We start from the raw sequence: 144,179 nt of genomic DNA on the forward strand, positions 1-144,179 counted from the left end.
TATATCAATCCCCAAATGCGCTTATATCGATTCCGGAACTCCACCAACCCGTACGGAGTTGCGGAATCGACAGGGGGAGCCACGGACATCGATCCCGCGCCGTGAGGACGGTGAGTAATTCGTTCTTAGATACTTCGACTTCAGCTACGTTATTCACGTAGCTGAAGTTGCGTATCTAAGATCGATTTTCCCCCATAGTGTAGAGCAATCCTTAATATCTCAGGACAGCTCCTTCCTGCCTAGATAGAAAAGCTTCCTTTGCTTGCTTTTTTTTTCTGAATGCTGCCCCAGAGGGGTGTTTTCTTCTTTCACTCATGACTGCTGTTCTGTGCTGGCTATAGTGGCTCTCAACACACAATTGAAGGGGACAAATAAGCAGGCTGGTAACAGGACCTGAGTAAGGGAAGATATCAGCAACTTAAGGGCCTAACTGGCTCCCACTACTTCAGTTGACTGCCTGTTCTCCTCAAGTGGGTTCAGGGAAGCAGCAGGAAACAGGAAGCTCCCTGAGAAGCTGGTGTTAATCAGTCCAGGCTCCTGGGGCTGTTAGAGTGGTACATAAGAGGTTCCTCCTCCTTTCTCTCCCTGCAGCTCCTGCTGCTTTCTGTTATTCCCTCTCACCTTTTCTCCTGCCTCCCTGTTATGTCTCTTGTACCTTCCTTTCTCCAGCACAGCACCCCACCATCTCTGTGCACCTAGAGCAGAGAGAATACATATGCACCAGCAGCAGACATACTTTTCTACACTTTGGGTCCTAGTGGCACCCCCCCACAGTCTGGCACCTGAGGTGGCCTCCTCATTTCTCCTCATGGCAAGGCCAGCCCTGCGAACAGACCCATGACAACGAGCAGGTGCAATCAAATAACGAACAATGAGAGCACAGTGCAGCCTACAGGAAAATGTGACTTCATAGTAATTAACCTTGAAAACAATAGATGGCACCAACCGTAGTGGTGGATTCTTAGGACTACAACCGTGCAAGGGGACTACAACCATGGTGAATTCAGCTACGCAAGCCATGGTACTGATCAGGGCAGAGTAGCAGAATTTTATAACTGCAATGCAAGCAACCAAAGGGGGGACTCCAGAGGACAGTGGAGACAATTCTACAAGCACATTGGGATGTTTTCAAAGGGACAGGGACCTTGAAGGAGAAAGCTGCAGCTGGAAGTAGACCTCATAGTAAAACCTGTGTACTTACCAGAAAGGAAAACTCCAGTGGTACAACATGACCTTGTATGCAAGGAGCTCAAAAGTCTGCAGAACCAGGGTATTATGCACCTATAGAGGCAGGTATAGCCTGTGTAGGGAGCATGGTGGTGGCAAAAATACCATCAGGGAAATTATGCGTAGACACAGACCTAAAGCCACTGACTCAGGCATTTAAAATATGCCACTATTTGCTGCCCACAACTGATGACATCTTGCCAAAACTTTCCCAAACCAGAATCTCTATAGTTTGATGAAAGAAACAGGTTTGAGCAGATAAAGCTGGATAAAGAGTTCAGCATGTTGACAACCTCTGAAACACCATTTGGTCCCTGCAGATGGCTGTGCGTGCCAATGGGCATAAGCCCAGCACTGGAGGTGTTCCAGAGAAAACTCACCCAAGCACTGGAAGGACTGCTTGGAGATTAAAAAAATGCAGATGATATCCTCATTGTAAGTCAAGGGGAAATGATACAGACATGGAATGAGACCATGACAGAGAATTTCAAGCTTTTCTACAGCAATGCAGGTGCAAGAACATAACACTTAACCCAGAAAAAATGCAACTCAAACAGCACGAGGTGACATGCATTGGACTTCTGTTCACAGCAGAGGGACTGAAAGCAGTTCCCAACAAGATCAGGGGAATCAGATACATGCCAGCTGCAATGGGTGTGAAAGAAGTACAGAGCTTCATGGGAATGGATACATTTTCTGTTAAAGTTCTCTCCACACTTGACTGCAATAGCAGAACCTATAAGTCAGCTCACAATGCAGGATGTTGAGGGGGACTGAGGATGTTCCCAAAACTAAGCATTTGAAATTCTGAAACAAGTGATAACAGATGCTCCTGTCCTGAAGTACTGCAAGTTAGGGTAGCCACAGACACTCCAGTGTGATGCATCAGAGAAAGGATTGGCTGTAACTCTTTGGCAGGAGCAGGTGGTCACTTCTGCCAGCAAAGCCCTGTCAGAGATCTGACTGGGGTATGCCCAAATAGACAGAGCTTCTGGCTGTGGTATCTGGAGTGGAGTGATTCTACAAGTGCACCTATGGTCACCCAGTGATAGCACGATCAGACCACAGCCCCTTCTTAGTGATCCAAAGAGATTGCAGCACTTAGATTAGATTAGATCTTGTCTGGGATGATTCCTGGTGTTAGCTGACACCCTGAACACAGCATATATACCCTGCATCAGCAAGCTGGGGTGGGGGATCAAGACACTGAATGCAGCAGGTTATCGCCCCGTTTCAACAGTGACGCTGATGGAAATCAAAGAGGCTACCGAAAAGGTCATCCAACTACAGTCAGTCCATACAGCAATATAACAGGGTTGCCAGAAGACAAAAGCCACGTACCAGTAGCAGAACCACTATATTTTCAAATTAAAGATGAGCTGAGTGTGCAGGATGCAATCATATTTCAGGAATCGAGCTGTTACGCCTGCCTCATTTTATAAAGATGTCATGCTAGCAATCCAGGTGTAACATGTGGGCACTGGCATTCCACTGAGACAAAGCTGAAAGCATGTTTCCCTGCTGAGAATGAATACACAATTCTGCTCCTTGATAGAAGGGTTTGACACTTGCCTTTCATGTGATAACGGCCAAGAGAAAAAGCCTTACCGCATGGTCTGCACAACTGACCATGGGAAACATTGGATGTATTTGATTCCAGTGGATTCCTATTCAAAATGTTGTGTGGGTGATTTCCTGCCTAATACAAGAAGCAAGTCAGTGTTTGGCAAACAGAAGGCCAACCTTGTGATGTGTGGCATTCTGGACACTGTTCCCTGACAACAGATCCCAATTTGCCTCAGAAGAATTCAAGGAATTTGCATGCTCCTGGGACTTTGATCACTCCTCCTCCTCCTCCCCAGGATACCCACAGAGTAATGGTAAGATGGAATCAGCTGTGAAAACAGCTAAGTGACTGTTACATAAGGCTGTTTCTTCTGGTTCAGATGCCTTGCTAGCATTTTTGGCCAAGAGGACTATCCCATCACAGGGACACCAAACAGTCCAGAACAGACACTGATGGGGCAAAGAACCAAAACCCTAGTGCCAGTGAAGCAAGATTTGTTGCAGCCAGAAGGGCGGAGACGCTACCAAGAAGAGATGTAACTTACCAACAATCAGGGCACTAGAGTACAATGGGTAAGCAAAGGATCTACCAGCACTGGAGACCGACATTTCTCTGAGGATCCAACCATTGGAGAGACATCAAAAGGAGTGGACTGATGGAATCACAAGTGGCATAGTGGCACCCAGGTCCTACGAGGTGACTACACAAGAAGACCAAGCAATCCAAAGGAACAGCAAGCACATATGAGCCAGCAAACACAACAACATCCAGAGATAGCCTATGGAGATCCTCACAGAACAGAAACCTAGAGCAGTGTGGAGACTGACTCCACAAGGAAGGAGGGAAGGAAACTACAAAGAGAGAGAGAGTTTGTACTCCTTAACAGGTGAACACACTGGGAGTAACCTATCTCTGTCTCCCTAATATCTATCTTCAAGTCTAACACGCTGACTATCTCAAAGATTATATAGCTGAGTCTGTGTTAAAGACAAGACTCCAGCTAGCATCACTGGCTAAAATGACATGAAGTGGGGATCTGAGCATCAATTTGTTTTTACTTTTAACATTAAAATGTTTGTAAAATACAGATGTATCATGAGCCATGGAACTGAAGTCAGAGATCTATGTCTCCTGGAGGGACTGTCTTTGATAGGACACCAGGAAAACAGGGAATGTGGGGAGTTTTGCAGGAAGAAACTCAGCCACATTGACAGAGCAGCACAAAGGGGTTAATAAAGTCCCACTTGTTCAACTCAACCTGCATTCAGCTTCACTCTTCAGAGCTGCCCAGAGGATTCAGGGGGCCTGGGGCAAAGCAATTTTGGGGGCCCTTCCATAAAAAAAAGTTGCAATATTATAGAATACTATATTCTCGTGGAGGCCCTTGTGGGGCCTGGGGCAAATTGCCCCACTTGCCCCCCCCCCGCCGGACCTGTCACTCTTTGTGAATGAAACACCTGGAGCAGGCAGATGGGGGCAAGGGCAGACCCCTTTTATTGCCCCACCTCTCCTCAACTGAGTAGCACAGCTGAGATGCCATGGAGATGGCATAATTTGCTATGGTTACAGGCCAGTAGCAAGTTACTCTCCCACTGGAGCGAAGTGGGAGCAGGGAAGGAATTATGCCCCATAAGGGTCTTTCCCAGGCATTGAACTTTCTAGGGTTACTCATAGGATGGTGCAGAAGCTCAGGACTGAGCCTAATGTCAGTTTCGCCTGTAGGCAATATATGCTAAGGGCCATTAGGCACCTGATGGGATTCTGAAAGAAACCTCAGGGCTTACTACAGCATGGTTGGGATTTTCAAAAGGAATCTAAGGAACTGGGTGCCAAAATCCCATTGAAATTGGATAGGATCAGGACACTAAACTCTCCTGCGCGTCTTTGAAAATTCCAGCAGGGGTGTGCTTAGATTGTCTCCTCAGTTTTCTTCTATCAAAAATATTACAATTAATTTTTAAAATAAGATATTCACAGAAGGAGAAAGATAAAGGAACACTCATATCTTAATTCAAGTTGGGTTTTTTTTTAAATCAAATATTCCATGCAGAGATCAAAGCTCGTGCAAGTTTCTGATCTCTCCTCATTTTTACTCAACATCTGAATGGCATTGGGGCAATTTGTGTGTTATGAAGGTCAGTAAATGCTACCTCAGTGATACATAACATTGGAGTGGTCTGTGTATCCACTTGAGCAACATTTGTGTATTTTGCTAGGCTTCATTTAGGATCCATAAATCAGATGATTTTTGCAATACTCCTGTGGACAGGTAAAGATACTTTTGCATGAATGGTACACCTAAGCCCCAGTTTAAGGAGTCTGCTCAGTTCCCACTCTTATTGTTACCTGTGTATACTATGTAGATTTTTCTAAAACTATAGAGCTCAATGATGAGCCCAGCTGTGCTACTATGCAAAGAGACTAAAGGTATGTCTACACTGTCACTAAGCCCAGGCTCTGACTCAGGTTTGAGCCACACAAAAATCAGTCTGACTTGGGTCAGGGAGCGCTAAGGGTCCAGGTCCTAGAATCTTGGTAAGGAGTGGGTCAGAGCTCAAGTTCTGCTGGGACTCAGGTCCAAGCCCTGTCCTTTTTCAGTACGGACACAGTTCAAGCTGTGCACACAAGTTGGAAGGTCTCTGTGTACTGCAGTATGGATGTGTTAGCGCAGCTGTGAGACCTGGGTCCAGTGACTGTAAACCCACCTTCACAGTGCTGTGTGGATGCTTAAGTGTGGACTTGGAAACACCAGTTCCACAAGCCAGCATCCCACAAATCCTGGTTTACCATACAGTGTAGACATGTGTTAAGAAGTCTCCTATATGGGCTACTTATATCATCAGATCCTATGCAGGGGAAGAGAAGCTGATGCCATTCAGCTATTCCCCTTCCCATGAAGGTGGATGGGGTGCGGACAGGCATAGGTGACGAATGTGGAATCCTGGCTCCATCTCTGCAAGGCACTGGTCAGCACAGCAGAGGGGAAAACTACTCCACATCTGGTATAGGGCTGACGCAGCTTATTTTCCCATGGAGCAATGTGGAAAATAGTGCATCTCGGAATCATTATTTTGTCCCTATCTGATTCCTGTAGCTGCCTGTTACTCTGAACAGTTTGTTATCTAGCCCAGACCTAGCACTGAGAAACTGTGTGCCTCTTTCAGCTAGTTACTTGCAAAGTCCCACCCCTTGCCTTTGGATGGAGACCTGAACTACTGCTGTTGAGGAGGCAGGACTTCACCCAGAAATCACTCCAGCGCTACGATCAGTAACAATCAGTAAGCAGCCAACATTAGCCCTGCTCAGAATCAGCCCCTGAATCACCAGCCAGAGGCTTCCTTCCCTCTTTGGGCTCTGGATGTTTCTTACCTGCAGTGCAAGCTCACAGTGGCCATAGCCAGGCTCTTCCATGAGCCTGTCCCCTATCCCAGAGCTTGGGCTCACAGCCTGCTGTGTTCCAGCCACAGCGAGTGCCCTCTTCGGCAGTCCATACCAGCCCTCCTCCAATGGCAATCCCATCCTCCAGCTAGAGGGGAGCTGGAAGCAGGGGGTAGGTTTAGGAACTCCTACCCACTGTCTAGCCAGCCAGGAGTCTTACGGGGTGGACAGACCAGGTTCTCTCCTCTGCTCACTCCCCTGCTGACCAGGGATCTGAGGGCAGCACCAGAGTTTGATGAAGAATTGGGGTGTGGGGGCTCCAGATTTTAAGTCCTCTGGGGACAAAAACAATTTTTTGGTTCTGCATTTGTACAGCTCCTAGAAAAATGAGGTCCTGGTCCATATTTGGGCACTAGGCTAATACCAGTAAAGAGCAACAAGAAGGTGAAACTATGGTTCTAGTTTTGAAATGTAGAAATGTAGAGCTTGGTCATAAAGCCCATGGAAGCCATTAGCTTGAAATGAACTTTGGATCAAGCCCTTAAATAGGTTGCCTGTAGTCTGCATTTGCCACACAAGTAAGTCCTTGTTCTGATGAGAAGATTCTGCGCTATTCCCTGTCCTTCCTGCCCAGGTGCTGATAATTGTCTGTTGCATCAGATATGAACAAATTTTGTATCTGCATCTTGGGCTTTCTTTGCAAGGCCTCACATAGACCAGTATGCATTTCTTACTACGCTAGAGTGCACCTATCCCTAAATCCAGTCATTGGCTTGTGGAAAGCAATAATTATATTGCAAAGGTGAGTGTGAGCAAAACTTGCCAAGGGAAATTACTGACTGTTGCAGACATCTTCAACAGTGCCCATTCTGACAGAATGCTTGTCAGCTTCCAAACTGGCAGCAAAAGTTTGGTGGATGTGTATAGTCTATGGAACACATGGAGGGAAGTTATTTCCATTGTACATTGTGTGTTGGAAAGAATGGCACCTGTAGCAATGTTTTTATCTCTCTCACTCCCTAGTCAGAGAGGGAAAGAGAATCTCAGATACCACTCCTTGGAGTAATGCTGTTCGGTTTGAGCTTCTTTGCATTGCTCAGTCTATCTTAAGGCGTCCATGCTGAAAAAACAAAATAAAGAACCATGTTTCCCATCTTTGCTACTGCCATAGCAGAATACAATGGTGAACAAGATAAATATGTCAGGATATAACAACTCATTCTACTGTGCAGGAAGAAATGAAGATATGATTTGAAATGTCAAGCCTGGTGTGTATCAGTCATCCACAAAAATTTATACTGGGTGTTAATAGAGTCTTATGCATTAGCTCTTTCTTTAAGAAGACAAGGTGGGTGAGGTAATGTCTTTTCTTGGACCAAGAGAAACAAGCTCTTGAGCTACACAGAACTCTTCTCCACTTTTACCCAACCAGGGAACCTTTTTTATATATTGTTCTGACCACACCTACCACCTTATGCATATACATGAAGGTTTCAACTTTCCCCCCCTTATTTGTACTTCTATACCCCGTGAATACTGAGATGACCTGTTTTTCATAGGCTGTTTCTTAGCTCCCCTTATTTTCATTAACACCTATGCATAACATGTGTCCATGGTAACCAGCAGTCAGGACAGAGCATTCATGATGTTATAATCAGGTGTCTTGGACAATACATTGCAGTCTATTGAAATCTATTTTTTCCGTAATATCACCTTTTACAGTAATCTTGTGACCTCACTGGCCTAGGGTTATTCCTACATCACCTACTCATGTCAAGTGTTCTTAAGCCTATGACCTAGTCTGGCTAAGCTAAAATCTTACAGACCTCAGCCTATCGGCCCTGAATTCCAGTCATACTTTACATATGCCTAATACACACTTATCATTCCTAAATACTTATCAATTTTATACCTCTCTAATCCTACACTTTAAATCTATTTAGCATACATTAATTATATGTGAAATAGCACATGAATTGACCATAACACTAAATAACACAATGATAAATGGATGATAAAATGAACTCATTGGTTGCACTGCTAATCCCCTCCTCCCCCAGCCCTGGATGGATCATACTTAAGTTATTCCGTGGGGATGATGTGTAGGAGAAGTGAGGGAATGGAGCTTGCTCAGTACAGATTATCTTCTGAGAATTTAGTTGACAAACTCTAAAAAAAAAAATCTCTGAGTATATTCAAATTGAGATTTGTCAGAAGTTTATAACTTGGTCATATTTGGGCAGATTCTCATGGTGATGGCAAAAAGCACTTTGTTGTCTCAAGGACAACCTGCTTGCCAAATTTCAAGTCCCTGCTCCAAAACATGAAGGTGCCAGAACATCTAAATAAACTGTTGTAAGAAGTTTTGAACGTGAGTAGAAGAATGTATTTTCCCTTGATCTCATTCTCAGCAATCACAAAAGACTCCAAACTGAGACTGATCAGGAAAAGAGGCATATCACTTGAGATGGATGCACTCACGGAGAGCAGAAGGGAGACAGAAGTGCAGATATCCCCACAGCTGTAAGAAATAAGAACATGCACTGAAGCATGGCATGTGTAAGAAAGAGAGAATTTAATCACTGTCCCATTGAAGTCATTTGTCATCAGTTTCATCAGAAGCAAAAGTGGAAGTGGAGACGCAACAAATGAGTTGAACAAATAAAACTTTTGTCAGTCTTGAAATAAAAATACTGGCTTCACATTAAAAAAAATACTCTGACAAGAGTGCCATAGCTAAAATCTATTTATTTTCCCCTGTATTTAGTACTTTTTCTTTATTCTTTGCGGGTTCCTCTAAAACATGTGCCCAAGTCTTACACTTCATGGAAGAGATATCTTTTCAAATTCAACCTAGGAGAAATCAGAGGTCTCTTCAAATTTGTACTTGCAGAAATCTTTTCCAAAAGCAGCAATTGAACACGGCTATGTCTACGCTTACAGTGATGTGTAGGGTTCAGGCACTGCACATGACTACATGCCACAGTGAAAGGCAGGACACAGCCACACTTGTCACTGAGGTATGGGGCTGCACACAACAATGAAAGGCTCTGGCTGCAGGGACACAACAGGACAAGGCTCTGGCAGGGGGACATTATGCTGCAAAAAATACCAATGTAGATTTGGGCATGTACAGAGCCCATGTAGAGTATGTACCCTGGTGGTCCAGGCATGCCTCATCATCAGTATTGCTATGTACACCCATGCTGGCAGGTTGTGCACTGACTGTTCTCCACAAGCTGCTAGTATAGACATACTGTTTGAGTCAGTCTACCTGTGACTAGCACTGAAATCAGTAAGGGACAATCCATCTCCCTTGTAGCAAGGGGGAGGTTTTCCTGTTGCCTTCAAGGGGGTTTTAGATTGGGGTCTGTGCTAGGACACATAACAGGTATAGACCATGGATGTCACAGCAGTGCTAAGGCTTGTGGACAGAACCATAGTCCTGGCCAAGAATTTCAGAAACCGGAGCCATATTTGGGCACCTATATGAGAAAACTAATTTTCAAGCATGACAACCACCCAAGAGGATCCCACTGAAGTCAATTCAAAGTACCAAAGTATAGATCTCTGCAACTTGAGCTAGAAGAGCAACACCATTGCTCTTGCACCAGTAGTATGCAGTTGTCCACTAATTGACCTAATTGACCAGCTAGTGTGTTGCACCACACACTTGCCAATGTGTTACACAATGTAAATGTTTGTGAGTTAGGAGCATACAAATAAGGAGGGTGAAAGGAGTGGATTGATCTTGCAGAACTGGTGACCTACACAACCAGAGAAGGTGCTGGAATGACAGATAGTATTCTAGGAAAATGACCGCTTCTGAATTAGAAAGCAGCTCTTCCTTCTGTCCTCCTGTGCTTAAGAATATACATGCCATTTGCTGGAAAGGTGTTTACATTTACAACAAACAAGAATAATCTGAAGCATGTGGGTATAACAGAGAACCAAAGTGGGAATACTACACTAACATTGAAACATCAGGATTTTACTTCTAGAGACCATCCCTAAATACAAAAGATGAAGGAGAGTTCTTCCTGCCAGGAAATAAAGGAAATTGGACATTAGCAATAGCAATATATCTTCCAGTAATATCATTCCTTTCAGCAAGAGAGATGCAACACAGATTCAGAAGTAGATTTGAAAACATTTGTTATTAGATAAACCATAGCATCTGGAGGATGGACAACACCTCTAGCTATACCCTGAGGTTGCTGCATTCCATGACAAGAGACAGATATGAAGAAACTATTTAAGCTAGATCAAGTTTTTTTTTATATTCAGATTGATGCAAACAGCAACAAGAAAGCACATTCTTCTGACATCATTGCCTAGAGACAATGTAGTGTATTAACTATGAGACAGCATCTAGTCTAGATGAACTGGAGCAGGCGTGACATGTTAATGAAATTTGTGAGGGAAGTGCTCCTACAACAGCTATATCAGGACACAGCAGGGAGAACACTGCTCAAAAGTATTTATTAATAATCAACAAGTGTGGTGCAGGATAATTAGGAAGGGCTTGAAAATGATACCCAAAGAGTTGTTGAACAGGATCATTTCTCAGCTCTCATCCAAGGGAGAGGAATGTAACGGTTCATAATCTTTTTGCCTCTATATTGATGATGGCTTCAAATCCATTGATGAAGCTCAGAGAGCAAGCCTCTGAGAGAGTTTTAAACCTTATTTCAAAAGTTCTAATCAGCGGCTGTGAACCAGTGCTCAAGGGTTAATGGTTCAGTTCAGCATGGTGGCAGACCCCAGAGCTCCCTGAATTTGCATTTGAAGCTGCTGTGTTCCTAGGACAGTACGAGATGGAAACAATTTGGGTGGCATTTTCGGTAATGCTCAAAAAAGGCCTGCTCCTGCACATATCTAAAAATAAAGGCAAGACGCCCACTTCCAGAAATTAAGCCCTGATCCTACAATGAGCTGTGTGAGGACAAGCCCTCTACCGGTGAGGAGTTCATTGCAGGAATGAAGACTACTGACTCTACGAGGTGAAATCCTAGCTTCAGTGCCATCCTCCTCATTGGGGCCAGCCTTTCACCCATAATCTCTGCACAAAAATGAAATTTTCATCCATTTCTTGAGTGCACATGGCTAAAAATAATCTTTAATTCACAAGTGATTTGTCTGGGTATCAGGTTAATTATTGAGCACTTGGAATTAATTTTTCAAATATAATGTTTTACCTTGGGTTTGAAATGTGCCTTCCTTCAGCTCTTTGTTTAAATCATAGTAACAATAGCTACAATCAATTTTAATTATTTCATTAAACTGAATTAGTTTTATTAATTTTCTATAAGGCTTATACCTTCTAGCAACATAGGAACTGCCATACTGAATCAAACCAGTTACGCATTTCAGCCACTATCCTGTCTTTAACCATGGCCTCGAACATATGCATCATAGGTAGGTACAAAAAACCCAGTGGTGGACAACTATAGAATAACCTGCCCAAAGGGGGAAGTGTCTTCATAGCCCTATCAGTTAGTGGTTGGCTTATGCCCTAAAGCATTTCTATCTAATTTTATATACCATCTAATGTAAATGGGGTTATTCTCATTAACCACATAATCTTTGTAAAATCTTGACTTTTGTTCCTAAACTTTTCTAAGCGTTCCCCCAAAGCCTGTCCACTGTCCCTATCATACATTCTAAGTCATACATGGTGGATTCTTCATCATTTGATGTGTTTCTAAAATGTGTGCTATAGCAGAAAGAGAAGTTTGGGGCCGGATGCAGGAATTGTTGGGTGAAGTTCTATGTAGAGTTGGCTGGAAACTGGAATTCCTGTTCTGTGGAAAATTCCAAAAAAATTTTTTTAAATAAGTTCCAAAATGAAACAAAATATTGACATGTTGAATTTCTACATGAAATGCAAAATTCAAAAGTACAATTAGAAAAAGATAAAATGTTTTGTTTTAACTTTTTTGAAACATTTCTAAGGCTACCCAAACTACCTGAAACCATGGCAACTGGCCAGGCTAGGACCTGGACAGCTGGGGGAACAGAGAGCTTATGAGCTGGGGTTCCCAGGGCTCCCAAGGTTGCCCCAGAGCTGGAAGTCTGGAATCCCTTGCTCTGGAGCAGTTCTCCTTCTAGTAGGCTGTCCTGGAACCAGGAAGCCTGGAAGCCCAGGTTGCTCCCCACCAGGCGGTTGGTCAAAAAGCAGGAGAACTATGAAGTTGGGAATGATTTTCCTATGGAAAAAAATGAAATTTTCCAGCAGGAAAGTTTGGTTGTTCAGAAAGCGAGTGATGGTCAGAATGATTTTCTGACCATTCCCAACCATCTCTAGTTCTGTATTATTCAGGAGATGAGACTAGATGATTATAGAAGTTCCTTCTGCCCTTAAAATCCCTCTGCCTTGTAAAATACTGTTTGTCACATGGCCAACACACTCAAATTTCACCTTGACCCATGTGGCAGTCAAATATTATATTACAGTTCTGTTTAAAAGACTTTATGAAGGATTAATAAATGACCGATAGCGGTTGTAAGCATATTACAGACATGAATAGCTTGTGCTACAGATGATTAGACTCACATCTACAGAAAGTTTTACAGATCCCTATGAGCCATGGTTATAAGTAACCCATTCAGATGGTGGACCTCTAGAACAAACTATTAACCAACAACTAAAATGCTATTTATTAACCCTTTATAAATGAAACCTTAATATAAAGTCTGATCTCTACTTACAGAGTAAGGTGCTGTTAAATGTAAGTGAAACAGGATCTGGCCCCATTAGATTAACAAGCACAGTGTTCCACACAAAAGTACTGCTGTAAGTGGGATGCTGATGTGAAATATTTCAAAATAAGTCATAATTAGCCTGGATGGTACCAAATATGATATTTTTTTTGGTGGGTATCGAAAACTTTGTTACATCTAAAGGCTCTAATTAGACAATGTTCTGATTTTTGTACTAACTACTAGATGAAATCAGCAACAAATAACATATGCTTAGACTGCAATGCAAAAGGGCAATTTGATTATACAGAGAAGAGTCAGCACCAGCTATTACCAACCAGCAAGCAAGACTAATTTTGTGACAACTGCCAAACTGCACATTGTTGCAGAAACGTTTGCCCCCTCTGTCGGGAGCTGTTTGGCTGCAATTAATTTCTCTACCCCAGCTGAATGTGAAGTGAAAAGTCCCTGATTCTAGCCCATTGCATCCCCTATGCAGAGTATCTGGCTGATGGAAACTGCATAATCACACCCCACTATGGTACAACCAGTAAGTTACCTCCCCGCACAGGTCTTCCTTAAACGCTGTGGGATTTATTGTTCGTGGAAATAGCATGGAAACTCCCTTTGCTGCATGCTCAGGGGACAGATAACCCTTTCACTACCTCTCTGTCTAGTGCTGCTTTGCTATAGGCTTAAATAGTAAAGAGTCCATTTCACCCAGGATTTAGAGAAATGGAGGACTTGTGTGGCTGTCATATGAAAATCAAGGAATCATTTTATAAAGTGGATTAAACAGAATTAGCCATAAAAATCCAGCCAGCACACTGGACAACCTGATATTGGGAAGGACCCTGCACCCATGTATGCAGATCAAGTACGTTTGCTCCCATAAGCAGCTGCATTGACTTGGATGACTTTTAAAATTCCCTAGGAACGAGTGTCCTTAATCCCTCCTCCCATAGTTCTTCTGCCAGAATGAGGGATTAAATTTTCATTCAACATCAGGTGATACGGGTTTGAGACCCAGGAGGGCTTGTAAAAAACTGGGCCTTATCTCTTGGCTCCTGTCACATGGTCTGGGCCAGGTTACGAAACATTAGTACCCTTTTGACATGGCAGGGGTCAGCATCTACTGACTCAGCTGGGTGGTGTTGCATTGTCCTCCCACCTCCTATACAGTCCCTCACTCTTCTAACAACTGGCTGCAGAGCAGGGCTGCCCAGAGAGAGGGGCAAATGGGGCAATTTTCCCTAGGCCCCGCAGGGGCCCCGCAAGCCCTGGCCCAGCGACGGTCTGGGTCTTCAGCGGCATTTCAGCTATGGGGGGTCCTTCGGTGCTGCTGAAGACGTGGAGCGACTGAGGGGCCCCCCGCCACTGAAATGGTGCCGAAGACCTGGACCACCGCCAGATGAGTACAAGCGCTGGAGCTCCCCCGTTTTGCCCCAAGCCCCCTGAATCCTATGGGCGGCCCTGCTGTGGAGAGGTGAGCGGGTTTGCGATAAGCAATGGAAGAGACGTTTCTACATAATGCCCTTTTCATTGGAGAAACTGTACAACTCATGACAGTTCAGATGGGCTCTGACTCAGCAAAGAACTTAACAAGGTGCCTTACTTTAAACATACACATAGTCCCCTGGCTACAAGTTGGATACATGGTTAAATACTTTCCTAAATTAGGGCCTGTGATTTGTGAATCTTCTGCCTTCACATACACAAAAATTGCTTCTGTATTCTAACATTTTGTTTTTATGTCCCACATTCACTGTAAAGAGGGTTATGCTGGGGCAGTCCAAAATGCATGACTTGTATGTCCTACTTTAAAGGCTTCTCTATTCTACCAAAGCTTTGCATATATAGCTCTGCTGGCAAACCTCCAGTGGAAGTACAGCGCAAGCCAACAAAAGGAGCTTTTCTGCCATCATAGTTATACTGTGAACAACATTAGCAATGTCAATATAGCTCTTGTTGGCACAGATGACCAGGGCCGGCTCCAGGCACCAGTGCGCCAAGCGCGTGCTTGGGGCGGCATGCCGCGAGGGGCGCTCTGCCGGTTGCCAGGAGGTCCACTGGAGCCGTGGGACCACCGGACCCCCCGCAAGGAAGCCGGCGGGAGGTCCATCAGAGCCGTGGGACCAGCGAGCGGCAGAGCGCCCCCTGCAGCGTGCTGCTGTGCTTGGGGCAGTGAAATTGCTAGAGCCGGCCCTGCAGATGACATAAGCAGAGTAGGGGGGAAGAGATGTTCGTGGCATAGCTATGTCACCTAGGGGATGTGACTTTTTCACAAGCCTAATCAACATCACCATCCCAGCAAAACTTTTTCGTGAATGCAAAGCCCAAGTATCTGAATTTAAGAACTATTTGGAAAAAGATTTTCTGGCTACATGGTCCATTTTGTTCCCAAGGTTTGTCTAATTCCCACATCTCTCTGGCCTTGATATTTCTATTTCCCTGAAGCCCTTGCACAATGTTTTGTACAATTAAATTAAGGGGGAAACACTGCAAAATGTATCATCCAAGTGATAGTAATGATCATTATTTTATCTCAGTCCTGTTTCAGTTGCTCATCCATTCTCCATTAAAGTTTACAGAAACTTATTTTAGCTCCATAGTTGTTTTTCTACTGAGACAAGCCAACCCAGTGAATGTTTGGAACAATAAACCACCTTCAATGAAGAAACTTATTTGCTATTTTGAAATTGTTCAAATGGCTGCAGTGGCATTGTAGTCTTCTTCAAATGTCATACGATCTATTCATACTTCACAATGATTTCACACTTTCTGTTTCAATACAGGATTTCTATACTGACAACCAAAGCGGAGATGGGCAATCAGTTGTAGTTAAAGGAACCTAATCTAAATGAGATTTTTTTTTTATGTCTGCTTGACTCCTCCCCACCAACACACACGTTTACATGTGGCTGCACTTCAGATTTAAGTCTAAGGTACGTCCAGACTACCCGCCCTGTCGGCGGGTAGCGATCGATTTATCGGGGATCGATATATCATGTCTCATCTAGACACGATATATCGATCCCTGAACGCGCTCCCCATCCACTCCAGAACTCCACCGGAGCGAGCAGCGGTAGCGGAGTCGACGGGGGAGCCGCGGACATTGATCCTGTGGCATGAGGACCCAAGGTAAATCAATCTAAGATACTTTGACTTCATCTATGCTATTCATGTAACTGAAGTTGCGTATCTTAGATCGACACCCCCCCCTAGTGTAGACCAGACCATGAAGTCTCTACGTCTGCTGAAGATGTCTGATAGAAGAGGGATCTCAGATCTAGATGAAGGCATAAAAAAATCCAACATCTAGAAGCTGAAACCAGAATAAATTACAGTGGAAATAAGGCATATTTTTTTAACAGTGTGGGGAATTAACTATTGGAACAACTTAAGGATGTGGTGAATTCTCCATCACTTGAAATCTTTAAATCAAGACAGGATGTTTTCGCACCAGATATACTCTAAAGTCAGAAGTCATGGGCTTGAAGTGGGAACACTAAATAAGGTTTTCTGGACTGTCTTATACAGGAGATCAGACTAGATGATCATAATGGTTCCTTCTGGCCTCCAAATCTGTGAATCTGTAAAACCAGGATGCATCACAATTGAAAAAGAAAGCCAATGGTTGTGGTATTCTAGACTTGGATTTGCTGACCCACTAGCCAACCCCCATTCCTAACCCGATTTTCTGTCCATCTGCACTGCCAACAAGGAATGGTCGACAGAGTTTGAAATCTTTGCACAGCTGATTCATGGTCTATGCTTGTCAGGCCTTATGTGGTCATGTAAGAGAGTATATCTGTGCACATTTCATCCAGGAGGGATCCAGAAGGATGGGGACACATACCTTGAAAAAGCTGAAGCCACAGTCCTGGCTTGTCTACATGTTGGAGTAATGCGCGTTAAGGAGATGTGATTTCTAAAGTACAGTAATGTATTGTTCATTAAGTGGTCCATACTGAGCCTTCTGTAGACAGCACGATGTTAAAGCGCAGTAGAGAAACCTGTAGTGTACATCAGCAGGATCTACACAGACCAATTAATGGCAACATATGAGTGCATTTTTGAAATCATAACCCCATAGCATGCATTACCCCAACATGTAGACAAGTCCACAGATATCAACTAAGTGATTCTCTCAGGTTTGAGTGTTTTAAAACTGTAGCTCATTGGTTCAAAACTGACGTACCCACATGACTAAATAAAATGCATCACTGAATGTATGACCTTTTTGGTTATTGCTGGATTTGCAGCACATAAGTTAAAAGGGGGGACTCGTGTTTTGAGAATACAAGTATCAGAAATAATAATTTTATAAGCTAGAGTCATGCTAGCCACACTAAGCTGCTAGATGCAGCAGCTGTCCAAACCAGCACGTTTCGGTACCAGTGTTTTGTGTGTGTGCGTGTGCGTGTGTGTTTTCAGATAAACTTAAGCTGAGTAAAGAGTATATGAAAACAGCATGATGAAATTTAAACTCCTGTAAATAATGTTTTTGCTCAACAGGAGTTTAATTTAAGAGATACCATTTTAAATTACAAACTACTGTTTTGCATTCGCAGTCAGGCAAACACTATAATTCACATAGGCTTTATGCACATGATACAGTAGAATTCCAAATATACATACAGGAGAACTGAAATTCTGGTGTTATATGGAACCTGTTAACAAGTAATCATCCACGTAAGAGTCAAAGCAGCATATATTGAACACATGTGGTGTCTATCTTTGTTGAATGGAGGGTGAACAGCAAAACCAGAGGTGAGTTTTGCAGGTTAACGCACAGGCATGTTAATAATGCCTTTGTAGCACATTGCACCATCGTATGGACTGAAGACCAGTGAATTACAAAGCTTGTTTACCAAGGAATACTGCTACATGGCTGATGATCACACAAACACAGAAAACTTTTAGTGGCACAATAAGATCACCAGCAATGGACATGAACTGAATATTCAGCCAAACCACCTTAAGTACCTAGCTAGAAATCAATGCAAGGAGGCTGCCTCCCTTTGGGATTTGATCTGCAAGGAGGCTGCCTCCCTTTGGGATTTGCCTTTGTGTTGCTACCATTATGTATTACACATCAAAGATTTTTTTTTGTTAAGTTGGGACTAGTTTTGTATCCTTCCACCTTTAAATCAGTCTGGTTTTAGCACCATGAAACCAGCTTAGAAGGCAAGGAACATTTGCATCTAACTTCTGAACATCTCCTGAAATAGCACTTCTAAGTAGAAAAATGTCTTGGTTTTAAGATCTTATGCCTGGAAACTTCCCATGGCTTGCAGCAAGAGCTGGGTGACAGAATGGGAAGTTCAGGATAATATAAAACTCCTCTGCAGAGTTTCAACACAGCTATTCTGTCAGGACAGTAGGTCCTGGTCCCCACAGAATTCTGAAGAGTGGGGCCTGCTTCCAAACCCCATTTTGGCTCTGTCCCTTCACACTGGCTGTGTATCTTTGGTGGGTCCCACATGCTACCTAACAACGTGACTACAGTTGACTTAATCCAGTAGAATCTACTGCTAACCACCACTGCTGCCAGACCCCTGCTCCTTTAAAGGGGGCTTACCATTGTGGAGGGAGCTTCTTGGGAAGGCAAGGCAGCCTCAGGCTTTCCTTTCCTCTCCTCCCTACATGGACAAGTCTGGGTCATTTGATGCCCAGCAGAAGGAGGTATACTCCTGTGGAAGTAGATGACCCTCCTTTCCCTGAAGGGGAGGGTGATGCAGTGTGACCCATCATAATTATATTTATAAAGGCCTGACCCCTTCATTGGGTAGTGGGCTGAACCACCAAAGGGTATCTCTCTAGACACCAAAGAGCCATCAAAGGACTGTGTTTCCAATGGGAACTGCTGGGGCTGCACCCTCTGGAAAAATGTAGCCACACCAATTGTGGGTGCTGAGCATTTTTGAAATCCTGATGGAGGTTCAGGAAGCAGGAATGGGTCCATATAACACTTTCTATCTTTTCAGAAGAAAGTGCTTTATTTGAAAATTTCAGCTAGATCCCTGAAGGTAAAGGACCGCTCTGTCGCTAAAATAAATCACTGCTCCCTATTTCATACCTAGAAGAGCCTCCGCACTTGATTGCTCAATACTGGCCATGCATTCCCACCCTCCTTAAACTTAACGCTAGGCAATGCTGCTTGGAATACAGATGATAGCTTTTGGTTTGGCTATGACATTCATGGGAGCTTTGCAGCTCTTTAGAGTTTGAATGCAACCCACGGCTTCCCTTTCCCCATCACATTAATAATGTGCTCATTGCTTCTTCTTTCCCCATTTTATTTGCATATGATAACTTCTTCCAGCTGAAAGCTACTCCTGTAATCACAATATTTCATCCACTCTCATCCTGTAATGTCTCATTTGCACTAAAGTAGAAATGTGAGAATGAGTTGCTAAGCAATCAAAGGACTTTTCCTCCCCCACACCCTCTCCCCTGGTAGTGAGGTTTTTCCCACAGCAAATAAGAGAATATTTTAATGTTATAGAATTAAGTTTTATTAGATGTCAGTTTTCTAATACCGTTCTAATAGAACTCCACACATCTGCTTTCCAAATGGCTTTCTAAGCCTTCAAATGTTTGTATTTATGCAATACAATCTTATTTTATATGGCATTTTATAGCACTCTGAAATACTTTCCAATAAAAACAAATTCTAAATGCTTATAATGGCCTACCATGGCTACATACAAGGATTCTCAGTATGTATATCCTAAGGAATTTTTTTCCTTTTCTTCCTTTAAGTCCCATAATTTGCAGTCCATATTGGTAGCATATTTTTATTGACCTTGCAATAAGCACTTTAAAGAAAATATACTTAGAAGTTACTGGGCTTGACGCAAGAATGACTGGGTGAAGTTCTCGGATCTGTGTTCAGTGGAGGTCAGACTAGGTGATGACAACGGTCCCTTCTGGCTTTAAAATCTACAAAATGAAAAAAGTGTTCTAGGGAAGTAGCCCTAATAAATAAGATGATGGTAACCAGACTGCCCACCTCGAAAGGTTCAAAAACCATTAGTCATGATTCAAAAACCGTGCAACTGGCTCTAAAATATTAAGATTTTATAAAATGGAACAACAACAGGTACTTTTTATTTGCCTGCTGGTTCTTCAGTTTTTAGTAGTCACATTTTCAATCTCTATTCTACAACCACAAGGGATAGAAACTTGTTATCCCATTCCAGAGAACTAGATTTGGTTCAAGGTAAAATCCTTACCATATTTTCCCAGAGATATGGCTGACCAAATTCTCAGGTCAGTGTCTCCCCCAAAGTCAAAGAGCTGGTTCCTTCGTGCGCGCGCGCGCATGTGTGTGTAAAAGAGAGATGCCTTGGGATGTTATTTCCCTTCCATTTCATAGTTCAGTCATGCTTTGGATTCTTCTGAGGATGACCCATCAAAGTAAAAGTTTATTTAATAGTTAAAAAGGCAATGTGGAGTCTGGTGAGGAAGGTGGCTCCATGCTCTTTCTTCTCCCCGTCTGTGCTGAGATGTGGGTTTTCTTTGTCTAGTGGCTTTTCCCCCCTCTTGCTGTCTTAGGGACCCTGTTTACACCTTACATTTAAATTGAGGTAAACACATGTCATTTTGTTTAGGACAGACCTGTTTAACAACTTTTGCGTAGTCAGGACTGTGTGGGTTTGAAAGTGTATTAACATTCTCATTCAGGGGGAATTCATAACCTTACATATAATGTTGTTACGTACATTTCACCATGATATTATTGACCGGCTACTGATTACTTTTTAAATGATACCTCACAATGCATATTTTGTACAAAGATTATTATAATGGTCTGTAAGGTGTGACAACAAGGGTGCTTTCGGTCACATCTACCTTTTCTTTTAAAATAGAAGTTGTGATTCTCATGTAATCACATGACTCCAGTAGCTGGGGCCTGTCAAATATTATGAGACTCACAATGAAATTGCCAGAGCTGGCAAAACTCTGGTAACTGACTTGTGCAGTAGAATTAGCTGATTGTGCTGGCCACCACGGAGTATAACGCGCACAAACCAAAGTCCTAGGGCCTCTCTAGAAGTTACCGTTGGCTCACTCAGCCCATCGGGGAGAGACAATGGCTCTTCTGCCCACCATTCACTCCAGATTGGAAATTCAAGTAGTGCATTTCTGGGGGAGGGAGGGCACTACCTACCAGTCAGCCCTCAGTAGCATTGGCCTTCCCCAGGGGTCTCATTGCCTCCCTCTCTCTGGGTTTCTCTCCCTCTTTCCCTTAGCCTGTATCTCTTATTGCCTAGTGCAGTGGTTCTTTAGAGTGCTGGTGCCTGGGAACACTCTTGACCTTTGCTGTAGTACGCCTCCAATATTCACACTGGGGCAGGTCGAAACATTCTAAGCAAGATATTTGATCGTCAGAAAATGGGGTTGTCATTGAATTTTTGTAATCATTACTCATGTGGCATTTTCAGTCAGGAAACTAAGCAAATGTTTTGTTTTAGGTCAAGTCCCAGTATCCAGAGCTTCCACAGTGCCCCCTGGGGACTGTAGCTCCTGGTTGCTCATACTCCCATTTTCCCCTGTAGGCTATTCTTCCCAGCTAGACTACCTGTCCCATAATGCATCATTTCAACATTTCTAGATCAACATTTTTCTGAACTTTTCGTTTGAGAAAAAAAATCAATATTTTGACTTTTTGTCTTGATTCAGAACCAAGACAAATGTTGATGTATTGGAATTTCCCTAGGGGAGGGAGATTGCATTTTACACTTTTCCCTTTGGGAGATCAGTACCACAAAACAATGCAGCAACCATAGCAGCCTTAAGGATTCCTAGCCCAAACCGAAAGGAGATTAAACATACAAATAATGAGCCAATCACAGTCTGAGAGCCCCCAGGAAAAACAACAGACTCTTTCACATTTCACGATGCTTGATGTTAAGGTCATAAAAATCCATGAGTATTGAAATACACAAACATACTCTGTTCTGGAAGTGAAATTGCACTAGACATGTTTCAAGGATGCAATGGAAAACAAAAACTAGCCAAAAACAAAAGAGATATAACATTTGAAGTTCAACTGTTAAATTATATCTGTCACAAGCACATTTTAAAGAGACTCTTTAGGTAATATGATCCAAAAATACCTAAGTGACTTGAGAACCTATGTCCCATTTTCAAAAGTGACTCAGGCATTTTTGAAAATGGGACTTAGTTGCTTTTGAAAAATATTTCCCCTAGTGTATACAGACAATTAAAATAAAAAATATTAATTTGCAAACACTAACAATTATAACAGGAAATGGCCCGTTCTTCTTCGTGAATATTCAGTCTAATATAATACTGACAGCTGTCATGGGGTAACCTACTGGTGGAGCACATTTTTCTGTTTCTATTCAGCTAGAATCTTGAAATCTTTCATTATGAATTATGGGTTGTCCTAAGATTAATGTCCCTAATTTAGAACCTGGAGCTGCATGCCCAGTGCAGATCTTGCTCTGAGAATCCAAGTGCTGGAACCATCTATGCCAAGTGAGAGACTCTAGCTTCAATTACAGTAACTCCTCGCTTAATGCTGTAGTTATGTTCCTGAAAATGCCTTGCTGCTAAATGATGAACTAGCATTCAGCTGAGCCCTCAAGGGTTAACATATTGTTGTTAATGTAGCCTCTCACACAAGGCAGCATGAATATGAGGGAGGGGAGACAGCATAGCAGACAGAGGCAGACACACACCTTGTGTGTGGAGAGAGAGAGAGATGCACACTGCCCCTTTAAGGAAGCTGACCCACTCTTAAGTGCATTGTCTTTTAAAGTGGATCAGGAAGTTGAGACAGCAGCTGATGTCCCAAGCACTCTCTGTCTCTCTCCATCCGTGTCCCCTCCCTGCTCTATATGGAGAAGAAGGGGTAAGCAGGGTGCAGGAGAAGGGGGGAAGGGGACACCCCGACACTAGCCTCCCACTTCCTCCCGTGCACAGCGACCAGGAGTCTCTGGGAGCAGCTCCAAGGCAGAGAGCAGGAGCAGCACGTGGCAGTGGGGGGAGGGATAACTGCAATTGCTAGCCTGCTGGGCAGCTGCAGCACAGGGAACTTAGGGGAGCTGGGAGCTGATAGGGGGGCTGCTGGTCCACTCTGGTTACAAGCCCACAGAAGTTCACCACAACGGGCTGCTCTTCCTGCAAGCTGTGGACAAAGCAGGTGGCTGCCAAACAACGTTGGAAGGGAGCTTTGCACAACTTTAAATGAACACGTTGCCTAATTGATCAGCAACGTAACAACAAAACAACATGAACCAGGACGACTTTAAGTGAGGAGTTACTGGACTGTGTCTGCTCTGTACAGGGCGAATGTACGGTATCCTGAAATTGGCTGAGTCACTGACCACAATCTAATCATGAGCATGTGTGTTCAGTAAACATGTAAAACCCAAAGGAATTATTCATCCCAGCAACCGGTCTATGAAATTCAGAAATCATGCCATTCAAACATGAAGCCTTAAGACCACAGCCTCTGAGGCTTATTCACTAAGCATTGAATTGTTCAGTGATTATGCAAGCTGGGTCATCATTAATGGGTAATATCCACAAGCTTTCCACAGCTTGATCCTACCTGGACCTTCATCCCAACATTAAATACACCAGCTTGCAGGGGATATAAGGTCCTGTGTAATTAGCAGTTTGCTAGCACTGCTGTTTCATGACAGTGGAGCTGAAAGAGTATTTATCTGCAGCGTGCTTTGCACAGAGAGATACCAGTATCCCTCCAAAGTGCCTGTATGCAAGTGGGTGGTCTTTCCAGCAAAGACATGGAAATAAAACTCCAAGCTTCAGTCCTTTAAGGTCCATTCCTCAGGTCTTGTTTATTATCTATTAACGATCACAGAAACAAACAGCAAATCAGCTGAGAACACTGAGCAATAATTCCAAGGAGGCTTGACCCAATTCAGCCAGCCAGGAAGGAAGAGGGCACATGCTTCCCCTTTCACCCAGCTTCCCTTTCTTTTATACTCCACCTTGAGCAGCCATATGACTAGCTGGGAACTTTTAACCTTTTACAGAAACTGCAGCACCTTTCTCTTGTCACATTGGGTATGTTTACACTATCCGGCGGGTAGCGAGCGATCTACCAGGGATCGATGCATCACGTCTCATCTAGACTTGATAAATTGATCCCCAAATGTGCTCCCCATCGACTCCGGAACTCCACCAGGGCGAGAGGCGGAAACGGAGTCGACGGGGGAGCCATGGCTGTCGATCCCATGCTGCTAGGAAGTAAAGTAAGTCAATCTAAGTCGATCTAAGATACGTCGACTTCAGCTACTCTATTCTCATAGCTGAAGTTGCGTATCTTAGATCAATCCCCCCGCCTAATGTAGACTGGGCCACTGTCTTAGTTAACCTTCACAGTCAGAGGCATTCCTCTGGCTTTTTGAACTGTGCAGTTGCCCCCGGCACCTATTGCTGATGGTGTTTTTCCCTTCCAGGGTACAGTACCAAGGCCAGCAACACTGAAAAATATAGTGAGGGAAATAACATATGATCATGTGGTTAAAGGCTGCACCATAATGCGTATGTATGAGATGATACAGTTCATGTTGCACTTAAAAACTGGCATTTCCTAACTTTTGAGTGCTGGGATTTGCAATCTTAATGTTGGTGTGTGCATGTGCAAGTGTATATATATGTAAGGAGGCAACATGCTCTCTAAATGCTAGATTGTAATTCCCTTACAGTGAGTAACTCTTTACTCCACAGTAATTTAGTTGACTTCCGTGGGTCTGGAGCAAAGTGCTATGCAGCATGAATAAAAGGATTACAAGCTAGTCAGAAACATGGGCTAGAGGACATTACTATGAAGTGAGTCACCAGCTGGTTGAAAGACCATACTCAAAGAGTAGTTATCAATGGTTCACTGTCAAATTGAGACGGCATATCTAGTGGGGTCAGCCCTGGGTCTGGTACTATTCAACATTTTCATTAATGACTTGGATAATGGAGTGGAGAGTATACTTACAGATTTTGCAGATGACACCAAGCGGGGGGTGGGTGGGTTACAAGCACTTTGGAGGACAGGATTAGAATTCAAAATGGCTTTGACAAATTGGAGGATTGGTCTGAAATCAACGAGCTGAAATTCAATAAGGACATGTCCAAAGTACCACACTTAGAAAGGAAAAGTCAAATGCACAACTATGAAATGGGGAATAACTGGCTAGGTGGTTGCACTTCTGGAAAGGACCTGGGGGTTATAGTGTATCACAAGCTGAATATGAGCCAACAATATGATGCAGTTGCAAAAAAGGCTAATTTTTTGTGGTTTATTAATAGGAACATTATATGTAAAACATAGGAGATAATTGTCATAATCTACTTGGCACTAGTGAGGCCTCAGCTGGAATGGTGTGTCCAATTCTGGGAGCTGCATTTTAGGAAAGGATTAATTGGAAAGAGTCCAGAAAAAAACCAATTAAAATGCTAAGTGGTTTAGGAAACCAGACCTATGAAGAACGATTGAGAGAGCTGAGTATGTTCGGTTCTGAGAAAGAAGACTGAGTGGAGACATATGGTAAGAGGTGATATAAAGAAGACAGTGATCAGTTATTCTCCATGTCAGCTGAAGGTAGGACAAGAAGTAATGCTTCCATCTGCAGCTAAGGAGATTTAGGTTACAGGTATTAGGAAAAACTTTCTGACGATCAGAGTAGTTAAGTTCTGGAACAGGCTTCCAAGGGAGGTTGTGCCATCCGCATTGCTGGAAGTTTTTAAGATCAGGTTGGACAAAATACATGCTAGGAGCCATCTAGGTTTACTTGATCCTGCCTCAGCTCAGGGGACTAGACTTGATGACCTCTTGAGATCCCTTCCAACCCTACATTTCTATGGCCTTGTCTATGTTGGCAGTAACATATAAGGTAGGTGTAGCTACATGAGGCAGTGGAAAGCAGGCAGCATCCACACTGGAGCACATAGCTACATGTGGCAGTGAAAGGCTCAGACAGGGGGATGTCTCCGGCAGTAGGGAGCTGCCAGAGCCTATCTCCGCTGCCTATCCTCTGCCAGAGTCTTTTCCTGTTCCCGGAGCCTTTCCTCATATCAGGAAAAAACTCTAGTAATGGGACACGACTCTGCCAAAGCCAGCAGTGTAGTTGTGGCAGGTACTGCTTGGGCATGTAGAAAGCTGTGAAGGGTATTTTATATCCTAATAGGCAGGTGTCAGTTCTCAAAAAGGGCCGTATGTCTGGAGTTTAGCGTACCCACTTACACATCAAATATCATTTGAAAGCTTATTTATCTTTATTTAGATGAGGTTTGATGTGGAGCTGTCAAGTGGAGTCATAAGCCTATAGCCGAGGGGAAACAATGGCACACCAAATGAGATACTGTCATATTTCGCAGAGTTCCAGAAACGCTGAAACATGACTAGGACTCTAGTTTACCAACTTAATATGGTGTTCATTGCTCAAAGCTACCAAACAAGCGGGTATTAAGATTTGGATTGGTTTTGCATGGGCAAGTATATATTTTTAGGAATGATAAAGCTGTTTAGCATGTGGGGAAAATGGCAAATAACATTTTGCAGTATATTGACATTAAATGTTTTCATGTTGCATATTTTCACCGGTCAAAGTATCTCACAAGTGGTAATAGCTTTCTCTAATTTTCAGTTGAAATGTGCTGACTGGATCAGTCTCACACTGAAGGTACTGCATAGTGGGTAGATATAAATATTTGGGAATTCCTAATGTAATGCTTCTCCACTTGTAAGCTTTTGTACATGCAATGTAGCATCTAGTCTGCCTGGTAGAAGATTTTAATTTGTAGTTGCCTGTGCATGCAGTACTAGCCTTTGAAATATTCTAGAAACTAGCTTTTTAAGTCAGTGACACTTATGCACAGATCAGTATTACTGTGAGAGATGATAACACGCAGCTTCATATTGGGCTTCAGTGAAAGTGCTCACTGAACAAATCTAGCAATTCTGATAGTAACATAGATCTAATTTCTGTCTAATTTAGCACAAATCTGTATACTTGTCCAAAATGAAAAAATAGTGGAAATGGCAGTGGTAATGCTAACTGTGTACTGTGGGAAGCTTACCTCTACAGGGAAGTTACAGTATATGAAGACATGGAAGACACAAGCCCCTTAAAGCTTACACCAAAGAGAAAAAGACTTCACAAACTCTGAAGTGTGTGTTCTTTGTCAGGAAAGCAAACTGCAAAAAACTCTCAAAAACCACCCGTGTTGGATAGAATTAAGTGATGCCAGCTGCAGAAGCCAGGAGGGATGAATTGTATTGACGGGTAGTGGATGAGTTTTCTACTTTTGATGATGTGCCACCAATACTCTGTCACAGGGGTTGCTTTCAGAAATACATAAGCAAGTTGAATTTGGCACATGTCAGAGTTATATTGTACCCAGAAAAGCAAACAGACAGACAATCTGATCAGAGAGCATCATGTTCACCTACTTCTATAGCCACCAGAGCAAGTATGTCTTCCAGAGATTGGTCCAGTTGCAGTGTTTGCTTAAGAAAAACACACTGGAAAGACAAGAAACTGCATAAAATAGAAGGTTTGAGAAAGTAACCAATTTAAGGGAGGCAGCACTTCAGAGGGGAGGTGACATGCTTCACAGACTATCTGGGGAAGACTTGGTTGCTAAGGTTGGCATTTATCACTCAACATGCCGTTCCCCCGCAACCTGAATAAAACAAATATTAAATCAAAAGCATCTAGTTCCACTGCAACAACCCAGTCACTTTAGGACATTGTATTTTATCAGCTGATTGAAGAGACAGACAATGGTCTTATGTACAAGAAGGAGGCTTTTCTCCTGTCCAAGCTGCTACAAAGATATAAAGCCCCATTTCCCCTCAGATGAAGTAACTGCAAGCTATTTCAGTAACACATTACCGGCAAGATTAGAAAGACATTGTGGTTCTGAAATTTCATTCCGTGCCCAGCATGGACAAAGCAAGTTGTGTAGTGCAACATTAGCTCATGCTATCCAAGTTGCAAGTAATCTAAAGCAGGAACTTAAGTCATCCATACATTTTCTGGACATTCTTCTGGTGTGTGACCCTGACGAACAGTTTTCAAATTAACAAGCAGTTTTGTATAATTCTGCTCCAAATGTTTGGTCTGAAATAGACAAAATAAAAGCCTCAGAGTATGAGTCAAAGCCAGGGGATTGTAGTATACAGAGTTCAGCTACTTTTGTGCTTGCCCCAGCTGGGGCAGGAGTTTTTCCTTTGGTTGATAAAGAGTTGTATAATTCAGAGAGCAATAAGCATCATCCTCCAGCAGACATTCAGAGAAGGTGCCTCTCAGTTGCAGAGTGCATAATATTTAACAGTACCTAAACTAGCACCCCACTGCACAGAAGCCTTGCCGCACAGCTACACCATGAGTTTGTGTCTTGAAGTTTAATTGACATGCTGCACCATCCTGGATTCAGCATCTGTTCTACTGAGCTGAGGCAGTACTGAGCTTTTGCACTAATGCTGCAAAAACTGAAGTAGAAAGGCTACAGGGAGGTGTGTTCATTCCAAAGAGAATTGTACCATTTCATGCTGGTGGAAATCTCATCCATAAAGGGGATGATAATATAGACATCAATGTAGAGTCTGTGTATGGAAAGAATACCTTTCATTCAAGGGCTAGAGTGGTATTTCAAGAACAATCTGCCTAAGAACAATCTGCCTATAGTCCAGCATCACAAAAAAATAGCACTGAAGTGTGGAAGAGATGAGTCAGTCACTTACTCTGCCTGGGCAGAGTCTCTTAGAAGTGTGCAATATTTGAAAAACCTAGAATCCTAATGACACCTATACAAATGCGGTCACAAAGAAATCCCATGTAATGTCTCAGAATAATACACAGAGTCATTACACTGACCAAAATGAATGCAAATACTTCAAAGTGGCCATTTTAATGTGTTGATGATATAACTGTTTATCCCCATATATGTTATAACGGCACCACTTGACAAATTCTTATCATACCTTATCTTAAAGTAGACATAACAAGCTTTCCAATGACCTATGATGTGTTAGAATGTGTAGAAAGGATATATAAAGTCAACTAAATCAGTAGTGTCCACTGCTCACCTAGAAAGTTCTAGCATGTCTTTACTAGAATCATAGACTATTAAGGTTGGAAGAGACCTCAGGAGGTCATTTAGTCCAATCTCCTGCTCAAAGCAGGACCAACACCAACTAAATCATCCCAGCCAGGGCTTTGACAAGCCTGACCTTAAAAACCTCTAAGGAAGGAGATTCCACCACCTCCCTAGGTAACCCATTACAGTGCTTCACCACTTTCCTAGTGAAATAGTATTTCATAAAATCCAACCTAGACGTTCCCCACTGCAACTTGAGACCATTGCTCTCTGTTCTGTCATCTGCCACCACTGAGAACAGCCGAGTTCCATCCTCTTTGGAACCCCCTTCAGGTAGTTGAAGGCTGCTATCAAATCCCCCCTCATACTTCTCTTCTGCAGACTAAGCAAGCCCAGTTCCCTCAGTCTCTCCTCATAAGTCACATGCCTCAGCCCCCTAATAATTTTAGTTGCCCTCTGCTGGACTCTCTCCAATCTGTCCACATCCCTTCTGTAGTGGGGGAACAAAAACTGGACGCAATACTCCAGATGTGGCCTCACCAGTGCCGAATAGAGGGGAATAATCACTTCCCCTTGATAGAGGGGAATAATCTACTCCCGTAAGCAGATGCTCACTGTCTACATTTCTATTTATACAAGTGCTAGGAGGGCATGAAGTGCATGGACTCTGCACTCTTATGACACCGCCAGCAAAGACATAGCCTATGATTCCATGGGATTGGTGAAATATTATCATCTCCTACTCTTTGAGGCCCCGGTTGTGCGATTTTAGAGTGAATAGTTATTTAGGGAAATCCTTCATCTCTGGACTGTTTGGACTAGATGCAAAGCAGAGATCCCCAGAGACAACCTGAGTACCCTGAAAAGACTTTTGGGAAACTGGCTGCTTGTTACATCACCGTCATCATGCGGAATTACAAACTGTGACTCGTCTGTTAAAATATTTTACCTGCTTTAAACTCTCAATAACTCCCCTTTCCTTTTCTTAGCTAATAAACCCTTAGGTAGTTTACTATAGAATTGGCTACCAGCATTGTCTTTGGTGTAAGATCTGGAGTACTGATTGATCTGGGGTAAATGAGTGGTCTCTTGAGACTGGGAACAACCTGATGTGGTGTGATTTTTGGTTTATGTGACCATTTATCACGAAGTCCAGTTTATCTGGGTGGCAAGATAGGCTGGAGAGTCTGTGACTCTGTTGTGAGACTGTTACAGTGATGCAAGGATCCACATTTGTTCCTGGCTTGATAAAATCTAATAATAGCACGAACAATCAGCATGGGCTATAGCACTGCGCTGCGATAGGCACTCACAGCTGTGAGTCACTACAGACAGCATGACACCCCCTAGCCAGCAATGACACTTCTCAGGAAGCAGGACAGCCTGGAAAATTTTTCCTGTCAATTGGTTTACTGTAAGTATTTGAAGTCTAGGACTATAATGCCAGATAAATGGACAAGAACTATCCCCAGCTCTGCATTACAATCTCCTGGGATTAGGGATTTATAGTGGCAAAGCTGAGAGTTCACACTGACAGATGTGAGACCTTGAATGTGTAGAAAATGATAAATATGATATTGGGATGTGCCAGGCATGATGGGCACCTGGGACATTCAAAGACTATTGTATTAATAATTGATATGTACCTATGTTCCTAGCTCTCTGTGCTTGTTCTCTGTGGAATCACTAGGGGATGATTAATGCAAATTCCTAATACTGGTTATGCAGATTCCCAGTCCCTTGAGGTTTTGCCACGTGTGGGAAGAAGTATTGACTAGTTCTACCTGGCTCAGGAGGCCTGGGAGACAAAGGTCCGAAAATTGTATTAAGAGTCAGCGTGACTCAATAGCAGACAAACAAAGAGCTACCAAATTTGTGTAAATAATGGTGCCATGATGACTGAAGTAGAGGAGTAACTTACAAACAACTCCATATTCCCCAAATAAGAGTGAGTAAACTCAGTTTACTCTCACATACAGTACTGTGTGTAAGGACTTCCAAGGATCCTCTGAGGGTGAAGAGTGACAGCTGGTAAGCTTAGTGTGTGTGATCTGTTTATTATTTTATGTTTTTTCCATAATGGTTTTGTCCTATAAAGGTACTATGCTTTGTGAAAGCTGACTGGTCACTGGTAAACCCAATAATCACCCTGAAGAGATAACAGGACAGAAAGTGCTGAACTAAACTCCAACTTGCTAATGCGATCACAGTGAAAATTTTGAAAATTTTCATTGCCTGTCCCACCCAAACCAAAATTATGTTTTCATTGTTTCTTAAAAAATTGACAATGAACCAAAAATAAACCATTATTACCCCAGCTGTAGCCAAAGTGTAGACTCACAGGGCTTGTCTACACTACCACTTGGGGTCGATCTAAGATAAACAACTTCAGCTATGTGAATAGGGTAGCTGAAGTGATTAGATCTTGAGTACTTAAATCTACTTACCGTGGTGTCTTCACTACAGTACGTCAACAGCTGACGCTCTACAGTCAATTCCACTTGCGCTCCTCGTTCTGGAGTCAACGGGACAGCACTCAGTGATTGATTTATCGCATCTATGCTGATGCGATAAATCAATCCCTGCTGGATTGATCGCTGCCCACCAATCTGGCGGGTAGAGTAGAGAAACCCAAAGTTACAGCTTAGTTGAAATTCACAATTTCCATTCTGCAGGAAATTCCAACATTTCAAAAACCATTTTCACTGTGAATCAGAACACAACCAAAAAAGGTCAACATATCCCACTAAATGAAATTCATTTGGGGTCAATCAAAGCATTCTGTTTCAACAAAATCAAGACGTTTTGTTCTGTTTTTCACTTTTGTATATTATCAGCATATAATTCCTGGACTGTCATACTGTATGTTGCTGCGAAGCCTAGACTGTTTGTACAGACAGCCTGAAGTGATGGAAACAGACACGAGTATGGTTCAGAGATCTTTTTGTTTAGGGTATCTCCAGGGTGAATCAACACTGGGATATATGATGTGTTACCAGCCAATTGTTAAGGTCTCAGCCATTTTGACTTTACAAATTACACCTGTGCAACAGCAAGACGTGTATCTATGCCATTCCAACAGTTCTAAACTATTATGATAGCAGAGGTAACTTAACCAATCACCACCCTTATGTTACTGCTAATTTTGATGCAACAATTTCATTGGTTATATGAGGAGGTCTGCACAGATGGTGGATTCCTTGGCCCAACTACTAGGGCTCTTCAAAAGCAAACACAGGAACACAACCAGAAAACACAGTAACCACAAACATAGATAGCTCCTCACGACAGTACACATCTTGTTTGCCACCTGCACAAATCCACAGAACTCTCACAACACAACACAACAACTAGCACACACAATAATCCCAAACATCGCTGAAGCCTAAAACATCTGAGTAAGTGTGAAGCAATAGAAACAGCTACAAGAAGGGCTAAGAGCTCTTTTTCTTTTGAATATCACCTGAGTTAAACTTCAGAAGGATCTTGATAAATTGGAGACCTGGACTATAGACAACAAAATGAAATTCAACAGAAAACAAATGTAAGGTGCTGTATTTAGGGAAGAAAAGCCACACGCACAAATATAGATTGGGGGATAACTGGCTTGGCAGCAGCTCTGCTGAGAAGGATCATCGAGTCAACGATGTGATGCTATTGCAAAAAAAAAAAGCAAATGCAGTTTTAAGTTGCATTAACAGAGGCAGCACATGCAAGTCACGGGAGGTGACAGTACTGCTCAGTGCTAGTTAGGCCTCAGTAGGAGTTGTGTGTCCAATTTTGGTCACCAATGTACAGAAAGGATGTAGCGAAACTGGATAGGATCCAGAGGCAAGCGACAAAGGTGATCAAAGAGATGAGAATATGAGCAAAGGCTGAAGGAACTGGGTATGTTTAGTTTGGAAAAGGGGTGATTAAGGAGGGGGACATTACAGTGGTCTTTAATGAAAGGCTGCAATAAAATAGATGGAGAAAAGTTGTTCCATCTTGCTGCAGAAGGCAGGACAAGAAGCAATGTAGCAGCATAGCAGAGTTAGATTAAATCTCAGGGAAAAAGAAACTTCCAAACTGTAAGAATAGTAGGACAATGGAAAAAGCCCCTAGGGAAGTTGTAGACGCTCCTTCACTGGAGGTTTTCAAGAAGAGGCGGGATAGCCATCTGTCTTGGGTGGTTTAGACACAAGTGCTGCATCTTCGCATGGGGTGAGATTAGATGACCCTTGCGGTTCCTTCTAACCCTATGGTTCTATGATTCTAGATTCAATCACTGCAATTTGTGCTGTTTCCATCAAATTTCTACGTTCATTTTTGGCCCTTTATTTAGTTATTTACAAACATGACTTTATACATTCTACTCGTGAGACAACACAAGCTTTCAGCTATTAGAATAATTTAATTTTAAAAGGGAACAAAGTCACTTCAAAACAGAGAGCTGGAATGTTTTGTTCAAAAAAAAAAAAGAGGATCAAAATGACATGTTTGAACCTTAACTGAATCTCCATTCATGCTTTTTTCTAAATTTTCTAAAATTCTGTCCAAATGGACACGCTCCTGCAAAATGTTTTGATTGTGACAAAACTGCATTTTCTGACAGAAAAAAACATTTCATCAGAAAAAATTTAACCAGCTCTATGCACGGCACCAATGTCAAACTAGGCTTACACTGAATTTACACTAAAATTAATGAAGTTTCACTATCGACTTTGATGGGAGTACAATCACAGCCGTAATCTGGTAAATTACAGGTTTGTAATTTAAATGCAATGGGATTGATTTGCCTGCCTGCTTCCTCAGGATCTGTTAAAACCCCACCCATGATACACAGGAAAAAAAGAGTGAGAGTGGACAACGCACTTATTTATTTTATCAGCTGGGAATAGTTAAACTAATAAATCATGGAGCCTGCTAAAAAATCACACTATATCTTTAGGGTTATCTATAGAGCAAAGCTAATGATACCAATATTTTGGTTACTCTAGTTATTCATGTTATTAATATACGTGCAGACAGAATATAATTGGTGGGTTTTTTCCCAGTGGTAAGGTATAAATTATGCTTAGAGAATGACTTGGATGAAAGCTGCCATCTGAAGAGAGGTTTAACCCCCCACAATTAACTCCCACTGAACAAACCTGCTAGGAGTTCTTCACCTACCACATCACACTAGGATATCCCAATTTTAAAATGTCATTTTGTAAGATAGCATTAATACCGAACATCTAATTATAAAGCTTTGGATGGTGATACTTCTCTGTATTAGCAACAATGAAAAACAACATCAATATCCAAATGTACAGATAAATACTTCTTGCACATCCTTTTTCCTGGTACTAATTTTTATCATGGACCAGATTGCAATTCTGTTGACTCACTTTCTCTAATTTGCAAACCTGGTTCTGCCATTTCTAGTACTAGGGCTTGGCCCAAATCCCATCACTATGACCTAGTGGATAGATCTAGCAGTCAAGAGACCTCATTTCTATTCATGGCTTTGCTACTGGCCTGCTGCATGACCCTGGGCAAGTCATTTTACATGTCTGGATCCTCTCCCACCCATAGTCTATCTCTGTTTGATCCTCAGTTCTTCAGGGCAGTGATTCTCTCTATATATATGCGCGTACTAGTGCCTAGCACAGTGGGGCTCCAGGCTCAGCTGGGGTCTACTCTAGTACAAATACTAATGAGTTGATGGAAAGGTTCTCACTGACTTCAGTGCCATCTGAGCAAACCCTTCATGAATAGGTTTGTGATATGGAAATGAGCACTGTAAAACAATTGACTGCTGCTGTTTAGAAAGGCTGCGTTTAAAATAAACTAATGGCAAAAGAAAGTGACACATTTTGATGTCTTTATAGAGATTTGACACATTTCCCCTAGGAATCATTTCCAGATTAACACGGCTACCTCTCTGATATTCAATGAAACAGAAAATCTTAGTATATTTCCCAAAGACATGCAGTTTATGGCTAAATGAAGGGAATCACATTGTGAGGGTATATCGGGGTATCTAAGCTTGGAGACAAAAAGTTGTCCAGAAACAAAATATTATTTAAAAAATAATATACAATAAAGGTTCTTGGTCAGATTCTCTCTTCTGCCAAGGAGGAAAGGCTCCCTGATTCTTAGGGGTGGTATGCACTAGCCCCAACCCCAATGATACTTAGAGTAACCGCTATGCGACTGACAAGAATTCTTTAATGGACGCTACATCAGTGGTAACAAGTGTACTAAAAGTTCTACTCCACCGCACTTTCTTCCCACCCCAGACATGCCCATTCTGTCCCCCCAACATTACCCTTACACCTTGAGAGGTGAGGCCAATGGGGAAGGACCTATAAATGGTACTCTTTTGCCAGCAGGGAGCTGCCCTCCAACAGGGAAGTTCCCTTCTGGCCATTATGAACTTGGGCAGCACAAAATGTCCTTAATTCAGGTGTTTCATGGTGCACACCCTGGATGGGGCAGCTTCCTGATTACATGTATCGCTTTAAACTCTGTTATTCCTCATGTTTAGCCACGCAACTTTACCATTTTCTTGTGCCATTTTTGTATGGAATTACCTAGGTGTTTTTCAAACAAAAAAGGGAAATGAAATGTTAGTGGAAGAAGCTTCAATCTCCATGATATAAAAGTTTTCCTCACTTCCACGAAAAGGCAAATCATGCCTGTACATTCAGTAGTCCACCATCCCGACTCCATCCTCCATGCAGTTTATCGAGCCCATGGCATCTCTCGATTCAACTGTGCACCTCTTACAAACTACAGCTTTGCCTCTAGTTCAACACAAGGAATTGAGTGCACATGAGAACTATCTGAATATGATTCCCCAGCCCAGCCTTCCTGGGTAGGATTATGGTAGTTCTGCTGAAGGCGCAGGGGTGAAGCATCTTCCTCTGCACACCTCACAAAGGGTCTGATCCAAAGGTTATTGAAGTCAACTGAAATACTCGAATGTCTATGCCCAGAATAGACACGAACTCTTATTACAGCCCTTGTGAGTCTTACAACTCTCACCACTACCCTTGTACCATACCAGCCCATGGTCCTGGGGTGTATATTTAAGTCTGCAGATATAGCATGGTAACAGAGAGCTACAGGAGAGATACAGGGGCTCCATGCAGAAGGCTCTGCCCACTAGCCCATCACATGAAATCAGAAGCTATGCAAAACCCGGGATCTGAATCCCCATCTTATATCAGGTTGAGAGAGAACAGCCAGCAAGTTCCCTAAAAGAGGGAATTTTCCTCCCCCTCAACCAGATCCAAGTTGGGATCTGACCCTTACAAAGCAGTGGGCAGTTGGAGTTACTCCCCGTTATTTGGTAACAGGAGCATAATGGTTCAGAGGCTCATACAGCAGCAGATCTTAATATTGAACTGAGATTTGCTACTCTGCAAATGGGTCTAATAAATCATCGTTAAGGCAAAAAACATGCATTAAGAAACGATCCGGTGACTCACAAGTCGGAAGCTCATCAGGATAGTCTCACACACAGTTGCATCCATCACTGCACAATACACAGCTTCAATTTCCTTTGCACAGGCTGACTATGTGTAATGTATCTTTTCTTAGGCATATGGGTTAGTTTCTTATTTCTCAGAGAATTCTCCACCCCATCAGTACAAGTTTTGTGCCAACTCAGACTGGTCTTTTCTAGCTTTATGGTTACTGTACCTTTTGTTTTGCCCACAAAAATGATTACTCTGCACTTGCTTACACATCCATAATTCTACATCTGCTTAAACTGTTAAATGTTATCAGAACAGACTCAAAAAAGAAAAATCACAGCAGGCTTATATCAAGCCTAAATATGCCTTGCCGCCCCCTGCCCCAACCTTGTCTTTTGATTTATATATTTTCGCTGTCTATGTATGATAAAATTTCCTATGATATTTACAGGTATGTGACTTCCTAGAAGAAAGGCTTAGCAAACAAAAGATCTCTTCCTATAAAGGCATTGTACCTTAAGACTGTAGTTCCTTGGTTTGCAATAATTTGTCGTATTCCCCCAGTGCAAGAAGGGTTGGAAGTTTGGGGAACAGGAGAGAGATACAAAGTTACTAGAGAAGGTGTATTCAAGCTGTTCACTAACAATAAAAGCTCTCTAAATCACACATTAATTTTTTCAATTACAGTGGAAATGGATTCTGAGATTTCATATCTCTCTGCATATTTATTCCTTCAAAGATTAATCTGACAGCTTCTGATGCTCAGCATAGCTAAAATGAAAGGATCGGAATAGGAAGCTTGAAATGGCTCCCATTCAATATTGGAGGATTTTCAGATGCAATCATTTTGCCTGCAGGTTATAAGAATAGATTTCTTCAATGTTTAGAAGTTCATATTGATTTAATCTCTTAATTATACTCTTAAAGGAAGGACTGTCTTGTGGCTAAGACATTGTACTCACGAGAGCCGGGTTCCATTCCTGGCTCTGCCATAAACATCCTAAATGAATCTGATCAAGTCACATAGGATCGTAGGACTGGAAGGGACCTTGAGAGGTCACCTAGTCCAGTCCCCTGCACTCAAAGCAGGACTAAATATTATCTAGATCATCCCTGACAAGTGTTTGTCCAACCTGCTCTTAAAAATCCTCAGTGATGGAGATTCCACAACCACCCTAGGCAATTTATTCCAGTGCTTAACCACCCTGACAGTTATGAAGTTTTTCCTAATGTCCAACCTAAACTGCCCTTGCTGCAATTTAAGCCCATTGTTTTTAGTCCTCTCCTCAGAGGTAAAGAAGAACAATTTCTCTCCCTCCTCCTTGAAACAACTTTTTATGTACTTGAAAACTGTTATGTGCCCTCTCAGTCTTCACTTCTCCAGACTAAACCAACCCAATTTTTTCAATCTGCCATCATACGCCATGTTTTCTAGACCTTTAATCATTTTTGTTGCTCTTCTCTGAACTTTCTCCAATTCATCCACATCTTCCCTGAAATGTGGCACCCAGAACTGGACACGAAACTCCAGCTGAGGCCTAATCAGCACAGAAAAGAGCGGAAGAATTACTTCTCGTGTCTTGCTCACAATACTCCTGCTAATACATCTGTCACAGGGTCCACACAGGTTTCCCCTCTCTCGTGCCTGTGTCCTGTGTTGGCTGGTTAAAATAAAGAGTCCCCACGCCTCCTTCAGTGCCTTACCGTTGTGTCTTTATTTACAGTGCAATCGTGTTGTCCCCCTGTCACGGAGTCTGGGGGCGTCCGGCCCTGCACCCCTCTTCCTGGACCCCACAGTGACTTTTATCCAGCCAGTAAAACAGAAGGTTTATTGGACAACAGGAACACAGGTTACAGCAGAGCTTGCAGGCACAGTCAGGACCTCTCCACTGAGTCCTTCTGGGGGTTCAGGGTACTTGGATCCCAGCTAGGATACCCTGAATTCTGCCCCACAGCCCCAAACCCAAACTGTCCTGCCTTTTCTCCCGACGGCCGAATCCTTTGTTTCCTTCTCCTCCGCCCAGGAGCTCCCCCTCCCCCCTGCCGGCTCGGATTACAACCTGACTACCTGTCCCTCACCTACAGACATCCCCTGCTTTCCCGTTCCCCACACAGACAGTCCCTACTCCATCACACCGCTCCACCCTTCGACTGAACTCGCCCAGTGAACCTGGAAAGTTCAGGCCTCCAGACAGACCGCGTCCGCGTATTCAGGTGGGCACTGTCCCTTCACAAGGACCGACGGCCCCATGTATAGCCGGCAGGAGGCAGCTCCACCTTCATGAGCTTTGTGGCCTCCTTGTCATCGGGTGCAGTTGCCAGGTCAGGGAGATGTGGTTGGTGGAGCATGCACGGGGGAGAGTGTCGCCCAAAGAGTATATGCTCTAGCTCTAGGCCCGACAACCATGGCAGCGCAGCCTTTCTCGATGGCCGTCTAATATAGTTGTGCGTCCCGGGAGTATGCACAGCATTCGATGCGTCAGGTCTAACAATGGGTGGCTCTCGTCCGCTGTTCATCCTCCTGATATTAACACCGCCCCTAGCACCGATGTCTGGAGCGTCGTGAACACGCGATAAAGGGTGTCAAGTAATCTCTGGGTTGCGCCAGAACGGGCCACTGGAGCCATGAGCCGCCGCTTCAGCGCCCAGAAAGCTCCTGGCACTTGGGCTCCGGGTGTGTATCCATTAATGGCATGCAGTGATGGGGCTGGCTTGGCCTAAAAGTGGGGCACGACCTTCGATAGTACCCGCCACCATACAAGGCCTGGACCTGCTGTCTTGGTTGCGGAGCAGGCCAGTCTCTGATCACCTCCACCTGGTCTGTCCGGCTTCAGCAGACGGCACTCCCACACGCCGATGGCTCCGCTACGGATTAATTCTCCGCCATCCCGAACCTTCACTTCTTAGCCTTTACGGTTAACGCCACCTCCCAGATTCGGTCCAGGACTTGTGTAACCTGGGACAGCATGGTCCTCCAGGCTGGCGGAACGACGCAGATGTCGTCAATATAGGCCACGGCAAAAACTCTCCATCCCTCCTCAAGATAGCTGATTCCCTAGGCGCGGAGGTGCCGGCAACTCCTTGAGCCAAAGCAGGGTCAGACTCGTAAGCGCCCAGAGGGGGCCATAAACCGATTTCAACCTGGCCAGCTTGCGTCCCAGCGTACGATGCCATTAAGCCCTTGGTAAGTGCCATGGTGTGAGGGTACCGACAATCCTCCCAGCTTGTCGTAGAAGCTCGTCAGGCCTCGCATTGGGAGGCGATCAGATCGGTGATGGCATTGAAGCTTTCGATAGTCACAACAGAACCCGGATTGACCATCCTTCTTGGGACCAGCCACCACTGGCGAGCCAAAGGCCCTGAAGACGCTGGATTCACACCCAAACCAGCAAGTCCCTGAAACCTCTCTTTCCAGATCCTGGGCAGTTTTACCAGTGACCGCAAAAAGGGGAGCACTAGTAAGGGGGAATTGACCACCGGTCTCCCACCCTGGTGGACAGTTAAGATTAGTGTATCAGGCCAGCTGTTGAAAACAAGCGTCGCGGTACCGCGAGCAGCACCTCTGATCTCAGCGGCTGCCATGGTCAGCTTGATCAGAGAGGGGAATCACTCCAGGTGGGGAACCAGCTATTTGTCCCAGGGATATAGATCCACTAAAGGTGATCTCCCTGCCCTCCCGTGTCCAGCAAATGGTCGGGCAGTTGGGCCGCGTGCTGAGCAGGTTCCCGCTGCGGTCCCCTCAACCACAGCCTCAGGTCAGACTGGCAACTGCTCATTACAGGTGTTCCAGTATAATAGGTCCACAAGTCTCTTAGTTGGCCCCAGCTGTCCACTTGCGGGCCATAACCCCTATGCCACGGTTTGATCCAGTTGTAAGTATGGTGATCTCAACAGGTTTACGTGACTCCGGAACCTTTCCGGGTACATCTCAGGAGTCACCAATACTCACGAGCAGGGCCTGTTTGAAACAGCGTCATATCCACCGCCTCCGCGCGCGCGAGTCGCTGTACACCCACGGCCGTGAGTCCCAGTAAGGGCGGCGAGAGCTTGTCTTCTGCAGGCCAACAGTGCAGCTCGCAGGCAAGCTCAAAGGCCGTCAGGAGTGGTAATCTATTCCTCCCCTTCCTAGCCGGGCAGCAAGCGGCTGTATCAAGTTCGTTTGTAGGCTGGTCCCCCCTCACTCACCGACCGGGGCCCTCAAGGCTCTCCTGCAGCCTGGGCCAGCCCAGCTAGTGTTACGCTGGTCTCGCCCCGCACTTATGTGTACCGCTGGGATCTCCTCATGGTTACCCTTGGTTCTCCTACTCCGCTTGCCGCGTGTAACTCGAGCTCCCTCCCAATTCAAAACCCGTTCCTCTCCAGCCACGGCTGCTCCAAGATGTCGAGCTCAACCGGAAGGATCCCTGCTGGGGGTGAGCCTCGCTGCCAGGAAATGCCCTGCTGGCCAGGCGCGAGCAGTGCCCTCGGCTTGCGCGGGCCCCCCCACCCTTAACCCCTGAGGCCGAGGAAGGGGGGGGCGCCTCGGGAAGCCCTTATCCGCCGCTGACCACTATCCTGGGGGACAAGACACTGGTGACTGCGCAGATATGCAGGCTGCGTCCCAAGACAGGGCTGCACGGTCTCCTCCTCCATCTGGGCAATCAGCGGTCCTTGTCAAGCTCAATCTGTGCACAGCCCCCCTCGCTGTCACAGCTCCAGCAGGCCACACTGGCCGCTGCGGTACAGTCTCCGCTGGCCACTTCCAGGTCGGGGGCTCGCTGCTTCCCCATCGGTTTCTGGGGACCACCTAGTGCAACCAGCCTTCTTGAGGTCACCACCTCTCACCTAGGGTGCGAGCTTGCAAGACTCCTCCGCCCCTGGAACCGCTTATCGCGCACCCCCGGGGGACCCTGTTACTTGCAAAGTCCATCTCAACTGGGCACACACTCCCGAGGGGGCTAATCACCCTCTCGTTTTACTTGCTCCCCATCACTACTGCAGGAAGCAGCCCCCACGGAGTTTGCCAGTGCTCTCCCGCCACTGCCATCAAGTTGTCATGGAAGTCTGGGAATCCGCCCCTCCACCCCTCTCCGGACCCCACAGTGATTGTATCCAGCCAGTAAAACAGAAGGTTTATTGGACAACAGGAAACACAGGTTACAGCAGAGTGCAGGCACAGTCAGGACCCCTACCACTGAGTTCCTCGCGGGTTCAGGGGCTTGGATCCCAGCTACGGATACCCTTGAATCCGCCCCACAGCCCCAAACCCAAAACTGTCCTGCCTTTTCTCCCGCCCGGCCGAACCTTTGTTTCTTCTCCTCCGCCCAGGAGGCTCCCCTCGCCCCCTGCTCCGGCTCGGATTACAACCTGACTACCTTGTCCCTCACCTACAGAAACATCCCTGCTTCCCGCTTCCCCACACAGACAGTCCCTCTCCAATCACACCCCTTTAGACCACCCCCAAGATCAATTCCCGTCAGCCCTCCAGGTGTCCCTGGCCTGTGAGGATCTTTCCCCTGGAAGTGGGAAGAGAGCAACCCTCCTCACCCCCTACTAGCTAGCCTCCTCCTGCGCTTTCCCCTCTAGGCTTTTTATAGCCCACTGTCTCCTGCCCAGCCTGGTCGCTCTTAAACTTCAACTCATAGCAGTGAGCCACCCTTGTGTAGAGCCGGCAGCTGGGCCTCTGCTGACTGCTGGGCCACCGCCCCCGCGCATCCGTACCAAGAGCAGGGCTTTAGCCAGCATTTAGCAGGGCATTCCAGAGTTTAACCCCAGCCCTGACCACAACATCTCAGAATGATGTTCGGCTTTTTTTCAACAGGTGTACAGTTGTTGACCCATATTGAGCTTTGATCCACATAGACCCCCGTTCCCTTCCGCGCAGTACTCCTTCCTAGGCAGTCATTTCCCATTGTATGTGCCACTGAATTGTTCCTTCTAAGTGGAGGACTTTGCATTTTGTTCCTCGTTGAATTCATCCATTATTCAGACCATTTCTCTCCAGCTGTCCAGATCATTTGATTTTAGTCCGATCCTCCTAAAGCACCTACAACCCCTCCCAGCTTCGGTATCATCCAAAACCTTATATAAAATACTCTATCCAATTGTCGTTAATCATTGATGAAAATATGAACAGAACGGCGACACAGAACCTGATCCTCCGGGACTCCACTTCATTAGCCTTCCACAGCATGACTGTTGAACCACTGATAACGACTCTATGGGAATGAATTGCCAACCAGTTATGCACCCACCTTATAGCAGCTCCATGTAAGTTGTATTTCCTAGTTTTTATTGAAGTCATGTGTAAGCAGTATTCAACAAGACTTACTAAAGTCAAGATTACCCACACGTACCACACTCTGCCATCCACAAGGCTTTGTACGCTGTCAAAGAAGCCTATCAGTTGGCTGACAGGTTTGTTTTGGACAAAGTCCATGATGACTGTAGCTTATCATCTCATTATAACTTCTTGGGTGTTTTGCAAACTGATTTCTATATTAGTGCTCTACATTATTTTCCAGTACAAAGTTAAGATGCGGTCTGGTAATTCCGTGGGTCTGTCTATTCCCTTGTTTATGATGGGCCACTTCTGGAATGTCCCCCATGTTCCCATGACTTTCAAATATAATCGAAAGCTCAGATATCTTCCAACAGTCAGCTCCTTGAAGTACTCTATGGAGCATTTCATCAGCCCGGTGTTTGAAACATCTAACTTGTTAAGTAATTGTTAACTCATTCATTCCTATTTCGACCTCTGATCCTACCTTTTCATTTCCACTTGACTTCACTATGTTAGATTTGTCAATTTGCCGCAAACATTCTGGTGAAAAAACGAAACAAAGAAGTCATAAGCATCTCGCATTTCAACATTTCTGTTTTCTTCTCCCCTGTTGAGGCAACAGGCTACTCTGTCCTTGTTCTGTACCTGCTTGTGTCTAATGTATTGTAAAATGTTTCTTGTTCCTTTATGCCCCCAAGCTAGTTTGATGCTCGTTTGGTCGCCTTGCCTTTCAACTTTGTCTCTACTTACTTGGTGTTATTTATTTATATTCATGGTTTGTCATTTGACATGAGTTCCAACTCTTTGAGGACCTTTTTGAGTTGTACGAGATTATGAAGATCGCCTGGTAAGCCAGGGGTGGTCTCTTACCATACTTCCTACCTTTTCCACACATGCGTAACTGGCTCTGTGCCTTTAAAAAGTCTCTCTGAAAACTGGCCAACTGTCTTCAAATTGTTCTTTCCCCTTAGGACTTGCTTCCCCATGGCGATCTTACCTACCAACTCCCTGAGTTTTGCTAAGTCAGTCTTCTGAATCCATTGTCTTCTTTATTATGCTGTTCTTCTCTCCTACCATTCTTGTAGAAACATGAACTCTACCATTTCATGATCAGTATTCACCCAAGCTGCCTTACCACTTCAAATCTCACCAGTTCCGTATTTGGTCAAAAATAATCTATGAACAGCCTCCCACCTACGTAAGTTTTCTCCACCTTCTGAAAAAAACTATCATCCAATATTTCCAGAGACTGTTGGATAACTGTTCCCGTGCATGGTTCCTTTCCAACAGATGTCTGGGATTGAAGCCCCGCCATCACCAAGTCCTGTGCTTTGGAGATTTTGTTAGTTGTTTAATAAAAAGCCTCATGACAACTCTCTTGTCCTACTTTTTGGTGCTGACATCACCTGTTATTTTTAACACCCGTTTCATCCTTACCTCAGAGACTTTCAACAAGTGTTGTCTCTTTATTTCTATCTCAACTCAGTCTAAGGTGTGACACTTTTAATATGTAAAGGCAAACCCTCACCTCCTTCCCGTTTTCACTGCTGTCCTTCCTGAGTAAGCTGTATTCCCTTCTATAACCAATATTCCCTCATGCGTATATCCAAGACTCAGTGATATGTAATAGTGTGTTATTTAACTACATTTCAGTCTTCTGCTTATCCCCATGCTTCTCGCATTAGTATACAGACATCTAAGATACTATTGATTCCCCCAGTGTCGTCTTGTCTCTCCTTTATTTCTTTTAACAGCTCATGCTCCACCCAGATCTGACTTTCTTCCAGGTTTCCAGTTGTTGACTTAACCTGGGCTTTGGTCACCTGCTCCCCCTTCAAAACTTTAGTTGTTAACAATTCCTCTCACTAGGTTATCCAGGTCTGATAGCCAGATATGCTTTCTTCTGTCCTCGATTAGGTGGACCCCATTTCTTCTGCCGTGTGCATGTCCTCCGTCCTGGAACAGCAATCCCACAATCTGAGAAGAGCCAAGCCAGCCTGGGTGACACCATCTCGCAGCCACGGCATTCAGGCTTCAGGAATGCATCTGCCGCGAGGCCCTACCCTTGACTGGAAGGCTTGAAGAGAACACCACACACTCTGCCCAGATCCCTCACCTTATCAAGCCCTGTAGTCCACTTGCTGAATCTCTGAGAGATAAGCAACCTTGCAGTATCATTAGTGTCCACAGTGGATGCAACTATGGACGGGTAAGAATCAGAGGACCAGAGATCCTTGACAAATCCCGTAAAGTCTCAGATATGGCCCCGTGGTAAGCAGTTACTTCCCGGGAATGCCATGTCAGGTGCAAGAGGGTCCATCCTCCCCCAGAAGAGAGCTCCAACACGAATACCCACATTTCCTCCTGGGAGTTATAGGCTGTGACTCCAGCCTTGGGGGTACATGGCTTCTCACTCCACCACCTTGGGGGGTGAATTCCTCATCCCTCATTGCCAAGGTCCAGCATAACGCTTCCCCATCACCATGGTGGGTGGGTTGATAGAGGGTGGAGCACGCTGAGCCAGAAGTAACCAACAGCCAGTATCCTCCCTGACCGACCCTTATCCCCTCCCCAGTGGCATGACACAGCCTGTTCACCTGGATAGCATCCTCAGCCTTGGACGTCTCCATATGAGATACTGCAAGGATATTCCTCGTGCGCACAGATGCTCTTCATCTGGCCACCTCCCCCTGTAGCTCCCCACCTGCTTCCTGAGAGATTCCACCAGCCCAGCACCTTCACACTTATAGTCCCCCAGCCTGGCTCCTGTGGTGGGAAATGCAGCCACGAGTCTGCAAACCACACCAGGATCTGAGTAGAGGGCATACAACGGTCAGCTATCATCTCTTTGATACAGGCACAGGTGGAGGAGACAGAAGCAGTCCATTGGCGACTGGGCGATGGGCCGCTTCCTACAATAGCGATTTATACATCTCCCTCCCACACGCCCCCCTCAAAACTCCCTGTTTGTGGTCCCTGTTCGCTAGTTCCCCTTGCGTCACTTAACCTCGAGCTTTAAGGACTTCCCTCCCCTATTCGGCCGAATCCTTTGTTTCCTTCTCCTCCGCCCAGGAGCTCCCCCTCCCCCCTGCCGGCTCGGATTACAACCTGACTACCTGTCCCTCACCTACAGACATCCCCTGCTTTCCCGTTCCCCACACAGACAGTCCCTACTCCATCACACCCCCTTTGACCACCCCCCCAAGAGTCATTCCCAGTCAGCCCCTTCCCAGGGTCTCCTGGCCTGTGAGGATCTTTTCCCCTGGTAAGGGGAGAGAGATGTAACCCTCCTACCCCCTACCTAGCTAGCCTCCTCCTGAGCTTTCCTCTAGGCTTTTATAGCCCACCTCCTCCTCTGCCCAGCTGTCGCTACTTAACTCAACTCATAGCAGTGAGCCAGCCCTTGTTAGAGCCGGCAGCTGGGCTCTCTGCTGACTGCTGGGCCACCGCCCCCGGCATCCCTACCAGAAAGCAGGGCTTAGCCAGCATTTTAGCAGGGCATTCCAGGAGTTTACCCCAGCCCTGCCACAACATCTCAGAATGATGTTCGCTTTTTTTTGCAACAGTGTTACATTGTTGACTCATATTTAGCTTGTGATCCACTATGACCCCCGGTTCCCTTTCCGCAGTACTCCTTCCTAGGCAGTCATTTCCCATTTTGTATGTGGGCCACTGATTGTTCCTTCCTAAGTGGAGGACTTTGCATTTGTCCTCGTTGAATTTCATCCTATTTACTTCAGACCATTTCTCCAGCTTGTCCAGATCATTTTGAATTTTAGTCCTATCCTCCAAAGCACCTACAACCCCTCCCAGCTTGGTATCATCCATAAACTTTATAAGTATACTCTCTATGCAATTGTCTTAAATCATTGATGAAAATATTGAACAGAACGGGACACAGAACCGATCCCTGCGGGACTCCACTCATTATGCCCTTCCAGCATGACTGTGAACCACTTATAACTACTCTCTGGGAATGAATTCCAACCAGTTATGCACCCACCTTATAGCAGCTCCATCTAAGTTGTATTTCCCTAGTTTGTTTATGAGAAGGTCATGTGAGACAGTATCAAAAGACTTACTAAAGTCAAGATATACCACACGTACCACCTCTCGCCATCCACAAGGCTTGTTACCCTGTCAAAGAAAGCTATCAGGTTGGCTTGACAGGATTTGTTTTTGACAAATCCATGCTGACTGTTACTTATCACTTCATTATCTTCTTGGTGTTTGCAAACTGATTTCTTAATTATTTGCTACATTATCTTTCCAGGTACAGAAGTTAAGATGACTGGTCTGTAATTCCCTGGGCTGTTCTTATTTCCCTTTTTATATGTGGGCACTTCTGGAATGTCTCCCATGTTCCATGACTTTTCAAATATAATCTAAAGGCTCAGATATCTCCAAAGTCAGCTCCTTGAGTACTCTAGGATGCATTTCATCAGGCCCGGGTGGTTTGAAAACATCTAACTTGTTTAAGTAATTTTTAACTCATTCATTCCCTATTTTAGACTCTGATCCTACCTCATTTTCACTGACATTCACTATGTTAGATGTCCAATTGCCGCAAACATTCTTGGTGAAAAACGAAACAAAGAAGTCATTAAGCATCTCTGCCATTTCCACATTTTCTGTTATTGTCTTTCCTCCCTCGTTGAGCAACAGGCCTACTCTGTCCTTGTTCTTCCTCTTGTTTCTAATGTATTTGTAAAATGTTTTCTTGTTTCCTTTTATGCCCCAAGCTAGTTTGATCTCGTTTTGTGCCTTGGCCTTTCTAACTTTGTCTCTACTTACTTGTGTTATTTATTTATATTCATGGTTTGTCATTTGACTGAGTTTCCACTCTTTGTAGGACTCTTTTTTGAGTTGTAGATGATTGAAGATCTCCTGGTTAAGCCAGGGTGGTCTCTTGCCATACTTCCTACCTTTCCTACACAGTTGGATACTTTGCTCTTGTGCCTTTAAAAATGTCTCTCTGAAAAACTGCCAACTGTCTTCAATTGTTTTTCCCCTTAGACTTGCTTCCCATGGGATCTTACCTACCAACTCCCTGAGTTTGCTAATGTCTGTCTTCCTGAAATCCATTGTCTTTATTATGCTGTTCTCAGTCCTACCATTCTTTAGAAACATGAACTCTACCATTTCATGATCAGTTTCACCCAAGCTGCCTTCCACTTCAAATTCTCCACCAGTTCCTCCCTATTTGTCAAAATCAAATCTAGAACAGCCTCCCCCTACTAGTTTTCTCCACCTTCTGAAATAAAAAACTATCTCCAATACATTCCAAGAACTTGTTGGATAATCTGTTCCCTGCTATGTTCTTTTCCCAACAGATGTCTGGGTAGTTGAAGCCCCCCATCACCAAGTCCTGTGCTTTGGATGATTTTGTTAGTTGTTTAAAAAAAGCCTCATACACCTCTTCTTCCTGGTTTGGTGGTCTGACATCACCTTATTTTTTACCCCTTTTATCCTTACCCAGAGACTTTCAACAAGTGTGTCTCTTATTTCTATCTCAACCTCAGTCTAAGTGTGTACATTTTTAATATGTAAGGCAACCCCTCCTCCCTTTTTTCCCTGCCTGTCCTTCCTGAGTAAGCTGTACCCTTCTATACCAATATTCCCATCATGCGTATTATCCCAAGACTCAGTGATATGTAATAGTTGTGTTTATTTACTAGCATTTTCAGTTCTTCTTGCTTATTCCCCATGCTTCTCGCATTAGTATACAGACATCTAAGATACTGATTTGATTCCCCCAGTTCTGTCTTGTCTCTCCTTTATTTCTTTTATAACAGCTCATGCTCCCCCCAGATTCTGACCATTCTTCCAGGTTTCCAGGTTTTTGACTTACCTGTGGCCTTTGGTCACCTGCCCCCCTTCAAACTTAGTTTAAAATCCTCTTCACTAGGTTATCCAGTCTATAGCCAGATATGCTTTTCCCCTTCCTCGATAGGTGGACCCCATCTCTGCTTGGCAGTCCTTCCTCCTGGAACAGCATCCCACAATCAAGGAAGCCAAAGCCATCCTGGTGACACCATCTTCGCAGCCAGGCATTCAGCTTCAGGATGCATCTGTCTCTGCTGAGGCCCCTACCCTTGACTGGAAGGGCTGAAGAGAACACCACACACTCTCCCAACTCCCTCATCCTTATTCCCAGAGCCCTGTAGTCACTTCTGATCTGCTGAGAGTAAGACCTTGCAGTATCATTAGTGTCCACATGGATGAATATCATGGGGTAGTAATCAGAGGACCAGATGATCCTTGACAATTCCTCCGTAAAGTCTCAGATATGGGCCCCTGGTAGGCAGTGTACTTCCCGGGATGCCATGTCAGGGTGACAGACGGGTGCCTCCATCCCGCTCAGAAGAGAGTCTCCAACCACGAATACCCTACATTTCCTCCTGGGAGTGATGGCTGTGATCCTCCCAGCCTTGGGGGTACATGGCTTCTCCTCCACCACCTTTGGGGGTGATTCCTCATCCCTCATTGCCAAGGCAGCATAACGGTTCCCCATCACCATGGTGGGTGGGTTGATAGTAGGGGTGGAGCACTGCTGATGCCAGAAGTAACCAACAGCCAGTATCCTCCCTGTACCAGACCCTTATCCTCCTCCCCAGTGGCATGACAGCAGCCTGTTCTACCTGGATAGCATCCTCAGCCTTGGACGTCTCCATATGAATACTGTCAAGGAATTCCTCGTGCGCACAGATGCTCTTCAGTCTGGCCACCTCCTCCTGTAGCTCCCCCACCTGCTTCCTGAGAGATTCCACCAGCAGGCACCTTTCACACTGGATAGTCCCCCCAGCCTGGCTTCCTGTGAGTGGGAAATGCAGGCCACAGTCTGCAAATCCACACCAGGATCTGAGTAGAGGCATCCACGGTCAGGCTCTCTCTTTGGATACAGGCACAGGTGGAGGAGACAGAAGCATCATTGGCACTGGCGATGTGGCCCTTCCTAACCATAGCGATTATTACATCTCCCTCCCACAAACTCCCTCCCTCAAACTCCCCTGTTTGTGGTCCCCTGTTCGCTAGTTCCCCTTGGTCACTTAACCTCTAGCTTTTAAGGACTTCCCTCCTAGGTCAGTCCTATCCCGGTGTTAATCACACAGGGGGAGGGTGATCATAATGTTGATTGAGGCTGATCAAGGATGACAAAAGGAACAAAGGCTCAAACAGTCCCCAAACACACAATCCTAATTGACCCAACTGACCCTGTAACTTAAATAACCTGAAAGAAAAAACACAAACAGCCAAACTCACTAACCCCAAGGTTTGTACTCACACCTTGTTCGTTCAACAGTGGGACCTCTTTCGCTCTCTCTCAAACTCCCCTGTTTGAGGCCCCCTGTTTGCTAGCTGTGCCTCAGTTCCCACCTACAAGATCTCTTGAAGTCTTTTGCAGGATACAGTAGTACAAGTGTTCACTTTAATTAATAAGACAAAGTGGGTGAGGCAATATTGGACCAACTTCTGTCAGTGTGAGAGACACAAGCTTTCTAGTTTACCCAAAGATCTTTTTTCGGGTCTGGGAAATGTACTCAGAGTGTCAGAACTCAATACAAGATGCAACAGATGAATAGACAACACGTAGTTCAAGGGACTGTTCAAGGTGAAGTGACCCATTAATGTCTTTCCAGTCATGGAAGGGGGAAGTTAGTGGGTTACAGATTGTTGTAATAAGCCATAGATCCAGTGTCTCTGTTCAATCCATGATTTTTAGTGTCTAGCAAAGTTATGAATCTAAGTTCCCAGGCTGGTCTTTTGAAGGCATTGGGCAGATTTCCTTTGAGGACAAGGACTGAGAAGTCAGATGTAGAGTGATTGGTTTGTAAAAAGTGTTCACCCATGGGTGATAGGGTGTGTTTGTCTTGTTTTTATGGGTGAGTTCATTTGAGAGCATAGTGATTGTCTAGTTTCACCCAAATAGAAGTTATTGGGACATTTTGTGCACTGGATGACATATATCATGTGTTGTGATAGGTATGTGCAGGACCTATGGATCTTGAAAAGTGTGTCATTGGGGGTATTGATCATTATAGCAGTGAAGAAACGTCTAAGGTTATGGCAGTGTCTGGTGTCATTTTGAGTTGGTGTGTCCTGGTCTGCGGGGAGTTTTCTTCTGATGATGAGCTTGGAGAGGTTGGGGGTCCTTTACAGGCCAGAAGAGGGGGGTTCAGGAAAGATTTATTTCTGGATGTGGTCCCCACAGGTCTGGGTTGTATTTGTTTAAGGATACCCTATATTGGCTTCAATGTGGGGTAGTAGGTGCCAGATTGGGGTGTGCAGTTGGAGGGAATTTTGTTTTTGTATTGAAGCAGGTTCTCCCTGGGTATTTAGGTGGCCCATTCCATAATGCAATCTATTTCTCTGGTGGAGTGTCCTTGTTTGGTGAAGGCAGCTTTAAGTGTGTTAAGTTACACATCCCAGACTTCCTCTTTGGAGCATATTCTATGGTATCTGAGTGCCTGGCTGTAGATAACATATTTCCTGCTGTCTTTGGGGGTGGTTAGTGAAGCTATAAAGGGATGTGTGGTGATCCATGGGTTTCCTGTACATAGTTTTCCATAGGATTCCATTGTTGAAGCTAATTGTGATGTCAATGAAGTTGATGCTGGTGTAGGAGTGTTCTAGAGAGAGTTTAATAGATGGGTGGTGGAGGAGGAGGTGGTTTAGGTAGTCTTTCCAGCAGATGAAATATCAATCTATCTGAAGTAAACCATTGGTTTTGTAGTGCATTTGTGCAGAAATTCTTCCTCACGGTGGCCCATGAAGATCATAGAATATCAGGGTTGGAAGGGACCTCAGGAAATATCTAGTCCAATCCCCTGCACAAGGCAGGACCAATCCCCAAGTAAGTCATCCCAGCCAGGGCTTTGTCAAGCCTGACCTTTAAAACCTCCAAGGATGGAGATTCCACCACCTCCCTCGGTAACCCATTCCAGTGCTTCACCACCCTCCCAGTGAAATAGTTTTTCCTAATAAAATGTTGGCATATTAGGGATCCATCCTAGTACCCATGGCTATTCCCATGGTTTGGCAAAGGGTTTGCTGTTAAATGTAAAATTGCCAGAGGTGAGGATGAAATAGAAGAGTTTGGTGATGTGTTTGGGATGGATATCTGAGGGTTGCCCATTGTCTCGTAGATATTTGAGGCAGGCAGAGATGCCATCATTGTGAGGGATGTTGGTGTACAGGGAGGTGATATCCATGGTGACAAGGATGCTGCTCTCAAAGAGCTTTTTAATGTTGCAGAGTTTCTGGAGAAAGTTGGTTGTGTCCTGGATATTTTAGAGTCCATATACTGCATTCTGAGAAGATGAGTTAACCATTCTCCTCCTATTCCAGGCTTCTTCATGTGAATGTCATCACATAATTAGACTTGGGAGAAATTAATTCTTATTTTATTTTATTATAAATTTCAATGGATAATATTGATGTTTAAGCATTTGCATTTTTTCAATTTTAATGTTCAGAGTTGTGGGAAATTATGAATAAGAGACAATGCGAGATCAGATAATGACAATAAATGCTGAGATACAAAATGTTAAAACACAAATTCTCAACATCACGTGTCAACATACACAAAGTAAATGTCCTCAAATCCAACTCTTGTAAGTTCTCAATCAGGCAAAGTAAGAAAAATGCCATCTGTAACTTTAGACGATCTATGGAACTATTTTGTCGGTTTGTGTGTGTATGGTGAAATCGATATTTATCAGCATTGACTGATAAAAATTTAATCCTTCCACAACTACATATAATTCTGAGCCAAGACAACACCTGCCTGCTGGTGGGTCGGGCAGAACCCCAGAGCAGCTTGAGTCAGGCCCTTCTAACTTCCAGAAAGCAGTCCCCCAACTCTGGGAAAGCAACGTCACCTCCAAGCAGCTCCCAGCTGTTCCTCTGCTCCTACCTTTGCCTGTCCTTGCTTGGTGCAGCTCGCTGGCTCAGCTGTTCTTCAGGGAGGGGGTCTGGCAGCATCATGTGACTGAGCAATCTGGGGGTTGCTTATGACCCCGCATCCCACCCATGTGTCACCTCTGATTCTGAGTGAGAGACTGAGGCTTTAGGTACAGGAAGAATGATGGATTGGTTTCTGTCTCCTATTACTACTAACTTTCTACTCGCACCTGAAGACTTCAATCCGAGATCACGGCCCTATTGTGCTAGGCCAGAGATTCCCACCCTTTCCCGTCCTGTGACCCAGTGTTACAATAGAATCAAGTTTCAGAAGTCCCCTGGAATCAAGTGATAAGCAAGGAGAGAATGCTGGCAAGCTTCTGAAACTTGTTTACTACAACCTCCCAGTGGATCGTGATCTCCCCCACCCAGATTCAGAGCCTGGGTGTTTGGGACTATATATACATATTGGCACAAAGAGGTGAAACCTTGCTATGGGTTGAGATAAAACCTTGTTCACAGTGACGTGTGAAAGCACTCTTCATTTAAGATAGTTGTAAGAAACATGTAATGACCATAACTAAAACAAACCATATAGGAACAGTCATACTGGGTCAGACCAAAGGTCTATCTAGCCCAGTAGCCAGTGGCCAATGCCAGATACCCCAGAGGGAATGAACAGAACAGGGAATCATCAAGTGATCCATCCCCTGTCACTCATTCCGAGCTTCTGGCAAACAGAGGCTAGGGACACCAACCCTGCCCATCCTGGCTAATAGCGATTGATAGGCCTAATCTCCATGAATTTATCTAGTTCTTTTTATAACCCTTTTATAGTCTTGGTCTTCACAACATCCTCTGGTAAGGAGTTCCACCGGTTGACTGTGCATTGGGTGAAAAAAATGCTTCATTTTGTTTGTTTTAAACCTGATACCTATTAATTTCATTTGGTGACACCTAGTTCCTGTGTTCTGAGAAGGAGTAAATAACACTTCCTTATTTACTTTCTCTACACCAGTCATGATTTTATAGACCTCAATCATATCTCCCCTTAGCCGTCTCTTTTCAAAGCTGAAAAATCCCAGTCATATTAATCTCTCCTCATATGGAAGCAGTTCCATACCCCTAATCATTTTTGTTGCTTTTTTCTGAACTTTTTCCAATTGCAATGTATCTTTTTTAAGATAGGGCGACCACACCTGGATGCAGTATTCAGGGTGTGGGCATACCATAGATTCATGTAGAGGCGATATGATATTTTCTGTCTTATTAGCTATCCCTTTCTTAATGATTCCCAACATTCTGTTTGCTTTTTTGACTGCTGCTGCACAGAGTGGATGTTTTCAGAGAACTATCCACAATTACTCCAAGATGTCTTTCTTGAGTGGTAATAGCTAATTTAGACTCCATCATTTTATATGTATAGCTGGGATTGTTTTCTCCAATGTGCTTTACTTTGCGTTTATTAACATTGAATTTCATCTGCTATTTTGTTGTCCAGTCACCCAGTTTTGAGAGATCCTTTCGTAGCTCTTCACAGTCTGCCAAGGACTTAACTATCTTGAGTAATTTTGTATCATCTGCAAATTTTGTTACCTCACTGTGTACCCTTTTTTCCAGATCATTTATGAACATGTTGAATAGGACTGGTCCCAGCACAGACTTCTGGAGGACACTACTATTTACCTCTCTCCATTCTGAATACTGACCATTTATTCCTACTCTTTGTTGCCTACCTTTTAACCAGTTAGCAATCCATGAGAGGATTTTCCCTCCTATCCCATGACAGCTTACTTTGCTTAAGAGTCTTTGGTGAAAGACCTTGTCAAAGGCTTTCTGAAAAATCTAAATACATTATATCCACTGGATCCCCCTTGTTGACCCCCTCAAAGAATTCTAGTAGACTGACGAGGAATGATTTCCCTTTACAAAAATCACATTGACTCTTTCCCAACAAATTATGTTTGTTTATATGTCTGGTAATTTTGTTTTTTACTATAGTTTTAACCAGTTTGTCCAGTACTGAATTCAGGCTTACAGGCCTGTAATTGCCAGGATCACTTCTGGAGCCCATTTTAAAAATTGATGTCACATTAGCTATCCTCCAGTCATTTGGTACAGAAACTGATTTAAATGATAGGTTACAGATTACAGTTAGTAGTTCTGCAATTTCACATTTGAATTCCTTCAGAACACTTGGGTGAATACCATCTGGTCCTGGTAACTTATTACTGCTTAGTTTATCAATTTGTTTAAAAACCTCCCCTACTGGTGCCTCAATCTGGGACAGTTCCTCAGATTTGTCACCTGAAAAAAATGGCTCAGGTTTAGGAATCTCCACCACATCCTCAGCCGTGAAGACCAATGCAAAGAATTAATTTCGTTTCTCCTCAAATTGTCTTATCATCTTTGAGTGCTCCTTTAGCATCTTGCTCATCCAGTGGCCCCACTGGTTGTTTAGCAGGCTTTCTGCTTCTGATGTACTAAGTTTCAGTCTTTGGCTACCTGTTCTTCAAATTCTTTTTTGGCCTTCCTAATTATATTTTTATACTTCTTTTGACAGAGTTTATGCTCCTTTCTATTTTCATCACTAGGATTTAACTTCTACTTTTTAAAGGATGCCTTTTTGCCTCTCACTGCTTCTCTTACTTTGCTGTTTAGCCACAGTGGCACTTTTTTGGTTCTCTTACTGTGCTTTTTAATTCGGGGCCTAGATTTAAGTTGAGCCTCTATTATGGTGACTTTAAGGTTTCCATGCAGCTTATAGGGATTTCACTTTTGGCACTGTACCTTTTAATTTCTGTTTAACTAACCTCCTCATTTTTTTCTGAAATTAAATGCTACAGTGTTGGGCTGCTATCGTATTTTCCCTGCCACAGGGCTGTTAAATTTAATTATATTATGGTCACTATTACAAAGCAGTCCAGCTATTTTCACCTCTTGGACCAGATCCTTTGCCTAGATAGTGTCTGCCCAGAAACTAGGACCAGATGCATGAGATGGGTCTACTGCGTATTATGACCAGGTCTATGTGTGGGCATGTGACAGATCACACAGAAATGGAGACCAGACAAGAACAGAGAGAGAGAGAGAGAGAGAGAGAGAGTGGTAGAGGCAAAAAGCAAGAAATCCAAGCAGAGTGAGAGAACAGATGATAAAGACAGACAGACAAGGGGAGCACAAACTTATCGGCTTGACGGTTATGACTGGCATAAGGAGAAGTGATGGCTATGCTAGATTAGTATCAGTTGATAATTAAGATAATTGTCTCCTCTGAATTGGAACAAAATCAATCTCTGCCTGTTCCACATAAGAGTGAGATGGAGCAGGAGCTGAAACTCTGAAATGATCTCTTCCTACCAAGGCAAATTTACAAGAAACTGAGAAACCCAGAAGAAAGGCTACACTATGATTAATTCCTCAAAGTACTTTTAAGTATTTCCTCTCCTGCCCCCAACAAAAATAAAATAAAATAAAATAAAAAAGCAAGCTAGATGAAAAGGAAGATGGCATTCAGGGCAGAGTGATGGAATATTTCCAAGGCAAAGCACACAACCAATTGATTTTTTAAACACAAGTTTATGAGGCCCAAAATTGCTCTTTTTATTGCCTAATTTTTTTACTCCCCCTTCTTCATTTATTTTTATGCCAGTTGCATTGTAAGCATGGTAAAATCAATTAACTTTTCATATAATTTGCAGTATTTAGGCTTGGGAATCAAACTGGGATCTAACTTTTATGAGTGTCATTCAGTTCAGGTTAACATATTACCTTAGGGAAATCAGATCCAGCTGGTCTTTTAGCCCTGTCCATTTCTATTCTTGGCTAATCAGACAAAAAGAGAGATTCCTACACAGTTAGCTGAACTCCAGACTCGAGAACATATTCAACATAGTGCTGATGAGACGATGCTTAGCTCCTATGACCTTGAGTCTGCAACTGAGTCTAGGTGAGCCAGTTCCTGACGCCACATGGAGTGAATTGCAGGACTGGGGCTGAAACTTGGATTTCTTGTGCCATCAGGTGGAAACTGAGAAGTCACCACCAAAGTCACTGCCTTGGCTGAGTTACATTTAACACCCTGCCTCTAGTGTAGTGCTCACTATTAATATATATTTTTTTACTGTTCCCTTTAGTATTTCAAAGATGGGACATTGCAAATGTTGGGAATCTAACCAGCATGAAAGACATTATCTGCCAGGCACGAGAGCATAGCCTGAAGGATGCTAAAGCACCTCAAGAGGACAGAAAGCTGACATCAATTTCCCTTGAGTTTGAGGTCTCAGTCCAATGTGCGTGTTAGCACTGGACGACTAAGCAAGAATCAGTGAATCAGAGGTTTGAGGAAGGGAGTAAGAGGGAGGCATAGCTCAGTGGTGGCACATCTGATTGTTAATTCTAGGTGCCCTCCTGAATGCTTGCCTTCACCTGCAAGCGACAACTGCTTCTTAAGGAAAGAAGTCAATGCTCCATTTCTATTTTCTCCATGCCAGTGCCATGTAGCAAATCCCTTGCCTTTATGTAATGTTTGCCCACCCCTTACCCTAGCTATGTTGTGCACACTAGGGTTGCAGTCCTTTCTGCTTGTGAAATTTTTCTCAATATACTTCACTGACTGGTGGTCTTATGCCTGCCTATTGTGTATATGAAAGAAGAGATTTTTTCCTACCAATCCAATATCATTTAGGACCTGTAGTGCTTTATGTAGTACACGTGTCAATACAATAGAAGATGTGACCCAATATGATCCAGAAAGGAGACTAGAAATGTCTAGGTTTTTTCCTGGGTTGAACTATGATGTGTGAAAAAGGCAAAGAGGGCATAGCTCAGTGTTAGAGCATTTTCCTGCAGCTTAAGAAGTCCCCAGTTCAGGTCTAGGTGATCCCCTTGGAGCTGCCTACTAACTCTGCATGTAGCATCTTTGTTCATTTCTGCTCCTATTTGTCGCTTTGTTGTTCCAGGTTCCAGACACTGCTATCCTACAGAGTGTCAGTAACTTTTGCTGCTATCCTGCAGAGTCCCAGTAACTGCTGTTTGCCATGTAGCCTGAGCAAGCTCTCATGTTCCCTGTTCACATTTTCAGTAGCATTCAGAGGCCGGTGGGAAACCTTCTGCACAGCAACAATCCACTTTTGCTTTATGACCAACAGTCACATACAGTATATGCAGTCGGAATGTGGATAGAAAAAGTTTATCTGGAGCTGAAAAGGTACAATGGATTTTAATTTTTCAAAAGTCATTTTATTGGACTCCACATTCCACTCAACCTCCAGGCACTCAGCCTTATGTTGAAGAAAAAACAGAAACAACAACAACTGTCTGAGAAACTGAAAAGCACGAATTAGGAAGCTATTGAGAAATGTCTCAGTCTTTGGGGTGACTTGGTTCTGCCTTTGATTCATTTTCCAAGCACTGGAGGCTGGTTATGAAAGTGTCAGGATCAAGATAAAATAAAATACAATAAAAAGCCTAGAAATAAACCACCTGAGATTTAATTGAGTTTTACTTTGTAGCACTGAGCATCTGAGCTGCAAATAGGGAGCGGTTCATTAAATATAAAGATGATTGATACTGGACAGCATTCTTCATTTGCATGTGCTAGAGATTCTGAAATCTCCACTGTCCACTCCTCCTGCCCCTCTCTCCCCCCAAGCTGTCTTGCGCTGTACTCTGAAAAGCATAGGACTCTGTGGGTAATTTGACATCGGTATTAAAATTCTCATCTAGTCAAAGTGCATGATCTTGTGTAATAACTGACTGACACCATGTATCATTACCAGAACCGCAGAAATTGTCTCCTGCCTAGGTATGGATGGAAAGTCTTCACCAGCCTATTATAACATTAAATTCTATTGTTCTTATCCGTCCCTCAGACTAAATCAGACTGCATTGCATCTTGACAAAATTCCTTTACACCTGTGATATTACATACAGCAATTCAGTTCCCTCGCCTCCTTTTTTAAATCTATATCCTTCTCCACTCTCTATCTTTTAACTTTTTAAAATTGCTCCCTTGTCTGGGCTGTTCCACTGTGAATTCTTTTAATTGCTTCAAATAAAATATTACTTTAAATATTCTCTTTTTATCCATCACATGTTTTTTCTGTAAGCTTTCCCATAGCGAGAATACGCTCAGTCTGAGTTACCTTAATTGATTGCAACTCTTAGAGAACTTCCAACTCTCATTGATCATCTTCTTTTCCACATACCGTCTGATTCCAACTAGCACTGCTCATTGATCTTTCTTTTAGACCAGCATCTCCTTTGGCCTACTTCCTCCTGATTTTTCTGCATACATCTATGCTTTAGTTACCAGTTTTCACCATTTTTTCAGCTCCCCAGTGCATACAGGATCAGACAACAGCCAAGATATAGAAGTGGTGGGAGACATTGGACACTTTTGAAAATCTGGCCTCTTCGTTTTAGTCTGTCAATGAGATCTGCTGAATGAAGAACTTTTCTGAATATCTGGGCCTGTGAAAGTACTCTACAACACAGCATAATTCACAACAAACGCTGTTCTATTAATGTGCCTCCAATAGTCCCACAAATAGCCAATGGCCTGTCACTGTCATCTAAATCTTTAATTTTTTCCTTTTCCACACAAAGACCCTGGCACGTGGTGGTATTTAAGCACATGTCTAACCTTAGGTATTATCCAGCATCCATTGAAGTCTATAGGAAGATTACTATCAACTTCAGTAGACTCTGGATAAGACTCTGTAAACAAGGAATAACCCCCTTGACTTGAAAGAGACTACTCACGTGCTTAAAGTCAGACACATGTTTGAGAAACTCTCTGAATGGGGGCCAAAAGAGTAGAATCTATGAAGGTTTGAAATCCCAAAGAATTTCTAGTTATTTTCCCCCTTCATTCTCATAACCTTACACTGGGCCAAATTGTACCTTCATTTACCTCCATGTGGTATTTTTGCAGATCAATGGGATTAGGGGGGGACAGATAAATCAGTGGTTTGAGCATTGGCCTGCTAAACCCAGGGGTGTAAGCTCAGTCCTTGAGGGGACCATCTGGGGCAAAAATCTGTCTGGGGATTGGTCCTGCTTTGAGCAGGGGGTTGGACTAGGTGACTTCCTGAGGTTCCTTCCAACCCTGATATTCTATGATTAGATGGTGGAAAGGCTCTAGAACACATCTATTGCTGTCACACTTTACAAGGATGCTTACCACAGGGCCAGCTGTATTTGCATAGAGCAGAACAAGTCTGCCTTCTCTCTACAGGGGACAATATGGAGGCTCTTCAACTCCACTAACATAATGGTTGACACAGAATTGTAACCATTATGATCTATGCTGTTAAAGGCTGAACGTTTTGCTGCCCAGTTCAATAATCTTTTGTCTGAGTTTATTTATTTACTCTGGTAACACATTTTCTAGGGTCCCCATGGAGAAGAGAGTAAGTGCCATTAAACAACCATTAAACAATCATTAGCAAGAATGCCTATTAGGAAAATAACTCAGTTACATCAGCAGACAAGACAAACCAAAGCACTCTTTCCTGCTAGCTTATAAATGATTTTGCACATTCATTCAAACTCTGAAACAACTGGACTACAACACTGAGACAATGCAAAGAAGAGTTTGTTAGAACCAAATAAAATGCACGTGAGCCCCTCAATAGAAAACATCTAAATGAAACATGCACTCTCTGCCTTTGTATTTGTCAGCTTTGCCACTCATCTATTGTAGCTATTGCTAGTGATTATTCAATAAGAGACATTGTCCTGCAGTGGTAGGGACAATGTACAGGGAACCACAAAACCAGCGTTCTGTTCCTGCCTTTGCCACTGATATGCTGTATGACCTCGGGCAAGTCCCTTCATGTCTCATTTCATCTTCAACCCTTTGCCCCAGCTGATCTATTTAGACTGTAAGTTCTTAGGTCTGCTCTACACTACGAGGTTAGGTTGAGTTTAGCTGCAGTAGCTCAATTTTATAAGCAATGAGCTATACAACCAACACCATTCCACTGACCTAAAGGGCTCTTTAAATCAGCTGCTGTACTCCTCCCTGATGAGGGGAGTAGCACTAAAATCGACCTTCTTGGGTCGAATTTGGGGTACTGCAGACGCAGTGCTGTGCAATTTGATGGTATTGGCCTCCAGGAGCTATCCCAGAGTGCTCCAATGTGACCACTCTGGACAGCATTTTCAACTCCAATGCACTAGCCAGGTACACAGGAAAAGCCCCCAAAACCTTTCAATTTCATTTCCTGTATGGTCAATGTGGTTAACTCCGCAGAACAGGTGACCATGCAGTCCCAGAATCACAAATGAGCACCAGAATGGAGCGAACGGAAGACACTGGATCTGATTGCTGTATGAGGAGAAGAATCTGCACAGGCCAAACTCCGATCCAGCAGAAAAAATGTTGATATATATGTCCAAATTGCACAGGGCATGGTGGACAGAGGCTACACCAGGGACACACAGCAGTGCCGCATGAAAATTAAGGAGCTCAGGCAAGCCTATCAAAAGGAGGCAAATGGTCACTCCGGGTCAGAGCCCCAGACATGCTGCTTCTATGATCAGCTGCATGCCATTCTAGGGGGGGACCCTACTATTACCCCACCACTGTCCATGGACACCTGCAAGGGCGGAGCCACACAGATCAGGATTTTGTAGATGAGGAAGAGGAGGAGGAGAAAGAGCAGTGGAGAATCAGTTCTCCCTGGCAGCCAGGACCTTTTGAGCCAATACCCTCCCAGGGTGAGTTGTTCCTGGACCCTGAAGCTGGAGAAGGCACCTCTGGTAAGTGCACATTTGTAATTACACTACAGGGGTTAAAAGCAATTGTCTTTAATGTTTGATTTTTCCTGAACAATTGGGATGCGTCCGTATCCAGTACAGCTACTGGAAAAGTCTGTTAACGTGTCTGGGGATGGAGTGGGAATCTTCCAGGGACATCTCCATGAAGCTCTCCTGGAGGTACTATGAAAGCCTTTGCAGAAGGTTTCTGGGGACGGCCATCTTATCTCATCCTCCACGGTAGCACACTTTACCATGCCAAGCCAGTAGCAAGCAATCTGGAATCATTGTAGCACAAAACATGGCAGCGAATGGTCCTGGGTTTTCGTCGCATTCATGGAACATTTGGTCTTTATCTTTCTGTGTCAGCCTCAGGAGAATGATATCGTTCAGGGTCACCTGGTTGAAACAGAGGAATTTTTGTAAGGGAACAGTAATCCCCTCTATTTGGTGATCCCTGGCACATTAGACCCCAGTCATGCTAGGCTGTTTGTGCTTGGCTAAAAGGGATCATCCCAGAGAACAGCCATGTGGGGGGTGGGTGAGAGGGGTGTGCTGCAAATCCACTCCGAAACCCGCAGCCCCTGCTTTTAAACAGCAACCGCAGGCCCTCCGTTTAAATGTCAAAACCAACCGGCATTGGTTGCTATGGGAAAGGAGGGCACTGTGGTTGGAAACCATTCCCACATGTCATGAACGTGGAAGAAGCCAACTGCGCATACCCTTTGGCTTACCATGGCTGCCTGGAAACCAAATTCTGTTGCCCAGCCATGTATGATGTATCACCATACCGCCAAGTGCTCGATATAAAAGGCAAAATACAACCTTGTACCTAAAGCACATGTGCTGTCTGCTGTGAATTGCTTGGTTCACTGTGAAAGAGTCTCTGTTTTGTTCTCAGAAATGTATCATCTTAAATTTTACTCTCCCTTTTTATCCCTCCACAGGGGCAAATGTTTCTAGACTCCTCCTATCATCTCCGTCCCTGAGGTTATTGCAGATTAGAAGGCAAAAAAAACCAACCCACGCTTGCGATGACATGCTTTCTGAGCTCATGCAGTCCTCCCGTACTGATAGGGCACAGGGTAATGCATGGAGGCATTCAGTGGCAGAGGCCAGGAAAGCATTAAGTGAGTACGATGAGCAGAGGCAGGAGGAGATGTTGAGATGTTGAGGCTAATGGGGGAGCAAACAGACATGATGAGGCATCTTGTGGAGCTGCAGGAAAGCCAATAAGAGCACAGATCCCCTCTGCATCCACTGTGTAACCGCCTGCCCTCCTCGCCAAGCTCCATATCACCCATATCAAGTTCCTCCTCACCCAAACGCCCAAGAACGCGGGGCGGGAGACTCCAGGCACCCAGCCACTCAACTCCAGAGGATGGCCAAAGCAACAGAAGCCTGTCATTCAAACAGCTTTGATTTGTAGTGTGACTACAATAAGCAATGTGGCCTTGTCCTTCCCTCCTCCACCACGCCACCTGGGCTACACTTTACTAGTCAGCGTAGTCGGTGATCTCAATTTTTTTTAAATAAATAAAGAATGAATGGATTTAAAACAATGGGGACTTTATTTCCTTTGCCAGTTCTGGTCAAAGGGGTGAGGGGGATTGGCTTACAGGGAAGTACATTCACCAAAGGGGGTGGGTTTGCATCAAGGACAAACACACACAACTGTCACACCGTAGCCTGGTCTGTCATGAAACAGGTTTTTAAAGCCTCTCTGATGCGTAATGCGCCTCAGTGTCCTTTTCTAATTGCCCTGGTGCCTGGCTATTCAAAATTGGCCCCCAGGCAATTTGCCTCAACCTCCCACCCCGCCATAAATGTCTCCCCCTTACTTTCTCAGATATTATGGAGCACAGAGCAAGCAGCAATAACAATGGGAATGTTGGTTTTCCTGAACTCTAACCTACTCAGCAAACAGCACCAGCGCACTTTTAAACGTCCAAAGGCACATTCTACCACTGTTCTGCACTTGTTCAGCCTATAGTTGAACTGTTCCTTACTGCTGCCCAGGCTGTCTGTGTACAGCTTCATGAGCCATGGGAGCAAGGGGTAGGCTGGGTCCCCAAGGATAACTATTGCCATTTCAACATCCCCAATGGTAATTTTCTGGTCTGGGAAGAAAGCCCCTTCTTGCAGCTTTTCAAACAGCCCAAAGTTCTGAAAGATGAAAACATCATGCACCTTTCCTGACCATCCCAAAATGATATAAGTGAAATGGCCCTTGTGATCCACCAGTGCTTGCAGCACCATGAAAAGTACCCCTTTGATTTATGTACTGTTTGGCAAGGTGCTCTGGGGCCAAGATAGAGATATGCATTCCATCTATCACCCCACCACAGTTAGGGAAACCCACTGCAGCAAAGCCATCCACTATGACCTGCACATTTCCCAGAGTCACTACCCTTATTAGCAGAAGGTTATTGATTGCCTTGGCTGCTTGGATCACAGCAGCCCCCATGGTAGATTTGCCCACTCCAAATTGATTCCAGACTAACCGGTAGAAGTCAGGCGTTGCGAGCTTCCACACGGCTATCACCACTCACTTCTCAGCTGTCAGAGCAGGTCTCATCTTGGTATTCCTGAGCTTCAGGCTGAGGGAAAGCAACTCTCAAAGTTCCATGAAAGTGGCCTTCCGCACGCAATAATATTAACTGGAGATATACTTATCTCCTAGAACCAGAAGGGACCATGAAGGTCATTGAGTCCAGCCCCCTGCCTTTACCAGTAGGACCAAGTACTGATTTTTGCCCCAGACCCCTAAGTGGCCCCCTCAAGGATTGAACTCACAACTCCAGGTTTAGCAAGTCAATGCTCAAACCACTGAGCTATCCCTCCCACCCTGGGAAACAGCCCCTGGGAAACTCCAACACTACGCAGCCCCACCAGTCTGTGTTTGTTTGCCAGGCCCAGAATCGGCATTCCACTGTATCAACATGCCCCAATGCCGCCATGCTGTCCCAATTGCCACATGCCGTACTTTCAGAAATGCCTGTGTGTATGTCCTCCTAACAATCGTCCTTATGCTGGCAGCACTTAGCCAGGCTCTGCATATACTGCAGGATAATGCACAAGGTGATTACAATGCTCACAAAAGCAGTGCGCAGCTAGCAGGCTCCATGCTTGCCATGCTATGGCATCTGCATGGATAACCCAGGAAAAAATGTGCAAAATGATTGCTTGTCGTTGCTTTCAGGGAGGGAGGGAGAAGAGACTGACTACACGTACACCAAACCACCCACGACAATGTTTGTGCCCCATCAGGCATTGGGAGCTTAACTCAGAATTGCAGTGGGTAGCGGGGACTGTGGGATAGCTACCCACAGTGCACCACTCCATGAGTCAATGATAGCCATGGTATTGAGGATGCACTCCGCCGACCTAATGCGCTTAGTGGGAACATGCATGATCAGCTGTATAAAATCGGTTGCTAAAGATCAACTTCTATAAAATTGACCTAATTTTGTAGTGTAGACATACCCTTAGACAGGGATTGTCTCGTCCTATGTGACAGTACTGCACCTAGCACAGTAGGGTTCCAGTGCTGGTTGGGGCCCCTTGCCTGAACTATTAACAACATACTTTAGAATAATATTTTGTCCTGCTATGAGGGAACAAAACATATAATTTGCCACTCTCAAAACAATTTCAAAATATGTGACTCCTATTTTGATATGGCTCACCATGGCTTTATTCCTTTCTTATTGGACTGTCCTCACAGATAATTAGTTTAGTGCTTAAACAATCAACTTTTTATTAATGCCCAAAGAAACACAGAGAGAGCCTCATGAAAGCAAAGCAATCAATCCATTAATGCGAAAAACCACTCAAAGGAAACAGCTGCACTGTATTTTTAATAAGCAAGATGAAAAATGCAATCTAAACACATTTGTTGCAGCTGAGATACCCAATGACATGTGCCGGTGTCACTGTATTTGGTTTCTGTATTATAAAAACGAAATGCAGGATAAAGTGATAATGCTTTTTTCCAGAGCAAGATTCATGTTGGAGAGACAAATGTCAGTGACAAGAAACAAAGCACAGTATCCAAATGTAACCGCTTTTTGTTACCACATCGTTTTCTGCGTAAGCAACGGACCAGATTGATTGTGGCATTATGGTCCTATTATATATGCTACAATGGGTTGTAAGTCCAGCATATGCAGCCACCAGGATATTCCCCCTGTAAAGCAGAGTCCTAGTGTGGCATAGATAGTCTCATGATTCTCTGCTACATGCCCACACCAAGGGGATGGCAGCTGAAGCACAGAAGCGTGGTCAAAGTGCTTTTGCTTTGACCGACAGCTCTCCCAGTCACAGAAAGGTTTCTGCATTGGTGACCTGAATTTTTCCCTAACCTTTTTGGTCCATGAAACATTTCAACTTTTCAGTTCCATTTGGGATCAAAATATTCCAGTTCCCTGAAAGACACAAATTCCATGTTTGATTAACTCTTCTACATAAGTGCCAAGCTAAGCGCCGGATTTTCAGAAGTGCTCCGCACCCAGTAGCTCCCATGGTGAACAAGGGGCTGCTATTGGGGTGTGGCACAACATCATAGTTTGTTGCGCCGAAAGGGCAGCCACTGTTTGCTGTTACCACTTACATTGCATTCTTCCTGGGGAGTATGGAAACCGATGGGTGGGGTGCGGGAGGGCACTGCCTCAGTGATTGTTTGCCTAGGTTCTGCATATTCACATTTGGGTCATTCATCAGCTTCTACTTAGTCATACTGTCACCAATCCTCTCACTGGGTTTGAGGTCAGTGCCCGGATAGAGTTATTCTGAAGGAACTAGGCTCTCTAAGTTAATCATAAGGCATTTTCCATGTTTTGTTACCCTGTAGCCTTCTATGGTGGTATTTTGGGGAAAGGGATTTTCCAAGGCAAACCTCTTTCTGGACTGCAGCCTCTTGGTTGGTGGGATGTGTCCATGCAAGAGTGTCTCATATCTTGCATCTGTTTTTTACTGCTGACCTCTTTAGAAAATCTAATCCTTATTTGAGTACATAAGTGGGAATTGAGATATTTCGGACATCTTAACTGGGCATAATGCTTTGCAGGATTCAGGTCTTCGAGAGAATAATAAATATATACCTGTAGGGTAGATGAAAGTCATAGTGCAGCTGAAGGTTGGGAATCATCGGAAGGGATCAAGAAGAACCCATCTTTCTCAACTCTGGTACCAAGATGGTTCCACTTTGCAGTCAAAGCAATAGGTCAGGAAGTTAAGTGAGGCAGAGGGCAAAGCACATACAGATTGTGTATCAACAGCCATACAATAAGAACTCACACAAAGATATTCACCCCAGCTACAGCTTGCGACCATTTCCTATCAAGAAAGTTATATCTCTGTAATGAGACAAGACCAGTGATGAAGACCCTCTCTGGAAAAGTCATCGGTGTGTAAAACAATGGTAACACACTTCTATTTCAGCTTGTTTCAAAGTTCAAAAGCTGACAAGGCCGTCCAATTTAAGCGACGTCTCTTCTACTCTCTTGTGATAAATAGAACATGGACAAGGTGACGGACACTTTTTTAAAAGAGTAAGGACCTGACTTTTATCAAAAAGATTTTGCAAAAATATCCCCCTCAGCAATCTGCCACTGAACTTTCCCAATCAAAAGCAGAAAACTACGCATTCATCCTTTAGGGAAGACACTATTTTTCTACAGTAATTGCTGGCTTGAATTCAGTCCCCTGCTGTTGGTGAATTGAATTCCAACTACTACTTTTAGATTCTAGACCACAGGCCCTTAGAGCTATGATTTCTGATGTAGAATCATTAAAGTACAACAAACCAATACCATTGCTCAGATCTATCTGTTAGGCCTTGAGACAAACAATGGGTTAAGGAGGTATTGGTTACCAAGTATCCTGTAATATTTGCTGTTTAAAAATGGAATTACAATCCTTTTTCTTTAGTATGAAAATATGAAGCCACACCATTTCCTAAGAGTTTTAAACTGAGAACCACTAGGATGTACTTGGATTAGGTAGCTCTTAATAGGCCTCAGATTTAAAAGGAACAAAAGGAAGTATTTATTCACACAACGCATAGCCAACCTGTGAAACTCTCTGCCAGAGGACGTTTTGAAGGGCAAAACTATAACAAGGTTCAAAAAAAGAACTAAGGTCATGGAGGATAGGTCCATCAATGGCTATTAGCCAGGATGGGCAGGGATGGTGTCCCTAGCTTCTGTTTGCCAGAAGCTGGAGATGGACAATGGGATGGATCACTTGATGGTCCCCTGTTCTGTTCATTCCCTCTGGGGCACCTGGCATTGGCCACTGTCAGAACACTGGATACTGAGCTAGATGGACCATTGGTCTGACATAATATGACTGGTTTTATGTTCGCTCAGTTATCCAGGGAATCCTATGTTATTTGCTATAGACAAATGTTATTCAGTGAGCTATATATTAAAATATCTGCCAACAGAAAGCCTCCAGTGCCCCACAATTTTGAGATACAGTGTTTTGGGGTCCTTGGCAGGGAGCCTTTCAGTCCAGGTTGAGAGGCTTGGGCTAGCACTCCAAAAACAGCTGTGTAGACAGTGCTTTGGAGGCAAGGCTGAGGCTGCAGCTCAGGGTCTGAAGTCTACCCCTCCCAAGGCTTCAGAGCCCCAGCTCTCCTCTAAAACACTGTGTAGACATAGCCTGATTGTTTGCAGTGTACAGCACTATCGCGCTGAAGTCAATGAGGTTATTCAAGGAGTGAGGCAGTGGACTCTTTAGTGTGAATACAGGTATCAGGATTTGGCTCCAGGAAAGTAGTCACTTCAACAGCAATTCACTGATGTGCACAAGCTGGCCCAAGGTAAGGGAATAATTAAAATACTGAGCAATAAATATGAAGTCATCAGTGCGGAAGGACGGCTCAGTAGTTTGGTAGCTGGTGTAAGACACTCTGTTTCAATTTCCATGTTCATTGGCCAAACTGGACTGTCTCTATGCAAAAGAATAAATGGACACAAATCAGACATCAAGAATTGTAACATTCAAAAACCAGTAGGAGAACACCACAATCTCCCTGGTCATTCAGTAACAGACTTAACAGTGGCAATTCTTCTACAAAGAAACTTCAAAAACAGACTCCAACGAGAAACGGCAGAACTGGAATTAATTTGCAAACTTGACACCGTCAAATTAGGTCTGAATAAAGACTGGGAGTGGCTGGGTCACTACAAAAAGTAATTTTCCCTCAGCTGATACTCAGACCTTCTTGTGAACTGCTGGGAATGGGCCACATCCACCCTAATTGAATTGGCCTCGTTAGCCCTACAAAAAGTAATTTTTCCTCTGTTGATATTCGCCCCTTCTTGTCAACTGTTGGGAATAGGCCACTTCCACCTTGATTGAATTGGCCTTGTTAGCACTGACCCCCAACTTGGTAAGGCAACTCCCGTCTTTTCATATGCTGTAATATATATACCTGCCTACTGTATTTTTCACTCCATGTTTCTGATTAAATGGGTGATAGCCCATGAAAGCTTATGCCCAAATTCATTTGTTAGTCTCCACGGTGCCACAAGGATTCCTCATTAAAACTAAGTGAATACACTTACCTTTCTCTTTCTGTGAATGTGGTGGATTGTTATGTTTTCTTCCAGGAATTACGTTATGTGAACAATCATCAAAATCCATAAAGGGAAAAGTAGCTATCTGCTAAAAAGTGCATGGTCAAATGACCACCTCTCCAGGTTAGTGATAACTATTGGGGAAAATACATAATCAAATTCAGTATGATTATGTTGTATAGTTTGAGAGTCTTACCGTGATGGTGTTGAATGATAAAGTCAGCAATGTAGTATATCATGAAAACTGGAATCCCATGTAAAATTACTATTACAAAGCAGATGTTGACATTTCCTGGGCTAAAGTCCTGAATTGCAGCTAAAGCAAAATGAGCTATATAACTATGTGGCAGCATTCAAAACAGCAATTTGACTCTTTGTTAAAGCTGTTGGCTGATGTACAGTTACCAAGTCATTGTTATATTTAAAGACTATGCTAGTTGCAATTTTGTTGTTTCCATCAATTGTAAAGGGGTTGTCATTGTTATAAACAATATGCCAGCTGTATTTAGTGGCAATATTTTTATTAATTGTCCTTTAGGGAACTCATTTAATTGTGAAAGAACAGATGTTGTTTCACTAATGAAAACCAGTGTGTCTCTTTTGAGGGAATAAATGATGTTTACTAACCCAGAGACATTATTTTTGTGAGAACATTTATGCCATTATGACTTCTACCAGTACCAACCAAACTTCACTTAAATGCAATTTAAGTAAGAAATATCACTGCACAATGTCAAAATTTGGAGCTTAAGTTGCGTGCATTTCTTAATGAAAATTACACATGAGAAAAGAGTATCTTATAGAAAAGCATGATGATAGATAGATCTTTTGTGATAAAGCTGAGGAGCTTAGACTTTTTTATATACATTAAAAATAAGGTACTTAAATTAATTCATAGGAGTAATGCCTGCATGTGTGTGCAGTTACATATCCAATTCAGAGATTCCTACAGGGAAATATTTGTTGAACTTCTAAGAAATGGATGGCAGGTGGAATTGATACAGATGAGTATATTAAAGTACTGTAATCATGTTTTTATTCTGTTGCCACCATTACCAACAATCATGGCACAAAAGATTGGGCTGATGTAAATTGTTAACATACAATACCTGCAGGCAGCCATTTAAAGCTTCTATTTGAAATCATTTTCTAAGCAAAGCCAAGGATGCCCTAACTTTGGAAGAGAGAGAGATTATCTCATGGACCCTTTTGGTGGGCATCTGGGTCATTCCCAATTACGCAGGCCAACCCCACTCCTGTTCACAAATCATCGTGTCTCTGTAGCAACAACAGTGAGTGTAAATAAAGCAAAAAGTAATGTATTTTTAAGGCTGGTTATTTTCAGTGAAAGATTCCCCAACAAAATGGAAAATTTTCATTTCATTTGACATTTTTCATAGAGTATTCCGATTTAGAAGAAGAGAGGGGGAAAAGTGGGAAGAAATAAAACTTTGCATTGAAAATAAATTCAAAGGGAATTTGTTTCAAGCCTTTTGGTAGAAAAACTTAGAAAAATTTGAATGCGATGAACTTTGTTTTTTTTAAACAGGCTTTTTTGTTGTTTGAAAACCTTTTTAAGTTGGCTGTTTAATGTAATGTAGCAGCGGGAAATAACAGAAGGAGCAGAATCCACAATCCCAATCGAAGTTAATTGTAGCTTTAGGGGGTCATCACCTCTTAAAAAGCAGACTCTGTCTCACCAACCACCTCTCTGCAGACCACCAGTGGCCCACTAATCAGATCTGGAGAACTGCTATTCTTGTTTGTTGCACTACAACCGGAGTGGTATGATTTGCTTGTTCAGTGGCATCAAGACACACAGTTTATAAATTCCATGGATGATCTGAAAAATGCAGTGATGAAGTAGCATGCAAACCCTTTTACTGACTAGGATAGGATATGGTAGGAGAGCACTGGCAGAAAGCAGTCACTGTTTACTCAGGCCCAGAATATCCCCAACTCCTGCCATACTGAGTGGAGTGTACACACTGCACATGCTCACTTTCTCACATTCCTGTGTATGTTTTCAGGGACCAGCAATCACAGCTGCTTGGCCAAGCACACTCAAACCAGACACGTGGCCAGGTTATTTTTAATATGATAAAAGCAATGTTCAGAAAGCATCAGTATGAGCAGCTGCACTCACTGCTTGAGCAACCCCATTGTTTCAGGGTAACTGCGAGGACGCCTGCCCCACTCCCTTCTGACTAGGGTTTTAAGACACAGAGTTGTGCAACCTTACACATTGTTAGCTAGTTTGCCTCATATCCAGCACTCTACTTTGGTTTCTGTGAGGGCTAAGAACAGTGTATTGCCAGCAGTGACATGTTACCACTCAGCTCTTTCTAAGCAAACACATTTATTCCCAAGGTAAAAGCATTACAGAGAAAACGTAATAAAAACAGCAAACAGATTTAAAACATGCACTAAATATACCAGGAGTCTCACACCAGTCTTATGGGACCTTGCTAGGTCAAATTCCATGCAAACCTTCTGTAGGAGGGGGCTTCTCGGATAAAAGCTCACATCCATTTACTGAATCCAAAGAAGGTCTGGTGTCCGTTTAAACTTAGCCTTTTTATGCCAAAAGACCTGGTTTTGTTTGAGTCTCTTGAAAAATCATCTGGAAGCAGTCTATGCAAGCCTCACCAGGGGGCAGTACCTCTCTACAGTTGTTCAGTCTCAGTGCCTCACCTTAATCACCTGCCACCTGATTTTAGTTGAGGAACTGTGGTAATCTTCTCCACACCCCCACAGAGCAGAGTACAGTCATACATAAATCATTCACAGATTTAATACAATGGTCCTCAAAGATACTGTAGGGGATTGCAGGGATTCTTGCCCAGGCAGCTCCAGCAGGCCATCTGCCCTCTGGGTGAGTACCATCTAGTTCAGATCCCTTTCAGGGTCAAATGTTCGCCCTGATGGCTAAATGAGCTCTCCGTCTCGGTTCTCTTCATGCCCTTTTGACAGCTCTGGGGTCTTCTTTCCATCTCCAGTACTGGGCACTGGCCCCTAAGATATCTGCTCTCCTGCAGACTCTGGCTTGCATCCCTTCACAGGAATCCCTCGTCGCTCTGCGGGTCCTCCATGCAGAATGAACTAGCTCCTTTTTACAAATCCCAGGTGTCCATTAAGTTATCACCTGACACCTTAGTCCCATCCTCGCTTTCTGAGAAGCAGCTAATTCATTACAGAGCAGTTGTCACAGATGTGACTAACGGGCTTTTAACCCTTTAGGAGTCAGACCTTCCCAATGCCAACATTCTCCAGTTTGGTTCCAAAAGCTGGCTGACACCACAGACAGAAGTGGGAACTTTTGGAGCTGAAACACCAGTGGTTATGGCTTGAGCAAGAGAGCCAGGCAATAGGCCTATAACAGACTGCGTGGAAGAGGCCCAGAGAAGGATATATACCACACGCTGATCACTGGGCTGCAGTGGTCTCCAGAAAGCTATTGTAAAGCTGTGTCAGAGCAGCCAGAAAGTAGCTTATATCTGTCATGAAAGGTTATGTTATATGGAGCCCGTGTCACCCTTCAGTGGGGACAACCTGCAGAAGAGTATAGTCTTGGCCATTACACACAAAGTCTTGGATGAACTAAGGAACAATTAAGAGGCACTGCTGTTAAATGCCGGACCTACGGTTAATAAATCAGTTGCGGTTCAGCATGAGGTCTCTGACAATGAAGTAGATTTCACATGCATTCCTGACATATGGCTGGATGATAATGCAGGCCCTAGACTAGAGGACCTGGGCCCTCCAGCTTTTCTGGTAGTTCACTGTCCAAGAACAGAAAATGAAAGGAGTGAAATGACCAGCTGTTTTAAATCCAATCTTGATTACAACTTACTCTGAGCAGCTAGCCCTGGTACATGAGGCAGAACCAAAATTTAGGTTTCTCTCTGGATAGATACACTCCTGGCTAGAAGAGTTATGCACTTTCACACAAAACAGCACTAGATCTTAGGGCACCTGGAGAGATGCTGCTCTATTCAGCTCAGATTTATTGTTGTTCGTAATTAAACCCCATGCAAAGCTAATGATCTAGCTTGCACTGATGTCCTGCACTGAAGCCATGTTTCTAGCTAGGTTACCTAGCACTCAACCAGCTGGAAGGAACTCTCAGAGCTTCAAGGAATGGTCCAAAATTAAATAGCCAAGCGACACCTACTGTATTTAAAAGCTGGACACTTTCGGTTCCCTTTAGCTTTTGCTTGAACCGTTAGGGCCTGCTATTCAGCAATACCCTCTACTTCTCAAAGGCAAAGGTTAGATTATCACTCTGTCCCTCTATCTCCTTTACAGTCAGAGGTGAGGAGGGCATATCCCTCTTACAGAGGCTCAGTACTTCAGGTGCTCACTCCTAGCAAGCCATAAATCACAAAGAAGCCCTGAGCCAAGGCTGACCCAGAAATCTCAAGACCTCTGTAGGACAAGAAGGAATGAAACCTTCCCCGGAGCAACAAAGGTTCCTGCAAAGTGAACTTGGAGAGCTCCCTGTGTCTCAGTCAGCAGAGCCTATTTTGCTGCAGTAAGATTCTGGGGAATCACTGCTGAAGCAACACATCCCTACTCCGTACCTGCTGGTTGGGTGACAATCCACCCACCCAGTTACGTGCCAAAAGGTAGAGCCAACCGCAACAGGTCAGTATAAATATTGCACTCTCCAAGCATTGCGCAGATACTAAGAACTGACCCCCTTTAGAGAGCAGATTTGGATTCCAGACATTAGAAGTCTCAGCCCCTTTACCCTCCCAATGCCAGAATTCATCAGGGCTCTTTCTAAAATCGTTCTAGCTGCTTGATAGGCTCCTCTCATCTGCATTTTTGCTGCACCCAGAACTCCTTCCTGTCTGCCTGGCTCCCACCAAGGCATGTAGCAATCAGCTGGACTCCACTCTGCACTGCCCTCTTCCCCAGTCTCCCTTAAAGGAACAGTTGGCCAGGCTCACTAGCCCCCAAACTCATCCTCCTACTGGTTTCAAGGTCTTGTTCAATTTATTTATCTCCATTCTGTTTTCCTCGGATAATGATCCAGTTCCTCCTGAATTGGAAAAGCCCATGTTGTAAAAATAGAGAGGATTTAACTCTGGCTCCCAGATCAGCAACATGACCAATTCCTCTCCCCATAGGTCTCCCATCAAACCCAGCATGCCTGACCCAGAGACACAGGGGTAACAGGAAGATGAAGGTTCCTCCTAAGCCAGCAGCAAAGCACAGTGATTGAGTTACATGACAAGCAGCTGTGCTGCGAGCCACTCCCTCCCTTGTGTCCTAGATGTGCTCACCCAGTCCCTGGCTCCAGGCATCCCTCTACCTCAGCAGAACCTCCTCAGAGCCTCACTCACATGCCACAAAGCAAACAGCCCTTCCATTATCTTTCCCACTTTCTGTCCACCACCTTCTCCCTTTGGCTCTTCCAAAGATCACAGGCAGGGGAAAAGAAGCTGGGATTCGCACACCAAAGCATCTTTCTGGCAAGCATTCCCCTGATCACCTCTATGGTGTGATTCCCCGCCCCCACCTCAAGCAGCAATTGCTCCATGTCAGTTTAGCCATCCACTGCAAGTGAACCCTGATGCCCCGCAGGTTGAGTTCTGCTCTCAGCTCTGGGCCTCACCTGATGGTGCTGGGACCCTGCCCATCACTCCACTACTGTCTCCCACTTCATGGCTTCACCACTGCCTCTCTGCTGATACCTCACCCTGGGGTTATCATCATACTGCTATGCCTGCCCCTCACCCACATTTGGGGCAGAGCCTTGACCGTCTGTTCACATAACACCTGTGGTAGGAGGCAGTATTGCAGCCTAGGACCTTCACTGGGGGATTCAACCCAATTCAAGAAGGCAAGGGAAGGAAGTGACCCATGGAAAGTGCAAAGCTGATAGCTGGTGTTTGAGATGTTATACGGGTAACAAGATGTCCCCCAGCTCCTTCTCTCAAGATCCTGCAACAAAGAACCTTAAACAAGCCACCCCAGATTAAAAAAGGAAGGGTCTGTGCATCCCCTGACTTTACCTTTCCATTCCCCTCTGACAGCAGAACAGAGATAGGCTTATCCACTTACTCTTGCTGTGCTTTTCTTTGGCCTGGGTTCTTTAGCTGATTTATATATTTAACAGATTTCTGTTGCTCCCCAACCCAAAAGGCTGGATCTGTTTGTAGAAAGAAGGCAAGCAGGCTATTTATAGATGCAGCCCCACCCAGGGGTGGGGTTATGTGAATAGCACAGAACACATGGGGCTTTACAGATCTAGTGGTGGGCAAGGGAAGTGAGTGGTCCCTGGGTTTGTACTGAAGGAGGAGGAAGCAACCCAGCTGCTGTGTGCTTAATGTTTCTCTCCCCTTGGGACAGCAGGAGTGACTCCCCTGAAGCTGATGGGAATGCACCACTTGAGAGTGAGCACAAATGTGAGGAGAACCAGAGTCTGCACTGCAGGCTGATTAAAGCCCTTGGATTTTGTAGTTCTGTCACCACAGCTCAGTATGTCCAGTGGGGAATACACCTCATCACTGAGAATCCATGCTGAGTCCAGCTATCATAATCAGGAACTCTGGACCCCTGGGTGGGGCAAACAATAGCTGTTGGGGGGCTCTGACCCCCTGGGCGGGGCAAACAAGTAGTCTATATCAAGAGTCCCCAGTGGCAAGTTCCTCTGCAGCACATATCCTGCCTCCTCCTCAGCCAGCCTCAACTGAGCTGAGCTGCCTCCTTTTATCTGTTCCCTCCACCTGGCGCACAGCAGGGGTTAGAGGGCAAGGACTCCTGGGCCACTGATTGGTCAGCCCACGTTGGTGGGGTGAGGAGAGTGGCTGATACACCCATCACAGGTGCCTTCTAGAGATACTCCACTTCATTGTCCTGTTTATTTCTTTTATTTCCTGTTCCTATGAGTCAACTGGTCTAATAATAAAGTTCTAATGAATCTTGTATGTGTGTCCCCATCCTCACTAACACCCACCCATCCAGCAGGCTGCAATTTAACTCCGTTCCCATCGTATACCAGCAGCAGCGGAAGCAAGGAAGACTGTGGAGTTCCATTGCTTGCTGCTGGGGAGGAAAGCTTAGTGGGGGAGAATAAGCTGAGAAACACAGGTGAGGAGACCCAGGATGTTCCAGTGATTAGGGTACTAACCTGGGTTTCAGGATAACTGGGCTCAATTTGCTGCCTCACCATAAACTTTTGTGTGACTTTGGGCAAATTGCTTAGGGCTAGATTCACAAAAGTATTTAGGGGGTCTAAATCCGAGAATCAGGCCCCACTGGGATTCACAAAACCCCTCCTTAACTACCCTTGAACCCTGTAGACATCTAAAGTTTTTCTGTAAAAGTTCCCTAGACACCCATGTTTCTGCACAGTAGGGAGACAATGTGGGTGATGCAATATCTTTTATTAGACCAACTTCTGCTGGTGAGACAGATAAGCTTTTGAACCACACAGAGCTCTTCTTCAGGTCATCTAAAACCAAGACATGGTTTGCAGCTGAGACTCCCAGGCAGAAGGAGGCACCTCCCTGCAACAAGGACTTGGGTGCTATCTCTGAGAGAGGGCAGAGCTTAGCACACAATCACCAGGTTGCATCTCCCATTGCCTAACTTAAGTGAGGTGCAGCCTAGCATGCTGGCTTTTGTGAATCCCATTCTGAGGCACCCATCCCTCCTCATTCATTGTACAGGCCCAAACACAGGCCTTGTGATTTCTATGGATTTTCTAAGCATCTAAAAGTTAGGTGCGGCAATGCTCAGCATTACTTTGTGCCTCAGTTCCACATCTGTACAATGGGGATAAGAGAACTGCCTGACTTCACAGGCATGTTGTGAGGATAAATACATTAAAGACTTGAGGTGTTCAGATACTATATGGTGATAGGGGGACAGGTAAATACCTACAGGAGAGAAAGAGGGACCAGTGGAAATCTGGGTCTCTGTGCAGGGAGGTTTCCATCCTCTGAGTCTTCCTTTCAGACAACCCGAAAAATCAGACCTAAATCATTCCCAAATCACCGTGTTTCAGTTGATTTCAATGAGATGCATAATTCAAGCTAGATTTATTCAAAAATTCTTCCTGTCTTGATTAATCCTGAGCTGAACCCAAAAGCAGGGGGATTTCATGTGGTTTGGGGTTTTGTAATAAAGGCCACACTTCTGCACTGGAGCTGTACAGGAGCACCCATCAGGAGCTAGATTGCCTAGCTCTAGGCTGGTCTACACTACGGGGGAAAATCGATCTCAGATACGCAACTTCAGCTACGTGAATAATGTAGCTGAAGTCGAAGTATCTAAGATCGAATTACTCACCGTCCTCACGGCGCGGGATCGATGTCCACGGCTCCCCATGTCAACTCCGCAACTCTGTTCGGGTTGGTGGAGTTCCGGAATCGATATAAGTGCGTTCGGGGATCGATATATCGCATCTAGATGAGACACAAAATATCGATCCCCGAGCAATCGTTTGCTACTTGCCTATACGATGGGTAGTGAAGACATAGCCTAATATATGAATCCCTCCCTTGGCGTGGGAAGGGCATCTACACCTGGCCCCCTGCACAGAGCTGCACGCAAAACCAAAACCTGGCCCTAAAAGTGAGTGAGGCACTTTGGCATTTCCAATGACACATGCTATAAGTGCAACGCTATTAGTGGGTCACACACTCCATAGTGTCTGTCGACTGAGCTTCCTCCACACACCAGGGGTCCATTACAGCCTTCCATCCCCTCCCACAAGCTGCTTGCGTACCACCACCCATCCCTCTCTATTGGAGGGTGTCCCTGCCAACCTCTACCTCCTTTCTTAAACAAGAGGTTCCCTGTGTCCCCTTCTTCCCTTCTCCCATATCAGGGTCCCCCATTCTGCCCCCATGCCAGGGACTCTCTATGACCTCCATTCCGCCCTTATGAATGCAATGCCTTACTTTGATAGTAGCCCCATGGACTTCAGTGGCAGAAACTTGCCCAATATTACCAGTATTCCTTTGGCGGCCATACTGTTTTCAGCCATGGGCATAGTTTCCCACCCCTACCAGAGCAGACATGTTCCTTTGGGGAGACAAAACAAGTAGGTGGGATTTTCCAAAGCTTTGAGAGCTGGCCCAAGTCTGCTTCCTTTGAAGTCAGTGGAGGTTTCCCCATTGACCTCAGTTGGATAAAATTCCACCTGTCGTGTGTTGCTTGCACTTTACAGAATGCAGAGCATAAGGAGGAGTTTTAGTCGGTTATCAACGAGAAGCTCCACCTGAGATCAGTGCCCATTGAGTTAGATGCTGTACAAACGCTTTGGGAGAGGTGGTCCCTAACTCAAAGAGCTTATGGTCTAAATAGACCATAGACCGGATGAGCATCGTGGGCTCTTCTGGTTTTAAAATCTTATAATTAAGGTTGTTCATTTGCAGTTTTTATTTTGTTTAAAATTTCCTGGCTATTAATCAGTGTATTGCAAAATTGTAAAAAAAATTGATGAAAAATCAGTGCAAAAATTAACTTCAATTTCTGAGTGAATATTGGGGTTAATCATAGGGGTGAGGAGAACAAGGAAAAAAAAGCACCAACTAAAAAAAGAAAGTATTGAAAGTAAAAGCAGATTAATGCTGTGGTTTATTTCATGAATTGTAATAATATGTATATATATGCACATGTGTGTTTATCTTCCATTACATTGCGTTACTTTAACAGACAGCCTCCAGTTTATGCTTAAACTAATTTATGAGCAAACACTTCTACCTAATATCATACGTTGTATTTTCTTAACATTGTATTTTCATGTACCTGAGTGCTCTAAAAGTCAAGTAAAAAAAGTTGGTAAACATTGAACAATAGCTTATGCAATCCAGGAATTTCAGTAAAAATCAGTAAAAACTGAAAGTGAAGGGGCTTACTTATAAATGGAGGGAAAGGAAACCAAGGTCCAGAGTAATTAAAGTGGTTCGCCCAAGGCATGGCAGGTAAGACTCAAGAGAAGAAATTAGGTTAACTGCGTCCCAGCTGATTGCTCTTATCAATGGGGCCACACTGTTCCTCTGTTTGTTTGTTAGGGGGTGAAGATGGATGGCAGGAGAAATATCCCTTGATCATTACCTGTTAGGTTTACTCTCTCTGGGGCACCTGGCATTGGCCACTGTCATTAGACAGGATACTGGGTGAGATGGACCTTTGGTTTGACCCAGTACGGCCGTTCTTATGTTCTTATGAACCCAGCGGTCATATCTGTTGCACACATTTTTCTTGTTGGCATTGGGTGAGAGGATATATTGTTGCCGCGCAAACCTTCCTCCGCACCAAACATTATAGTTAATTTTCAGAGAAGAAAAGCTTAAATAAGACTAAGTGCAAAGAGATCCAGATGACAAGGTTAGTGTCGACCTATTTTTGTATTATTAGCAGTTCAAGGAAAGATTTAAAATGACACTTTAATGAGAAGCTGGAATTATAAGTACGGAGAGATCTGCAACTGGAGACGAAATTTCTATGGTTGTATAGCATGGCAAGAGCTCTGAAAAACTTACATCTGCTTTTGCAGGCATTATGCTTTTTGAAAGAGAAATTTGGAGGCGTTTCTTTTAAAAACAGTGGAAATTTGAGCTGAAACCTGACCTGGTCTGCTTTTGCTTTTTTGCAGCCACTGAGTTCACTTAATAATAGGATCTTTCTATGATGCAGGTGCTTTGGTGGGCACTGCTGTTGTAGAACGCTCAGAACTTCTGGTATTATTTTATAACTGTTATCCAGAATGCACAGAACAGCTTTCTGGTTGGTTTGTGTGCTGTCTCAAACAAAGAGGACTTGAGGTCAGACAAAAATCAATCATACACCTCTACCTTGATATAACGCTCTCCTTGGGAGCTGAATAATCTTACCGTGTTATAGGTGAAACCGCATTATATAGAACTTGCTTTGATCCACCAGAGTGTGCAGCCCTGCCCCCCCCCCGGAGCACTGTTTTACCATGTTATATCCAAATTCGTGTTATATCAGGTCATGTTATATCGAGGTAGAGGTGTGCTTGAGACTGCTCATTAGTAATGCCAACTCTGGATGGGAGAATCAGACCCCTGTAATCTTTGTGTGGTAGGTCCACTTACATACCAGATCATGCCTTCCAGATGATATGGTCAGCTGCCTCTACATGATCTACATCAGATCTCATTATCTCTTTCCTCAGGTTTTGAAGAGGACAAAAATCAGCGGGTCTGGAGAGAAGTATATGGGAGGTAGCCTTGGCTGTTGCTAAAGCAGTGGCCTAGGAGCTGGGAGCCATTGATTCTATTTTTGGCTGTGCAACTGATCTACTACATTATTGAAGCAAGTCACCATGCCAGTCGGTGCCTCAGTTTCCTCACCAGTACAATGGGCATAGTAAAATTGAAATTCCCATGTAGAACGTGTGGGTCTTTCCATATTAAATGGGAGGCAGAGGAGCTATAAGTATTAGCTTAGGGAGTGCCAGGGTGAGGCCCAGATGTTCATTATCCCCTAAAGAAGTAGAAATAAATCCATCCAAAATGTGATGGAATCCAACAATTTATCACTTGTGAAATGGGGAATTCTGCTTCTCTCATTTCCTTTATAGGGGTTCCCATACTGCATGGGCACATTAATTACAGCATAACAATAAATAAATCTGATAAAACATCCTCATTTTTTCCAGGTAGGGAGAAAATCATCCCTGTGCACCACTTACATCCTTTCCTGCAACTCAGTGTCTGGGAAAGTGGGCAATGAGGATGATGCATTTCTGGGAAGAGGTAGAGGAGGAGATGAGGCGGATGCAGTTATTTCACACTCAGGCCTGAAGTTGATATGCTTCTGTTTGCCAAGGTGTGACATTGACCTCATGACTTATCTCCAACTTCTTTACAAGCCTGAATTATGGGAACTTCTCATTCGGTTCTTTGTTTGACATTTTGAGGAGGAATGTGCCGGAATCTGGGTATCTGGACATCCTGGAATAATTGCCCAGATCTGGGCACCAGATAAGCAACGTCAAAATATGTTTGAAAATTGTAATATTTCTTTTTTCTTTCCATGCAACATGATGTCTGCAGTAAGTTGCAGCGCAGTATTTAAGAGAATAAAAACATTTTGCACTGCATTATACACTTTGCTGCCTTGGGGTAATGGTTCTGTTTCTGGTCTCTATTGTGTTTTTGGGCCTTGATTATGCTTCGGGTAGGGAACCCACCCAGGAGTGGGAAAGTGAAACAAAACCCTCTTCCACCCTTCCCGGGACTACCAGAGCTTTGGACTCAGGTGCACAGGACTAGAGAGGCTTGGCATACCTTTTAATCCCTGCCTGGAAGCAGGTGGGCAGAGAGGGGCTAGAACCTGGGCATCAGCAAATTCCGACCCTTCCCTCAGAGAAAGAGGTAAGCAGGAAAGAAATTGTGCCTCAGATTATGTCTATACTAGGAGCTAGGGGTGGGATTCTCCTGCTTGTGTGCATTTGCTCTAGCTCTCACTGGGTTAGTGTGAGCGTCACCGCGGTAGCATGGGTAGCAGCAGCAGAGTCACAGCTGAGTCGTGCCAAGTACCCACCAGTTCCAGGCAGGTTTGTACTTGGCACTGCTCAGCTGTACCCATGCTCCCAGGACTCCACGGCTATTTTTACACACACTAGCTCAGGGAGAGCTAGTGGGGTATGTGTGCATGAGCAGGGGAATAACTCTTGTCTCTTAGTGTAGACAGAGCCTCGGAGGGCGTCTCGAGCTGCACAGCTGTCTGGCTCTAGACTGAGGTGGTGCACTTTACCCCTTGCTGAGAGCTGGGCCAGAAGTGATGATCCACCCTTTAGTCCAGGGGTGAGCAAACTACGGCCCACCAGCCATTTTAATCCAGCCCTCAAGCTCCCACTGAGAAACAGGGCCAGGGGGTGCTTCATGCAGCTCCTGGAAGGAACGACATACCCCACCTCCAGCTCCTATGAGTAGCAGCAGCAAGGGGGCATCGCTCTGCACACTGCCCCTGCTCCAAGTGCCACCCCCGCAGCTCCCATTGGCCATGAACTGCAGTCAATGGGAGCTGCAAGGGCAGTACGTGCGGATGGGCCAGTGTGCAGAATAGCCTGGCTGCGCCTCTGCATAGAAGCTGCATAGAAGAAAGGACATGCCGCTGCTTCTGGGAGCTGCTTGAGGTAAGCGGTCCCCAGAGCCTGCACCCCCAGGCCTCTCTTGTTGCCCCCCAACCCCCTGCCCAGCCCTGACTCCCCTCCCACCCTCTGAACTCTCTTGGCCCCAGCCTGGACAACCTCCTGCACCCCAAACCTCTCATCTCCAGCCCTACCTCAGAGCCCTCACCCCCAGCCGGAGCCTGAACCCCAACTCCCTGCTCCAGCCCTGATCCCCCTCCGTCCCAGCCCGGAGCACCCTCCTACACCCCAAACTCTTCATCCCAGCCCCACCTCAGAGCCTGCACCCCTAGTCAGAGCCCTCCCCTCCCCAATCCCACTTTCCTGCCCCAGGTCAGAGTCCCCTCCCACACTTTGAACTCCTAATTTCTGCCTCCTCTAGAGCCTGCAACCCCAACCACAGCCCCCGCCCCCCCACACACACACCTCAACCCCAATTTTGTGAGCATTCATGACCCGCCATACAATTTCTATTTCCAGATGTGGCCCTTGGGCCAGAAAATTTGCCCACCCTTGTTTTAGAAGGAAGTGCAAAAATTGGTAAAGACAGGCTAAAACCCAAACAAAACAAACCCCAAACCTGAAACCTCTAAGAGTCTCCCATCGCTGTTATAGTAAAATCTTCATTCTCTCCCAGTCAAACAGATAGTATATGCAACAGTGTGTCTGATTAAGGCAGTGCCCCATCAGGACAACATGAGCTAGTAATGAAGGGCTCTGGGGAGATCTTTGTTTAGTTTCAAAGGATTTTAGTTTGCTATTTGATTACTGAATGTAAAATATGGAAAGCAACAGAGTCCTCTCTTTTTGTATATTTGCAGAGCAGGTTTTCTTCTTTACATGGATTTGTCATTTCTTTGTTTTCTCAATAGTTTTTTGTTCTCTTTGTAACATGGCCATGCCATGAACTGTACTGTATTGATACTGGCTTTAAGGCACAATCATCGCCTACTCAGAGTTTCATTGCAATCTATAAACAGGTACTTACAAAAGTGATTTTCTGAGGCAGATGCCTTGACTTTCCTCTAGCATCGCTCAGCAAAGAGCCATTCCACCTATTATATCCCTGAGTCAGACCTAAAAGGACTCACCTTCCCTGGCTGCCAGCCTGAGTCAGAAAAAACGCTCTGCAATTCTCCTTATCTGACACCTGCTCAGTCTTTGTAATGCCCCAAAGCAGCATAAATATTCTGTTGTTCTTTCATAGGTGAACAAACTAGTGGAGACACCATGCTGGGAGATTCTATAATTTCATGAGCACCGTGAGTGTGGATTACACTTAAAGGTACCTGCTAGGACTCTTCAGAATATCTCAATGAACTAAATCTTCTTGTGCCCAAACTGGTTGTGATTTGGGAAGTAATTGGGTTCCATATCCCCTGACATGACTGCACCTTTACTCTTCTAGATTCCTAGGGCATAACTGTGTCATTCAATTCTTTTAATATTATTCATCATTTCCATTTCAGTAGATTTTAGAGGACCAAACCAAGTTCAGGGCCCCATTGTGCTGGCTGCTGTACATACACAGAGTAAGAGACAGTCCTTGGCTCAAAGTCTTTACAATCTAAACCAGATGAAAGTAACTGTCCTATCCCCATTTTGGAGGTGGTGAGCCTGAAACAAAGATTAAGGCCCAGATCCTCAAAAGGTATTTAGACACCTAACTCCCATTAGCATGAAAGAGTTTTGCACCAAAATACTTTTGAGAATCTGGGCCTAAGCAGCTTGTCCTAGGTCAGATAGGAACTCTCATCTCCCAAGTCCCATTCCCACAAGATCTTTTCCTTCTTTTTTGTAGAATATTGCCATGGTGGCTTGCAAAGGGGCACAACTGTATGAAAGCATGCCAGAATAGCAGGTGAGGGGTACATAACCTCTAGCGATTGGACAGAGAACCCTGGGTCATTTCACAAAATGCCAAACAGCATCAGTTTGTACTGATTTTTCAGCCATTATCAACATAGGTGGCATTGGTATCAGTTTCCCATGGGAGCTTATCTCATATCCCCTCAATGGTCACTAATGCATCCAGTTCAAATATACTTTAATTTGGAAGATGAAGGGTTTTTAAACAAACTCCAAATCTGATCAATATCATATTAACGCCTACGATATTTCAATCTGAAATGTCTCAGCAATTCTAAATTGCTTCACACGTGCCTAGAACCTGATCCCATACAAATTCACAACCTTGTTACAATATGGACTGCGCCAATAATTTTCAATCACTTTGTACCGTGTTCAGTAATTAAAACTATTATTGTGCTATAAATTGCTTAATAAATACTTCATTTCATTCATTCCTCAGTAAACCTAGTCGTTTTCTATAGGCTGAGTTCCACACATCTTAAACTGGCAGTAACTACTAATAAAAAGTAGAAATTCAAGTTCAGAAGAGTCCCCCCTCCTCCCCCCCCGTAAGCACAACAATGATAAAGCAAGCATCTGTGAAGTACCAGTTGACTGAATTCATGTGATGGGAAAAGATCACTCTTATTCACTTCAGCAAAGTTTTGACAATAGTTATTCTTTTAGGAGTGGACATATGTCAAGGATGAAAATGGAGACAAGGGAAGTTGAAGCAATACACACACGTATGCATGCCGTATGTCTACTCCCAAGAGACTAGATAGATAGATTGATTCTGTCTTATCTGTGTATGAGAAAGAGAATCTACACCCATGGGTAAAATTTCCAAAAGTGAGTGCTGATCTTGGGTGTCTCCATTGTTGGTTGTTTCCGTCAAGCCATCCTAAAGAGGCTTAATTTTCAGAGCGAGGGTATTCAGCACCTTCTGAAAATCAGAGCCTTTTTAGATGTCTCAAGTTAGGCACCCTAAATAAAATTGTTATCTCTGTCTGATATTTTTCACAAAGGAACCTTGATCGGGGGGGGAGGAGGGGTATTATTTTCATTGAAGAATTACCTGTGTTAAAAATACACACACACACACACACGCAGTGCAATACTGCAATACCAGGGGCACATATGAAACCCTACCTCAGGGGTATGGTTAGGGAATAAGTTACTGCACCAACTGTAAAAGTATGCATCTTTTAGCTCTCTGTTCTGACACAGTGCTTAAAATGTAGCTGTGATTTCTCCACCTGTTTTACAGTCTGGTGCTGCAAACAGTTACTGCTGTAATAACGCAGGCCTGTTTGCTTTGGATGCTCTGATGCTGCTGAACTAACGATAGTTTTCATAAACAAACAAAAACAACTGAAGGCAAACACTGACTTTTTGTTTTCATATAGTATCCTTAAGTCCTTTATATCTACATGAAATTTACACAGGCAACAATGCCAGTCATAGCCTGCACTCATATGTAATCAGTTTAGTCACCCCAGTTTCTTAACAATCAATCATTCTTCAAGATTTTTTTTATCACTTTGTCTGTAAATATTAGCATCATGTACAGATTTATTACCCACAGTTAAGCAGACATTGAGAAGTTCTGTACAATGAGGCATTAAGAATCTATCAGTGCCATATGCTGCATACTAACCTAGTCAGCTGGCTCCTTTAAAGGTACTTCTTTAAAAAGCCGACTGCATCAAGGAATCCACTCTTTGTACTGATCTGAAATTCTAACGCTTTTACAAAGGATTTCATATTTGAAGGGAAGTTTGCACATGTAATTAAAAGTGAAACAATCCAAGGCAGAGAATATTCCTGAGACTCTATCTCCATATCCTATCTTGACTTAATAAGTGGAAGTAGATCCAGCGTCTACTTAAGTGAAAAACTATCAGATTTATTCCATTACCCAGGACCAGCTGCAACTGTTATGAAAGATAAAGAAGGAGAGAAACTGCTTTGGTGGAAAGAAAATCCTGTTACAAAGAGACTGAAAGCAAAACATTCCTCTGGAGCTTCACGCAAAGTGATTCCACCAGACAATTTTGACAAATATTTTAAAGGTTCCGAGAGCCTTTTTGGCAAAATACTGCATTTCCATGATTAAAGTCAGTGTTTCTCATGCCAAAGCCTACAAAATAGTGGCATTCTGAGGCACTGCGTCCTGCCAGTATGGCACTGAAAATCTGAAATCAAATTAAAGGAAAAGAATTTATAATCCAGATCTGTGAGAGTTTTGGACTAACTCTGTCCCTGAGTTTAAGCGATAAGTGAAGCTGTTATTATTACGTGCAGACTGTCAGTTAGAGCTGATCGATATTCTAAGCAGGGAAAATGCCGAGTCCATTTCCTTTCCTTTCTTTTCCTCTTTGGCTTCCCAAAGGCCTAGGACTCTGCTCCATGGTTTGCTGAAGCATCATCCTGACTTTTTGTTTGGACTATTTTAACTTTCCTCCACAAAGGGGGTCAATGCAATGCAATGCCTTGGACATACAGCTGGACAGCTGCTGCCCTGGGCTCTCAGATAGGAGAAGTGTCCCCCCTCCCCCCCGCAAGGTCCTAGATGGGGATAGCCCATTTCCCTGGCCTGGGCTTTTCTGATGTTCATATAGGCACAAATTCCAACTAGCATATGTTCCATTCATTTAAAAATGTCTCCAACCACCAAACATTTGCTTGGGGTCAATTCTCCCTATAAACTATAAGGATTGTGCGTTCATGGGAGAGGGTTGAATAGCAGCTGTCTCCTGATAGGAAGGGTGTCCCAAGCACGGGAACAGAATGGATGAAGGCACAAAGACAAACACAGGAGAAGAAAATATTTGGTTACAACAGTCACCATGGACCTTGGGAGAAAGGGATGGGGTAGCTTGCCACTGGGACAAAGAGGTTTCATAGAAGCACAGGTCATCTCTGCACATGGTCCCTATCTCCTGCTGCTTCCTGGGAGCAATGCCAATCCCCTGGGATTCAGGGGGCTTGTGAGCTAGAGAAAAACTTGTCCCTGGAGGATTAATTAGGGCAAACAGTCTCTGTGGGGATCTCAATGGATTTTCACCTTCCTTTTGCCCCCCACTTTCACATTCTATCGCAGCAGGTGGCAACTGGACCCTGTATTTTCTTGAAACTTCATGATTATATTTTAAAGTAACTTATTACGAGCCTCAAAATGTGGTAGTCACATTGGGTCAAATTCATCTCTGGCATCACCTCATTGTAGTTAGTGGGATGTTGAATTTAGTGCATGGAGATGTTAGCTAAAGAAAGGAATCCAAATACTGACAAGGGAAAGAAAAAAAAGTGACCTAAACAAACTAAGATCTGAAGCCCACAACAAACATTTCATGATGAATAGTCACACTGGCTTGTTTGTAGATGGAATAAAAGATGGATCCATGGAATTAGGCAGTTTTACTAGAAAAATGGGAAAAAACAGCATGTGTGTCTTTTACTAGGTAAATCACCAGGCAACCAACAATTCCCCCAATCTTCTTCCAGCAAGATTTGGGGCCTCACTATACATCAGGGCAATTACGACCTCTTGGAAGTTCAGGCATATACAAATTCAGTGACTCAGACTATTTAATGGTTAATGTCAAACTCTAGTCACATTTGGAATTCTTCAAATTCTGTTCAACTGCTGATTTTCATCATACATATTGGGTTAAGAGCTCAAATGCAATGGAAATGGAAATCAGTTGATGGGCTTCCTGTTTTCTTGATGCTGTATGGCATTGTCCAGGTCAACCACTCGTTCCTAACAGATTAGATTGAAGAAGTGTGAAAGACACTAATATTTGAAATGTCTCATCTTTGAAATACTAAAAGAGAATATCAAAAAAGCCTGCTCAGGATATATGGTACATACCAGTTATCAGCTCTCTGGAGGACAGAAACACAAGCCAGAGTCAGCTTTAGCAACTTGGAGCAGCAAAACAACACACAGGAGGAGAGATGAACAACGACACTGCACTCAAAGCCAGTAGGAATTACCAACTTGGATGCCCAGACTTGAACTGAGGACCTATTGATCTATCGCCCAATGCTCTACCATGCCCCCTCTGTAGAGGATCACTGCTACATCAGACATTAACTTTCAAAGGAAGAAAAAGCAAAGCAAGTTCAGGATGAATTTCCAAAACACACACATCTCAGAAGCCTCCATTATCATTAGCACATCTCCACATTCAAAATGGGCAAGACAAGAATTTGTACTGGATTGCCAACATGTGAAAGAGGGACAACGGATTATCACTTCCTTGCCTTCCTGTGTTACAACTCTTTGACATCATCCAAACTACCCTAATGCCTCTACAATTAGACCAGGTCCATTGTTGTGAGACCAAAGCCTGACAGTGCTCAGAGACCTCTTGTCAGAGGAACAGAAGAGGGCTTCCATATACAACCTTGGTAGAGTTTCCCTGGCTGGACACTCATCCAGCTGCTGTCTGTATCCCACCACTCTAAAGTAGTCTTCTGCAAAGCTTACCTGGGTCTGTGTTGGGTCCAGACCCGTCTTTTTCTTTTGTCTCTCTGGTCATGCGGCCCAGCTGCCTTCGTCCCAAGGGCTAGTGCTGTCCCCTAGACTTCCGAGAACATAAGCACACTCTCTTCCATATGTACATCTTGGGGGCACTCTGGGTTTATAGTTCATCTCTTCAGGGACACAGGAGAGGTGTAGCACATAACACAGATATAGACTTTGCAAAGGTTTCTGAACCAAATTTCTCTTTACTTTGAATAGCACAAAAGATATACAGATCTAGGCAAAACTATATGTATTTCCCTGCCTCAATTTCCTCACCACTCCAAAGCATTCTTTGGGCTTGGGCAGGGTCCTCTGGGTTACTGTTTCTCAACCACTGATCCCTGAGATCTCCCTGACACAGTTTAGGAAGGCAGCAAGCCAATCCCTGGTATCAAAAAGGCTGAGAAACACTGCGCTGAAGTGTCTTGATTCCTCAGCTCCAGGCTTCTTCTCCAAATCCTGAAATCTTACTGACTGCTGCATAAAGTACATGTGTACACCTACACACACAAAAATCTTCTCTTTTAAAACCTTCTACTTCCTTTGACAGGTGACCTCCACCCCCAATAAACCCAACCAGTGATCAAAACCTCTCATCAGGTGATCCATTATTTATTTATCTCACCCATGAAGTTCACATCCCTGGGTAGCAGCCACCTTTTTGTCTAAGAGTGCTGCATTTGAATGGATAATCCTTGTAGTTTAATGTCCTGTATGGTTATTCTTGTGCAATGTGCAAGAAGCACTTGGAGGACAGGAAGGTGATCAGGAACAGTCAACATGGATTCACCAAGGGCAAGTCATGCCTGATCACCCTGATTGCCTTCTATGATGTGAAAACTGGCTCTGTGGATATGGGTAAAGTGGTGGATGTGGTATACCTTGACTTTAGCAAAGCTTTGGATATGGTCTTCCATAGTATTCTTGCTGGCAAGTTAAAGAAGTATGGATTGGATGAATGGACTATAAGGTGAATAGAAAGCTGACCAGACCGTCAGGCTCAACAGGTAAATTATCAATGGCTCAATGTCTAGCTGGCAGCCAGTGTTCAAGTGGAGTGCCCCAGGGGTCGGTCCTGGGGCTGGTTTTGTTCAACATCTTCTTGAATGATATGGATGAAGGGATAGATTGTACCATCAGCAAGTTTGCAGATGACACTAAGCTGGAGGGTAAGGATAGGATCCACAGTGACCTAGACAAATTGGAGGACTGGACCAAAAGAAATCTGATGAGGTTCAACAAGGACAAGTGCAGAATCCTGCACTTAGGATGGAAGAATCCCATGCACTGCTACAGACTGGGGACTGTCTGGCTAAGTGACAGTTCTGCAGAAAAGGACCCAGGGATTACAGTGCACAAAAGGCTGGATATGAGTCAACAGTGTGCCCTTGTTGCCAAGAAGGCTAACAGCATATTGGGCTGCATTATTAGGAACATTGCAGGAGACTGAAAGAAGTAATTATTCCCCTCTATTCAGCACTGGTGAGGCCACATCTGGAGTATTGCATCCTGTTTCCCCACACACACATATTACAGAAAGGATGTGGACAAATTAGAGAGAGACCAGTGGAAGGCTATGAAAATGATTATGGGGCTGGGGCACTTGACTTATGAGGAGAGACTGAGGGAACTGGGCTTATTTAGTTTGCAGAAGAGAAGAGTTTTGGGGGGATTTGATAGCAGCCTTTAACTGAAGGGGGGGTTCCAAAGAGAAAGGAGCTAGGCTATTCTCATTGGTAGCAGATGACAGAACAAGGAGTAATGGCCTCAAGTTTCAGTGGAGGAGGTTTAGGTTGGATATTAGGAAAACCTTTTTCACTAGGAGGGTGGTGAAGCACTGGAATGGGTTGCCTAGGGAGGTGGTGGAATCTCCTTCCTTAGAGGTTTTTAACACCTGGCTTGACAAAGCCCTGGCTGGGATGATTTATTTGGCATTAGTCCTGCTTTGAGCAGGAGGTTGGACTAGAAGGCCTCTTGAGGTCTCTTCCAACCCTAATCTTCTATGATTCTTTGATAATTTGTCCTCTACATTTTAATTCAGTATGGACTGAAGAACACAGCATAGAAGGCAAAAAAACTCCACATTCAAAATGAAGTTTACAGTCAGACAAAGACACACACAGAATCCCCAGTATCAACCAGATTTCATTAGCTATAAATAGACACATTCCATTAATCATCACACAAGCACTTCTGCTGGGACATTCCCTCCAGCAGATATCACCGATGGACTGTCTGGTGATAGAAATTTATACTGTCAGAGGAATCAAGAGCCAGGACTACCAAAAAAAGGCCATTTAGCGGATGGAAGCTATCTCAACCCAACAAATGTGAAAGGTTTTGCAGGAAAAGAAGGAAACACACAGCTTTGAACTGGATAATGCTGGATTTACAAATGTTCTACCTGTATGTTATACCTCCGTGGCAAGGGCGCTTTGCCGTCCTTGCACAGGAAGTTAAGCCCACCTGTAGGTGGAATACATCTGGAACAATTTCAGGATGGATTTTTAAAACCACAAATCTCATGAGCTTCCCCCATCAACCACGTGTAAGCACATTCCAAATGGTCAAGCCCAAAACATGGCCTGGACTGACAAAGTAAATGAGGACAAGAGATTAGCAGTGACTTCTTCTCTTATGATACTTTGACCTCGTCCAAACTGTATCACATTGCCTGAGTCCATTGTTGTGAGAGCAAAGCCTAATAACTCTCATTGACTAAGCCTTGTGGGGAAGAGAAGCGGAAACTTCCACCTCGATATTCCATCCAGTAGATATCACCAATGGACTGTCTAATGTTGGCAGTTTCCACTATATGAGGAATCAAGAGCCAAGATCATGAAAGGGTACACACAGAGGATGGAGACCATCCCAAGTTAACACATATGGAAGTGATGCGCTTTATAGAAAAGTAAGGAGGGCATACTCAAATTTGACCTGGGGGACCTCTCAATCTGGAAACAAATGCTCTTCTACTGAGCTGTGCCCCCCTGGAAAATGCTCTCTGCCTTCTTCACACTTTAAATTTCAGCCTAGATTTTTCTAGTCTCTAGCACATAGGCCTAAATTCTCTGTTGAATTGAATCACGTACTGTTAGGAAAAATTGAGAGAAAAATCTTCATCCAGCTTTTCACATCACATTTTCTTCTTGCTTGTAGACATGCAGGGAAGCATAAGACCACCTGCAGTGGGAATACAACTATAACACTTTCATGAGATTAAAGATTTGAAATTTGCTGTCTTTTCAAGTGTAGCCTGAATAGTTGTCTGAGGTGGGAGCTGGGCAGCCCAACTGCCTGCTCTGGGTGCAGCCTGGGAGTTGTGCATCCCGTGAAACCTATAATGTTCCAAAACAGACATTTTCAGGATTTTCAGTTTGTGGGAATTTTTTTTTTAAAAAAAAGTTTTGTTCTGATTTGGAGCAAAACCATATTTTTGAAATTTCATGGGAACCAAAAAGTTATGTTTCAGCCAGTTCTTTTGATAAGCAACTGAAAAAATAGTTTCTTCTAAAGGTGTCAGGCAATGTGAATTATAGATGTTGCTACTGCCCTACCTATAACAACAACTTTAGGTGACTTAAATAAGTGCAGATTAAATCCATTATTAATTAAAAACTTATTTCCTCTTTCCCCCCCTCCCCCATATCTGTGATATTCACTAAGCCATGGCAGGATAATTTCTGCCATGATGTGACATTATGTTCTCAAAACATTTCAAGTTTGTTCTGTCCACTAATTTTTATCACTGAAATATTCTTTCATTATATTACAATTTTAATCTTAATGTTTTGGCACTTGGTTCTTCTTGCAAATGAATCACTAGTATTTTAGAGCTGAATTTTCAAAATACTTCAGCATTGACTTAGACATCTAAAGGAAGCTGCTAGATTCTCAGCTGAGAGTCTGTTGAGAACAATGAGGGTTTCTGGGCATTTGGCTCTTGTGAAAGCTTGTCCACTTCATTGGGGTAGCAAAGAGGGCTCTGTGGGGGTGATGAACCCTTTCAAAACTCTGACTCTTAGTTCACTATTCCAAGTTTATGCATATAAAAATAGGTCTACAGTCTCAAATCTGTCCAATCATGCTGTTTATAAGCATGAAACTGAACAGCTTCTAGGTGCATACCAGTGAACTATCAAATTAGCAGTAGCTGCCTGCACCTGTGAGCAGTTTGCACAGCTCAGACTGCAAAATAATGTATCAAATGTTTTAAAATTGGATATTATCATATAGTGAGAGCTATTAGTTACAACTGGTTAGTTTAAATGAGGACTGTTGGAAGGAAGAGTTAACAGGAGACACATTGAAAGCTACTCATCCAAGAAGGCGTGATGTGAATGTCCTCATGAGGCAAAGAGCTATTTCTTTGCGAAGGTTTTTCAGCCCAGTCACCAGAGTGCATAAAACAGATCAAAAGAAATACATATTTTAGACAAAGTACATGATTTATTGCGCTTCTTGTCATGTCATCACTTAACAAAGCACAGCTGTATTCTGCACTAGGTGCAATATCAAATGGTGTGAAGTTGTGGGCTCATTGTACTCATGAACCTTCAGAGAAAGGTATGATTACACTGGCAAGAGTCATGTGTCAAAGAAGAGAGCATATATTTCTTGCTAAACACAGGAGATAAAAAGTACTCAGTAAGCTCTGCTACCTGGGAATCCAGCACCAATTTTGATGAAATTTTCAGTTGTTGAAATTTGAGAAGAAAGGGAATTAAAGAGAATTTTTTTCATCTTTTTTCCAGTCATTGGTACTGACTGATGTTATAAACATTACAATGTTGGCCTTTAAACACTCAGATGTTGACTCCCTCAGTGCTGCAAGCATTATATTCAAGATCCAATAAGGCAGATGTTAACAAATATGTGAATTATAGAATCATAATTATAATCAAGATTAGAGTTGGAAGAGACTTCAGGAGGTCATCTAGTCTAGCCCCCTGCTCAAAGCAGGACCAAACCCAACTAAATCATTCCAGCCAGGGCTTTGTCAAGCCTGACCTTAAAAACCTCTAAGGAAGGAGATTCCACCACCTCCCTAGGTAATCCATTCCAGTGCTTCACCACCTCTCTTACTGAAATAGTGTTTCCTAATATCCATCCTAGACCTCCCCCACTGCAACTTGAGACCATTGTTTTGTCCTTGTTTTGTCATCTGCCACCACTGAGAACAGCTGAGTTCCATCCTCTTTGGAACCCCCTTCAGGTAGTTGAAGGCTGCTATCAAATTCCCCCTCATACTTCTCTTCTGCAGACTAAACAAGCCCAGTTCCCTCAGTCTCTCCTCATAAGTCACATGCCTCAGCCCCCTAATAATTTTAGTTGCCCTCTGCTGGACTCTCTCCAGTTTGTCCACATCCCTTCTGAAGTGGGGGAACAAAAACTGGACGCAATACTCCAGATGTGGCCTCACCAGTGCCGAATAGAGGGGAATGATCACATCCCTCGATCTGCTGGCAATGCCTCTAATTATACAGCCCAAAATGCTGTTAGCCTTCTTGGCAACAGGGGCACACTGTTGATTTATATCCAGTTTTCACCCACTGTAATCTGCAGGTGCTTTTCTGCAGAAATGCCACTTAGCCAGTCGGATGAGATGAATTTTCCTTTCAAAAACCAGAAAGATTTGTAAAGTTTGGCCAGAGAACTGGTTGAAAGACTATCTTTGATGGTTGAGAGAGTAATTGAGCTGCTATGCTCATTCAAGACTTGAATGCCACTAGGGCTTCAGGTAACAGTGCTAGTCAGTATTAGCGACAATGAAGCGTTTTTGTGATCCTTCAGTGACAAATAGCTTCAATCTATGCCCTTCATCCAACCATCAAACGAACACGTGATTACTGATCATCAAATAATGACTCATTAAATTCATCCTAGGATATTTAAGAAACTAGCTGAAGAATCTCATAACAGTTAGCGATTATCTTCGAGAACAGATGAAGGACAGGTGAGATCCCAGAGGACTGAAGAAGGGTAAATGTACATATCTTTAAAAAGAGGAACAAAGAGGACTCAGAGAATTAACTTTAATGCCGGGAAAGATATTGGAACAAATTATTAGACAATCAGTTCGTAAGCACCTAGAATATAATAAGGTTATAAGGAATAGCCAATACAGATTTGTCACGAACAAATCACACCAAATCAACCAAATTTTCTTCTTTGACAGCGTTACTGGCCTAATGGATGGGGGGATGCTGTACATATGATATAATCTTGATTTTAATAAGGCTTTTGACATAGTCTCACATCATTCAAAAGCAAACTAGGGAAACATGGCCCAGATGAAGTTACGTAAATTGGGTGCAAACCTTTTTGAAAACTGTACTCAGAGTAGTTTTCAGTGATTCTCTGTCAAATTTGGAGGGAATATCTAATGGTGTCCCACAGGCCTCAGTCCTGGATCCATTACTAATCAATATTTTCATTACTGACTTGTAAAATGGAGTCAAGAGTATGCTCACACATTTTGAAGATGACACCAAGCTGGGGTTGGGAGGATTACATGCATTTTGGAGGTCAAGATTAGAATTCAAATTGACCTTCACAAATTGGAGAATTGGTCTGAAATTAACAAAATGAAATTAAATAAAGACAGGTACAAAGTACTTCACCTAGGAAGGTAGAATTAAATACACAATTACAAAATAGGAAATAACTGGCTAAGTGGTAGTACTGTCAAAAAGGACCTCGGGTTTATAGTGGATCACAAACTGATATAAATTAACAATGTGATGAAGCTGTGAAAAAGACTAATATCATTCTGGGGTGTATTAAAAGGAGTGTCGAATGTAGGACAATTACCTCCCGTATCTCTCTGTACTCAGCATTGGGAAAGCCTCAGCTGAATGACTGTGTCCAGTTCTGGGCACCACTCTTCACGAAAGCTGTGGACAAATTGGATAGAATCCAGAGGAGAGCAACAGAAATGATAAAAGATTTAGAAAACCTGACCTATGAGAAGTTAAAAAAACCTGCGAATGTTTAGTCTCAAGAAAGGAAAACTGCTGGGGTGGGGAGAACCTGATATCCATCTTCAAATACGCTAAGGGCTGTGTGGCAGGGCGATGACTCACTAGTGCAGCACCTCCTGCTGGTTATCCAGGGAATTAGCTCTTTGCCAGCCCAGAGAACCTTCTGCCAGCTGATGCCTCGCCTGCCACTGGTTTTCGTGTCCCTCCCAGACCCTGGTGCCCCTTACTTCAGGGTTCTGCCCCCAGCAGCAACCCACTGTCTCTGGGTCTCCCCTCCCAGGGGAAGCCCCAACTTTCTATCCCACCTTGCCTCAGTGGCTACTGCCAGTCATTGACTCGCCCCCGCTCACTGGGGCAGACTGCAGTCTGTAAAGGCCACTCATCACTGGCAAGGGGTGTTTGGACCTGCTGCCTTTCCTAAACCTGGGCTGCACGTCTGCAACCCCAGTACCCTTCCAGGCCTTTACCAAGGCCTTCAGCCTGGGGCTTTTCCAGCCTGGAGCTCCCCAGCTCCTCTGGCCTTTCCCCAGCCCTGCTCCACTGTAGGTACCCTGCTGAGTTCCCTAGCAGCCAGGCCCATTTCTCTCCACAGCTAGAGAGAGACTTTGTTTCAGTCTCTGGCCTTCTTATAGGGTCAGCTGTGGCTTGATTGGGGCATGGCCCACCTGTGACTGCTTCCCCCAATAAGCCTGGATTTTCCCCATTGCAGGCCTCTCCCAGGGCTGTTTTATGCCCTTCAAGGCAGGAGCGGGGTAATAAATTCTTCTCTATGTGCACCAAAGATAGGAAAAGAAGTAATGGGGTTAATCTGCAGCAAGGGAAATTTTAGTTTAGCTATTAGGAAAAACTTTCTAATTACAAGGACAGTTAAGTTTTGCAGTAAGCTTCTAAGGGGTTTTGTGGAATCCCTGTCAGATTAGGTTTTAAAGAACAGGTTAGATAAGCACCTGTCAAGGGTGGTTTAGGTTTACTTCCTACCTCAGTGCAAGGGACTAGACCAGATAGCCTCCCAACCTCTCCTCCAGCCCTGTGTTTCTATGATTCAGTGGTTTAAAGGCTAAATTCATTGGAAATCCACTATTCTATGGTCCCCTAAGACTTGTCATTGTGTTGTCTTACTGCAGATTTCCCCAATCCTTGTTAGAAATATGGGCCCTTCACATGTGTTCCTTCCAAAGAGCACTTCCTTTGTTTGTAAATTTACTGCTAATGAGGCATCTCCTTCTAAGGAGCTCATAAATAAAATATGAAGATTTTAAATTCAAAGTCTTTGATGTATTTGCAGGCATTAGAACACGATCTTTTCTGTGGAATTATCCCTTTGATGTTTCAACTGGGCATTTCCATGCTAAAAAACAGAAGAAAATGTTTTCATCCTTTTGAAGAGTAACTTTCTTCAAGATTTGTTTTGCTATTTTTTTGTTTTATTTTAATTTTAAAAAAATATATGTTAAAGTCACTAGACTATAGAGCCAAAGGATAATGCACATTGTGTGGTGTGACAAATGATGCCATGAGATGAGTATACATTTAATACTGGCATAAATGAATACTTGTAAGAACCTGGTTCACCTCTGTATCACTCCAGTTTGATGCCAGTGTCGATCCATAGCTGTCAGCAGAGCTACACCTGTCTAAAACTGGAGCAATGCAATGGAGAGTCAATCTCTTGGTATTCAAACAGGGTAAAATTCACAGTACCAGCATGGACACTATGCAAAACTTAAAGTGGGACCTTGTCCATGACAGATTTAAGTGGGGTATAAATAATGCATGGGTCTTTGAGTTGGCCCTCTGCACAGAGGTGAATTGCCCCCACAGCAATTTAGAATCGTTAGAGCATTATGCTTTATAATTAATCTCTTAGGGCTGGTCTATAGTGAAAACTTACATCGGTATAGCTACAACTCTTGATTCCACCAAGAGACATAGCTATGCCAATCTAATCCCCCATGTACATATCAACCTAGTTTCTGCCCCTCAGCGAGGTGGAGTAACTATAATGAGGGGAAAACCCCTACTGCCGCTGTAATGAGTGTCTACACTGAAGTGCTACAGCTCTGCCATTGTAGTATTTTAAATATAGACATAGCCTCAGATTTGTCACACTGAATGAAGGAGATCCATTTGTTTAGACATTGCACTGCATGAGCAACTCAAGCATTGTCGTCACTGAAGACACGACAACATCCTAATATGACACACAGCAGGCAACGTGTTTAGAACTGGGAAAATACTGCAAAAGAAATACTCAAAAACACACATACCAAAGAAAAGAAAACCATGAATTCCCTTTGACAGAATCCACACCATTTTGTATTCCCTTTCCGTAGATATTCATGGCAGTAACATTTTGAGAGCAAGATCTTCCACAGGAAGAGAAAGTGATATGATGAAATATGACCATAAGTACCTGCATCAATTATACATTTTGATCTGTATACCAAATTGTGAGCTATCTGCTTGACTTCTAAGACAGTTAGACTGAGGGCTTGTCTACACAGGGACTTATTCCTGATTAGCTTCATGTGTGAATACTATTAACCCAGAATAAAAGTGCCTCACTCCAGATTAGTTTAGCTAGAGTAAGGCACTTATTCTGGAGCAACAGCATGCATAAACAGAACTAATTGGGAATAGTTCATACCCTACTGTATTTCAGATTAACTTTCACGTGTAGACAGGCCCTAACAAAGTGGGTTAGAGGGACTCACCTACTCAGGCAGTTTTAACATCTTGGCCCACAGAGAAGATACAGCCATCAAGCCATTGAGCCTGAATGGACCAACTGCCCTTACAATGGAGCATCCATCATGAAGGCTTTCTCCTGTGAAGATCTTGCTGGATGCTCTGGCCAGCTATGTAAACCTAGGGCTTGAAGATGTTACCACTTATGTCGGTATAACTTATATCGCTCAGGAATGTGAATAAGTCACCCCCATCCCCAAGTAACCTAAGTTACACTGCCCCAAGCACTGGTGTGGACAGCTCTATGTTGGTGGGAGCGCTTCTCCTGCTGACATAGCTACCGCCTCTCACAGAGGCAGCTTTATTATGTCAATAGGAGAGCTCTCTCCTGTTGGCACAGAGCATCTTCACCAGTTGCCCTATGGGAGTGCAGCTGCATTGGTGCCACTGAAACGCGTTTAGTGTAGACTAGCCCTAGTCTCTGGCACCAGGAGGCTGCATGCCTGGGGCCTGAAAACTATTCAGCAATATAGTAATTGAGCCCAGACACCCACAGGGCAGGTGGGGGATTTTTAAATTCAGCTTTCCTGAGAGAGAGGGAGAGAGCCAGCTTTGTGGGTCCCCCCTACACAGGAGAAGCTGGGTTCCATAGCAGAATGTTTGCTGGTTCATTCCTGTTAGTGTACAGCAAGGATTTTCAAACTGAGGGTCAGGACCCCTCAGGGGGTCATGAGGTTATTACATGGGGGGTCGTGAACTCTCAGCCTCCACCCCAAACTTGGCTTTGCCTCCAGCATTTGCAACGATGTTAAATATATTTTAAAAAGTGTTTTTAATTTTGGGGGGGTGCAGCTAGAGGTTTGCTATGTGAAAGGGGTTACCAGTAAAAAAAAGTTTGAGAACCACTGGTGTTCAGGAAGAGGAGAGCCTATCTAACTTAGTTTGTAGTGAAACACAAGTAAATATGCATATTCACTCTGTTGTTTTACTATTCCTTTTTTCTCTAATCCTTTGTTCCCTACTGAATAAGATTACTGGGTGTCAAGGAGGCTGTAAGTCACTATATCTGTGGCTCCAGGTTCCCAAATGGAGGAGACACCTAAATCTTAGTCAGGCCTGCAGGGTGATATGCCACAGGTGGAACACATGGGGTAGTGTACCCAGGTCCTGCTCCAAGAATGGAAGAATTGTGAGATGCCATTCAAGACAGGCATGGGCAAGAAGCCAAGCACTTGACGTGGGTGCTCTGAGAGAGATCAGAAATGGGGAAAGAGGCACAGAACCTTGGCAGGTTCAGATTCTCTTGCGAGTGTGTTCTCAGAAGTGGTCGTGGATGCCATTGGCATGCTTGGGAGGTAGCCAGTCAGAGGGCAGAAACAATATCATATGACTTAAGTGATTACTCACACTATTAGCTAATTACACCTTGTGACTACCTGAAGCAACACTCCCTGGTGAAACACATTTGCATAAGCCATTTATAAAACTATTCTGAAAAATGATAAATTATAAAAATCAAAGACTGTTTATGAACAATTTACAAACCAAAATAAAAGATTGTTTGCTGTCAATGGCTGACCCAGATAGAGGGACACTGGCATACTTAAAAGCCTTGATGCTACAGAGTTGGATGCTGCAGAAATGCCAATCGAGTCATTAAGTTCTATGGGTTTGCATAGACTGTATCAGAACCAATAAAAGATTATGGTTAAATCCTGGGTCTGATACAGCCCTTTTTGGTCCAAAACTGCTATTACCCTGGCACATCCAGGCAATGGCTAATTCCTCTACAAGCTGGAATCTTTCACTTCTAGAGTAAGGCCTCAATAGTGGCTCATATACCATCCATAAACACAGCATAGGGTGTGATGAGAGGAAAGGAAGTGGCTGGAATGACAACATTTCTGACTGACCTCCAACTGTCAGAATGATGCCTAGTGACTACAGGCGCCCATCACAAACTACAACGTCCTGAGATCAAGGGACACTCTCTAGGGACCCATGTCCTCTTGCCCAGTGAATCCACTGCTCCTTGCAATGGGGATGTTGTCAGAGTAAGAGCTACCCTAAGCATGCAATAGCTGGTCGGTTAGAAGTAATTCTCTATATCCACAGATAGGACCATCCTCAGTTTCAGAGTCAACCAAGAGCTGAATCATCTGCTCTGAGGAGGAAACTCTTGGGACACAAGAAACAGAGACTGAGCTTGTGGAATTTCCATCATGTCTTCAATAGGGATGGGAAGCCAGGATTTCACAGAAGGTCAATGCTCCTTTTTTCTCCCGATATTCTGGCACCATAGCTGCTGCCACAGACCAGGCTCTCCATAGCTGTGCTAAATTCCTCTCTCTGTGGGAACTTCAAAATATAGAGCAGGTATCTGCTCAGATATGTACTATCTAGGGAAGCAACGGGTTGCAAGGCCTTCCCTTCCTGCCCTTGTTCACCAGCCGTCCAGGGACACCCACCACAGAGAGCTCCAGAGAAGAGGCATTGGCAGAGTCTCAGATAGCAAAGAAGCACAATCCCCTTTCACTACCCAGATCCTTTCCATTTCAATCTCCTTTGTGTAAGGCACTGGAAGATAATCTGACCCAACATCATTTTCATAAATTTGATACTTTTTTATTTCACTAAATTACTTGTGCCTAGTTCTTGGCCTGACCTTTTCAAAGAGGTGAATTCCTTCTTTGTTTGGTTCAGTACAAATCTAGAATGAAACAAGCCTTTTAAGCCAAAGAAGAAAGCCCATTTTCTTTACTATCACATTATTATATGTTTTCCCTCCCCAGCAAGAGACATTTTTACCTAGCCCTTTAAAGGCATTTGCACCACTTGTAACAGAATGTAACTGTGGAAATCTTAGGTGAACTCACCAGATCGACAGTGAATTAATGTGTTTGAATAAACAATTGGATCAGAAATGCAGGATCAGGTGTTCTTAATCTAGTTTTCTGTCTTCTGTGCCAAAATTATACTGTGCAAATAATGCATATATAATTTATTCTTTTACACATGACTGAGGTGAGTTTTATAAATTACTCAGCATGAGAGATGCTCAGCTGCTTTTCTCCCCTCTTTTATCAGTATTTAAAAATGAATGAAAATTACTTTTTAAGTACTTGTTAAGGGAGGAGGGGAAAAGTACTGCACAGAATTAAAAGACTGATTTCAATACACTTTAACCAGAGAAGTAGTACAGCTAGGTTAATAATGAGCATTTTAAAATAATTTTCTTAGCTTCAAAACTCAATGTAAGGGTTTTTTAAATTCTCTTCAGGCATAAATGCATTTAAAGTGGTTATAATAACTTCTACAAATTGTGGTTGTTTTACATGCACTTAGGAGAAAATAGTATCAAAACATGGCTGGCTGAATCCCAAAAAGCATTAGGCCCTTGTTGCTGTGGCAACGCATCGGTCATGCTGTGCCAGTCTCTGGAATTGCTAATCCTATACTACTGAATGTTTTAAATATATTTAAAGTTCAGCATTTATATTGCTCCTGCATGTCTCAATTGCAAAGCTGAGGGGAGGTTTTATTTCCACTCAGAGGAGCCTCCTTGCTGGAAACCTAAATATTCCTTACATTTTTTTTTAATTCTTGCATTTGAAAGCAAACGACTTTCCTGGTACTAGGAAAATGGGAGCACCTGCAGCGTTGGGGGTTAAAATTACTTACAGAGAAACTAAGGGCTAAAGTTTGGCCTTTCCAATCACTGCCATATTAGAAGGGTCAGAGTCCGGAAGTGCTGCAGTATCAGAAGCCAAAGGCATTCTGCTTACAGAAAGGGTTTGATTTTCATTTCCGTTTACACTGGCTTAACTCCTTTGACTTCAATTTATACTGAAGTCACTGAGAGAAGAATCAGGCCCCTTCTGTCTTCTGCAGACTGCAGCCAGAATTCTTTGGGCTGCAGATACACCGGTTGGCACAGTTCACTTCTCCTTTACCATTCAAAGCTGCTGGGTGAGAGCACTTAGGAGGGGCAACAGCTACATGTTTTACTAGAGTGCAGTGTGCGTTCCCTCCAGCCCAGTCTGGGACTACCAGCCAGTTTGAAAGAGTTGGAGAAATGACAAAGGACCATGATGCTAATCCCACGCCACCCGGCCATATCCATTTAATCATACCTAGATCTTCCAGCCCCGCTACAATTCCCCTGCACCTTGCACTAAGGTCAGCTAGCTTCTGAATTCCAAATGCTTCCTTCACATGTGCATTATGGGAAGGACCTCCTGTCGTCTTTCTTTACGTCACAGACCAGCAGCCAGACTCTGACTCTAACTAAGTTGTCTGGAAAGGATTGTAGAGGAATAAAACATATGGAATTTGTAATTGATTCTTCATAAGATTTTACAAAAAAACAACAACCCTAAATGGCCTGTCTGCAAAAGTCTTTCTGTAGCTGGACCTTTCTATAATTCCATAAGAATTCCTTTCCCCCATCCTTACCTTGTAAAACATATTTTTATCCAGTAAGTTTAAGGGAAATATTTTTTTTTGTTATGTATATTTATCTGAGTGTTTGTGGCATGATTATATTAAATAGTATTAGCAGACATTAGCAAACTAAGGAAGCTGAGACCTGACATACATTGAAAAGATACGTTCAGTATAAAGTTTTTCTGAATCTCCTTAAAAATTGCAAAAGGTCAGAAGGTGATATATTAGTTTAAAGATTAAATCAATGCTGGTACAAATGGCAGGACCATGGTGCTATCTCTATAAGAGCAAGTGCAGAGAATGTACAGTAGTTGAATGCATAAGACTATGAGCTGTAGCCAGAAAAAAAAATAGACATGGCTTTTTGGAATGTGCAGAACTGCATATGTTGGCCATGCAACAGGCAAAGTTATTCAGATTAAAAGTCAGGATACTGTTCTCCAGATCATAAGGGAACCCTGTAACTCAGGGAACTGCAGAGATGTTTGAGGGGAGAAGATCATATATGAATATGCACAAATTTGCACAACAAATTTCCTGTGCTCTGTAGCTGTCCAAACCCTCCTCTCTCACTTCAGAGCCTTCAAAAATGAATATAGCCTCTAGGGTTGAAATAATTCCTATATCATAATGGGATGATAGCACCATGATAATTAAAGAGGAGAGTAGGTTACTGTTACCCGATTTCTGTAAATGTTCTCAAATCCACATGTTTATTTGGATTCTCTTGAAAATTGCCAAGTCTCATTGTGATTCAGGATAGGTTTAGCGGTCCAAATTTGAGGTCTTTCAACCACAAGCTTCCCAAGATACAGCTCCCACTAAAAATCATGTGACATTAACATTTTATGGTTCATATAACATATTTGTGCAAGCATTTGGAGGTCACATTATGACTCTGACCTGCTGCAAAATGACATCACTTTCTTGGGAGTGAGTGATCTGAGTTTATATGCCAAGCACCTTCTTCCTCTTTAGAGAAGCAGGTTTTTTTTAAAAAAATCATTCAGAAGAAAAAGTATCTTATTCAATGTGGCTGTGCTTGAGCTGGTGATACAGAAAAAGCCATTTGTGCAGGAGCAGCAGGACTGTGGCCTCTGTTACCTTTCCCTAGCCTCTGCTTGCCAGAAGCTGGGAATGGATCACTTGATGATTCCCTGTTCTGTTCATTCCCACTGGGGCACATGGCATTGGCCACTGTCAGAAGACTGGATATGGGGCTAGATGGACCTTTGATCTGATCCAGTATGGCTGATTTTATCACAGAATATCAGGGTTGGAAGGGACCTCAGGAGGTCATTGAGTCCAGCCCTCTGCTCAAAGCAGCAACAATTTCCAGACAGATTTTTACCCCAGACGCCTAAGTGGCCCCTTCAAGGATTGAACTCACAACACTGGGTTTAGTAAACCAATGCTCAAACCACTGAGCTGCCCTTCCCCCTTGTTCTTATGCAAGCCATAGTTACCGGTAGACAGTCTGAAATCAGCAGAAATAAAGGAGTTGCTGATTGTCAGGAAAAGCACCTCTAATAAAGAGACCTTTTATAAGGCCTGGAGTAAGATTCAAATCGACAGCATCCTGTCACTCGTCAGTCAAAAATACAAAACTTATGCTTATTATGAAAAAAAACCACAGACAACACATTTCAATGCCATGATCATTCATCCAATCTATACGAACCTTTGCTTTTCAGTGTTGCTAACTCATGATTTTGTCATGAGTCTCAGGATAATTATTGTTTTCCTTAAAGCCCCAACTCCTGGAGTCTAATGGAGATGTGAGGATTTCAGCTTTCACTCTTACTGAAAAAGTAAGTTTCTAGCCCTTGTGGCTCTGGAGAAAGCTTCAAAATGTGACCCTGGTGCACCCTAAAGTCTCAATGCAGAGGGCAAACAAAAAGACCATCACTTCTATTGTTTGTACATAATGTCACAATTTTAAAGCCAATCTCGTGATTTTTGGTGAGCCTGACTCATGATTTGTGAACAAGTGGGATTGGCAATACTGGGTTTGTATGCCTATCAAGTTCACCCCTCAAGGTGCTGTAGTTATTGTGAAAAAAGAAGTCCAAAGGAAATTTCAGACACTAGAAAAGTTTGTCAAAGTAAATCTCAAATGATATTTCCCCCTCAAACTACCGCAGGGATATTAAGCAGTGTACACATTATAAGAGAGGATCCGGTCCACCAGCCATTTTAATCTTGCCCTCGAACTCCTTCTGGGGAGTGGGGTTTGGAGGTTGTCTGCTCCAGCTGGGGAGCAGGGTCAGGGGCCGCTCCACATGGCTATCAGAAGCAGCGGTATGTCCCCCCTCTGGCTCTCCTCCCTACGGAGAGGCATGGCCAGGCAGCTCTGCATGTGGCCCTTGCCCCAAGTGCTGCCCCCACAGCTCCCATTGGCTGGGAACCATGGCCAATGGGAGCTGAGGGGGCAGCACCTGTGGATGGGGCAACACACAGAGCTGCCTGGCCGTGCCTCCGCATAGAGGGGACATATTGCTGCTTCCAGGAACCACTTCAGGTAAGCACTGCCTGGAGCCTGCACCCCTGAGCCACACCCCCTTGACCAATGCCCTGATTCCCCTCTCACCCTCCGAACCCCTAGGTCCCAGCCCAGAGCCTCCTCCTGCATCTCAAACCCCTCATCCCTAGCCCCACTCCAGAGCCTGAACCTCCGTCCGTAGCCCTCATCCCTTCCCATACCTCAACCCCAATTTCATGAGTATTCATGGCCTGCCATACAATTTCTATACCCAGATGTGGCCCTGAGGCCAAAAAGTTTGCCCACCCCTGAACTATAACCTTCCAAATAGATACTTTAACCCAAAAGATGCAAATTTATCAACCATTTTCATCGGTGTATAAAAAAAAAAATTAAAGAGGGTACTTAAAGTAGCTTCATGTAGTGCCCATTAAAGTCAACTCCTTCAACGGACTTGGGACTAGGCCTTCAAAGCCTGGCAGGAAAGAGAAAAGTGGCTCTATTCTTGTTTCTCTCCTTTGCACGTCCTCCCCCACAGTCATTAAACAAAGGCATTGCAGATATACTTCATCAGCCTACTAGTCTAATTGGAGTCTGACTTAACCTCCCAGCCCTCACACAATGAGCTGTTGGTTGTGAAGGAGAAAAGGGCTGGGAATCTTTGTTGCAAGGGCCCTTTTGTAATCCTTAGCTAACAAGTCAATAAGAGATGCTCCATTAAGATGACTTTCTCCTGGGTCTCCTTTAAAATTCTATCCTGGTCCACTGACATGCAAGGATGAACCAAGAAGTAACTTCTCCCTAGACTAGGACATCACTGTGTGGTTAATAGCATTCTCGTTCCCAGAAGCCTGAGTGCTGTCGGTGACTGTAACTGAGAAGCAGGAGGAATAATTCTGTCCTGGTAATGGAACAATTAAGTTAACCTGCACAGACACAAAAATGCATTTCACTCAGTTGTTTTAGATGTTTTAGATGAGAAACTCTGGAGCCAACTAGGGATAAAGTTTATTATTGAAAATACCATTACAATAGGCTTTGGATGAGTTTCATATTTGTCAATTCATTCTATCACTTCCTCTTTTGACACCTGAGTATCTGACAGTGTCTCAACTTTATTACCTGCAGGGAGCAGCTCTGGAGATAGATATTTCCCCATCAAGCGCTGTGAAGATTGATGACTCTGAAGTCTAGCTGATCCACTGGATTTCTTACAGTTTTCTTAATTCTAATATACTTAAAAATTGTTATTTATGTTTATTAGGGCTGGTTGGAAATTTTCCACTGAAACTGTTTGGATGGAAAATTGAGTTAGAATGCCCCAAAACTGAAACATTGTAATTTTCAATATTTCTAGAAAAGGTCAGAATTTTCCATGGAAAATTTGACGAGAATGAAACAAATACTATTTGTCAAAAGTTTCCATGGAATGAAAACCTTATCTTTCGACCAGCTCATGTGTTTAGTTTTTTCTACTTAGATTTCCTCTTAACCCTCCAAACCTCCATCTTATGTGTTACCTGCCATAGTTTCTCTTTCTACTAGCAACATCAGAGGCCCTTTACTGAAATTTCTCTCCAACAACTCAATTCAGTACCCAGTAAAGTCAATCGAGGGAAACTCACTGACCTCAAATGGACAATAGATGAGACTCCAGGAGATCATCTTCTTGTCTGTGGACCTCTGCACATCAGCAGGCTATGGCAATCTCACCTGAATCCTGCACTGCACTGAGGTTAAACTAATGTGACTCTAGCTGTTGAAGAGATTACCAGAATAGCATCCTCCTACCCTTACAGAATTCAAGCAAGGCAATGGGGAAGAGGCAACAAATGAATGAGGATAATTATAATTCCTGGTGTAAAACTGCAAATAATTTGAAATACTTTTCTTGTTGTTACTTATTACAACATATGGAATGGGGCAGCAAACTCTACAAAATCAATTCTTAGCCTGCAGCCTTGCACTGCATTTTTTGGCAGCTGCAATTGTCAGTTGCAATGCTGCCATATAGCAGCCCAAGTGCATATTCTGAACCTAGTATTGGACTCCCACCAACATCACAGGTACAAGAATTTTCTCCCACTAATTCTCAGTATTTCCCCATTGATTGCTCCTCATTTACCACTGGTACCACATCAGACTGTATCCATTTTCTCTTCAGTTACGTTGAGTGCAGACTTGCTGAGACACTGTGGTGCACCCCAAGGTTCTATAATTTTCAATTTTCTGTAGTTTTCAATTTAAGTTTCCAGCCATTATATGTTCTCCTATGACTCTGTCACCTAAGGCTCATTTCTATGTAGATGCTGGGCAGATTTTTTCTTTCCCTGCAGAACAAAAGTTGTGAATTCTATCTCTGACACCTGTATTTGCAGTGCTTACAAAATCCGATTCTCAAAAGGAGCTGCTGGTAATTGCTCGCTTTCCAGAAAATGGAAATATTCTCAAAAGTGTCATCGCTTTTTGTCAAACTTATGGTAATAGTGCCTCATCTAGTTGCTAGGCAACTTGGTAGTCTTCATGAAAGGGCTTCTATTTATCTTTTGACTCCCATCTGAATTAGGTGATAAAGGCTTCCCTCTGCCATTAAAATCTTGCCCCTCACTTGCAAACACCAGTTGATGACACTGTCTTGTCAGTCCACAGATTGACTATTATAATTCCATATTGGCAGCTCTCCCAGATAGCACTTTCAGAAACTGTCACTTGGTCCAAAATGTTTCAGCAGTTAGTCACCATTCTTCATCTACTGGATTTCCTTCCAATAAAGTTTTGAATTAATTTTGGAGCCAATAAGAGACAGTATCCATAGCACTGGACTAAAAAATATTGAAGAAATGGGTCATTTATAACTATACTGAGATGCATCAGAGCCTGATGGACAAACAAAGTGACTAGGAGTGAAGAGCATTCTATTCTTTTTAGGTTATTATACTGTGCCCATAGCTGTGGTGTTTGGGTGCACTGGAGCAGCTGATGTGGTCCAAATTAGGATACTGAATAACAAGTACTAACAAGGGTACATTCTCCAAAACTTTGAGATGCATTCTGCCTTCGCTTGTGCACTCTTTGCTCTCCTTTCCAACAAGAGAAGCCCTTCCCCACTGACCCACCCGCCTGGGCTCCCTCTCGCATCATGCTGTTGTGACAAGCTGCAGATCTGCTCCTGGTCCTACACTTCCACCAGCATTACACACAGGTAGGGACAAACTCAGCTGTAGTTACATGCAGGCTTTCCGACCAGCCACTGCATGTGAACCAACAGTAGAGAGGCTACAGCCAAAATAACTCCCAGTTTTCCAGCCTAGCACCTCAGAGCAGTACCATCCTGCCCTGGCCCATACTCCACTCAATATGAATTTATTATCCAGTTCGCCTCCCCCTCAATATGGAGAGGAATATGCAACAGCTTCTCTGAACTAAGATCTTCATGCACTTCACTCCAGACTCACTGGTTTAGATTAAAACATAAAATAAATGTATTAACTACAAAAGGTAGATTTTAAGTGATAGCAAACAGATCAAAGCAGATTACCTAGCAAATAAACAAAAACACACAACCTAAGCTTAATATGCTAGATAGATTGGATATGAATAGCAGATTCTCACCCTAACTCATGGTACAGGCAAACTAGTAGATTCTTAAGGAAAAGCTGCATTAGCCTTGCAGCTTGGGTTTCTCAGGTCTTCATACACAGGCTAGAAAGCCCTTTAGCCTGGGTCCAGCACTCTACCCAGTTCAGTCTTTGTTCCTCATGTGTTTCCAGAAGCCATCTTGTGTGGGGAGTAAAGAACAACTGATAAGGTCACTCCCTGTCCTATGTAGCTTTAGCATATGGTGGGAACTCTTTCTTTCAAAACTTGGTTCCCAGACCCATTTGTGGAAAAATACTGATGAAGTCCAGAGATATGTGGTCTGGTCACAGGTCCTTGCTGGGTCATAGCAGCCATACCTACAGGCTGGCTTGAGCATTTACAGGAAGGCTGAGTTCTTTCACAGTCCATTTTCTTTGCTCATGGGACATCAGCACTGTCTGGCTTCTTCATTGTTGTACCTGAAAGGCTGGCTGTGGGTGTTTTCCAGAGTAAGCCCATTTGAAATACAGATTCCTATTAAATATTCATAACTTCAGATACAAAAATGATTCATGCATACAAATAGGATAATCATATTCAGCAATCATAACTTTTTCAATTTTATTCATGACTTTTTTGTACAAAATGCATCATAATTATGTCATAATCATATCATAAAAATATTACTGTGATGAATATGGGGTGCAGTGTCATAGTATGGACCCAAGTGCTATGAGCTTTTGTAATTACTGGCTGAATTAAAGAATAGAGACTCCTTGTAAGTATGGATTCTTGCCTTGTGGGTGCCCCTTGTCTCTGTTCACAGCGTAGCACTGGGTCCTTGTCTCTGGCACCCCCTACTGGCCCTTCCCTTGGACTTGCAATGGCCTTTTTCAGCCTGTGTCTTCTTCCAACTCCCCCTCTGGGTGTTCTGTGTCTTTGCTCTGCAGCCAAGTCACACAGAAGTCTAATCCCCTTCTGCGGTACCACAAACAAGTCCAAATATGAGTCCAAACAACTCTTCAAACTAAGAGCCCTTCCACCCCTTTCTAACTTCAGTGTAGTCCTCATGATGGCTCTATCTCAGGGCTTACTCTACAGGTGCTCAATCTGTTCCTGTAGTGCTCTCCCTCCATTATTTCCTGTCTGTTAAACCCTATTCCCAGGGCTTCTCTTTGCCAGAGCAGCTCTGTCTCCTCTGCAGTCTTCCACAGTCTATTTATAAAGCATAACTCCACCTCCTCTATACAGGAGGCAATGAGTTAATCACCTCCCAGGTGACTAACTGGGCATGACTAATTGGGGTTCTTTCCCTTTCCTTGTAGATGATGGAGGTTAAGCCCCTTCACATCCCTACATGGCATCTGAAGCAGACTCATAACTCTTGTACAGACCAACCACTAGTCTGCTTCAGATGCCATGTACTGATGTGTTGGGGCTCAACCCCCACCCATCACCTGCAAGGCAAGGAAAAGAACCCCTCTAGAGGAAGACAAAGCCCACATTCTCTAAGTACACTTATGTTAAAACATCAACCACCACCCTCCTCTCCAGCCAAAACATGCACAATAAAGTATAAGAAACTCTTATTTTTTCTTTTTAAGGAAGATTTCAGTTGGGCAAAGAAAGAGTGGGGATTTTTCCCCTTTGGGTTTTAACATTTGAGGCAGAAAGGATCTGAAGACAGACAAAGGAAGCTAAGGCAATTAGAGCCAAATCCCAAAATGTCTAGCTCAAAGGGTTTTTTGGTAACACAGTTGTCAACAAATTCATTCAGTTGTTCCCATTTTCTGCCAGTCCGAGTGTTTGGTTTTATACAGATCATCTGAAATATAAAGGACTGGAATTCTTAATCTGAGGAATTAATGGATCTCCACAAATTGAGTTTGGTTCTAATTGCCTTAGTTTCCTTTGTCTGTCCTCATGTTGGGAGAGTAGCCATATAGTAATTATAACAGTAATAATAAAATAAAGGAGAAGCAGAAATGCAGGAGATCTATAGGCCTAGACATAGAAGAAAAGTTTAAGCATAAGGCCTTATAGCCTGAGTGGAAGTAGTTACTCAATAAATTAGCATAAGTAAGTAAATTAACAGTGGCATTAAGTCACAAGGCGGCATAAGACTCTGTTCATTGTTTTGTAGCAGTCACAAGTGTTGCAAGAAGGCTGTTCATACCAGTTTGAGAGTATTTTTGGTGCGGATGCAGATGCTTAGCCACAGGTAATCATAATAATTCAATGAATGTCTATGTTAATGAGCTTTGATTAATTAATATACTAACCTATAAAACAAGGGCACCCCAATATTATAAGAGTGAGGAAGTTTAGCTATGGTTAAGGAGGGAAAGCTATGCAGACATATGCATGACGAGCATCAAGGGTTATAAAACATCTGGTCTCAGGTACAGCTGCTGGGAGTTCTTCATCAGCATGCCAGAGTCCAACTTCCAGACCTCTCCCCAGTAATAGAATATGCACTTGTAATGGTGCAGGCCACCTTGCCACTGTTGTATTACATCACTTTACTTGTCTGGGTTGGTTTGCTTATCAGATTAATTATTTAAGTAATAAAAAGAAATTATGACAGAAGGTCTTCCCCGAGCATGAGCATTGTTGTGGCAGCTTGAGAGGTCATCTAGTCCAGTACCCTGCATTCAAGGCAGGACTAAGTATTATCTAGACCATCCCTGACAGGTGTTTGTCCAACCTGCTCTTAAAAATCCCCAATCATGGAGATTCCACAATCTCCCTAGGCAATTTATTCCAGTGCTTAACCACCCTGATAGTTAGGAAGTTTTTTCCTAATGTCCAACCTAAACCGCCCTTGTTGCAATTTAAGCCCATTGCTTCTTGTCCTATCCTCAGAGGTTAAGAAGAACCATTTTTCTCCCTCCACCTTGTAACAACCTTTTATGTACAGTACTTGAAAACTGTTATCATGTCCCTTCTTAATCATATCTTCCCCAGACTAAACAAACCCAATTTTTTCAGTGTTCCCTCATAAGTCATGTTTTCCAGATCTTTAATCATTTTTGTTGCTTTTCTCTGGACTTACTCCAATTTGTCCACATCTTTCCTGAAATGTGGCACCTAGAACCAGACACAATACTCCAGCTGAAACCTAATCAGCACAGAGTAAAGCGGAAGAATTATTTCTCGTCTTCCTTACAACATTCCTGCTAGTACATCCCAGAATGATGTTTGCTTTTTTTGCAACAGTGTTACCCTGTTGACTCATATTTAACTTGTGATCCACTATGACCCCCAGATCCCTTTCCGCAGTGCTCCTTCCTAGGCAGTCATTTCCCATTTTGTGTGTGTGCAACTGATTGTTACTTCCTAAGTGGAGTACTTTGCATTTGTACTTATTGAATTTCATCCTATTTACTTCAGACCATTTCTCCAGTTTGCCCAGATCATTTTGAATTTTAATTCTATCCTCCAAAGCACTTGCAACTCCTCCCAGCCCACTTGCAACCCTCCCCTTCTTTGATATGGTTTAATCAACCTGATAATTATATTAATTTCATTATTTGATATTATTAACCTACTTTCAGATAATTTGATATGTTTATATGTATTTTATGCTTTTCTTTATGTATGTAGTTTAGTTAATAAATATATATATTATTTGAAACCTGTGGTGGTTTTGAAGGGTTTTCCCCCCGATTTCAGGGTTCCAAACCTGATGAGACTCTGGGGTAAATAAACAAACAAGGCAACTCTGTGACGCATATAGTGTTGGTCTGTAGAACTGTCCTTCATTCCTCTCGGGACTGGTGCCTCTACTCGGGACACTGTCAGTTTTTGAGGGAGAGTTGACTTATGTGTTGTACATTTCTTTTGATAAGCAATATGGGCTCCAGATCCTTTGAGGGCCTAGGCTGGAGGATGCCAAGCCAGTCAGTCTAAAGGCTGATCAATTCCCCATAATGATGCTATACTCCTCATGCTAGATACTGTAGTCTTATATGTCTCGTCTTTTCTGAAAGATGATGATTGGGGCCTGATCCAATGTCTCTCTATTGACTTCAATGAGCACTGAACTGGTTCCTAAACCCATAGCAACAGCCAGAATGTGGCTGAATTTTCAAAGCACTGGTACCACCCAGCTTTGAAAATTCCAACAATTTCAAGAGTGTCCAATACTACACAATCAAGTTTCGTACTGCATGCTTCACACAGCCCTTTTGAAAGACCTGCCATGCATGTGCACCTGGCTCTGAGCTAAGCCTCATATGTGGATTAGCCTCAGCTTCAGTTCATTGCATTGCAACCATACCAGTCACTGATAGACAGAGAGTATGTTCTTTTTATATCTTTGTGGGCTTCGTTCCTCTTTCTGTTACACTTTTCTAGTTATATCAAATTGAAATATTAATTTACCAATTTATTATATATTGAAGTACCAATTAGTTTAATAGCATAGTACAGCATTGAATGGCATTCAATAACTAGAATACTATTTTTTCAGCATTTTATTGGTGACTTCTCTACTTTTGGGAGGTGTGTTCAACAACAATTATTTGATTTTTTTAATTTAGTGAATAAATTGGCTTCCCATCTCCAGTGCATTTCTTTTTAAACCTTCAATTACTTTTTTCTTACTTGGGATTAGCTTTGAGTGGAACCTGCCTTTGATTTGTCATAGACGTGACTAGGGGGCAAATAAATTGGGAAAAAAGTATAAAGTGTTTTTAGATCTCTGGATAAAAAGCTTTATATAATAATTTGGATGTTTTAACATCATCAATCATTCTATCTGACAACTAATCAGAGTATTGTTAGCATGAATAATGATTCATCTTTCGGATGAAACTTAAAACTGAAGTCTGAACCACTGAAGATCTAATGGCACTTTTCACAAGAAGATGGCCATACAGCACTGATATCTAGATGAATTATAAAATTGGCTGCATAGTATATTTAATTTACCCTTATCTGCCTATGGAAATCTACTTGTGAGTAAATGAACAAGGCATTCTTCCTCCTGTGCTGTATGACATTATTGCCGATACTGGTTGCTACAAATCACCCCAAAGCCTGCCTGCAGCAAGAAGTGACCCCTGTATTTTCCACAATTTGTAATTACTAAAGTACTTAGATGTTTGCCAAAGACGTTATTGGAATAAGATAGTCTGTTATTAAATATTATAATTAATATCCCATAAAGGATCTTTTTCTAACTCCTTCTATGCAGCATTCAGCTGATGCTTCTGTACTGAATCTTAAAATGGTTAAACTGTTTTAAAAGCCATCATTTAAAATGTTTCTATTGTTTTACATCCCACTTGTAATATAGAACTTTAAAAAAGATCCATTAGAATGCATGATGCAGTAGATGTGTTTGTAAGGCAGCCAAGAAGTGATAAATTTTGTCTAGTAAAATGCACACTAAGCAAATTTTATATCAGTTTGATGCTGTAGTTACATTACATTTCCAATATGCATGTTTTCCAACATTATATCTTATCTGCTTTCTTTCCAGCAGCCATATGCTCAAACCTGATCCCAGCGAGGTCAATGGAAGCTTTGCTATTGGGTGAAGGTTTAGGTCCCAATTTTGATATTAACAAATAGCAAGGTCTAATTAGTGGCCTTAGTAGTGGCCATTTTCTAACTATCATCCTGGTTCAGGTAGGCCTCTCTATTTAGGAAGGCCATTTAAACAGATGCTTAATATTAAGCACCTGCTTAATCTCACCAAAGTCAACAGGATTTAAATACATACTTAGAATGAAGCACCTATTTTAGGGATTTTCTGAATTGGAGCCTGTAAGAGTTTATAGTCACAATTCATATTAAGGCTTTATTTATACATATCTTATAAAGGGTTGATAAATCTTTTAACAAATAGTTAATCAATTGAAATAGATTGTTTTGTTGGACTCTAACAATCAATTGATTATAATGATGGCTCATAGCAATCGGTAGCACCTTATGATTTACTTACTATCATCAGTAATAAGCTTATAATTATAACATCTATTATTTCGTTATTAACCATTTATAAACCATGCACTAATAAAATTACCATAAAGTGTGACCATGTTTATCATTACAAGTCATTACACTATTTGTGGTATATTCTGGGAATTTCTGAATACCTGGCACAAAATAAATAAATTCCTGCTGTATCGGATCAGAAATGCTCTTTCTTTACTCAATTTTTAACCATTTGCAGCAAAATTTCAAAAACCCAACATTCTCCAATCGGAACTGGTGACGTGAGCAAAAGATTTGTAATGGGAATTTCAGTTTAACACTTAAATGTTTTCATGTAACTATCACAGTAAGGTCACCAGAAGCAAACCAAGTATGCCAAGCAATTCAACCTTGGTGAACATTCTCTGATTTGATGTGTCCACGTACTGCTGTGTGAGCAATTTAGGAAAAGTCAGCTACAATCACATCCATTTCAATTTATCTCAGTGTCCAGTATCCAGCTGTCATTGTCAATTCATCATGAGGTTTCCCCCTCCCCCCTCACCTTGTCAACAGGCCTTCAGATTTGTGGAATAACAAGAAATAATAGATCGGGAATATTTACTGAAACGGTCTCCAATTTTGTCCCTTCTTATTGAGAAGTAGCTTTAAATGGGTCAGTTGCAGGGACTAAATTTTGTTGTGAGCAGTAAAAAGTGTGTGAACATGAAAATTGTATACGTAAGTGGTTCACAGAGCATCCATTATAGGTAAGATTGCCTAAATGTTTCCATTCTTAGCACCTCATTTTAGTTGCTTCTGGGAAAGCTTTTCAAAAGCACCTAAATGATTTGGGAGCAGAGGTACCATTGTCTTTCAACAGAGATTGTGATCCTATATATCTTTTTAAATCTCCCCTATACCTTTGCCAAACTTGTAAGTTTTAGAAAAATTTCTAGGTCTGTCAGGTCTCCAGTACCATAGCTTTTGGACTCAGTGTTTCCAAGCCTATGCTTGAGCACCCACATTAAACTTGAGTTTACAATTGCAGGACGTAGATCTCTCAGCCATGCTAATGCATCTATACTGAACTACACAGACCTTGTGACTTGGGTCTGTGGCTAGAACTGCAGCCACCCTGAAAAATTACAGATTTTGGACCAAAGTCACAGAAAGACTTAGGCTCTGACCCCCCTCCACTCAGAGCAGGGCACTAGGACCCAGGTACTTGTCTCAGATGGTTTTGTGTGTGGACAGAAGTGGGGCTTGGTCTCAAATGTGAGTCAGATTCTGGGCTTAGTGTACAGTGTACACATACCCGGAGGGTTACAAAACCTGTGAATGACTTACATGAATAAAGTGTAATTGTGTTTCATTCACAAGTTGAATCTTAGATACCTATCAATATGTTTTACGTCAATAAGGGACAGATTTTCAGCACATTTAGCTCCTATGTGAGAAAAAACAAAACAATGGACATTTGGGTCCCAATTTCTGTTAAGGTTCACTTTATACAAGGTTTATAAATGGTTAATAAATGGAGAACAGATATTCTTGACATGAAAAATAAATGGACATGGATATAAACCATGGTTTAAGCAACCTATTGACCTGTTGGTTTATATAATAACTTTTAACAAGTCATCATTATTAAAACATCCATTAATCACCAGTTAACACTTCATAAATTGATTCAAATGGAACGTAAATATAAAGTGTGACATAATTTTCAATTGAATTGAGATCTCACTTTTAAATTGATTTAATTTTCTAAAGGGATTATTTTTACCTGAATGGCTACCGACATCTTGTCTACACTACGGGGGTAAGTTGACCTAAGTTCCGCAACTCCAGCTACGTGAATAACTTCTAGGTCAATTTACTGTAGTGTCTACACCACACTGGGTCAATGGGAGACACTCTCCTATCAACTTATCTACGCTTCTCATTCCGTTAGAGTACAAGGGCTAGACTCACTAAATCGACCCCCAGTGCATCGATTGTTGCAGCTTCGACCCCCGGTAAGTGTAGACATGCCCTCAGAGTCCAATAAATTTAACTGGAATAAAGTTTAGTTGGCACACTGATAAGTCATGAACTAAGGATCCATAGTTCCATAGCGATTCCAAAATCACTTCCTCAGAGTAGTATAAATTAGAATAAATTTACCACATTGCGATAAAACAGTTATAACATCCTATGCTAACTTCACTCATTTGAACGCTGTAAGCCCTATTGTAGAACCATCTTTATTTTATTTCTGCCATTTCATATTTATCTTTGAAAAACATTTTGCATGTTAGAACTTACCAGTGGTATTTTCAAAAGCACCCAGAAGTGGCTCAAGTGTACCCTGGTAAAACTCCCATTGACTTCTATGGGAGCAGAATGAACTCGGACCACTTTTGAAAACCTCACCATTTACATTTGTCAGAATTCTTGAGTCTAGTTTTGCAAAGCAGCTTAACTTTCAACAGACTCATGATATATGTGGTTACATTATTAATGTGTGGGCTGATTTCGCTGCCCCTTTGACCTGAGCAGTTAGCCAATATTCGAGGCCTCGCCAGGTTGTTTCCATAATGATGGAGAAATCAGTGTTATGAGTCAAGGATTTTCATGGTGTAATTTACCAAAAAATGTACACAAAGTAGTTCCTTGAATGCAGTGGGAACAACAGCAAGCAGTGCCTTTGCTCAGAAATTCCCAAATCTGACGCTCCAGCAAGTTCTGTGCCCAAGACTACCTATGTCTCTGCTTCCTCTCTGAACTCCTTCTCCTGACTTTCTGAGCCACACAAAGCCTGACAGAGATACCCTAGCCCTTGCATCTGCAACAAGGAACACTCCTATTAATCTACCTGGGCTTTTATTCTAGCCTACTGCCTTGGGCAGTCACCCCCATTGATGACAGCTGGTTGGGTTTTTTTCCAACATAAACATGTTTGATTTCTCCTTCTGTTGGGCTGGAAAAGGAGTGCTTGGCACCCATTCCCTTTAGCACCTTTCCGTATGTATATATAATATTTTACCTTAGTGTTCTCCCAGAGGCACTGAGGAACATCTGGACTATGTAATAATATCTGGCCAGCAAGAAAGTGCACATCACACACAATTAGTTACAATATGATTATACATTGAGCATGCATTTAAAAGGCCCTCTCATCAATTTGCCAAGCTGCACAGTGTTCAAATGAAATAGCAGAGACAGTCACAACTATTCCCCTTGCCCCAAACACACATCTTCTCTTTTTACCCCATGGTTTTCCTGTGGTAGCAGTAATCATGCCTGCAGGCCACTCACATGCACAAAATTGCCTAAAACTCCATTAATAGCGCACAGATGGTGCAGTACAGGAAACAGAGTAATAACTTTGCTAACAGAACACGTGAGCCACAGAGCTATTTATCTGTGCTGCTGCTGAGCCGGAAAGCGAAATATCAGTTAACTTTCCTGATTTGCTTTTCTTGGCCTTGCAAATGAAGTTGACGATCTTCTGGATTTATGATATTTTTGTGCTAGCTTTTCTCTCCCACTTAAAAAGATGGTGAGAAAGTTGTGAAATTCCCCAAAGGGTTTGTATCACTCCACTTCTGCATTTCCAAGGGAGAAGGTGGAGTCTAATCAGGAGTGAAAGTAATTTAAAGGATTTACCAGTATGCCGGAGTCCTGAGCAGGAGGCATGACCTCAACAGGAAGAGGCAGGACTTTTATATATCCGGGCCCTTTAAATCAAGATTTAAACTCCTGGGACTCCAGCCACCGCTACTGCAGTGGAGCCCCTGGGCCTTTAAATCATTACCAGAGCACTGCCACCGCTACCCCAGGGCTCTGGCAGCAGAGCTGAAGTGGTGATTTAAAAGGTCCGGGGCTCCCCACAGCAGCTGGAGCCCTGGGCCCTTTAAATCACTGCTGGAGCCCTGCCGCCGCTACCCCAGGGCTCCAGCAGCCACGCTCGGGAAGAAATTTAAAGTTTTCAGGGCTCTGGCCGCTTCAGGAAGCCCCTGGCCCTTTAAATCACCAGCCTGGGGAAGCCGGTCTGGGATGACATACTGGACCATACCAGCTCACTTTCACTTCTGAGGCTAATAAAATATGTGACAGGACTGAAGTTAAGAGACAGCTCACCAAAATTTTTTTTCATCATTTATGTGTTCTTCCACTGGACGGAGCTGAATCCCCAAGTGTGTATAGTCCCCTGGGGTGATGGACTAGGGACATTCTGTCTTCAAAGAATCCCTTCGGATGTAAATAAAGCTAATCAAATTCAGATTTTTTCTGTTGCTGAGCTTGATTAAAAAGGTAGTTGGGTTTCCAGTAGACCTTTTTTGCATTTCATAACCATTTTATATTCCCACTCTCTCTCAAAAATAGGAGGCACCAACAAGAGCAAGATCAGAAGCCTAAAGTTCAAAAAAGAAACACAAAAGACAAATAAAAAGCTATATAAACAAACCAAAGCAAGAAACGAAGCCCTGACTCTGACCACTGGCATCGCGAATCAATTTGGTAGCCTCACAATATGGCTTAGAAAGTCTAAGATATTATGCTTCTGTAACAGAGCGCTGACTCACCACTGTGGTGTCTCCTGCTGGCCATCCTGGGAATTAGCTCTCTCAGCCCTGGAGTGCCCTCTATAGGGAGTTGTCTCACCCTCTGTTACCTGCCCCTCTGCCATCCCTTTATCTTCACTATGTGTAGGCCCACGCCCCCCCTTATCTTGGGTTGCTGCCCCTCACCTAGGGAACCCCACTCCCCTGAGCCCACCTCGCCTCAGTGATGAACTGCCAGTCTTCATCTAGCCCCTTTACTCAGGGGCAAACTGCAGTCTGGAATGGCCACTCATCATTGCTAGGAGGTTGGACCTGCTGCCTTTTCCTGCAGCCCCAGTATCTCCTTAGGCCTTCCTGTCAGGCCACCTGGGAGGTCACCAGGCCTGAGTTTCCCAGCTTAGCCTGCCCCTTCCCCAGCACTGTTTTATTGAAGGTACCCTGTGCTCCCGTGCAACCAGGTCCTTCCCATCCCAAGGCTGGAGTGAGATTGCCTGCCTCCTAGCTCACAACCCTCTTTATACCAGCCCTACTGGGCCCGGATTGGCTGCTACTTGCCTTCTCCTGATTGGCTCCTCAGGGCAGCCTTTTCCCAGAGTGGGTTTTAACCCCTTTCTCTCTGGAGTGAGGTGACCTCCCCACTTCATCTTCCAAGACCCAAATGTTTGTTCCAGCTACTAAGAAGTCAGGTAGAAAGTCCTGAAGGGACGGCTTCCAAAGATCTGTATCATTTCCTAGGCCCAAATGCTCTATTCACATTAGATGCTTTTTTGCTATGAAAAAATCATGGTTGAAAAAGCTATTCTTCAAGAGCAGGCAGACAAGAAAAAAAATTGTCTCAATTTAAAATCATTTGGAAAGGTTCTGCTTTGTAACATATCTGAAATTAGTTGGGGTTTTTTTGGGTTTTTTTAATTTCATTTTCTAAAAAATTTCAAAATGTTGGCTCTCACTGACTCAGAATAAACAAAACCAATTGAAATACTGATTTTTCTTCAAACCAGCTTTAGGCACAAGAAGGCAAAGGCAGATATGGAGGCAAAAAGTCTTTTCCACTAAAAATAAAATTAAAGTTTAGGGATTAAAATCATCTTGTTTCCATCTCTGAAAATAAATCTCTAGGGTGAATGTAACAACACTCTCCCTTGTGCCTCTGGAGAACTCAGTGTCTCCAGTCTAACTGGCATCACACTCAAAGTGAGTTTGATAGTTTTTATCTAGCCCCTACAGGTGATATTATCTCTTGTCAGAAAATGCTCTATGTTTGTCCCAAATTATACAGCTGCCTCAGATTAGAAAAGGTTTAGGATTGAGCCCTAGATATATACAGGAGATTTCTTCACACTCTAAATTAGTTGAAAGAGGATTCAGTAGGATTATGGTTTTACAGTTATTATGAATGTTGATTATGAGCTTCTGAAGTGTCTGTTTACTGGCAATAAGAGAGTCTGCTCAATGCTACTGTCTCTTTAAGGGTTGGTTCCCTAAACAGGGAGAAGAGAAATATTCAACGAATACAGTGAGTAAAACCGCAGATGCATCAGTCCTGAGCAGTGCTCTCCTGAAGGCCCAGGGGGCTACGGGCAGAAGTGCCTATGTCACCTCAACACCTAAGGGGCAAATTGCTTCCAAATGCCAGACCACAAGCTAGAGCAGCCCCAGCAGCTATGCTATCTTATGCTTGGAGCAAACTACGTTTGATCATCCAGAAGAGCTGAAGTCCACTGAACTCTGGCCATGCCCCCCACGAGTCTCTAGGCTGGCACTTAAGCCAGGGGTTGTGAGGTGAGCCAAGAGAGGGTCATTGCGCTGGCCCTACTATGCCTGAAAAACCCATCTGCCACCTCCCACTGTACCAGGGGAATCCCACCTAGGAAGATCAAGTGTTGACCCCTCCATGATGCAAAAGTGATATAAAAAGAGCAGCAAAATACTCAAACCTATTGGTACTTTTCCCAGCCCTGGGAAGAATTAGGGCTAAACTGAGGTTTAATGCGTTGCACAAGACAATTATCTGGGCAGAATGTGGCCTTTAATTCATACGTTTAGTTCTTTGAACTTTATTTATTCTAGATAGTTATTGCAATGCAGTAAATTACAACATCCCAGGAAAAGTGAAACTGAAAGCGGGTGGATGAGAGAGAGTACAGTTTGCCCAGGAGCCTAAGCCAGGATGCCCATTGCTGAAAAATGGGAGGGAACAGTATACAATCTTGGAATGGGTAGAGAAAAGGAAATCTAACAATTCTATCTATTCTGGGGGAGAGCTGGGGAGGAAAGTTTTGACAAAACAGTTTTGTCAGAGAATGCCAATTTGTCAGAACCAATTTTTTTTTTGTGGGAACATTCCAGTTTCAACAAAGCTTCTCTTGGGACAGGTTCCTCAGATCCAGGAGGGAATTTCTGATCAACCACCACAAGAAAGTGAGACACCCCAGAACTGCCAAGAACCATCAGTCAGGCAGAGCAGGGAATTGAATCTGAGTCTCCCAGATCCAGGTGAGTTCTCTACCCACAGGGCTGTGGCACCAGTTTCTCTCTACTTTGCACAAATAATGAAGTATTATTGGACTAAAGACAGACACTCTAGCCCAGTAGTTAGAACATTCCCTGTGGGGTGTGCAAATCTCAGGCTCAATTCCATGGTTTGCATCAGGGAGAACAAAGACTTGAATCTGCAGCTCCGACTTCAAAGGTAAGTGCGCTAACCACCAGGATTTCGGGAACTAGTGAGTTGGGGGTAGCTGAGGACTCTCTGGTTTTTCTTTAAAATCTTTGAAAGGTCTTGATTCTGCCCTGATGCAAAAATGGGGCATTTTTCACAGGACAGGAAAACCCATTCCCCACCCAGCTCTATTCCTGAGGACTTCACCGGCAGAGTTTCAGTGTAGCTGCACCTTCAACCCTGCCTGCCTGCTCAGGCCTCTAGCTTTCAGCTCTTTCTGGACAGGGACCCATGTCCCAATCCATTCTGAGAGGTTTTTAGGCTGCTTTTTATGCGGATTCTCCCAAGCAGGTGAGACAAACATCCAGCTCCTGCTTTTCATTTTCTCGCCTGGGTCAATGACAGTGTAATGCCATTTAAGAAGTATGCCCAGCCATTGTAGCTCAGCCTACTGCCGAATGGCCAAAGCCTTTTACCTACTTTGGAGTGTGCCCTCTACTGTTTCACCACTAAGATTTTAGCTTTGTAAATACTGCAAAACAAACACTCTGGGTCAGATCCTGCCCTCCTTTATGCCATCTCAGCCCCATTGATTGGCTTGCACCAGGGAACATGAATCATTATTTTGCTGTGTGGCTCAGATTTTCAAAAGAGCTCAGATCCCATAGGTAGGGCCAGATTTTCAGAAGTGTTCTCAGCACCTCAGCAGACCTAAGTGGTATGGTGTGAACACTATATGGTGTGAACAGCTTTTCCCATCAGCTGCTGGAAACCCCAGCTGGTAAGCCCTCTTTGTGAATTAAGTAAAATACACAGTCCACCTGTATACCTCCATCAGGCATCTGTATTGATGTTAATGCTCCAGGTACATCACAACACAGCGAGTTATGTGGAACACACTTCCTACTCTCTGGCTCAATCTTTTCTACTGCTTGCCTTCATCTGGAGCAGGCTAGCTGGAGAGCTAATTACCTCATTAGCTCATCAGGCTTTCTACAGGTGACGCATTCTACCCTTCCAAACCCAAATGACCTAAGTCAAACCTGCTTTCACTACACCTGGGTGCTGGCTTCCAAAGGACTCACATTATAGTCACTAACCACAGCCTGTCAAATATGGTTTTCAAAAGGGCTCAGTGTCCAGTCAGCAGCTTCCATTCTGTCTAAATGGGAGCTGAGCTCTCAAAACTCTGATCCCTTATTTAGGAGCCTAAGTGAGAGCTGGTGGGTGTTGAGACATTAGTATGGGGGAAATTGTGTCCTTTTTATCTAGGGCACACAGGAAAATGTTGAAAGAGCAGTCCCAGTACTACAGTGATTTCCCTTGTGTTGAGTTCAAGATAGAGAGTCCCAAAGAAGGATTCATGGTGGTTCATACCAGAAGCATTGAAATGATCTACCAATCCCAAGCATTATCAGCATTCTACAGTGAGTCAAGTTCTGGCCACCTTACGGATGAACATAGTCCAGTGACTCAATGGAACTACTGGCAAGGATAAAGCACATAAGGTATTGCTCAGTATGGTAATTTAATTAAAATTGGGCCAGTGCAATAACAGAATGATGCTGGGCCATCCACAAGAAGCCAATGGGTATTGTGAGTGAGTTTAAGGTAAAGTAATTCTGCATGATTCTAGGTTGCATCTGCTGAATTATCAGAGGGAAGCAATGAAGAAACATTATTCAGATTTCAATGCAAAAACCCAGCATTGATTAGTAGGAAGAATGTGGGTTCCTTTGTGCTACATCTCATTTGCACAGTCAGGTGGCAAGTATCTTTCCCCAAAGAAAAGGTACATTTAAATTGGTGTTTCTCCTGAATTTCACCCTTGGTTTCAGGAGGCACACATCCCGAGTGAACTTCTAAAGGCAGAGCCACATAGCACACATCCTTTAGACATTAGTTTAAAACGTGATCCATCTCCGACACTACTGGCATTATTGTTTATTGGTGTCTGCAGAGACTGAGAGAAGTGAAATGTATGAGCAAGTTGTTGTACAATACAAGCAGTTTGCAACCTGTGGCCTCAATCCTGCAATAAATTCTACTAGGGGAGGTTGAGGTGGGGTCATTGCAAGACTGAGCCCTGTGTTTACAATAATGCTTTTCAGCCTCTCAGCATTTCTATGCTGGTTTTGCATTTGAGATTTGTTGGAGATGGTTTGGAGAAGCATTTGGACTTTGAGGTTTTTATCTGTGTTAGAAGCTTACAATGCATATTAACTGCAAGCCCTGAATGCATTTTTATGACATGATCCTATTCAAGAAGTTCCAGGAACTATCCATGAGCCTCATGCAATACTGGAAATAATTGCCTCAGCCTTATGATGCTGAGCACAGTTGGTGTAAGTTGAAATGGCCATCTGTGAATGTACATCAATATTTCCATCATGCAAACTACATTTTACTGTTTTGGAGCAGGGTGTTTCCCCATTGCTAAGGTAGCAATTTAGTTGCCATTTCCAAGCTTTCTCCATTGGTCCCCATTCTAAAATCCAGCAAACATCTTTAACCTTGAAGCTGGTAGGGGTTAAAATTCTCTCTCAGCCCCAGATCTAGCTACCATGTTGGAACTGAATCAGAAGAAAGGTTCATGAGAGATGAGTCCCTGTTCCACAATCCCCAGGAGATGCCCCTGGTGGAGAAAGGAGGGAAGTGTTAGTGCTGCCTTCATCTACAGCTGTTCCTTGACTTGCCCAGCTAATCCTCTTTGAGTTTCAACTAACTACAGACCTTCGGTAGCCTAGCATGTGCCTTAGGAGCAACGTCAGTGATTATTCTACCCTTTCTTCTAGGTTTGTAATTCCAACCTAGGAAGTATAGTCACATCCGTACAGTGCACTTTCCCTACAATTCTTCCACCCCACGTTTTCACAGTATTTCTTTAGCCATCTAAAATACAGAAAAAATAACCCTAGGAAGATGATTTTTTGTTTTCTGTGTTTGTTCTTCACCATTTAATACAAAGGCCCAAATTCTGCACCATTTTATAACATTAGTGCAGTGCCAGCTGTTGTGTCTACACTGGTATAACTGAAAGCAACATGTGGCCATAAACTCCAATACTATGATGCTGTTAGGAAGTAAGACGTCTCAAGTCTTACTGATTTCAATGAACTTGAGGGTACTCAGCACCTAGCAGGGCTGAACCCTACATTTGCCATAACATCATCTAATATTTATTGTCATATCTACCTGATGAGCATATCCAAATGCTGTTTGAATGAGCAGATTCTGCCATTTAAGGGGCACCAACAATGCAAAATGCAGCAGTGAATTTAGAGACTGTGTTGCTGCAACTTGGTAAATTGATCCTAATTAAAATAACAATTAACATCCCTTTGTGTTCTGATTCACGATATATACATTATAGTTTGCTACAATAGATATTTAGGGTGACACAAATTGCTCCAAACATCTTGCCTGCACCTTGGTCGATTCTTCGACTGCTCACAAACTCAATGAGCGCATACCCTTTGGAGGTAACAATACATTCACATTCATTTCCTCCTTTTCTGTAGTGGCAAAATGGTGAGAGATTTGTGAGGCTCAATGAATAAAATGACCTCATTTGCATTTCATAGACTCCAACTGAAAGTGCTTCCTGTCTGTGAAATACAGACAATGTTTATGACCCCCATATTAACTTTTCCTTATGTCTTGTGCAATACATTAAAAGTTCTGACCTTTATTTACTGAACTGAATTTCTAATTAATGCTGAAGCTTTTATTGCCATATAAAGCAGCTGTCTATTAAATTACACCAGAGATTTTAGAGAGATGGTGATTAATCTTACTTGGAGGAGATGCTATTTCAGTCACGTTCACTTACAAAACCCCTAAACCAGGAAAGCAAAGATTCTTTTCATTAAAGTGATCCATTATTGATAATATTTTCTGAGAAATACGGTCATGGATAATACCATTAAATATTCACATTGGGAAGGATTTTCAGCACCCACATTTAGGTCTGGATTTTGAAAAGAGATCAGCTCTGAATGCGAACCAGATTCTCAAAAGGACTCAGTAACCAACAGCTGGCCCTGTGACACTTATGGTTGGATTTTTCAGAAAAGCCACCAAATTGCTGAGTAGCGCTGGGCAGGAGAGGGTTTTCTCATCCTGCTAGAAACTGAGATTTCAGAAAAAAATCCCATTCTGAAATGGGACAAAAATCTTGGGAATTTTCACAAGGCAAATATAAAATAAAAACTTTCATTCTGATCATTTCAATAAGTTGTGATTTTGGCATTTAAGGAAAAAAAACTTTTTTTAAAAAACTATAAATCAGCTTAAAATTCAAAACCAAAAGTTGTTTTAACCCAAAATGGGTCTGTCTGTTACAGCTATCCCCCTATTCCATTTTGTCTCTTACAGCTGTCCCCATACTCCATTTTTGTTTTTGTTCTCCTGTGGCCTCCCCTCCCTGGCTGTTAAGTTGTTTAGCAGGGCCACTGCCCTTCTCAAAGGGAGGGTCCCTTAAAGTTGTGTTAAGCCGCCATTGCCTTCTCAAACGATGCCTCACTTGTGGCTAAGTGACCACTGCCTGTCAAGGTAGCCTGTACCACCTTGTAAAACCTGCTCGCGTGTCTATAGGAATCCGCTGTCAACCCATTGTCTTTAGTCCTCGATGATCATAGCCACAATCGCTTCTGAGCAGCCTCATCTGCACGGCGACTCTGCCTAACATGTCTCGTGCTCACCTGCTTTTTTTCTCTTCCCTCCTCTGAACCAATCAGAAGAACTTGGCTTGCCGAATTTGCCTTAAACAGAATCTGATAGACCTAGAAAATTCTCATTGCCGCTCGTTATCACCAGGGTTCTGGGTCCTTTCTCCTCTCGTTTTAATATTTTGCAGTTACCCCCATTTGAACCCCCCCGAAGAACAATGCATGCCTGAAGATCTCCTGATATTAAACCATACCTACCTCGAATCTTTCTGCTTTTACCTTGCTTCCTTAGGGCCGTAATAATCCCTTTGTGAACTTTATACTTTTATTTAATTATTAGTGGCTGACTCTGTTTCCCCAGCACCAGAACTTAAGCTAAAACCCTTGGTCGTGATTAAAACCTCTCCCTAAACTCCGCACACTTTGCTGCTAAAAAATAAGTTTTGCCATCTAACTTCGACTCCTGTGGCTTCCTCGTCTCTCTTCCAGCTGTGATCCATGCTCACACATCCTTGCCTTCTTAGAAACGTCCTGGATATAACCCACTCTGCCCGCTGAAACTTCCCCAAAACATTAAGTGCATCATAGAAATACCTCTTATCTACAATAAGTTTAATTTCATTTGGCATACTGTGGTAGAGTTAGTTTTAGGAGAATTGTATGTTTGTTTCTGTAAGTTAGTTAAAAAAATTTGATTGTTTCTGTACTAGCTAATTATTATCATTCAGTCGATAAAAGTATTTCTGCGTCGTATAGTTGGAAGCGCACCCTGTCCCCCCCCAGCTCTCACCCCGCAGTTTTTCCCCAACCCTCCCCAGTCTCTCGTGCGTTAAGACCTGCCAGGCGCTGCCCCCTCTTTTTCTCTAAGTTTGAAGTCCCCTCTCGTCTCTGCTACCGCTCTCTTTCCTCATCCCCCACTATCCTCTACCCCTGCCCTCTCTCTCTCTCTTTTTAATCCCTACCCCTACCCCCAAAAGCCTCAATATTACTAAGTCAGCATAAAACCCATTGTTACCTTCCTCTCTAACACACCTCCATTTAATACCACGTGAACACATTTTACCAGGAGCTGTTATTCACACATTTTCCGATAAACTGTTTAGTTCTATATGCCTGCTGTGACACACCCTTTACATAAAAATTGTTAGCTACCTGTTACATTTATGCTTCAGTGTTAATTGGTTACCAACTGTATTGTACCCCACTGTATTGTACCCCACTATTGAAACCCCCTATACTATTTGCTAAAAGAAACCCCTTCCCAGTTGTCTACCTTAACAAACCCCATACCCCTCACTATTGAATTTTCCCTGTTTTGGCATTTTCTTAATAAAGTTTATTTTGCACCCCACCTGTGTGGTAATTGCTCCCCAAGATCCCATATGCCTGCTGGCAGGGACAGGGTCCTGTTTTATTTCTGAAATATCAAAATGTTCCATATGTAAATTGTAAAAAAACCCAACCCTTTTTCTCTTTTTTTTCAAAATGAGAAATTCAAAACCAACGTATTCCTGTGAAGTTTTGGTTTTGACAAATCAGCATTTTCTGCTTAAAAAACAAGTAAGCAAACAAAAACATTGGTGAAAAATTCCTGCTCTAGAAGTAAGGTTTTGAGGACTAAGGCCATTGTACAGTCACATTCATGCCTATCACAGTTCGCGGCCAGGAAGGGGAGCAAACATCCCTTGCACTCATGACAATCTCCCCAGGCTCAGCTAACAGCCTTCAGTGGCTTTTCTCTCATCCTCAAATGTCCTAATTTTTGCAGCCTGATCTGGTGATGCTGCTTCCCCTCGGTGAGGCAAGCTCCTCCATCTTTTCCTAGCTGGCTGCATTCTCCCCTTTTTCTCAGCGCTGTTCCCAAGCTGAGTGAATGGCAGTGGCTTGTCATTTGCAAGGGGGAAGCAGGTTTTAGGCACAGTTGCCAAGTGTCTCACTGTTATTATGAGTCACACAGTGCATGTGTGGGTTTTTTTGTTTGTTTGTTTTTTTCTCAAGCATCTCTTCATCTGCTGCTGCCTGGCAGAATCATAGAATGTCAGGGTTGGAAGGGACCTCAGGAGGTATTCTAGTAAGTCTGAGAACTTTGGCCCTTTTTAACAATGGCTACCTCCTCTCATTACTTACATTGGGACTGAAGACACAATTGCCCACAGTAAAGATGGTTGCCCAACTACACTTCGCATGTGGGAGTGAGGCCACTCCTAATGAAGGTAGACACCCTATGATTTCAGTTTTACCCCCTGGCTTTACCCCACATCTCCAGTTAATGCTTGTGTGTATTTGCCCTTTTATCTTACCATCCCTGTGGCCCCACATAATGACCACCATATTTTATACCCAGGAAGACTGTACCATCTCATAGTGTGGTGCCTCCAGTTTACTGACAGTATGTCACTAGTTCAGTGAAGCAGTGTACAGCCAACTCCAGCAGAAGTCGAAAATTCAGGTTAGAATGTAGGAAGCTAAATATGCAGATCTGCTTTGCTGTGTGCTCATCTAAAGAATAGGTAGAGTCACTGCCTTTACAAAGCAAACATGTATCCCTATTCACCACATGGTAGTGTCTAGGATAGCATAGGTCTTTTCTAACCTAAGTGTATGAAAACAGGATGAAATCCTCGTCCCATAAGTCAATGGGGAGTTTTTCTATTGACTTCAATGGGCCCAGGATTTTACCTAATCTGTGGTATCTCAAATCTCCATAGTTGCTACACAAAGGTGAGTAGTGATAACATTTCAGCTTTTTTTATTTTAAAACAATAACTAGTTCTCTTTCCCAACCAGCTGTAACACCATTTACGATTCCTAATTAACAGGCATAATCACAGATTCCTACCAGGAAAAACTCTCATTGATGTCCCTGAAAAGTTTGCCTGTTTAACCTCTTCAGGAATCATCTTTGATGGCTTTTCCAAAGAAAACCAAAATCAGAAAAACCAACCAACCACACAGCTGTATTCTCTCACTTTCACCCCATAGGTTCTTATTCAGCAAAGCAGAGCATCCAGTCAGTGGGATGACTCATATCCTTTAAGTTAGGCATATGCTTAAGAAACTGGAGACAGATATAGGCAAGATGATGGGTTTTGAAAATTCCTCAGAAAGCTCTTAGTTTGCTCATACTGCATTGAGCTGCAGTTGACTGAAATATAACAAACTGCAGAGCGACAGCAGTATGTTGAATTCAGAAGCTATTGAACATGTTATCTTTGCTCCCTTCAAAACATATGGGCATCAAATGCAGTAATAAACGGAAATGCTACTCTAATAGCTAGCTGGATGCCCAGAAGAAATATATTAAATGGTTGAGACAGGGCAGTCAAATGTTCAACGTTTAGGTTTTAAATGAGACTAGAGAGTCTTTCGAACAAATCAGTAGCTTGGCTTGATGGAGAACATGGCTTGAATCCGTTCGATTAAATATATGGATCTCTCTGATTTCTGCAAATAGGACTGAAGCTATGAATCTGAAAAAAAAATCAGCTCATAGCTACAGGGTGCATATTGCAGACGTGAGGATAAGCATTCTGGTTTCAGCATAACTGAACTGATGGCACAGGTACTGCGCTGAATAGCAATAGGTAATAAGGAGTCATAGACTGAAAACTAAGGAAATGAGACACAGGACCAAATACTCAACAGTACATCTTCACGGACTTTGTGTGCTTCAGTTCTGGGGGTCCTGGCTTGAGATGTCTCAGGTCTCTCAAGCTGAGATCCAAAAAAAACACAGGCATCAAAACTTTGCACAGAATGAGTCTGTTGCTAAACCAGCTAGAGAATAAAAGAGTCTGGCTCCCAGAACTCTGGCCAACCTCTAGATCCCACTGCATCTCTTACAGAGGTAATGTGACCTAGAGGAGGGGTTGGGTGAGGTTCTGTACCCTGCAGTGTGCAGCAGCTCAAATGAGATGATCTTCATGGTCCCTTCTCACCATAAAGACTACGAGGCTGTGGAACTGGGATTCAGGAGACCTAGATTCTTATCCTAGTTCTACTGTTGGGTGACCTTGGGCAGGTCATTTTCCCTCATGTGTACAATGGGGATGAAAATGTTGCCCTGCTTGTGAAAGTGCTTTGAGGTCTACAGATGAACAATGCTATATGAGAGCTAGGTATGAGTCTAGCGTGATATCCTAGCCATATTGAAATAACTGGCATAGGGCCTTTCCTCCCGGAGTATTCTACTTGCTTCTATTTAGTAGCTCATCACCTATGGTTAGGACTTTGAAATCCAGACTTTCAAGTTATTTGTTATGCTTAGCATTTCTATAAGATATGTTTAAGAACCCTCTGCTCTTCCACTTGTAGGGTTTCCATACAAGGACTGGGGAAGGGGGGGTGGGGGGGAGTCCTCAGCTCTTTGAACAAAGAGACCTATAGGTATGTGAGACTTATCCTTCACTGTATTGTCTGCTTAGAAAATAGAAAAAAAAAGGAAAGCTAGATAAATAGGATTATCTACTTCAATAGTTTTTCATGTAACAGGTGTCTGCGGTGTTTGAATGTTGAAATTGCAGAGTGCATACATTAGTAATGCTTCCAGGAACAAGCTTGCACATCAGACAATATAAGGTGTTAGTTAACAGTGATGTGGTAGAACTAGTGTTGGATGCTGGGAGGAAAACATGCCCAGGAATCTAACATACTTAATTGTTCTATTGAATAGAGAAAAGTGCCAACTTAAAGGATAAAGACTATAGTACTGCCCCAACTCACCTTCATTTGGGAAAAAAGATTGCAGTTGTAATCAAGTAAGATTTCCAGCGACAGGAAAGATGACTGAAGATCAACACCACCCTGTTCCATCTCCCATAACAATGAAACCAAATCATTTTAGCTGACTCTTGTATCCAGGCGAGTTTTGCCCCTGGGACATTCTGTCCTCCTCTGTCTACATTCCCAATACTAGTATGGTAACCAAAGACAAATATGCTGACATTCCAATGCTTTGAGCATGATCTCAGCTTTTTCTGCCCCAAATCTTCCAAAGTGCTCACTCTCCAGCCAATCCCATTTCTGCATCTAAATAAAATCACCAGATTTTTAAACACACTCAGTTCTCTAGCTCCTAGTTTTCTTAATGGAAATGGCGGTGTGCTGATCATCTTTCTAAATGGGATCCTTTGAGTCCAAAATATATGTAGCTCCATGGTGATGATGCTGTTCATGGTCAGTGTTGTCTTTATTGTCTCTGCTCTGCTAAATAAAATGGTAGAGCCTACAGTAGTTTTTAATGCATGCTGAACATAGTACATTATGGAAAACATCACTTTCTTTACTCTGCAAGGGAGATTAAAAACACAAATCTGTAATCCTTTTACAGTTGAGTTTCAGTGGCTTTCCCTCATTCAGACTACTTACCTCGATTACAACAATTCATTCTGTGACAAAGGCACGCAGGAAGGCCTAGGGGGAGGGAGGAGAGGAAGAAGGAAAGCAGAAGGAACAATAAGACTTCAGCTCTCTGACTGGTGACTTTATATTTCTTTTCCTACAGACCTATCTATTTTTGGGGATTCCCTCTGAGAACTTTTCCACTTGGCTTAACCAGAACATCTTGTGCAGTTCTGGATCCATCCAGCTCTCTGGGATCCAAAAACCTTAGTTCAACTCCAGATTTCAATCACTCAGGTTCCTTTATTTGGCATAGAGCAAAGCTATGTGGAGCAGATCAGACTCAAGCATGGGGGGGTATAGGGTGTGCCACACATCCAGAGTTACACAGAAACCGGTTCCCTTCATATAAATTTTGCACCTCATTGCATATACTATGCATTATACATTTTTTAGATTGGCTTGGTCATTTTGCAGGAACCAATCCCTGTGCAGCATGCTCTACCCATGCTTGAACTATTACTTACCTCATGTTTCTATTCCTAGTCAGTGGTTCCTGCAGTGTTCTCTCTTTATCTTAGGTGGCTCAGATATAGTCTTTTTCAACCTAATGAACTGTTTTCCTCTCTCTTTCTATTTCCCATGAAATGAGGCTTCCTTCCAGGTGTTAATTACTCATGTCAGGCAGGCTGCAGCTATATTCCCCTGCTTCTTTTTTTGTGTTTTATATTAGCATTCATTCCATCTGCATCATTTTCCTGTCTCTCTGTTCTTTCTCAAGTTTATTACCCAGCAACACATGATTAAGACCACAAGTAGTTGTAGTCCTCTGAACCACCATTAATATTAAAGTTTCAAGTAAAGCTTACCACCTGTGGTAGACCCCACCAAGGTGTAATCCCACATTATAAGCTTGCTCTTACTTTAAAGCATCCTTTGGTAATTTTAACTTTGCTTTTATTTTAATTACATTGTGAAAAACTAGTACAAAATATAAAAATCTTTCCATTCATCACCACAGGAAATTTAGGTGTGAAATAGAACATAGGCCAATTAAAATAACATTCCCAGCATCCATAACTGCAGTGGTCCTCTTCAACCATCACAAAATACTTGTTACTGTTAGATGTTCAGCTGTGTGTGTGTGTTCTCCCTGTGTGCTGCCGCAGCTTTGCGCAGACAGCTGGCACAGCAGACCTCAAGCAAACCGCCCAATGACCACAAGATCTGTTAAGGTATGAAGTCACCGGGCCCGGTTTATTGTCAACAAAGCATGATAACAGCACCTGCCAGATTCTATGAGGATACTAAGACGTGTGTCCATGACAATGGATGCAGCTCAGTGAATGGTGGGACTTTCCATTTCCCCCTTGGTTGGACCAAGACACTCTCTCAGAGATACCTCTTTATACCCTGATATAAATAAGATGTGTACTGCCCCTCTGACATAGTTAGTTACTGTCCCCTGACTTCGCTAGTTATCACCCATATCCTTGCACATGTTGGTTCGATTGCAACATCTCTATTCATCACACTGTCATCCTGACTTTATCTTTTAGGAGGGATCTGTGTGTTCCTGTTATCCATGGGGAATGTTTTTGTACCATCCTTGATACTGAGATGGTCTGGGACCACTCTTCTAGAAAGTGTTTGCATGAGTACTCTGTGCCTAGCAAGCAGGAAGAGCCTGACATTTGCGCACAGCCTGACTTTCGCCAACTTTGCTTTATATTGACAACGCTTGCCTACTACTTTAGCTCAGGCCTTACACCAGGCCTCTGATACAAGGGCTTCTCTCTCAGGCTCTCTTCCTACTGTGACTTGTTATCACTTGCTAAAGTTTTTACTTTACCAATGTCCCAGATTGGCTCCTAAGTCATTTAGGTGACTTTGGAAATGGACTTAGGGCCTGATTTCCAAAGGTATTTAGGCATGTAAAGATGCACATAGACATGCTAACCCCTCCCACACTGTTACTCACACCTTCTTGTCAACTGTTCAAAATGGGCCATTCTGATTATCACTACAAAAGGTTTTTTTCTCCTGCTGATAATAGCCCATCTTAACTGTTTACTCCTGTTATAGTTGGTATGGCAATGCCCATTTTTTTCATGTCCTCTGTGTATATATAGCTTCCTACTGTATTTTCCACTGCATGCATCAGATTAAGTGGGTTTTAGCCCACGAAAGCTTATGCTCAAATAAATTTGTTAGTCTCTAAGGTGCCACAAGTACTCCTGTTCTTTTTATAGACAACCCTAGTTCACTTAAACACTTTTGGGTCCTAAGTGACTTAGGTATTTTTGAAAGTTTTACCCTCTGATCTTTGGAATCAAATATAGTTTAGTCATTAAAACTTTTTGTTGTTGTCGTTGGATGAAGATGTAGGTTTAAGGAAGTTGAACAAAATACCTTCTGACATGCCAATACAGGACAGCTGGCTCCTGGTGAAACGATCCATCAGATCCTTGCTGATGCCCATTTGCAGCGACTTGAAGAGACAGTGATGAGTTTCCAAAAAAGCAGCATGTGGCTTTAGAGGCATGAAATCTATTCAATTGCTGTATACTGACAGAGCGGTGGGCATGCAAATATGTCACTTATTTTCCTAACCAGCTTGTAGAATGGACTAGATTTCCTGAAACACACTGTGACATTGTACCAGCACGGTTCCCATTAGGGAAAGGGCAGCTAATAAAGTACCACACACACACACACACGCACACACACACCCTTCCTTCACCACAATTTATTTATAGAATAATTTCCAGTATGCCACTAATACAAGAATGGAAACAAGACAATGAACAAATAAATGCCCCTTCCCCACACACACATACTTTCAGATATGCATACAATGGATTTGTCCAATTAGGACCTACAATAAATGCTGCAGAGTTTTAGAAAGCTCAGCACCCCAGAGCACCTATTTAGGCACCTAAACAAAATGGGCTAGAGATCATGAATGGGAACTCCTGGCCCTGAACACTTTTGAAAATCTGGCCCTGTATTTTCCTGTGTCTACTTCCACTATTTCACAGCGGTATTTTGAGGGAGGACAGGAGGTGCCAGTCCTCATGTTTTTGTAAGAAAAAGATGAAGGTGAAGATCCAGTTTATATTCAAGACCTTCACAGAGGCTCTGCTGGTAGAATTAGTCTCCCAGTACATGTCCTATCACTGGGGCTATGTGCCTGGGTTTATTGATGGAAGAGACTGGGCAAAATCCAGATTTCATGTGGCCCAGTACAGGGACTAGTCTTGGGTTAACCTCCAAAGTTTTTGCAGTTTGGTTGAGTTATTTGAACTTATCTCAACTTGTTTAGTCTAGAAATTGATCTAGCCGTCTTAAATGCCATTCGCCCACACAGAACTAACTATCATCACCAACATCTTGATATGGCACTCAATAATCATGTATTGTTTCTCACTGGAATTTAGAATCTCCAAATCTGTCAAAATGAGGGCTCTCATTAGCTAATGACTAACGATCGTCAACAACTTCTCATTCTCTTACACAGGATTTACTTTTCTTTTGTGGAAGAGGAGATGTTTTAGTTTCCCAGAAAATGTACAGCTTTTCACTGGAAACAGTGAAACAAACAACAATAAAACTCTGCAGATACACCCCTACCTCGATATAACGCAACCTGATATAACACAAATTCGGTAAAGCAGCAATCCAGGGGGGCGAGGCTGTGCACTCTGGTGGAACAAAGCAAGTTCGATATAATGCAGTTTCACTTATAACGCGGTAAGATTTTTTGGCTCCAGAGGACAAAGTTATATGGGGGTAGAGGTGTATTTTGGAAAAAAACAAAAACAAACTGGGTTTTCTACAGACTTTCAGTTTTCTAAAACCAAAATAAAAGAAAAAAAAACAACAAACAAAAAAAAACCCCCACAGACATTAATAAAAAATTAAACCAAAGCTATTAAAAGAAATAAACTAAATTAAAAGTAAAATAGCGATGCCAAAAGTTTATTGGATTCAACCAAAACGAATTTTTTCCATGAAGAATTTCATATTAGTCTTAAGACTGTTTTTCATTAAAAACAAACAGAAAACTTAATGAGACTATTTTGACCAGCTCTATTAAGCACCTAGTTTAATTATAAAAATGCTATCAGATGAGACCCTGTATTTAGCTAGTCAAACACATCCTTATGAGCAGGAGACAGGTTAAAAACTGTTACTTGCTCTCAGAATAATCATGCCACATGCTTTCTAGGCCACTGTTTGGTAATGCTTTCCCATTTGCTTTCCCATTTGCTAGCCTGTAATAAAGAGAGTGCAATGTTTTCAATACACACACAGAGCTCCATTTACGTATGCAATGGGAGTTTGACATACATCATAAGATGGATTTTGCCTTAGTGTTTGTTCTAATTCAGTCCAAAATTTGTCTGTAGCAAAGTGGATATCTCCATGTCACTCGGAAGGGGATTAACAGTAAAAGACTACATGTTTAGCGATGCCAAACCTTACTCTACTTCTCCAAAGAGTGGTACAGTACCCTATTCCACTGATTTTTTTGAATATAGCTGATACATTAATAACACACTACCATAAAAATAAGCACATCCTTTCCCCCATCTGATTTACCATTTCTGTGCAGCTGCTGGGTTAGACAATGACAGAACATGGACTCAGATGCCAGCAATATATGGATGATTCCAAGCTCGATATCTCTGTTGTATCAAATGCAAATGGCATCATCTCCCAGCTGTGGCAGCCTTTGGGAGACATAAGTACCTGGATGAAGACTAAGTGAATCTAAAACTGAACAAGACTAAAGGGATGATGATGGGGAGCTGGAAGCATTTTAAAGAGCTCATCTTTGCCATGATATCACCATCCATAGTGGGCATCTCTCCTCAGATTATCAAGATGGCTTCCAGTCTCAGCTACCTTCTGGGTTCCTCATCAATGGATTCCCAATGAACTGCAGCAGTGAAATGCCTTCTCCCACCTTAAACTGGCAAGGAGGATGCACCCTATCCTGTCAAATATGCACTGGTCATAGCGATACAGTCTTCTGGGACCTGCAGATCAGATTATTGGAATGCCTTGTGTCACCTTGTTTTTTCCTGTTAGCCCATGATTAAACTAAATTAATATATTCATACTATAAACATCCCACTAACCAGGTCAGCATGCGGTATTGATAAATTACAGAGAAGGTCCAATTCTGGAACACTTTGTACCCCCAAATTAAGACATTGACCTTTAAAAGAAGGCCTTGTATGCTCAGAAATGCAACACTCCACACACTCAATAACACAGGCTGCAAGAAGCACATAACCCCAGTATTCAGTTCCATGAACTTTCTGTTGGATATAGAGTGGAGTTGAAAGTTGGGGCCCTTATCTTTAAAATTCCTCCATGGGATTGGTCAAGTCCACCAGGGGAACCATCAAACCAGGTGTGATGAATAACAGCCACACTCCTCTGAAACAATGGCAATGTTTTATCTGCAAGAATGAGGACAGGAGATAACTTTTTCTTGGCAGCTGGCTCATGACTGTGGAGCTCACAACTGAAGTTGTTCAGATTGACCCATGGACCTCAGCACCCTTCAGAAAGAATTTAAAACTCACTTCAAAGTTTTCCCAAAGCAATGTCTATTTCCCTTTTTTTCCTCTTCCAGACAAGACAAGAAGGTTCACTTGTGTAACTTTTCAATATGTACAATACTCTGACACCATGCTGATATGTATGCTATGAATGTGATAGATGGATACTTGTTTTGGATGCAGCTTGGAACTAGGAAATGCCCAGATTCTGATGTTCTGGTTAGAGCTGTGTGTGAAAAGGTTACTCGGTGTCTTGGAGGATTTCAGTATTTTGAAGTTTGATTTCATTCCTATTTTTTAAAAAATTCAATGAAAGGGAAAGGCCCTAGGGTCTTCGATGCTTTGACAGTCTGCATGGTGTGCTTCCCAGAGCCATGGACTTCAGAAGCCCTAGGCAAAGGGTTCAAGATTGAAAGGGTATGAAGACTGATTTGATCCCTATGAAGGGTCCTGCCAGAGTGCAGGAGAGGCAGTTCACAAAGTGGTGCATGGAAGTTGGCTTAGCTGTTAACTGCTATATCTATTTTGTAGATAATCAGGAACAACAACTCTTCAGGGCTATCAATTATTGTATCAGAGCAGTGGAACAACTAATTATTTTTATTCAAGTGGTTGCTGGTTCAAATCCCATCTAAGTATGCTGCAGACGAATTAAAGATTCACTGGCACTTTCCATGAATATTAGTTTTTGTTTATTTTGTTCTTAAAAAGAGAGGCTCAGATGCCTTTCAAATAGCCCAATGGTCTTTCACATGTACCACAAGCGCCACTGAAACTTCTGCGTACTTTGCTAAATATGTGCATTCCTGAAGTTAAAGACACAAACAAAAATCCCTCTATGGATCAATATGATATTCCACGAAGTTGCTTAGAGGCATCTTTATCATACCAGGGTTATCTGCAGAAGTCCTTTCTGATCCCAAACTTTGCAGAATTCTAAGGCCCCAGAGAAAAGACAGATGCTTCAACAATGTATGTAATTAAGATTGCTAATCTGTGTAAACCTGTGCAATTCGCCTCTATATTTTCAGTATCAGAGGAGTAGCCATGTTAGTCTGGATCTGTAAAAAGCGACAGAGTCCTGTGACACCATACAGACTAACAGAAGTATTGGAGCATAAGCTTTCGTGGGTGAATACGCATTGCATTGCATCAGACGAAGTGGGTATTCACCTACGAAAGCTCATGCTCCAGTACTTCTGTTAGTCTATAAGGTGCCACAGGACTCTTTGTTGCTCATATTATCAGTGTTTGCAAAAAGAAGATTTAAATTATTGTTTTCTTGCATAGCAGAGGATATGGAGGAACCAAAACACAAATCTCTGTGTTAGTTTATTTATCTGAATTCTGCCATATACATCTAACTAGAGCTGCCCAGTAACAAATATTTCCAGGTTAATATGCCATTTGAAGCCACTCAACTGGGGTTTATTCAAACTGGTTCTCAAACCTCCAAATGTACGTATTTTCTATGCTTTCTTCAGGAAAGTCTGTTGAAAAACCTATCCAATGACTACTTCTCCTGATGTAAGCTCTCATGTTTAGAACAAGGGCATTCCATATGAAATCAGAGAAAGATTTGTGAGCAGTAAGAAATCTTGACACTAACATGTCTTTGGTTAAAACCAGAAATGTTTTCAAAATAAAATGTTTTCATATTTTTTCATCTGAAATATTTTAATGGAAAATTTTGAATAAAAATATTTATTAAAAAGTATTTATGTATTAAAATTTCATATGGAAAAAGAATTGATATTTCTGAATAAGCTCTATACTGAAATAGCCTCAGATACATGCAATTATTTTCATATACTGGGATTTTGTATACAATAGAATTTTAAAATGAGAGTGCATGTGTTTCAGTTAGTTTGTCTGAATTTATGCAAATAAAGTATACGCAAATTTCTAAAAGGATTCTTTTGTTAGCTATTTCACTAGAGTTGGTTAAAAATGAAAAAAACAATTTCACACAAAAAGTAGATTATGAAATTGAAACAATTTCATAGTATTGAAAGTGGGACAATTTCAGTTTTCAAAAAATTTCAAAATTTTAACATTTCAAATTTCCATTTTTGTCCCCTGATGCACATTTTTTTTCATTTTTTCTAACTGAGTGCAATAAAATGAGTTTTGTGGGGAGTTTTTTATTTTTGTTTCATTTTTCTTTTCCACTAACTTTTCAAAACTTATTCATCTTATAAAAAGTGGCAGAGATATTGAATTTTCATATTCTGCAACTTCCATGAGGAAGTTTGTAAAGGTACAGAGCAGTCAACGAAAAAGAATAAAAGATAAGAAAATCCAAATTCTAGACATCATTCATTCTGTTGCATTTAGTGGCAAACAGGAATAAGGGGAGAAAGTGGAGACGGGAGAAATTTCAAAATTCAGTTTCAACAAAAACTGAGCTAATTTAGGAAAATCTGAAAGCTTTTTGTGAAAATATTCAGCTTTGAACAAAAATTGCTTTATTTATTTATTTATTTTAAGATAATGTCAGAGAGAGAGAAAAATAATTTTACTACCTCAACTTTTTACTAATTCTGCATCTGGTATGAATTCCTCTCCCTTCCAGAAATTTCATAAAATCCAGAAAGGTAGAGAAAAACAGCTTCCGGATTGAAAACAACTCTCTTTATCACTAACGTATTCTCCCTCCCTCTCACATGAAACATCTACCACCTTTCTAGTGGTTTTTATCAAGGTTCATGGTAGCTCCAGTGGCTGCTGGGAGTTGTATTACAGGGCTTTTCAACTCTATTCTTGGCAGATGGCCATTAGGAGGGTTGTTTGCAGTGTTCTTGTATCAGAATATTAGACCGACAAGGTATGTGAGGGAATTTCTTTTACTGGACCAGCTTCTGTTGGTGAGAGAGGGAAGCTTTCAAACTACACTGACCTGCATTCTTGTTGAAATTTTCCACAGGAGAAAACTCAATTTTTCAACCATCTCTAACAATATTTCTCACTACTGAATCTCCTATCAACAGAGCCTTTCTATGTCTCTCAGTAGTATTGCCATCTCTTAGAGCAACTTTCTTAGTGCAGATCAGATACTTTTAGCTCTGTCAGAAGAAGTTCCTCATCTATCAGAATATGACCTTTTGGTTTTGGAGCAGGAGACAAAGGTATTAAATTTAGGAATGTGCATTCACTATTTCTGGTTGTTTGAAAGCCAGTTGAAAGCCAGAATCCTTCAGATTGAAACTCCCAATAATTTTGTTTCCAATATATTCTTTTAAAAAATCTTAGTAATTCCATGGGAAGAAATTCATCTACATGATTGGCACAGGTAACACCACCAGTGGAGGAGATTCAGACTGGTGGATTTCTTCCTGCTAGACAGATTAACAAAAATATCTGTTATGCTACACAGAACTGGTGGCAACTGAAAAGTCATAGGAGACTAGTTCCATATTCAACCTAGACATGTGCTGATGGTACCCATTTGAGTAGTGGCATTGAAGTCAACTTGCCTGTGTAAAATCAAACATGTGCATATATTTTTGCAGTATGGGGGCCTATGGTTGTATTGTATTGTATCCAAACTGTACCTACTAAGCCAGGGACTCTCAAGCTGTGGGTTGCAGCCCCAAGAAGGGGATGTGACCAAGTCCAGAGGGGCCATAAGCCTCCTCCCTTACTGCAGGGTGAGATAAGGAGGCTTCGAATATTTTTCTGTTGTGACACGAGGTCACAGTATGGAAAAGATTGAGACGCTTTGCTACCCTTTAGAGATTGGTCTATCGCTAATTGTAACTGTGTTTCTGTCTTGTGTGATTTGGCTATTTCAATATCCAACACGTTATGATCTCTGGGATGTTTGAAGACGTCAATACTTCATGCCACTGACCTTTTGTGGCCTTCTTTTTTTGGTCCTTACTAAATGCTTTTCAATCAGATTTCAGTACACTTCCAGTGTCACATAGGCTCTAACAAAGTTTAGCTGCCACAAACTTAACTTCAGATTCTAGCACAAAGCCATTTTAATTAAGGTTAATGAGCAAATTAAATATTTAAATTTTGATCTTGGTCTTCAGACGTAGAAGAGATTTAATGTTCACATAGGGGAAATCACAATTAACATTCAGGTCAGACAAGACCTACAAACGCTACTGAATGTTCAGTTCTGCCACATTCCCAGAGGCTGCTGGAAGTGCTAGGCATAAGATCCATTTGCATATAAACATATGTGACAAAACTGACAAGCCAATCATGTATAATTTAAATATTTGCAGCTTACTACAAGGTGTTCAGCCAGGGCCAGTGCAACCATTTAGGCGACCGTCTGGCATTTGGGGGGCACCATTTTCTTCGGCAGCGACCGCAGGGTCTAGATCTTCGGCCGCCCCAGTCGCCGTCGGCATTTAGGCGGAGGGAGCTGGGGCAGGGGAGCGCAAGGAGGGCCACCTGCAGCAAGTAAGGGGGGGGCAGCATGCAGGGGAACTCCCAGCCCCAACTCATCCCTGCCTCTAAGCTGATTGGCGCCGGAAGCCTGGGAGGTGGGAGAAGTGAAGCAGCGACGGCATGCTCAGGATGCTCGTGCTTGTGCATGGAGCAGGTATAAGATGGGGTGGGGAGGGTGCCTCAGGGCAGAGGGTGGGAAGCGCCTCAGGGCAGGGCACGGGGTGGGGAGGCTGCAAAGTGGAAGTTTTGCCTAGGGTGCAAAAGATCCTTGTACCGGCCCTGTGTTCATCACTGGCAGAATTGGCCACATGGAGGCTGTTGCTATGGGAGCTGGAGTGGAGTTTACATAATGCAGAAGAAATCTGAATCAACACACATGCAAATATATCTGCAGTGACTTTATAGGAGTAATGTTTTATTGTCCATAAAAGAGTCTTTATAAAGCAATAGACCAGATTCTCTGCTGTGGCCAAATTGTGCTCAGCACAGCAGAGAAGGAGAGGCCTTCAAGTGGCCAGTTATGGTTTCCCTGACTCTTAGTCTGGCTTTGATCCCAGCTCAGGCTTTGGAACAAGTTAGAGTAGCCTCGGGGCTTGTTATAAATGAGAGGGAGGATAGTTCCCTTTTGTGGACAAGCAGCCAGCCAGCTGGCTATGGAATCTCTCTTGGTGGTTGTTCCCTACTTGTTTTACCTGTAAAGGGTTAACAGGCCCACAGGTAAAAGGAAGGGAGTGGGCACCTAACCAAAAGAGCCAGTGGGAAGGCTAGAACTTTTTAAAATTGGGGGGAAAAAATCTTCCCTTTGTCTGTGTGTTCTTGTTCTCCAGGAAAGGGGAACAGGGAGCAGTTATGGCTGTGAGAAGCTTAAGCCAGATATGAAAAACCATCAGATCATACCTAGAGATTCCTTATCTGAAACCCCAGATATGTAAGCAAATTAGGGAATGTCTAAGAAGATGCAATTAGGTTTATTTCTGTTTATTTCTTATTGGCTTGTGGACTCCTCTGTGCTAACCTCGGATGCTTTTTGTTTTGCTTGTAACTTTTAAGCTGGACCTCAAGAAGTTTATTCTTGATGTTTAAATTTTGTAAGTGGGTTTTTTAAATCTAGCAAAAGCCTAAGTTCCAGATGTATTTCTTTCTTTTTGTTTTTAATATTTTTTTTTAAGAAAAAGATTGGATTTTTTGAGTCCTAAGAAGTTTGTGCACATGTTGCTTAATTAGCTAGGGTAACAGTTAATTTCCTTTGCTTTCTTTCTCAGCTCTTCCCTGGGATGGGGAGGGAGGGTGAAAGGGCCCGAGGGTGCCTCACAGGAAGGAATTCTCAAGTGAGCATTCCTGGGGCCCCAAGGGTTTTTTGTTTGTTTGGTTGGTTTTTGTGCACTTGAGGGGGTGGCAGCATCTATCCCTCCAAGGTCAGATAGAAGCTGTGGCCTTGGGAGTTTAATACTAGCCTGGAGTGGCCAGTATCAATTTTTAGAATCCTTGCAGGCCCCCACCTTCTGCACCCGAAGTGCCAGAGTGGGGGAATCAGCCCTGACAGGGCTGCTATAAAATATGCCAGTTGCAGCAGTCCCTAAAGCACCATGAATCAGCAGGGATAGCCAGAGCCACAACATGCTCTGGCCTTTTCTCACTCTTGCACTCTATTTTATCATCAGCGTTATTATGATAGGACCTAGAGGGTCCATCTGAGATAGTAAGCGCTATTCACACCCACATATTCAATGACAGTGCTCCGAAAAGCATACAGTCTAATTAGACATGGCAAAGGGTAGATTGGGAAGCAGCGGCACAGATAGAAAGTAACGTGATTAAGGTCACCCAGTGAGGTAGTGGCAAAGCCAGGGTTAATATTCTGGGCTGAGATCCTCAAAAGTATTTAGATGCCTACCTCCCTTTGAAATCAGTGGGAGCTGAATGCCTACATATCTTTGAGGACCTGAGCCCTGACAAGTGTTCTGTTCAATAGATTATGCTTCTACCACTCCTCTATACTAGGGCTGCAAAGGAGAGGTGGGGCAGAACTAGTTACATCATTAGGACAAAATATGTATCAATCAATTATACCCAGAATCACCCTAGAAATATATATTTAAAAAAAACGTAAACCCAAACAATGCCCAAAAAACCCCACAGAAACCTCTTTCATAGTGTGTACCACTCACCACTGGTCTAGCACCACTTCCTGGTCACTCTTGAGACTAGCTCTTGGGGAAGACACCCACTTCCATGGTTTGCACACCGGTACTCTGATTCTTTCTCTGGTCTGCAGCCCCTCTCTCAGCCCTGGAACTACAGCATCCTCTTCGTGATCCAGCCGTCCAGGTAGGTCACTCAGTGTTCCCCTCTGTCATGGTACAATTCCCCACTCTGAACCTTAGCGTCCAAAAATGGGGTACCAGCATGAA

Source organism: Chelonoidis abingdonii, chromosome 5 (genome assembly GCF_003597395.2).
Source record: "Chelonoidis abingdonii isolate Lonesome George chromosome 5, CheloAbing_2.0, whole genome shotgun sequence".
In the NCBI taxonomy this organism is placed as follows: Eukaryota; Metazoa; Chordata; order Testudines; family Testudinidae; genus Chelonoidis; species Chelonoidis abingdonii.